Genomic DNA, 144,179 nt, shown 5'->3' with positions numbered 1-144,179 from the left:
TGGCCTTCTTTGTCTCTTTTGATCTTTATTGGTTTAAAGTCTGTTTTATCATAGACTAGGATTGCAAACCCTGCCTTTTTTTGTTTTCTGTTTGCTTGGTAGATCTTCCTCCATCCTTTTATTTTGAGCCTATGTGTGTCTCTGCACGTGACATGAGTTTCCTGAATACAGCACACTGATGGATCTTGACTTTATCCAATTTGTCAGTCTGTGTCTTTTAATTGGAGCATTTAGTCCATTTACGTTTAAAGTTAATATTGTTATGTGTGAATTTGATCCTGTCATTATGATATTAGCTGGTTATTTTGCTCATTAGTTGATGCAGTTTCTTCCTAGTCTCGATGGTCTTTACATTTTGGCATGATTTTGCAGTGGCTGGTACTGGTTGTACCTTTCCATGTTTAGTGCTTCCTTCAGGAGCTCTTTTAGGGCAGGCCTGGTGGTGACAAAATCTCTCAGCATTTGCTTGTCTGTAAAGTATTTTATTTCTCCTTCACTTATGAAGCTTAGTTTGGCTGGATATGAAATTCTGGGTTGAAAATTCTTTTCTTTAAGTGATCACTCCAGCCTTTAATTTCATATATGCACCATATTAAGTCATTTAAATGAATCAGTAAATGTGGCTTGTGATATGAGTGACAGTAATGTCTACATGCATATATTCTTTGATTGTCAGTGATGGGTCAATTTATGTAAAACAGATAATAAATTAAAATATACTTCACTACTTTCTAAATTCCAGTTTAATTAAGTTGAAAAATTCAAGTTTTATATGAACAACAACAAAAAAAGCCTACTGGAAAAGCCAATATTATGAAATTCCATTACTATCTTACCTTTTTGATTCTGCAACAAATGATCCATTGTATTTTGGCAATGAGTAAATTCTCATTTGTCATAAATTAGCTATTCATCTTCTTTGTTCTCCAATATTAAAATTGAGTGGCATTGTTATTATACTCATTTCTTTCTTGGTTGAACTCATATGTACATTTTTCAGTCACAGTTTTTGTGAGATCCTCTGATTAATATTTATTTACTAAGGCTTTTGAAGTATGAAAATTTAAAGGTCAATTCCATTAGAGAAATAATAAGGTTCTTTGCCAACATTAGAACACAGTAAGTGATTGTAAATTACTCTTTTGAACAAATATAAAATTAGGATAAAGTGTCTATTACTGAAAAGGGGGTTGCATTGTTTTCAGACTCCCCTCCCAATGAGAAAAAAGGAAATATAAAATGTTGCTTTAAGTTTCTGTAGCATCTTAGAATAGACCTTAGACATTTACCTGATTTTACAACAATTTAGATTGGATTGGCAACATTTGGACTAATAATTCTTTTTGGAGTAAATTGAACAATGAAATGGAAAAGTTCATTTAGGATAAATAATACTGTGTATTCCTTACATTGTTTTAATTACTTGTGTTGTTTCATTTAATTAACTGAAAGAGACATTATTGCTCTAATTTTTGAAGATGAAAAAAACTAAGGCTCAGAGAGGTTAAGTAATTTGTTTAAGGTCAGAACAATATTGTGCTGCCCAGTATTATGCCTGAGTTATACCACTGCAGACTTTGTAATTGCTTATTGTATGCTAGTTTCTGTCAGTAGTTTGATTCACTGCACAGTTGTTCAAATTGTGCAAGGTTGGAGAATCCTGAAGAAACTTTGAAATCACTTAGACTTTGCCTAACTTAAAAATAATTTTACATTTTAATTCTACCATTATGTTGATCAACTTTTTGGTTATTGTCACCTAAAATAAATAGGTATGTTTGTGGGAATTTGTGGGATTTGGGGTAGAAAATCTCCGTGAGGCCATGGCTGCCCATCAGATAGTCTCACAAAGAATGGTACATTTGCTATAGTTAAGCTAGTCAAAGTCCTTTGGACAATTTATGAATCTAGAAATGCCATGTAGTATCTATATATGCCACACAAATTAGACTGGGAATTTTGAAAACTAGAAGCATTTTGTGAGTCTTTTAATAGCTAAATTCCTAACCTTTCATCTTAAGGGATTATCCTGTACTATCCAGCGATAATTGTTTCCCTAATTTGTGTGTTTCCTTGTTCTCAACTCTATTTGGACACTTCCCCACTTGACCCAAAACTTTTTTCCATAGCAACTCCTACTCACTCTAGGCCTCCTACTCCTAGGAGAAAATAGAAACATTGGAAGGTATGGCAAGCAGGGCATGATGAGATGGACCCCAGTGACCACCACTCCCTGCTATGCATATTGTGGCTGATTCCCTGACATTCACTCCACCCAGGTGTGGACTGACCTGAGGCCATCATTGCAGATCCATACCCTAGTGGAGGCCCCATACCTTGAGCAAGGTCTTGTGATTTGCTTCTCCCAGTAGAATATGGCAAAGGTAATGGATGCCACTTCCATGAGCAGGTTACACACAACTGTGACCCTGCTGACCACTTGTGCATCTTGCCGGGAGTCTGCATTTCTTTCTCAGCCACCACACTCTGATAAATCAAACTGCCTGTGGTAGGCAGAATTTCTAACCTGCCCTACCCCAAGATGTTGTACTCGAATCCCCAGAACCTATGGACCTGATAAGATATCACTCTCATGGTTATGTTATGTTACATGGCACAGTTGACCTTAAGATAGGAGACTATTTGGGTGTGCTTATTCTAATCACACAAGTCCTTCAAAACAAATAGTTTTCTTTGGCTGGTGGCAATAAGGGAAGTAAGAGATTTAAAGCATGAGGATTCAACACCCCATTGCTGGCTTTGTAGGTGGAGGTGACCACATGATGAAGAATGCAGGCAGCTTCTAGGAGCAAAGAGTAGGCCCTAACTGACAGCCAGCAAGGAAATAGAGATCTTGGGTCTACAGCCACAAGGGATCAGATGCTTCCAACAGCCTGAGTGAGCTTGGAAGTGGATTTTCTCCCAGATCTTCCAGAAAAGAACCCAGCATGACTGATACCTTGACTTCAGCTTCATGAGATTCACAGAACTTAGTCAAACCCCTCTGGATTCCGTCAAGTTTCTAAAACTGGTAATTTGTTATCCAGCGATATAAAACTAATATGTCACCATATCAGAGGGGCCCATGTGGCAAGGAACTAATGGTAGACTCTTGCCAACAGCTGGCTAGGAACTGAGACCCTCGGTCCAACAGTCCTGTGGAAACTAAATTCTGCTAAGGATCCCATGTCCCTGAAAGCAGCTCCTTCCTAGTCAAGTGTTTGGATGAGACTCCACTTTTGATTGACACCTTGATTGTTGCCTTCAGAGAAGCCCTAAAGCAGGGGACCCAGATAAGTTGTGTTAAATTCTTGACCCATATGTACTGTGAAATAATGAATGTGTGCTGTGTTAAGCTGTTAGGTTTTGAGGGTGAGGGGGATCTTGTTATGAAGCAACAAATAATGAATACAGATGGAAATTCCCTCAATTCCTTTTCACTAAACTTACAACTGATCACTGTGAAAATGCAGTCTGCTGCAGCCTGGCTTGCTCCTTCACCACCAAAGTTACCAATGAACTTCACACCAAATCCAATGGGCATTTGATATCTAATAAATGTTTGTAATCGCTGCCCATTCTTTCTTTGGCTTCCACCACACTCTAATTTCCTTGTTTTCGTCCTACTCAGATCACTGTTAAGAAGACTCATGACCACCATCCTCCTGTGGGTTTTGGTCATCATGGGAAACATACTTTGTCCTTGCTTTTGGTAGGAAAGCAGCTTCCTCTAACTGTAGTAAGCTGTCCTTGCTCTGCCTTCAGAGTGGTTGGCAAGCCCTTTCCCATTAGATATTTTCAGGTAGGCATCAAGTACTGGTCGCTAACCTCCTCCAAATACTTATGGGCATATGCCAAGCTCTGTGAGTGGTGCTCTTGCAGCTTCCCTCTCTTGCAATACACCCATCTCCACTCACCAATAGCAAAGGAAGGGAACACATACTCAGTGACAACCTTCAGCAAAGTAATCTACTGGTGCCTTTAACTTTCTTCTTTTTGGTGATATGGAGGTGGATGATCTATTAATGCTGGCAAAAACAGAATCACAGTCTCTTAGCGTATCCTGCATAGCCAGACTGATTTCTCTGATTTTCCTTTTTCAGCCCCTGCGGCCTCTGCTAAAATTAAGCAACAGTGAAAAGCATTACTTAATATTCCTATTACAACCAATATTGAAAAGATGCATTCTTATTCTATAAGGATATAGTAGATAATACAATTCATTCAAATTTTAGCTTTAGATAAGTTTATTAGCATTGTATCAGAGAACTCTAGCAAGTTGTAGGTCTTGTAAATGTAACAGGAACATTGTATCAAATATAGTTTTTAGTTCTGCACCCAAGAATCTGGAACATACTATACCATGTAAAATATTTCTTTGTTTTCAACAGACTAATGTCATGGCACTATGCACACAACCAGATAGTATGCCACCATCATCACTATTTATAACAAATTTGGAAGAAATTCACTACATGTGAATATTGTGGCTGATTCCCTGACATTCACTCCACTCAGATGACTAACCTGAGGCCATCATTGCAGATCCACCCCTCTTGCCAGTGAGTGGTTCAAGCTTGGGCATATGACCAATGAGACATGAGAGGAAGTCTGCAGGGACCTTCAGGAAACATTTCCTTGGCTCAAAGAAAGACCTCAAAGAAAGGATGATACCTTCCCTTCTAGATATTGTGTCAGAATGAGAAAACTAGAACTGCTGCAGCTGTATTTCTACCACCCTGAAAATGGAGCCTAAACTGAGAATGGCTGAGAAGAGGTGAAATCATCCTAGATCCTTGATGACATCACCAAGTCAACCAAACTTGAAGCCTGCTTTGTCTCTGGACCTCCTGCTATGTAGAATAATGGATAGTTTAAGCCTATTGGAATCCAGGCTTTTATGACGTTCAGCAAAACCTATTCTCCTGATAACATACTAGGAGCACCAATAAAATTTAGATCTAAGAAGGGACTGATTATAGTTAAACTTATGCAGACATACCTAGGAAGAAAATCAGAAGATTTAAGAAAAACTTAGAATAAACATCAGGGCCTACTTTTAGACTGGTTCTTATGAAGGACTAATTTGGCACCAAAATCAAGATGTCACGGGAAGGGGAACATCACACAACGGGGCCTATCGTGGGGTGGGGGGAGGGGGGAGGGGGGAGGGATGGCATTAGGAGATATACCTAACGTAAATGACAAGTTAATGGGTGCAGCACACCAACATGGCACATGTATACATATGTAACAAACCTGCACATTGTGCACATGTACCCTAAAACTTAAAGTACAATAAAAAAATAGCAGAATTAAAGTAAATAAATTGCACAGTCAAAAAAAAATCAAGACATCAAACAAGAAGCAGGGCAGAAACAAATAGTTGAGAAATATAAATGGAGTCAAAAGTTGGAGGTGAAGTTTATGTTCGAGATGAAGCTTATGTTCTTGCACCCCTAAAGCTATGACTTCGAGCCACTGCAAATTCCAAGTGAGGCAGAGATGTCAAAGCCTCTAGGCCAATACTGAGAAGTTTTTGTACCAAGAGAGGCCCGGAATGTTCTGCTGTCTTATATGAGGAACGTAGGCCATTGTTCAACTTCTTGATTGGCAAGTAACTTACAAGATAAGAGAGAGTAACATGCAACATCCACCTGCTGGGTCCTGAAGGGACCACGCTCAGGCTGTAATCCCCTGGTCTACGGTAAGAGTGGGACACCAGGAAGTCCTAAACATACACTGAGAACTACAGGACATTCCATAAGATCATCATTAAGTAATTTTACATGACTGGTTTTATTTCAATAAATTCAATGAATGTTAAAGCAGATATGGTGTTTGTGTCAGAATTTATAATCTAAATATTAATTCATTTTTTATTGTTGCTATTGAAGTGTGGGTCTCACCTATGACAAAACATATCTACAGATATGATTAAACCACATTTTCAATTGTGTAATTGTTGATGTGATGTTGGGTGTACATGGTCTTACATGTTGTAGAAAGTTATGTCATTATTCTAATCCTTTTCTCTGCCAGTGCTAGAGGAAACTGCCTGTGTCAAGGACAGATTAAATTTTACAAATCTAGAAGTAGAGCTTTAAAGTCAGACTGACCATAGCTCAAATTCCAGCAATGACAATTTTCTATGATGTCTTTGAAATGTTATTTAATCCCCCAAGTCTGTTTTCTTCTTAGAAAAATGGAGATAATATGTCTCCCTAAGAGAGACATATGTTCCTTATAAGACCTGAAGAGGAGAATGTGTGTAAATTGCTTATCAGTCAGCCATGCACATAACAGAGACCAAATAATGCCAGCTGTCATCCCATTTTTCCTAAAAAAGGACTTACATTGGAGACAGGAAAGTCATTGAGGAGATGAGAGAATTTTATCAGCCAATGAAAACATGTTTTTCTTTAGGGAGATTCACATTTAAAATTAAGTACTTATATATCTATGAATTAATCTCCTTAATCAAGGTTTACCACAATGGGGGTATAAGAAGTGAAAATATTTTTAATTGGATAAGAATTCTAGGTTACAGATATTAAAATGTGGCACTATTTTTAGCTAGATTATACTTAACTATGTGAAAAAAATGCCCGGACTTTATTTTTTGAATTCTTAGAATAAAGAAAGATTCTGTTGAATGGCAATATTTGTTTAAATGCCTAGGAGACCCTCTTATTTTTAGCTCCTAGTAGCTCACAGTTCTAGCTGCGGAGGGATGACTAAAAGGCTGTGCTCCAATGTTTACCAACAGAACTAAATCAACAAAATAAGTGTCTGACAGAAAATTGTGTTCACAGAAGTCAAGCTACCAAACTCTGGTGTGTGAGAGAGGAGACATGGCTTAGAGAAGAAGTAAAAACAATAGTAACCCTCCCTCCATCCAATCCTGTGTAAACTCTTTCAAAGGGACATTAAAGTCACAGATGTGGATGTGCAGGATCACAGGATAGTGATCTCTGTTAAGGGCTCTTCAGCAGAAGGCTAGACTCAGGAGAAGAATGGAGAAGGATTAGAAGCAGAGGGACGCTGGGGAGACGAGTTTCAGCTAGGGCTCTTCTTCATGACTCTGTGGGATGAGGGGCACTCTTCTCATGCAGCTGTTTTTTTTTTTAAATTATACTTTAAGTTCTAGGGTACATGTGCACAACTTGCAGGTTTGTTACATATATATACATGTGCCATGTTGGTGTGCTGTACCCATTGACTCGTCTTTTACATTAGGTATATCTCCTAATGCTATCCCTCCCCCCTCCGCCCACTCCACAACAGGCCCCGGTGTGTGCTGTTCCCCTTCCTGTGTCCATGTGTTCTCATTGTTCAATTCCCACCTATGAGTGAGAACATAACACTGTTTGTTTTTTTGTCCTTGTGATAGTTTGCTGAGAATGATGGTTTCCAACTTCATCCATGTCCCTACAAAGGACATGAACTCATCATTTTTTATGGCTGCATAGTATTCCATGGTGTATATGTGCCACATTTTCTTAATCCAGTCTATCATTGATAGACATTTGGGTTGGTTCCAAGTCTTTGCTATTGTGAATAGTGCTGCAATAAACATACATGTGCATGTGTCTTTATAGCAGCATGATTTATAATCCTTTGGGTATATACCCAGTAATAGGATGGCTTGGTCAAATGGTATTGCTAGTTCTAGATCCCTGAGGAATCACCACACTGTCTTTCACAATGGTTGAACTAGTCCCACCAACAGTGTAAAAGTGTCTGTGTTTCTCCACATCCTCTCCAGCACCTGTTGTTTCCTGACTTTTTAATGATCACCATTCTAACTGGTGTGAGTTGGTATCTCATTGTGGTTTTGATTTGCATTTCTCTGATGGCCAGTGATGACGAGAATTTTTTCATGTGTCTGTTGGCTGCATAAATGTCTTCTTTTGAGAAGTGTCTGTTCATATCCTTCACCCACTTTTTGATGGGGTTGTTTGTTTTTTTCTTGTAAATTTGTTTGAGTTCTTTGTAGATTCTGGATATTAGCCCTTTGTCAGATGAGTAGATTGCAAAAATTTTCTCCCATTCTGTAGGTTGCCTGTTCACTCTGATGGCAGTTTCCTTTGCTGTGCAGAAGCTCTTTAGTTTAATTAGATCCAATTTGCCAATGTTGGCTTTTGTTGCCACTGCTTTTGGTGTTTTAGATGTGAAGTCCTTGCCTATGCCTATGTCCTGAATGGTATTGTCTAGGTTTTCTTCTAGGGTTTTTATGGTTTTATGTCTAACATTTAGGTCTTTAATCCATCTTGAATTAATTTTTGTATAAGGTGTAAGGAAGGGATCCAGTTTCAGCTTTCTACATATGGCTAGCCAGTTTTCCCAGCACCTTTTATTAAATAGGGAATCCTTTCCCCATTGTTTGTTTTTGTCAGGTTTGTCAAAGATCAGATGATTGTAGATGTGTGGTACTCTTTCTGAGGGCTCTGTTCTGTTCCATTGGTCTAGATCTCTGTTTTGGTACCAGTACCATGCTGTTTTGGTTACTGTAGCATTGTAGTATAGTTTGAAGTCAGGTAGCATGATGCCTCCAGCTTTGTTCATTTGGCTTAGGATTGTCTTGGCAATGTGGGCTCTTTTTTGGTTCCATATGAACTTTAAAGTAGTTTTTTCCAATTCTGTGAAGAAAGTCATTGGTAGCTTGATGGGGATGGCATTGAATCTATAAATTACCTTGGGCAGTAACTTGAATCTATAAATTACCAATCACAATATTGATTCTTCCTATCCATGAGCATGGAATGTTCTTCCATTTGTTTGTATCCTCTTTTATTTCATTGAGCCGTGGTTTGTAGTTCTCCTTGAAGAGGTCCTTCACATCCCTTGTAAGTTGGATTCCTAGGTATTTTATTCTCTTTAAAGCATTTGTGAATGGGAGTTCATTCATGATTTGGCTGTTTGTCTGTTATTGGTGTATAAGAATGCTTGTGATTTTTGCACATTGATTTTGTATCCTGAGACTTTGCTGAAGTTGCTTATCAGCTTAAGGAGATTTTGGGCTGAGATGATGGGATTTTCTAGATATGCAATCATGTCATCTGCAAACAGGGACAATTTGACTTCCTCTTTTCCTAATTGAATACCCTTTATTTCCTTCTCCTGCCTAATTGCCCTGGTCAGAACTTCCAACACTATGTTGAATAGGAGTGGTGAGAGAGGGCATCCCTGTTTTGGGCCAGTTTTTGAAGGGAATGCTTCCAGTTATTGCCCATTCAGTATGATATTGGCTGTGGGTTTGTCATAAATAGTTCTTATGATTTTGAGATATGTCCCTTCAATACCAAATTTATTGAGAGTTTTTCGCATGAAGGGCTGTTGAATTTTGTCAAAGGCCTTTTCTGCATCTACTGAGATAATCATGTGGTTTTTGTCTTTGGTTCTGTTTATATGCTGGATTATGTTTATTGATTTGCATATGTTGAACCAGCCTTGCATCCCGGGGATGAAGCCCACTTGATCATGGTGGATAAGATTTTTGATGTGCTGCTGGATTCGGTTTGCCAGTATTTTGTTGAGTATTTTTGCATCGATGTTCATCAGGAATATTGGTCTAAAATTCTCTTTTTTTTCTTGTGTCTCTGCCAGGCTTTGGTACAGGATGATGCTGGCCTCATAAAATGAGTTAGGGAGGATTCTCTCTTTTTCCATTGATTGGAATAGTTTCAGAAGGAATGGTCCAGCTCCTCCTTGTACCTCTGGTAGAATTTGGCTGTGAATCCATGTGGTCCTGGACTTTTTTTGATTGGTAAGCTATTAATTATTACCTCAATTTCAGATCCTGTTATTGGTCTATTCAGAGATTCAACTTCTTCCTGGTTTAGTCTTGGGAAGGTGTATGTGTCCAAGAATGTATCCATTTCTTCTAGATTTTCTAGTTTATTTGCATAGAGGTGTTTATAGTATTCTCTGATGGTAGTTTGTATTTCTGTGGGATTGGTGGTGATATCCCCTTTATCATTTTTTATGGCATCTATTTTGATTCTTCTCTCTTTTCTTCTTTACTAGTCTTGTTAGTGGTCTATCAAGTTGGTTGATATTTTCAAAAACAACAGCTCCTGGATTCATTGATTTTTTGAAGGGCTTTTGGTGTCTCCATCTCCTTCAGTTCTGCTCTGATCTTAGTTATTTCTTGCCTTCTGCTAGCTTTTGAATGTGTTTGCTCTTCCTTCTCTAGTTCTTTTAATTGTGATGTTAGGGTGTCAATTTTAGATCTTTCCTGCTTTCTCTTGTGGGCGTTTAGTGCTATAAATTTCCCTCTACATACTGCTTTAAATGTGTCCCAGAGATTCAGGTATGTTGTGTTTTTGTTCTCATTGGTTTCAAAGAACATCTTTATTTCTGCCTTCATTTCATTGTGTACCCAGTAGTCATTCAGGAGCAGGTTGTTCAGTTTCCATGTAGTTGAGCAGTTTTCAGTGAGTTTCTTAATCATCAGTTCTAATTTGATTGCACTGTGGTCTGAGAGACAGTTTGTTATAATTTCTGTTCTTTTACATTTGCTGAGGAGTGCTTTACTTCCAACTATGTGGTCAATTTTGGAATAAGTGTGATGTGGTACTGAGAAGAATGCATATTCTGTTGATTTGGGGTGGAGAGTTCTGTAGATGTCTATTAGGTCCACTTGGTGCAGAGCTGAGTTCAATTCCTGGATATCCTTGTTAACTTTCTGTCTCATTGATCTGTCTAATGTTGACAGTGGGTTGTTAAAGTCTCCCATTATTATTGTGTGGGCATCTAAGTCTCTTTGTAGGTCTCTAAGGGCTTGCTTTATGAATCTGGGTGCTCCCATATTGGGTGCATATATATTTAGGATAGTTAGCTCTTCTTGTTGAATTGATCCCTTTACCATTATGTAATGGCCTCCTTTGTGTCTTTCGATCTTTACTGCCTTTTTTTTTGTTTTCCATTTGCTTGGTAGATCTTCCTCCATCCCTTTATTTTGAGCCTATGTGTGTCTCTGCAAGTAAGATGTGTCTCCTGAATACAGCACACTGATGGGTCTTGACTCTTTATCCAATTTGTCAGTCTGTGTCTTTTAATTGGAGCATTTAGCCCATTTATATTTAAGGTTAATATTGTTAGGTGTGAATTTGATCCTGTCATTATGATGTTAGCTGGTTATTTTGCTCGTTAGTCGATGCAGTTTCTTCCTAGCATCGATGGTCTTTACACTTTGGCATGTTTTTGCAGTGGCTGGTACCAGTTATTCCTTTCCATGTTTAGTGCTTCCTTCAGGAGCTCTTGTAGGGCAGGCCTGGTGGTGAGAATATCTCTCAGCATTTGCTTATCTGTAAAGGATTTTATTTCTCCTTCACTTATGAAGCTTAGTTTGGCTGAATATGAAATTCTGGGTTGAAAATTCTTTTCTTTAAGAATGTTGAATATTGGCCCCCACTCTCTTCTGGCTTGTAGAGTTTCTGCCAAGAGATCCACTGTTAGTCTGATGGGCTTCCCTTTGTGGGTAACCCGACCTTTCTCTCTGGCTGCCCTTAACATTTTTTCCTTCATTTCAACTTTGGTGAATCTGACAATTATGTGTCTTGGAGTTGCTCTTCTCAAGGAGTATCTTTGTGGCATTCTCTGTATTTCCTGAATTTGAATATTGGCCTACCTTGCTAGGTTGGGGAAGTTCTCCTGGATAAAATCCAGCAGAGTGTTTTCCGACTTGGTTCCATTCTCCCCATCACTTTCAGGTACACCAATCAGAGGTAGATTTGGTCTTTTCACATAGTCCCACACTTCTTGGAGACTTTTTTCCTTTCTTTTTACTCTTTTTTCTCTAAACTTCTCCTTGCTTCATTTCATTCATTTGATCTTCAATCACTGATACTCTTTCTTCCACTTGATCGAATCGGCTACTGAAGCTTGTGCATTTGTCACATAGTTCTCATGCCATGTTTTTCAGCTCCATCAGGTCATTTAAGGACTTCTCTACACTGTTTATTCTAGTTAGCCATTCATCTAATCTTTTTTCGAGGTTTTTAACTTCTTTGTAATGGGTTCAAACTTCCTCCTTTAGCTCAGAGAAGTTTGATCGTCTGAAGCCTTCTTCTCTCATCAAAGTCATTCTCCATCCAGCTTTGTTCCATTGCTGGTGAGGAGCTGCGTTCTTTTGGAGGGGGAGAAGTGCTCTGATTTTTAGAATTTTCAGCTTTTCTGCTCTGTTTTTTCCCCATCTTTGTGGTTCTATCTACCTTTGTTCTTTGATGATTGTGACGTACAGATGGGATTTTGGTGTAGATGTCTTTTCTGTTTGTTAGTTTTCCTTCTAACAGTCAGGTCCCTCAGCTGCAGGTCTGTTGGAGCTTGCTGGAGGTCCCCTCCAGACCCTGTTTGCCTGGATATCAGCAAAGACGCTGCAGAACAGCAAATATTGCTGAATAGCAAATACTGCTGCCTGATTGTTCCTCTGGAAGTTTTGTCTCAGAGGGGTACCCGGCCATGTGAGGTGTCAGTCTGCCCCTACTGGGGGGTGCCTCCCAGTTAGGTTACTGGGGGGCCCACTTGAGGAGGCAGTTTGTCTGTTCTCAGATCTCAAACTCTGTGCTGGGAGAACCACTACTCTCTTCGAAGCTGTCAGATAGGGACATTTAAGTCTGCAGAGGTTTCTGCTGCCTTTTGTTCAGCTATGCCCTGCCCCCAGAGGTGGAGTCTAAAGAGGCAGGCAGGCCTCCTTGAGCTGTGGTGGGTTCCACCCAGATGGAGCTTCCTGGCTGCTTTGTTTACCTACTCGAGCCTGGGCAATGGTGGGTGCCCCTCCCCCAGCCTCGCTGCTGCCTTGCCGATTGATCTCAGACAGCTGTGCTAGGAATGAGCGAGGCTCCGTAGGCATGGGACCCTCCAAGCCAGGCATGGGATATAATCTCCTGGTGTGCCGTTTGCTAAGACCATTGGAAAAGTGCAGTATTAGGGTGGGAGTGACCCGATTTTCCAGGTGCCGTCTGTCACAGCTTTGTTTGGCTAGGAAAGGGAATTCCCTGACCCCTTGTGCTTCCTAGGTGAGGTGATGCCTCACCCTCCTTCAGCTCATGCTCACTGCACTGCATCCACTGTCCTGCACCCACTGTCTGACAAGCCCCAGTGAGATGAACCCAGTACCTTAGTTGGAAATGCAGAAATCACCCATCTTCTGCATCACTCACGCTGGGAGCTGTAGACTGGAGCTGTTCCTATTCGGCCATCTTGGAACCCCTCTCCCTCATGCAGCCCTTGACCAAGATTTAGAGGGGTGTGGGGAGGAAGAAACACCCAGCCCAAACCTGTTCCATTTTCTAAATGTGCAAATAGTTCATGTCTTCCACACACTTAGAATCTCTTCACTGAATCTCAGTTTTGTTAGCCTGAATTTTAACAGGAGCTCCATGACTTCTAATTCAACTATTTTTCTTGTGAGTGCAATGGTACTGATATTTTATGTTGCTGACTGATGAGGGACTCATCTATTTTGACTAGTAGGTGAACAGTTTGCAAAGCACCTCAATGATACTTCTTTTTGAAGCCTAAGACTTGTCCCTTATTGGAATTTCTTGCCCCTTTTATTCTTCTCTGACAGTGGTATGCATAGCTATCTATCTGTAAATATTTCTGAATCTCTGAAAATTATTTGTTTACAAGTTCTACCCCATCAAAGTGCCAATTCCCTGAGGGCAGGAACCTGGCATTATTTGAATTTAAAGTCTCTGCACCTAGCAAGTGACTGATAGATGGTAAGCCCTCAATTCTCCTGTTGAGTGGGTAAATAAATGCTGACATTCCTTTGCAACAATTTCAAAGATGGAAAGCCAGATATGACTGGAAGGGAATTTTACAAAATCTTATGATTCTCATAAGATTGAGTATATCTTTGGGTTGTTTCTGTTCAATAAATATCCATAGGTACAAGCCAATGTTTTGGATATGTAGGATAATAAGATAGTTAAGACATTAGTCCCACTTTAAAGTAGTTCAAGACAAACTGTTACTTTTAAAATGTGATCTAGAGAAAAATGATGCCTTGACATGTCCATGTAGCTCATTTCTATGTCTGATGGCACTTAATCCACTTGGGATTATGATACCATTTATAATGGTTTTCTTATTCTAATTTAAAAATTATAATCAATATTGCCAATAGATCATAAAACAAAACCCAGTAACTTTTTACAGAAAATGCTCACTTCTACATACTATACAGTTTCATGAACTTGCACACCTTCTCTCATGGGGTACACAACTAGATTACTGGAGTTTTGTAGTTATCTGTTCATGTATTCATTGTTTCACTTGTCCTTTAATTGAGATCGTCAACATAGTAAGGCAGTGTGCAAAACGCCTTTGATTTTTGAACCATTGTTGCCACCCAGTGGGAGAAGATGGTATTTTATTAAATAGAAGGAAGTCCATTCCCCTAAATAACTAACATTATAAGGGTAATTACATTTTTATAATCACAAACCACCCAAAATTAAATTTCTTATACTACTGAATTAAAACCAAAACTAATAAAACCTGAGTTCTCTAAAACAGTTATGACTCAAAAAAATTTTAATCAGTATTACAGATACTGTAACTGACGTTTCATGCTTGGATTGCTGAGTACATAGTTGGATAATGTACTTCTTTTATGTTATCCTACATTTATTACAGTTAGTTATTCAAATACGGATACTCTTTATGATTACTCTTCCTGTTTCCAGTGTTTCTTCCATTTCTTAGGGTTCTCTGTGAAAGAAACATGTAGGATCATTCTTGTCCTGCTGCTCCTTGGATGTCTCTTTAATATTTCATTAGCCTTTTTTCTGGTTTTTTTTTTCAGAATTCTAATTCAAAGTTCAACCATAGTTCTACTTCCTAAAATTTTAAATGAATAAATGCTTGAAAACAAAGACAATTCTCATATTTTTTTCACTGTTTAAGTTTGAACTAGCTGATGTGCTACAGAAATCTGAGCTTGATTTTTTTAAATATTAAACAAATAAATGCTCATAAATTCATATAACTTCTACACACAGTCACCAACTACCCAGCACCCGGCAGAATCAAGATTTATAAACAAGGAAAAGTAACCTTTACTTAATCAGTGTATTTCTAAAAGCGTGTTCTCCAACATAATTAGAAACATACATCTGAGTTTTACAGAGTCTGCCCCAATTCCTTTTCAGAGAGAAAGTCTCCGAATCCCTTGTATAAATTCCTGAAAGTACTACCCAATTTAGATGGTTCTTTCCAGCAAGTTACATTATCACAGTCTCCTCCCAAGTACTGCCTCTTCTGTGGATAGGATGTGAGGGAGAACTTTTATGAGCAGACAAGGAGAAATAAAATTTACTAAACAGCATGCAATTGTGATTTATTTTAGGGTGAGTTTATTTTTGCTACATTACCTAGCACAAAGTTCGTTTGATATTAATCATGATAGACTTATTTTGAAAGGGTAACTCTTAAAAAGAACTGACTTTTTGGGAAACTTTTAAAAAGTCCATTAAAACCTTTTTCTTATAATTTTCTTTATAATTTTAGAATTTTTTTATTATGTAACATCTGACCATTTCTTTGTGTATATTAAAATTGTTAGTGATGAAATTTCTGGGGCTTTCCTTGGGAGACTGTAGCCTGAAATTTAAAATGCTGAAGTGGGCATTTTTTGTCTGGATTATTTAATATCTGCTCCTCTAAGTTGACCAGATAATTTAAAAATATTCTGTCATCATTTCCAGTGTGACTTCACTAAAATTAGTCATAATCGTATTAGTATGTTTCGGATGGCTCTCTCTTTATGTGATTTTTTTTCCTGTGATTTTCATAGATATTTAAAAGGTCCCTGCCCTCATGTTTCTGCTCGTTGATCTTTAATTTGTTACAGTACCTAGCAAAAAATTATTTTGATATTAATCAGAAATTTCACAATGATAAAAGTTATATTTCCCATTCAGTTTTCAACCTGATAAATCTTTTAAAAATTCATATTGTGTTTTCTCCCTAAATTGTAAGATCAGAGAATATGCACCCATTCAAGCTGATGGCTCCACTGAATTGACTTTAGGAAGGATCACAGGCTTTCATTGGTTCACACACTCACTTAATGAAGAGTGGATGGAGGCAATGGCATGGGACAAACCTACCTTTGAGATCATGGAAATGGTATGTTATATAGAATGCTAGTTCAAGATTAATGAAAGTAGCCAATCCAATTGAAAAAGATGGGGGAATGCCTAAACTTGTCTCAAAAAATGGTCAGAAAACAGAACAATCTGCTTTTTATTTTTCTACAGTGGATTCATGTGAATGAGCTGTACACTGGCAAGTAAGCTAAATTCCTCCAAGTGAGGTAGAAACATCAGTGTACAATACAAGCATCCAGGTCTCTAGGGCAAACTAGGAGGGGGAGGGCCATGTGCCTTCTCAGCAAAACACAAACAAAACCTACGAAACCCACAAGTACAAAACAAGAACTATTATTCAAAATAGAATGATTTGGGACTGACAAGTCAAATCCATCCCAATATTTGCATGATTTCATTTTTATAGGGCGTTGACAAATGTAAATTGTTTTATTAACTTAAAAAGTAATTACTAGTATCAAAAACATGTTGAGTGCCTCCTCTGTGCAAGTAGACACTGACGATGTGAAGAGGGCTTAAACTGGTCTCTCTTACCTCAACAGGATAGATATAAGCAAGATAGTGATACGTGCTGAGGGAAAAGGATGAAGGCGAACAAAAATAATTTTTAATTGATGTATGACTAAGGGATTCTTTGTCGGGCTTCTCTCTCCCTTTTGGAAATTCTGACTTAAAATCAACAAAACTATGCAAACAAAATATAAGGCAATGGAAGTAGACTTGAGTTGTAAATTTATTCTCTTATATTCCAGTTAACATCTAACTAGCACAGAGAAGAAAATACATATTTTAGACTCATATAAGAAAACAGTGCAAAACACAACATTGATTCTTGTATTTCAGGTGCCAATTTCTCAATATTGTACAAGCAGAACTCCTCTAGCATAAACATCATTTAAAATGCTTTGAAATTTAAAATGTATAGAATATCTAGAAATCTCTGATTGGGGGAAAAAGAACTTGATTTAAGGAACTCAAAAGTGAGAGGCACATATATTCTTTATTAAAATGAACTTAATAAAGCAAAATTAACTCATTTTAGAAAACAGTTTAAATGTGGGGTGCTACACATGGTGATACACACTGTGTATCATTTAGGGCACTCTAGGTGGTGGCAGTATTCATTCACCTTATTGAGCCATAATATCTTTATCAAATGTGACTGCATGATAGAAGGTACTTTTATTGCAAAGTAGTATTGAAATCCTGTTAAGTTTAACTTGAGTATGTTGACCGCTGTACACACATTTGAATGAAAGTAATGAGCCAAGATTCATAGCATCCTTGAGGTATGTGTCTCAAAGTAGTGGCAGCTAGAACCACACCATTCATGAACATTGTCATGAAAAATTTGACCAACAGCACTCACCTGTGAGATAGTCAGTTGACATAAAAAGTGCTTAATGTATGTGAAATTTATAGAAAAATTAGATAACATATGTGTATTAGTCAGGATTTCCAGAAAAACAGAATCCAATAGACTGTGTCTGTCTGTCTACCTATCCAATATCTATCCATCTATTATCTATCTATCTATCTATCTATCTATCTATCTATCAATCAATCAATCAAGGTATTTCTTATAAGGAATTGTATCATGCAATTATGGAGGCTGACAAGTCCTAAGACCTGCAGTTGGCAACCTGGAGACCCAGGAATACTAATGGTATATCCTAGTTCAAGTCCAAAGGCCCGAGACTCAAGACAGCTGACGGTATAAGTTCAGGCCAAAAGTCAGCAGGCTCAAGATCCAGGAAGAGCCAATGTTTTTATTGGAAGAAACCAATGTCCCCAGCTAGGAGGCAGTCAGGCAGGAGGAATTCCCTCTTATTAGAGGGAAGATCAGTCTTTTTGTTCCATTAAGGCTGTTAACTGATTGGATGAAGCCCACCCACATCAGGGAGGATCATCTGCTTTACTCAGTCTATTGATTTAAATATTAAACTCATCCAAATACATCCTCACAAAAGCACTCAGAAAACATTTGGTCAAATACCTGGGCACCCCATGGCCCAGGCAAGTTGACACATACAATTAATCATCACACTCTGTATTGCTTAAAACATATAACGCTGAAAGTTCATGTTAAATCTCCAAAATAGGCAGTGGTAAAAAATATGAAACATGCATGATAGTGAAAACATATGAACCAAAACATTGATTTAATCAATGTTTACTGTGACTATGTAAATGCCAAGCCCTACTGTTCTAGGCACAAGATATAAGGTGGTGAACAAAGACAGTTCTCTAGGCCTGACAGAATTTACACTCAGCGAAAGACAGAGAGTAAAAGAATAAGCATATATTTACAGGACACGATTTCAGGGAGACCCAAGTGCTGACAGGAAAAGCAAAGTAGGCCCAGTGGAGAGGGACTAAGTGGGTTGGCAATCTGGACAGCCAGGATGTGAGGAGAGGAAAAGGCTGTCTTTATAGTTAATACTTTAGCAAAGACAGTAAAGATGTGAGTGAGTGAGGCAGACAGAGATATGGGGAGGAGTATTCCAAGCAGAGGGAACAGTTCCTGAGGTGGGAACAGATTAGTGCACTTGAGGACTAGCAAGAAGGCCAGTGTGGCTGCAGAACCACAGATAGTAGTATGGATGTATTTGGAGATTGCCAAAAGCCAGATCAGATAGGGAGCCATTAGCATTTATCAATTATCAATTAATAAGCATCTCTGCATCAATGTTTTCATTCTCAAATTCCTCCTTTATTTAATACATTAGAAGCACACTAAAAACCATAGAATAGAAAAAAAAGGAAAAAAACCCACAAAATTTGAAAATGTCTACAAACACTATGTTAATACACAACATGCTGCAAGGACACGAGTTTCCGGTTAAATAAGCAAATAATTATATTGAAGATAAATGTATCTCAACATGAGAACATTTTACTTTGTAGTTGAATATTTAAATACTGAGTTTAATGTTTCATATTACTAGTTTCTGGATCATGGATTGCTTTGCATTGGTTCTTACTAGAAGTGTTAGCACTGTACTAGTTTCCAGATGTTAAAAAACTTTGATCATATGCATGGCCTTCTAGAGAAAAATGAGGTAAATACTATAGTTTTATGTATTTCTGAAATATTTGGAGATAAAGAGGAACTTTTGAGGAATATTTAAGCTTGTTGTTTCCCAAAATGCGTCTCCATGAAGCCTGAGTATCTGTCAGTCTTATTACTGTTAGGAAAATATAAACCATTTTAAGGATTTAAACTAGAAGAGATATAATATAGTGAATGACTTATAAAGTGATTAGGAAGGCTGAAGAACAAAAAGGAGAAGTAGGGGATGATAGAGGGATTTTTTTAAAAAGAGAGAGATAAGAGAGTAAAAGGTCAGAAAGCAGCAAATATCCCTAACTAGAACCCATGTGTTGCACTTGATTTTTGTGCTGTGGGTAGCTCTGCAGCTGCCAGCAGTGGAAATGCTGAGAGGCTATTCTTTCTGACAATGTTGGAATCAAAGAGTTGTCACCAAGGTAGCAGAAACACCAGAGAGGTGGTGTACTTCCTGGGCTGCTGGACTCACAGCAGCCTACCCCTTCTTGCACTGCCTTCATTGCCAGCAACTGTCACTACTGTCAGAGCAAGGACCATGCAGGTTTTATTTTCTGCTCTCCTCCAATGCCTCCCATTGGCAGAACAAATAGGAAGCCAGCTGGCAAAGGCATCTGGGAAATGTAGTTTTCAATTCCCAAGCCCAGCAGCATTGATCAAAGAATAGAAATGTGTGGGAGCTAAGACCAAACAGAAAAATAACCAGCCCAGCCCAACCATTTGGCTAGTCAATATTCAAACACTGCCTTTACCCACATTTAAGCTTCCAGGCAGCAATAACACCCCCCTTATGCTTCCACCTAGTATGATGCAATTAAGCCTTGTACAAGTGAAGATAGTCTTATCCTTTCTTGAAAACAAGCTGAGATACAAAGATCCACCCATCACGTTATTCATCTCTTGCTCAGGCACAATCTCATCTGATTATTCTGTACTCAAGAGTCCAAATTATTAAGTAAACCACCACAGGACTCATAATATAAAATTATAATGAAAAGAAAGGAGATTAGCTAATATTTATATATGTGAATGTAACAAGTGCATTATTTACCTACTCCTGTATAACAAATTACCCCAAGATGTAGGAGCTTAAAATGAAAAAACAGTATCTTTCACCAGTTTCTGAGAATCAAGAATCAAGAAGTGGCTTAATGATAGTTCTGGCTCAGGGCTTCTCATAAAATTGCAGTCAAGATGTTGGCCAAGGCTGCAGTCATCTTGACACAGTTTGGCTGTATGTCCCCACCTAAATTTCATGTTGAATTGTAATTCCCAGTGTTGGATGATGCACCTGGTGGCAAGTGCTTGGATCATGGGGGCAGAATTCCCCCTTGCTGTTCTCATGATAGTGAATGAGTTCTCACAAGATCTGATTGTTTAAAAGGGTGTAGCACTTCCCTCTTCCCTGTCTCCTGCTTCTCCATGGTAAAATGTGCTTGCACCCCCTTCCCCTTCCACAATGATTGCAAATGTCCTGAAGGCTCCCAGGCATGCCTGAGGAAGCATGGAATGTACAGCCTGCAGAATTGTGAGTCAACTCGAGCTCTTTTCTTCATAAATTATGCAGTCTCAGGTAATTCTTTATAGCAGTGCGAGAATGGACTAATCCACATCTGAAGGCTGGACTGGAGCTGAAGGATTCATTTCTAAGATCATGCACATGGCTGTTGTCTGGAGTGTTTAGTTCCTTGCCGTGTAGGCTCTTCCTTGGGACTGTTCATGACCTGGTAGCTGGCTTCTGCCAGAGCAAGGGGTGAGAGAGAGAGAGAGAGGGAGAAAATGAGAAAGGAGAAGGGGAGAGAGAGAGACAGACAGACAGAATGGAAATACCAGGAGGCAGGAATCACTGGGACTATCTTGGAAGCTGGCTACCAAGACAAACAAGAAATAAAACATACATGGCTGCTATAATTGTTTCTGTAACGTGTCATAAGGCTGAAGTTGTATCTATAACTTCCTGTCCCGCTACCCTTTCTGTTTCTCTTTTCACTCAGTCAGCATTTTAGCTAGCTAGGACATTTTACCACAATACTCCAAACTTTTATTCTTGGAGGATCAAAGTCCCCAGTCAGTTGGCCTCAATTAAATTGTTATTGTTTTCTATTAATTTTACTAATTGACATAGAAATATCAGGAGGCATCTCACAAAATCCTCTGGGCTCCAGACATAGTCCTCCCTTTCCACCTCTGTGTGTTGCAGCAACCAAATTTCCTCTTGCTAATCAGAACCAATAATAATAGCCTGCACTGTAACCTCCTTCTTTGTCTATTTTCTCTATAGCATGATAAGACCAAAATGACCAAATGGCAGTCCCAGTTTCCAACTGGAAACAATTGTTGTGTTCTCTGAGAACATACAGGAGTCCAAAGATATGAAGATGAGAAATGAAAATTTTGTGAATGATTTTTAGGTATAATAGTTAGACAAGCCCTTTCAATGATCATGCTTTGATTCCTGGACTCATATATTCTGGCTATAGGAGAAAGATAATCAAATAGTGGCAGTGATTTTTTGCATACCGCATGTCCTTTTAGATGGCACATAAACTTTGCAGAGAATTAGCTCCATAACTGGGTTTTCACTAAGTCAATTCTATCAAGTATATTGAAAGACCAATGAATTCTTTGACCATGGTATTATTGTCACTCTTATCTTTTTGTAAAATGAGCTTCTTTGTTAGAAGCAGTGCTATAATGGAAACAGGATGGTAAATATGGCACTACATATAATGAATCTAGGGAAATATAGTGGGCAGAAAGACAAACCCATAACCAGAAAAGGTGTCTATTTCAGTAAGGACATGTCATTGTTCCTTGTAGGGTAGAAGGGTCTATTGCAACCATCCTGCCTCCAGGTGGCAGGTGTCATATCAGAGGTTTAGCATTAGTTCCATCTACTGGTCAGTTGGGCAGTCAACAATGGTGGTGTTCAGGTTCCAGAGCTAGAGCAAGGAAGGTATAAGATGGGATTTCTTATTATACCTGAAATTAACAAAGTTCTTGAAGAATAATGGGGGAATGTCAGAAGGATGTAGGAGCCAAGTTGAACGGGCTCTCACTGGCCATATCTGGGGAAAAGTGAGTTTCAAAATGAATAATGATAGTAAAGAGTAATAATCCATTTATAGATAAGCTCTAAGATGGCCCACAATGACCCTCACCTCCTAAGGCTCACGCCCTTGTGCAGTTCCCTCCCACATTGAATGGGGGCTGTGTTAGCAATGGAATGCAGTGGAGGCAGCAGAGCATGAATTCCAGGGCTAGGTCATAAGGCAATGCAGTTCTCACCTTAGTTTATTGGATGGCTTACTCTGGGGGAACTCAGAGTCCATGCTGTAGTACACTCAGACAGCCCTGGGAAGAGGTCTCCCACCAGCACCAAACACCAAATTGCCAACTTTGTGAGTGGCCACCCTGGAGCAGACCCTTCCCTCCCATTCAGACTTTCAGAAGACAAGCTAGCTCTGGACTGCAACCTCATCAGAGCCCTGTGCCAGGTCCAGCCAGACAAATCACTGAATTTGTGGCCCACAGAATGGGTGCAAGACAATAAATGATTACTGTTGTTCTAAATCACTAAGTTTTAGAATGATTGGCTATGCAGTATTGGACAACAAATCTATCCTAGAATAAATAAGACTCCATGAGTTTCCCCCACATGATGTAAATAAATAAATGGGAGGAGCAGGGAAGAAAAGGGCTTACAATAGATTGCCAAGTAATACATGTAAAAGGATAATGGAGTTAGAAGATCACCATTTTTCAACCATCAGAGTGATAATTGGATTGGTAAAATAGTTGTCAGCAGCTGCTAAAATTAGAGGGTGGGAATCTGATGAGGAGCAGTATATTACAGTCTCAAAGTATCTCCCAAAAGAGGTTTATTAATGAGGAAGGGGAAAATAGTGACTTCATGTAGGAACAACATGGCAGACACCACCTTAACTGAATAAAGTTAACCTCCTTTGTAATGGGACTGTCACAGTTCATAACACTCCTTTCAAAAATGCATAACCTAAATTGAATGAGGAGGAAACACCAGACTAAGCCTAAACTGAGAGGCATTCTATAAAATTATGAAGTCATAAGATTGGAACTCTTTCAGATTAAACTAGCCTAAAGAAACGTGGTGACTGTATGCAACACATGAGTTTCTGTGCTTATGTGCAGCTTTGTTTGCGGGTATAGCAGCTTCAAAGAATTAACCAAACTGTCTTGTTTGCAAATGAGCAGAAAATATAACATGGGGTTGGTAACTCTGGGAACTCTCTGGGTGAAGAACTTGTTAACACTCTAACTTGTTTGCATTATATAGACCTTCCTTATGGGCAATATTTATGTAAACCAGATTATATTTATTGTAAGCAGATTAATCTCCAGGCTATTTGTTTATCCTGTCCCTTTTATTCATCCTGATATATGAAAGGATATAGCTTTGGTTTAGTTTTATCCCACCTTCCTCTACCTTGTAACTTTCCTACCATAATGTATAAACACGTGTTAGTTTTTGAAGATTTTGTCATTGGATGTACATATGTGAAATCTTTAGCTTCTGCCCAGGAGGATTAAAAACATGAACTGGCCTTTTCTGAAACAGATTTTTATCAATATGGCTAAGTTTCTTGCTGAACATTGTGAAGGAATTCATTGCATATGTGAGTATATTTAGGCGAAGCATTAAAAAAACCTTATAATTCATGAATCTTTCTAAAAGGCATGAGTGTCCTAACTAGAATGCTAAATGCGTTGGTGGGTGACGGTACCTAGCTTTGAGATAACATGGGACAGATGAATTGCTTTGCAATACAACTGGCTAAGAATTGTGAGGAAGGAAACAAAGCAGGTAAGTTAGGTTGGGCAAATGGGGGTGGGCTAAGATGTGGAATATGTGCATAGGAAGTGAAGACTTGGGGAAGGAACAAGTCTAAAAGTCATTTTAAGGGGAGCATGGTCTGCAGCATGACCTTATGAATCTCATTAAATATTTGGTGTGCTTGGAGTTATGATGTAAACTGATAGAAAGGCAAGTTCTGTGTGTCTATTGACATGGCTGATTTTCTCAGCTCTGATGGAGGAGGACACTGCAGAAGACTGAGCTACATGAGCAAATAAACAGCTGCTAACTTAGGAAATGAGTCCCTTAGAAATGTCTTCTTTCCTGGGCCTTAGTTTGGTGGATGTTTAAAGATGATCAATAGTGATTTCCTGCCTCTTTTGGCACTAAGCCATTTTTTCAATGAGACAATTAATAAATTTGGTGGATTTCTTAGGTCAGTTCACAGGCAAACAAACTCATAAGAGGATGGGTAACAGTCTGTTCACTGGCTTTTTCTAAATAGATATGGTGAGTCATCTCTTCCCCTTGGGTTACCATCTGCTATGGTTTAGAAATCAGTCCCAATTTAAATTATCTACTTTCCACCTCTTTTTCTTCCTTCCTTTGATACTCTTGCACATGAGAAGTATTTACCTAGGACTCTTACATTCATTTCTTTTTCTGCATAATAAACCATATTTTCTGAAAGTCTCATTCTCTTATAAACTAGGTAACCTAGTAGGATGTATTACCATTTTGAGATTTGAAAGGGTAAACAATAAAAATGCTAAATGTTCTGCAAGACTGAAGATTTTGAGTTAAAGAAAATGTATCATAGAGCTTCAGATAATGAATAGCTATGTTATAGCATGCAGAGGTTGTCATACAAAATCAGCAGCAATCTAAACAACTTCAGCAAAGTCTCAGGATACAAAATCAATGTGCAAATATCACAAGCATTCCTATACACCAACAATAGACAAACAGAGAGCCAAATCATGAATGAACTACCATTCACAATTGCTAAAAAGAGAATAAAATACCTAGAAATACAGCTAACAAGAGATGTGAAGGACTTCTTCAAGGAAAACTACAAACCACTTCTCAAGGAAATGAAAGAAGACACAGACAAATGGAAAAACATTCCATACTTGTGGATAAGAAGAATCAATATTGTGAAAATGGCCATACTGCCCAAAGTAACTTATAAATTCAGTGCTATTCCTATTAAACTACCATTGACATTCTTCACAGAATTAGGAAAAACTACTTTTAAATTCATAAGGAACCAAAAAGGAGCCTGAATAGTCAAGACAATCCTAAGCAAAAGAACAAAACTGGAGGGATCAAGCTGCCTGACTTCAAACTATACTATAAGGCCACAGTAACGAAAACAGCATGGTACTGGTACCAAAACAGACACATAGACCAGTGGAACAGAATAGAGATATCAGAAATAAGACCACACATTTACAACTGTCTGATCTTTGACAAACCTGACAAAAACAAGCAATGGGGAAAGGATTCCATATTTAATCAATGGTGCTGGGATAACTGGCTAGTCATATGCAGAAAATTAAAACTGGATGCCTTCCTTACACCTTATACAAAAATTAACTCACGATTGATTAAAGACTTAAATGTAAAACCCAAAACTATAAAAACCCTAGAAGAAAATCTAGACAATACCATTCAGGAGATAGACAGAAGCAAAGATTGCAACAACAGCAAAAGTTGACAAATGGAAACTAATTAAACTAAAATGGATCTACACTGCAAAAGAAATTATCATCAGAGTGAACAGGCAACCTACAGAATGGGAGAAAATTTTTGCAATCTATCTGACAAAGGTCTAATATCCAGAATTTATAAGGAACTTAAACAAATTTACAATTAAAAAAAATCAAAAAGTGGGCAAAGGACGTGAACAGACACTTCTCAAAAGAAGACATTCATGCAGCTAACAAACATGAAAGAAAGCACAACATCACTGATCAGTAGAGAAATGCAAATCAAAACCACAATGAGATACCATCTCATGCCAGTCAGAATGGCAATTATTAAAAAGTCAAGAAACAACAGATGCTGATGAGGCTATGGAGAAATAGGAACACTTTTACACTGTTTGTGGAAATGCAAATTAGTTCAACAATTGTGGAAGACAGTGTGGCTATTCCTCAAGAGTCTAAAACTAGAAATACCATTTGACCCAGCAATTCCATTACTGGGTATATACTCAGAGGAATATAAATCATTCTATTATAAAGATACATGCACACATATGTTCATTGTAGCACTATTTAAAATAGCAAAGATGTGTAATCAACCCAGATGTCCATCAATGGTAGGCTGGGTAAAGAAAATGTGGCACATACACACCATGGAATACTATGCAGCCATAAAAAGGAAAAAGAACATGTCTTTGCAGGGACATAGATGGACCTGGAAGCAATTATCCTCAGCAAACTAACAAAGGAAAAGAAAACCAAACTGCCTGTTCTCACTTATAAGTGGGAGCTGAACAATGAGAACACATGGACACAGGAAGGAGAACAACATGCACTGGGGCCTGTCAGGGGAATGGGGGTGGGGGAGCATCAGGATAAACAGAAAATTCATGTGGGGCTTCATACTTAGGTGATGGGCTGATAGGTGCAGGAATCCACCATGGCACATGTTTACTTTTGTAACAAACCTGCACATCCTGCACATGTATCCTGGAACTTAATATAAAATAAAATTAAATTAAATTAAGAATAAACAACAAAAAATCAATAGTAATCTATATCAGGCCTAGAAATGACAGATGTCTCCCTCATAGAGACCCACCAGGTTCATAGCTAAAGTTATAGGCAATGCTAAGTATCAAAATCATTTTTATAGCATTCTGTTTATTTAACTATGTAGCAGACAATTGAATATTTTTACCATAAATAAATATGGTCATTCTGAGAAGATAAACTTGTTGACAACTAATATACGGAGAGTCCAATGATGGCAACACACTTATGGAGAATTCCTCAATGGTTTAAAGAGTTTCTACTGATCTTATTGGAAGTTAATGGTTTGCCATATTGTCATCTTGGAGAAGATCTTTAGAGACAAAAAAGATAATTCATGTATTTAGCAAAGCAACTGCTTTGGATCAAAGAAACACAGAGAGGTATAAATCCTGTTTTTTTATGCTGGTTAGATGGATCCAGTTCTATCTGACAGCACCCTTGTCTGCTGGCCTCTCATGGGGCCCCAATCTGGCTGCACGTGCTTGCAGCACAGTCTTGGATGCTCAATCAAGGTGCTTCCTGGAGGCTCACATCATAGCTCCTTCACCAGCAGACTGCACCTGAGCATCAGAGAGCTCTATGAGTGCAGCCTCCACTGACATGCAACAGCCCACCCACACCCTCTCCCACTGCAGCCTCCTCCATGCCTGCATTGCCAGGATGTACTAACCCATGGCCACACCCCCACTGATTTTCCAGCATGACGCAGGCAGAGCTCACTTTTTCTCCCCCAATGGGTGTGTGTGTGTGCATGTGTACTGTGCCATCAAACTGCTGCCTGTGTGAGCACATCCTGCTGCACCTGCTTCCCTGATGAGCAGGCACCTGGCTGCACTGCCACTGCTGACATCAACACTCAAACAGATGCAAGCAACCCCGCCCTACTCCCCAGATCCCCACTGCTGCTGCTGTGAATGTATGAATGGACACTGGTGGCTGTTGGCCCCATCCCCATCTTATGCTGCCACTGCCACCCAGCACTGTGAACATGCACATGGAGACCACTAGCCTCATGTCCCCCGAAGGAAGCCCCCACAGCCACTTCTGCCAGCAGAAATACAAACATGGACACTGGCCACTCTGCCCCAGCTCTTTCCCCCCAACCCTAGCCACTGACAAAAGTGTGCACAGTAATGATACAGCCCCCCTCCTGGTGGTCCCTGTCCCAGTCAACACTCATGCATCCTTCTGTGCTTCCATGGCAGCAAGCATGTGTGCAAATGAGCATGAGTCCTGCTGCCACTGCCCAGATGAAGCACTTTAGCTGGCACCACCCATCAGTGTGTTCTGGCCAGCCGACCAGGAACAGCTTGGCACCTCAGCTCAGCAGGTTCCTAATCTCAAGGAGCAAGAGAACAAAGCCAGGGCCTGCTACTAGCTCCCTACAATTAGAGTATACAGCCCAGGAGTGCTGAGCTGAGCTGTGGCCCCTCTAAATTCTTCCAGAAATGAGGCCAGTTGACTGAATCCACTTTATACCACAATCAAACTCCCAAGGGCATTAAATAAGATACAACCAAAGAAAACCATCCAAAGGACAGTAACTTCAAAGATTAAAGGAATATCAGCTGACACAGATTAGAAAGAACCAGCACAAAACCTCAGACAACTCAAAAAGCCAGAGTGCCTTATTTCCCTCAATGACCACACCAGTGTCCTTCCTAGCAATGATTCTTAACCAGGCTCAAATGGATGAAATGGCAGAAACAGAATTCAGAATATGGATAGGAATGAAGATTATTGACATTCAGGAGGAAGTTGAAACCCAATGCAAGGAATCTAAAGAATACAATAAAATGATACAGGAAATGAAAGAAGAAATGGCCATTTTTAAAGAAAGAATGAAACTGATTTGAAAGAGCTGAAAACCTCACTTTAAGAATTTCATAACACAATCACAAGTATTAGCAGCAGAATTAACCAGCTGAGGAAACAGTCTCAGAGCTCAAAGACTGGTTCTCCAAAATAATTCAGGCAGACAAAAATAAAGAAAAGAGAATAAAGAAGAATGAACAAAGTCTCTGAGACATATGGGATTATGTAAAGAGACCAAATCTATGACACACAGGCATCCGTGAAGGAGAGGAAAAGAAACCAAGCAACTTGGAAAACATATTTGAGGATATCATCCATGAAAATTTCACTATTTCAAATTCAGGAAATACAGAGAACCCTGCAATATACTATACAAGACAATCATCCCCTAATTATCCCCTCGTATATGTCTATACAAGACACATAGTAATCAAAGACCTCCAAGGTCAAACAGAAAGAAAAATGTCAAAGGCAACTAGAGAGAAAGGTCAGGTCACTTACAAAGGGAACCCAATCAGGCTAACAGTGGACTTTTAGCAGAAATTATACAAGACAGAAGAGATTGGGATCATATATGCAGCATTTTTAAAGAGAACAAATTCCAAACAAGAATTTCATTTCCAGCCAAATTAAGCTTCAAAAATGAAGAAACAAGATCCTTTTCAGACAAGCAAATGCAAAGGGAAATCATTACCACTAGATCTGCCTTATAAGAAATCCTTAAGGGAGTGCTAAATATGGAAAAGATCATTACAAGCCTCCACAAAATCGCAGTGAAGTACATAGACTATTGACACTATAAATAAACCACAAATCAAGTCTGCACAAAAACCAGTTAACAACATGATGACAGGATCAAATCTGCACGTATCAAGAGACCCATCTCACATGCAATGACATCCACCCAGCTCAAAGTAAAGGAAAGGAGAAAGATCTACCAAGAAAATAGAAAACAGAAAAAAGCAAGAGTTGCTCTTCTAATTTCAGACAAAACAGACTTTAAACCAACTATAATAAAAACAGAAAAAGAAGAGCATTACATAATGGTAAAGGGTTCAATTCAACAAGAAGACCTAACTATGCAAAATATATATGGACCCAACAGGAACACTCAGATTCCTAAAACAAGTTTTTACAGATCTATAAAGAGACATAGATAACCACACAATAATAGTGGAATACTTTAACACTCCACTGACAGTGTTTATTTGATAGATCTCTGAGGCAAAACACTAACAAGGTATTTGGGCCCTTGACTCGACACTTGACTAAATAGACCTAACAGACATTTACAGAACTTTCCACCCAATAACAAGAGAATATGTATCCATTTCATCTTCACATTGGACATACTCTAAAATCAACAACACAATCAGCCATAAAACAATCCCCAGCAAATTAAACATATACACACACACAACCAACCACACTCTCAGACTACAGCAAAATAAAAACAAAAATCAATACTAAGAAAATCACTCAAAATCAAACAATTGCATGGAAATTAAACAACCTTCTCCTGACTGACTTTGGGTAAACAATAAAATTAAGGCAAAAACCAATAAATTTTTGAAACTAATAAAAAAAAACTAGACTCTCTGGGACACAGCTAAAGCAGTGTTAAGAGGGAAGTGTATTTGCTAAAAACCCACATCAAAAAGTCAAAACAATCTCAAATTAACAACATAATATCATACCTAGAGAAATTAGAGAAAGAGGAGTAAACCAATTCTAAAGCTAGCAGAAGAAAAGAAATAAAAAAATCAGAGCTGAATGAATGGAAATTGAGATGGAGAAAACCATACAAAAAAATCAATGGATCCAGTAGTTAGTTTTCTGAAAGAATACATACGATCAATAGATTGTTAGTTAAACTAATGAAGAAGAAAAGAGAGAAGCTCCAAATAAACACAATAAGTAAGCACAAGGAGGACATTACCAACCACCCCACAAAAATACAAAAAACTCTCAGAGACTACTATGAACACTTCTACACTCACAAACTGGAAAACCTAGAAGAAATGGATAAATTTCTAGAAACAAATAACCTCCCAAGATTGAACAAGGAAGAAATTGAATCCCTGAACAGACCAATAATGAGTTCTGAAATAGGATCAGCAATGAAAAGCCTACCAATCAGAATAAGCCCAGTACAGATGGATTCACAGCTGAATTCTGCCAGATGTTTAAAAAGCTGGTATCATTCCTACTAAAACTAATTTAAGAAATTGAGGAGGTGGGACTCTTCCCTAACTCATTCTATGTGGCTAGCATTATCTGGATACCAAAACATGGCAGAGACACACACAAAAAAGAAAACTTCAGGCCAGTATTCTCAATGAACACAGATGCAAAAATCTTCAACAAAATACTAGCAAACCAAATCCAGCAGCACATCAAAAAGCTAATTCACCATGATCAACTAGGCTTTATCTTTGGTATGTAAGATTGGTTCAACATACATAAGTCAATAAATATTATTCACTACACAAACACAACTGAAAATAAAACCCACATCATCATCTCAATAGACACAGAAAAGAATTTCAATAAAATTCAACATTATTTCATCTTTAAAACCCTCAACAAACAAAGCATTAAAGAGTATACCTCAAAATAATAACAGCCATCTATGACAAACTCACAGTTACCATCATCCTGAATAGGCAAAAGCTGGAAGCATTTCCCTTGAGAACATCAAGAAAAGAAGCCCACTCTCACCACTCTTATTCACCATAGTAATGGAAGTCCTAGCTAGAATGATCAGGAAAGAAATAGAAATAAAAGTAATTCAAGTAGGAAGAGAGAAAGTCAAACTATTTCTCTTCACAGATGGTATGTTTCTCTACCTAGAAAATCCTATAGACTCTGCCCAAAAGCTGCTAGATGTAATAAACAACTTCAGCCAAGTTTCAGGGTACAAAACCAATGTACAAAAACCAGTAGCATTTCTATAAACCAACAACATCCAAACCAAGAATGCAATCTTATTCACAATAGCCACAAAAAGAGTAAGATACCTAGGAACACAGCAAACCAGGGAGATGAAAGATCTCTACAATGAGAATTAGAAAACACAGCTCAAAGAAGTCAGAGGTGACACAAACAAATGAGAAAAACATTCCATGCTCATGGATAGGAAGAATCAATATTTTGAAAATGGCCATGCTGCCCAAAGAGATTTATAAACTCATGCTATTTCTATCAAGTTACCAATGACACTCTTCATACAATTAGAACAAAATGTTTTAACATTCACATGAAAGCAAAAGAAAAAAAAAGAGAGAGAGAGAGGAGAGAGAGCCTGAATAGCCAGGTCTATCCTAAGCAAAAGAACAAACTGAAGGCATCACATTACCTGACTTCAAACTATACTACAAGCTACAGTAACCAAAACAATGGTACTGGTACAAAAGCAGGCACATAGACCAATGGAACAGAATAGAGAGCCCATAAATAAGGCCACATCTACAACCATCTGATCTTCAACAAGGTCTACAAAAAAGAGTAATGGGGAACTGACTCCCTATTCAATAAGTGGTGTTGCGGTAACTGGCTAGCCATATGCAGAAGATTGAAACTCTTTTTACATCATATACAAAAATCAGCTCAAGATGGATTTAATACTTAAATGTCAAATCTAAAACTATAAAGTCACTGGAAGATAACCTAGGAAATACCATCTTGATATAGACTCTGTCAAAGATTTCATGAGGAAGACATCAAAATCAGTTGCCACAAAAACAAAAACATGAATGGGACCTAATTAAACTAAAGAGCTCCTATGAAGCAAAATAAACTATCAATAGAATAAGCAAACAACCTACAGAGTGGGAGAAAATATATGCATACTGTGCATCTGACAAAGGTCTAATATCCAAAATCTATAAGGAACTTAAATTCACAAGCGAAAAAACACAAACAACCCCATTGAACAGTGGGCAAAGAACCTGAACAGACACTTTTCAAAAGAAAACATATACGTGGCAATTGCATATGAAAAAATGCTCAACATCACCAATAAGCAGAGAAATGCAAATCAAAACCACAATGAGATACCATCTCACACAAGTCAGAATGGCTATGATTAAAAAGTCAAAAAGTAATAGATGCTGTTGAGGCTGCAGACAGAAGGGAACTTTTAAACACTGCTGATGGGAATGTAAATCAGTTCAGCCATTGTGGGAAGGAGTTTGACAGTTTTTCAAAGAACTTAAAGCAGAATTATGGTTAGACCCAGCAATCCCATTATTGGGTATATACCCAAAGGAATATAAATTGTTCTACCACAAAAACACCTGAATATGCATATGAATATGTTCACTGCAGCATTATTCACAAAAGCAAAGATATGGAATCGACCTAAATGCCCATCAAAAGTAGACTGGATAAAGAAAATTGGTACATATACACCATGGAATGCTACACAGCCCTATAAAAGACTGAGATTGTGTCCTCCAGGAACATGGATGTAGCTGGAGGCCATTATCTTAAGTGCATTAAGGCAGGAACAGAAAACCAAATACTGCATGTTCTCAATGATCAGTGGGAGCTAAACATTAAGTACTGTACTAGTCCATTCTTGTATGGCTATAAAAAACTACCTGAGACTGGGTAATTTGTGAATAAAACAGGTTTAATTGGCTCACAGTTCTGCAGGCTGTACAGGCTTCTGCTTCTGGGGAGGCCTCAGGAAATTTACAATCATGGTGAAGGGCAAAGGGGAAGCAAGCACATCTTTATATGGCCAGCAGGAGGGTGGGGGGAGGTTCTGCACATTTTCAAACAACTAGATCTCATGAGAACTCTATCATGAGACAGCACTAGGGGGATGGTGCCAAACCATTAGAAACCACCTCTATGATCCAATCACCTCCCTCCAAGCCCTTCCTCCAACATTAGGGATCACAATTTACATGAGATTTGAGTGGGGACACAGAGCTAAACCATATCAAGTACACATGGACACAAACAGGGCAACAACAGACACCAGGGCCTACTGGAAGGTGGAGGGTGGGAAGAGGGCAAGGATCCAAAAACTACCCATCAGGTACTATGCTGATTACCTGGGTGACAAAATTATCTGTACACCAAACCCCTGTGACGTGCCATGTGCCTGTATAACAAACCTCCACATGTAGCCCTGAACCTAAAATAAAAGTTATAAAAAAGTGGTGAGTGAGCAAATGTGAACAAAAATATATTCTCACCTGGGGCAACATGTAAGATGCCAACCATCTGTTCATTTCATTTTCCAGGAAATGGAAAGAATGGGAATAAATTTCTTATTTTAATTGAAGAAAAAAGAAATGGTGAGGTCATTTAGTGGGTCCAGAAACTGTCATTTATTATGTTTTCGGATTTTCAATGGGCTTATCATACTATTGCTTAGCCCTAATAAACCCACTGCCTGGAAAATATTTTTCCCTTCAAACCTAGATTCTTTTCTGCTGGAAAAATCACCCCTGCCTGGCATTTAAACTGAAGCTGCTGTTGTTGCTGTTGATGCTTCTGATGCCTGCATACCCAGGGCCATGGTTGTCAAATTGTGGTCCCTGGACAAGAACAATCAGCCTCACTGAGGACTTTTAGGAATGCTGATTCTCAGACCCCACCCAGACCTACAGAATTGGAAACTTTGGAGCTGAGGCTCAGCAACCAGTTTTTTTTTTTTGTTTTTTGTTTTTTTTTAATGTTTTTGAGACGGAGTCTCGCTCTGTCGCCCAGGCTGGAGTGCTGTGATGTGATCTTGGCTCACTGCAAGCTCCGCCTCCCAGGTTCACACGATTCTCCTGCCTCAGCCTCCCACCTAGCTGGGCCTACAGGCACCCGCCATCACACCTGGCTAATTTTTTGTATTTTTAGTAGAGACGGGGTTTCACCGTGTTAGGCAACCTGGGTTTTAACGAACTCTCTAGGCAATTCAAATGCACCCTAAATGTTTGAGAAACACTTCCTACAGGGATGAGAGAGGAAAATATCTCAAACATGAGGATCTCAATATTGTTTTTTCTCTCAAATTCTATATGTTTACCACATGCTGTCCCTCCAGGCATACCTACAGACACCTGCAGTAACTGTGTTCCCACCTAGAAATGATTTGACATTTTGAAACTGGATTCTACAAACACACCAAGTTAATTCTAAAATAATCTCTTCAGTTTCCTCCTTGGTCCTGCTTGCAAATGAAATTTTGGGCAGCAAATCTATTCTTTCCTGTCTAGCTGTTAATCACTTAAAGGAAGCATTATGTAGCACGTGTAGAATTGAACTGCCTTACCACCCCTAGCTAAGAAGACAGTAAAACCAATAAAAATTGTTCTCTCCCCAACATGTTATGTCCTAAGTGAAGAATGCCTGTTTTTGCTCTATGGTTGCATCTTCCCCACTGCAATGACTGCATGGCAAACTGAGGAGTGAGTCTGTACCTGGTTCTCCCTGTGCCTGCTGGAGGCTTGTGCTCAAGCTGGGACCCTTGAAGTTGGGGCCATTGGAGACCCAAGTTCTTTTTCAGTCCTTGCTGAGGCCCAAGCTTCTGTAGGTTCAGTGAGTTCTGAGCATCATTTTCTTGAATCCTCAAATTACACTCCCCTGTCTACACAAACAGCCATGGCTTGCACATAAAGTTGTCATAAGTTGAGGGTACTCAGTATGATAAAAACTTTTACCATAGCTTCCAGCTCCATCCAAGTCCCTGTAAAGGACTCAATTTCATTCCTTTTTATGGCTATATAGTATTCCATGCTCTATATGTATCACATTTTCTTTATCCAGTCTATCATTGATAGGCATTTGGGTTGATTCCATGTATTTGCTATTGTGAATTATCCTCAGCAAATTAAGGCAGGAACAGAGAACCAAACACTGCATGTTGCCACATGTAAGTGAGAGCTGAACAATGAGAACACATGGACACAGGGAGGGGAACAACACACTGGGATCTGTCGGGGGTAGGAACAGGGGGAGGCAGAGCATCACGATAAATAGCTAATGCACATGGGGCTTAATGCCTAGGCAATGGGTTGACAGGTGCAGCAAACCACCATGGCACATGTTTACCTAGGTAACAAACCTGCACATCCTGCACATGTATCCCAAAACTTTAAATTAAATTAAATTTAAAAAAATCACCATAGTTGACCACACAATTTTAAAAGCTCATCTGACCTCTTATGATCCTGTAGAAAGTGTGAAGGTCAGTTGCTGTTTATACAGTGAAGTCCAATGTCTAAAGCCAGAAGACCTTGCTCCCACTAACAGCCTATCTTTCACAAATTCCCCTCTTCTGTTTATATTTGACAGTGTTCCTTGTTCATGCACAAGTATTGAGGTATGTGACAGATCCTAAAACAAAAACACACACTTTTATCTCAGCTGGATATCTGAATAGGCTGAGAAATGAAACATGGAGTAAGACATAAAATGTATTATGACAAAGGCTTAGTTGGAGACTAAAGCTTAGTTCAGAGGGCAAATGCACAGCTTGTGAAAGCCGGGCTCAAAGGCTAATGTTTGTGTCCCATTCAAAATTCATGTTGAAACTTGGTTCCCAAGGCAACAGAATAAAGAGGTGGAGAGTTCAGGAGAGGGTTAGACCATGTGGGCTAATGGATTAGTGCCTTATAAAAGGGTTTTTGCCATGTGAAGATATAGTATTCATCCCTTCTGAAGGATGCAGCAACAAAGTTGAATCTTGGAAGCAGAAAGGGCAACCCTTATCAACCATCAACCTGCCAGTGCCCTGATCTTGGATTTCCCAGCCCCCAGAACTGTGAGAAATAAATTTCTGTTGTTTATAAGTTACTCAGTGTCAGGTATTTTGTTATAGCCCCACAATCGGACTCACACAATAATACTATAAAAATTGATCAGATTATAAAAAGTTTGACAAATTATTTACTGATTCAAAATACTTTATAACTATTTCTTGTATGTATGTGTATGTCTCTAATTTTGGGATGATTTTCTAAAATATCAGTGATTTTTACCCAAGATTCCTTAATAGTGATGGTATAATGCTAGTCATACAGTGACATCATTCAGTAAAGTACTAGCTCACAGTTGAAGTGTGACTCTAAAATCTGAAACGTCTAAGAGTTTGTAAATTTGAAGGCACCACACCTGAGGGAAAATTCAATGAAATTAATAGAAAATCACAAAATCACATTCGCTTTTTTTTTTTTTTGAGGTGGAGTCTTGCTCTGTCGCCCAGACTGGAGTGCAGTGGCGTGATCTTGGCTCACTGCAAGCTCCGCCTTCCGGGTTCATGCCATTCTCCTGCCTCAGCCTCCCCAGTAGCTGGGACTACAGGTGCCTGCCACGTCGCCTGGCTAATTTTTTGTATTTTTAGTAGAGACGATATTTCACTGTGTTAGCCAGGATGGTCTTGATTTCCTGACCTTGTGATCTGTCTGCCTCGGCCTCCCAAAGTGTTGGGATTACAGGTGTGAGCCACTGCACCCAGCCCACATTTCCATGCTTCTAACTGGAGGAGGAGATCATCTAAATGTAATGCCTTAGGGTGAGCAAAATTTTAACTGTTTTGACTTTTAATCTAGAAGAGAAATTGGCTCTTCCATATATCCTCACCAGATCGACTCATTCTTATAAGCAACTGATTTTTGCATAGCGAAAGTGGTCCAGAGAGATGGATATCTATGTGTGGAGTGTGGATTTCAGGCTTGGATGGGATGTTTAGCACCCAGGGCACAGTGTAAAGAGTGCAGGAAGGCCAAGAGGCTGTAGACACTGAGGTAGCTCAATGATCCATGCGCCCGGTTTAGTCCTGATCACAAGGATACATCTACTAAAGAATTGACAAGCCCAACAAAGCACAGGGGAGGCCAAGATTAAGTCCTGAAAATCAGGCTTTGAACAACATTGATAAAAGGAAACTGAAAATTCATCTTTCTTAGTGTGTTTTTGATGCTTTCTCATTGGTATTATTTGGTAGCATTGACTTTGAATGTTCATTTTCTTTTCTTTTTTTTTAAATTATACTTTAAGTTCTAGGGTACATGTGCACAATGAGCAGGTTTGTACACACGTATACATGTGACATGTTGGGGTGCTGCACCCATTAACTCGTCATTTACATTAGGTATATCTCCTAATGCTATCCCTCCCCCCTCCTCCTGACCCCATGACAGGCCCCAGTGTGTGATGTTCCCCTTCCTGTGTCCAAGCATTCTCATTGTTCAATTCCCACCTATGAGTGAGAACATGCAGTATGTGGTTTTTTGTCCTTGCAATAGTTTGCTGAGAATGATGGTTTCCAGCTTCATCCATGTCCCTACAAAGGACATGAACTCATCATTTTTTATGGCTGCATAGTATTTCATGGTGTATATGTGCCACATTTTCTTAATCCAGTCTATCACTGATGGACATTTGGGTTGGTTCCAAGTCTTTGCTATTGTGAATAGTGCCACAATAAAAATACGTGTGCATGTGTCTTTATAGCAGCATGATTTATAGTCCTTTGGGTATATACCCGGTAATGGGATGGCTGGGTCAAATGGTATTTCCAGTTCTAGATCCTTGAGGAATCACCACACTGTCTTCCACAATGGTTGAACTAGTTTACAGTCCCACCAACAGTGTAAAAGTGTTCCTATTTCTCCACATCCTCTCCAGCACCTGTTGTTTCCTGACTTTTTAATGATCGCCATTCTAACTGGTGTGAGATGGTATCTCATTGTGGTTTTGATTTGCATTTTTCTTATGGCCAGTGATGATGAGCATTTTTTCATGTGTCTGTTCGCTGCATAAATGTCTTCTTTTGAGAAGTGTCTGTTCATATCCTTTGCCCACTTTTTGATGGGGTTGTTTGTTTTTTTCTTGTAAATTTGTTTGAGTTCTTTGTAGATTTTGGATATTAGCCCTTTGTCAGATGAGTAGATTGCAAAAATTTTCTCCCATTCTGTAGGTTGCCTTTTCATTCTGATGGTAGTTTCTTTTGCTGTGGAGAAGCTCTTTAGTTTAATGAGATCCCATTTGTCAATTTTGGCTTTTGTTGACATTGTTTTTGGTGTTTTAGACATGGAGTTCTTGCCCGTGCCTATGTCCTGAATGGTATTGTCTAGGTTTTCTTCTAGGGTTTTTATGGTTTTAGGTCTAACACTTGAGTCTTTAATCCATCTTGAATTAATTTTTGTATAAGGTGTAAGGAAGGGATCCAGTTTCAGCTTTCTACATATGGCTAGCCAGTTTTCCCAGCACCATTTATTAAATAGGGAATGGTTTTCCCATTTCCTTTTTTTGTCCAGTTTGTCAAAGATCAGATGGTTGTAGATGTGTAGTATTATTTCTGAGGGCTCTGTTCTGTTCCATTGGTTTATATCTCTGTTTTGGTACCAGTACCATGCTGTTTTGGTTACTGTAGCCTTGTAGTATAGTTTGAAGTCAGGTAGCGTGATGCCTCCAGCTTTGTTCTTTTGGCCTAGGATTGTCTTGGCAATGCGGGCCCATTTTTGGTTCCATAAGAACTTTAAAGTTTTTTCCAATTCTGTGAAGAAAGTCATTGGTAGCTTGATGAGGATGGCATTGAATTTATAAATTACCTTGGGCAGTATGGCCATTCTCACAATATTGATTCTTCCTATCCATGAGCATGGAATGTTCTTCCATTTGTTTGTGTCCTCTTTTATTTCATTGAGCAGTGGTTTGTAGCTCTCCTTGAAGAGGTCCTTCACATCCCTTGTAAGTTGGATTCCTAGGTATTTTATCCTCTTTGAAGCAATTGTGAATAGGAGTTCATTCATGATTTGGCTCTCTGTTTGTCTGTTATTGGTGTATAAGAATGCTTGTGATTTTTGCACATTGATTTTGTATCCTGAGACTTAACTGAAGTTGCTTATCAGCTTAAGGAGATTTTGGGCTCAGATGATGGTGTTTTCTAAATATACAATCATGTCAACTGCAAACAGGGACAATTTGACTTCCTCTTTTTCTGATTGAATACCCTTTATTTCTTTCTCCTGCCTCATTGCCGTGGCCAGAACTTCCAACACTATGTTGAATAGGAGTGGTGAGAGAGGCCATCCCTGTCTTGGGCCAGTTTTCAAAGGGAATGCTTCCAGTTATTGCCCATTCAGTATGATCTTGGCTGTGGGTTTGTCATAAATAGCTCTCATTATTTTGAGACACTTCCCATCAATATCTAATTTATTGAGAGCTTTTAACATGAAGGGCTGTTGAATTTTGTCAAAGGCCTTTTCTGCATCTATTGAGATAATCGTGTGGTTTTTGTCTTTGGTTCTGTTTATATGCTGGATTATGTTTATTGATTTGCATATGTTGAACCTGCCTTGCATCCCAGGGATGAAGCCCACTTGATCATGGTGGATAAGCTTTTGGATGTGCTGCTGGATTTGGTTTGCCAATATTTTATTGAGGATTTTTGCATCAATGTTCATCAGGGATATTGGTCTAAAATTTTTTTTTTCTCTGTGTCTCTATCAGGCTTTGGTATCAGGATGATGCTGGCCTCATAAAATGAGTTAGGGAGCATTCCCTCTTTTTCCATTGATTGGAATAGTTTCAGAAGGAATGGAACTAGCTCCTCCTTGTACCTCTGGTAGAATTCGGCTGTGAATCCGTCTGGTCCTGGACTTTTTTGGTTGGTATGCTATTAATTATTGCCTCCATTTGAGAGCCTGTTATTGGTCTATTCAGGGATTCAACTTTTTCCTGTTTCAGTCTTGGGAGAGTGCATGTATCCAGGAGTTTATCCATTTCTTCTAGATTTTCTAGTTTATTTGTGTAGTGGTGTTTATAGTATTCTCTGATGGTAGTTTGTATTTCTGTGGCATCGGTGGTGATATTCCCTTTATCATTTTTTATTGCATCTATTTGATTCTTCTCTCTTTTCTTCTTTATTAATCTTGCTGGCAGTCTATCAATTTTGTTGATCTTTTCAAAAAACCAGCTCCTGGATTCATTGATTTTTTGAAAGTTTTTTTGTGTCTCTGTCTCCTTCAGTTCTGTTCTGATCTTAGTTATTTCTTGCCTTCTGCTAGCTTTTGAATGTGTTTGCTCTTGTGTCTCTAGTTCTTTTAATTGTGATGTTAGGGTGTCAATTTTAGATCTTTCCTGCTTTCTCTTGTGGGTGTTTAGTGCTATAAATTTCCCTCTACACACTGCTTTAAATGTGTCCCAGAGATTCTGTTATGTTTTGTCTTTGTTCTCATTGGTTTCAAAGAACATCTTTATTTCTGCCTTCATTTCATTTTGTACCCAGTAGTCATTCAGGAGCAGGTTGTTCAGTTTCCATGTAGTTGAGTGGTTTTGAGTGAGTTTCTTAATCATCAGTTCTAGTTTGATTGCACCGTGGTCTGAGAGACAGTTTGTTATAATTTCTGTTCTTCTATGTTTGCTGAGGAGTGCTTTACTTCCAACTATGTGGTCAATTTTGGAATAAGTGTGATGTGGTACTGAGAAGAATGCATATTCTGTTGGTTTGGGGTGGAGAGTTCTGTAGATGTCTATTAGGTCCACTTGGTGCAGAGCTGAGTTCAATTCCTGGATATCCTTGTTAACTTTCTGTCTCGTTGATCTGTCTAATGTTGACAGTGGAGTGTTTAAAGTCTCCCATTATTATTGTGTGTGAGTCTAAATCTCTTTGTAGGTCTCTAAGGACTTGCTTTATGAATCTGGGTGCTCTTGTATTGGGTGCATATATATTTAGGATAGTTAGCTCTTCTTGTTGAATTGATCCCTTTACCATTATGTAATGGCCTTCTTTGTCTCTTTTGATCTTTGTTGTTTAAAGTGTGTTTTATCAGAGACTAGGATTGCAACCCCTGCCTTTTTTTGTTTTCCATTTGCTTGGTAGATCTCCTCCATCCCTTTATTTTGAGCTTATGTGTGTCTCTGCATGTGAGATGGGTTTCCTGAATATAGCACACTGGTGGGTCTTGACTCTTTATCCAATTTGCCAGTCTGTGTCTTTTAATTGGAGCATTTAGCCCATTTACATTTAAGCTTAATATTGTTATGTGTGAATTTGATCCTGTCATTATGATGTTAGCTGGTTATTTTGCTCGTTAGTTGATGCAGTTTCTTCCTAGCATCGATGGTCTTTACACTTTGGCATGTTTTTGCAGTGGCTGGTACTGGTTGTTCCTTTCCATGTTTAGTGCTTCCTTCAGGAGCTCTTGTAGGGCAGGCCTGGTGGTGACAAAATATCTCAGCATTTGCTTGTCTGTAAAGGATTTTATTTCTCCTTCACTTATGAAGCTTAGTTTGGCTGGATATGAAATTCTGGGTTGAAAATTCTTTTCTTTAAGAATGTTGAATATTGGCCCCCACTCCCTTCTGGCTTGTAGAGTTTCTGCCGAGAGATCTGCTGTTAGTCTGATGGGCTTCCCTTTGTGGATAACCCAACCTTTCTCTCTGGCTACCCTTAACATTTTTTCCTTCATTTCAACTTTGGTGAATCTGACAATTATGTGTCTTGGAGCTGCTCTTCTTGAGGAGTATCTTTGTGGTGTTCTGTGTATTTCCTGAATTTGAATGTTGGCCTACCTTGCTGGTTGGGGAAGTTCTCCTGGATAAAATCCAGCAGAGTGTTTTCCAACTTGGTTCCATTCTCCCCATCACTTTCAGGTACACCAATCAGACAGATTTGGTCTTTTCACATAGTCCCATATTTCTTGGAGGCTTTGTTCATTTCTTTTTACTCTTTTTTCTCTAAACTTCTCTTCTCACTTCATTTCATTCATTTGATCTTCCATCACTGATACCCTTTCTTCAAGTTGATTGAATTGGCTACTGAAGCTTGTGCATTTGTCACATAGTTCTCATGCCATGTTTTTCAGCTCCATCAGGTCATTTAAGGACTTGTCTACATTTGCTATTCTAGTTAGCCATTTGTCTAGTCTTTTTTCAAGGTTTTTAGCTTCTTCGTGATGGGTTCGAACTTCCTCCTTTAGCTTGGAGAAGTTGGATCTTCTGAAGCCTTCTTCTCTCAACTTGTCAAAGTATTCTCCATCCCACTTTGTTCTGTTGCTGGTGAGGAGCTGCATTCCTTTGGAGGGGGGAGAGGCGCTCTGATTTTTAGAATTTTCAGCTTTTCTGCTCTGTTTTTTCCCCATCTTTGTGGTTTTATCTACCTTTGGTCTTTGATGATGGCGATGTACAGATGGGGTTTTGGTGTGGATGTCCTTTCTTTTTGTTAATTTTCCTTCTACCAGTCAGGACTTTCAGCTGTAGGTCTGTTGGAGTTTGCTGGAGGTCCACTCCAGACCCTGTTTGCCTGAGTATCAGCAGCGGAGGCTGCAGAACAGCGAATATTGCTGAATAGCAAATGTTGTTGCCTGATCGTTCCTCTGGAAGCTTCATCTCAGAGGGTTACTTGGCCATGTGAGGTTTCAGTCTGCCCCTATTGGAGGGTGCCTCCCAGTTAGGCTACTCGGGGGTCAGGGACCCACTTGAGAAGGCAGTCTGTCTGTTCTTAGATCTCAAACTCCATTTTGGGAGAACCACTACTCACTTCAAAGCTGTCAGACAGGGACATTTAAGTCTGCAGAGGTTTCTGCTGCCTTTTTTTCGGCTATGCCCTGCCTCCAAAGGTGGAGTCTACAGAGGCAGGCAGGCCTCCTTGAGCTGCGGTGGGCTCTATCCAGATCGAGCTTCTCGGCTGCTTTGTTTACTTACTCAAGCCTCAGCAATGGTGGGCACCCCTCCCCTCCCTCGCTGCTGCCTTGCAGATTGATCTCAGACTGCTGTGCTAGCAATGAGAAAGGCTCCGTGGGCATGGGACCTTCCGAGCCAGGCGTGGGATATGATCTCCTGGTGTGTCATTTGCTAAGACCATTGGAAAAGTGCAGTATTAGGGTGGGAGTGACCTGATTTTCCAGGTGCTGTCCCTCACCACTTCCCTTGGCTAGGAAGGGAATTCCCTGACCCCTTGCACTTCCTGAGTGAGGGGATGCCTTGCCCTGCTTTGGCTTACGCTGGGTGGGCTGCACCTACTGTCCTGCCCCCACAGCCCGACAAGCCCCAGTGAGATGAACCCAGTACCTCAGTTGGAAATGCAGAAATCACTGGTCTTCTGTGTTGCTCATGCTGGGAGCTGTAGACTGGAGCCGTTCCTATTTGGCCATCTTGGAACTGCCCCCTGAATGTTCATTTTCAAAGCAGGTATTTGAGATGAGCTACAGGCCACTTGGGATGATTTTGTGAAAAAAAAAATCCATTATGATTGGCAAGTTACTGTAGAGAGTTTGGGACAATTTGGACATAGAAAGTCCTATTCAGAGCTAGTCACGATTTTCTTCTATGTACACTCACTGTACTTTTTAAATACACCTACTACAATGGAAACAGCTCTTGCAATTCAATGTGAATTTCATGTCAAAGTTTGGTAAAAATTTTGAGCATCAACTGCCTGCAATCATTGAATAAGAGAAAATCCTTGCATTCAAGCAGCTGAGAGAGAAAATCAACAATTATAATTACAATGACAAAGATATGCAAAAAGGCTGTGTAAGGTAATTTTGTCTAGTCTGGGAACTGAGTGGAAGTTTCCTAGAGGAAATGCTGCTTGAATTGTGCCTGAATAAATAGTTCTTAGCCAGGAAAGAAGGGAGGGTGAGCAGAGACTATTTCTAGTGGATGGAGCAGAATGGATAAAACCTCAGAGGTATGAAAAGAGAGATGGAAACACAGCAGTGTGTCCAGGGAGTCACAAGCCATTAAAAGTGTGACAGGGCAGGGTGAGAGACTGGAGTGGTGGGGGTTGAGGCTGGGTCATTACATTGAGCAGGTCATGGCAAACAGTGTAAGAGCTCTGGTCTTAATCCTTAGGCAGTGCAGGAGCCATGGAAGAGTGTTCAGTGGCAAAGATGTCTTTAGAAAGATGTGGCTGTGGGGAGAAAGGATTTGAGGCAGACAAAACAAAATAAGGAAGCCATCAAGTGAACCATTGCAGCAGGAGAGAGATGACGAAGACTGAACAAGGCAGTAGCCATAAGGATGGAGAGATGGGAGATGGATTTGGAAATTATCAGGAGCTAAAATTAATAGAATGCGGGGAAAGTGAAGGAGAAAAACTTGAGGTGGTTGACTCAGTATCTGACTTTGGTAACTGATGGATTGTAATGGAAATATAGCCCACAGGAAAAGTAGACTTAGAGGAATGTAAGCTTATTTATGGATATTTTATGTGGGAGCTTCCCAGGTGAAGATGTCCATGAAGACTTTGGATCTGGCCTTAAGAAGTATTGCCAAGGTCAAGGCTGTTGCTACAGATTTGGAAGTCAGAAGCTCTGGGATAGAAATTAAAACCACAAAGTAAGTGGGATAATCCAGAAGAATGTGTGGAATATAGAGGCCCATGGTCAAAGGTGGAACATGAATGGGAGGTCTTACAGGACAAAAAAAAAAGTATCCATCAGCTCACTGAAGAGTCAGGAAGACATGGGTTGAGGGGTGGCACTGGAGAGGTGAGCCTTAGAAAGAACTAGTAGGACTGGAGAGAATTTGATCAAGAGTTGGGTCAAGAATGAGACTGGGAATTCCCACTAAAAGTTTAATTTTAATAGCTTCTGATTAGATATGCTTATATTAAGCAAGCTTTTACAAAGTAGCAATGAATCAGTCTGAGAAACAGGCTGACTTGTTGGGTAAGTCATTTGTATCAGCTAGCACTGTGTTATCCAGTAACAATAGCTACTATCATACATGACTCTATATATTTGAATTAATTCAAATTAAATTAAAACTTAATTCCTTAGTAGCACTAGTGGCACTATATACTAGTAGTACTAGTAGCACCAACACATTTCAAGTGCTCAATAGCCACATTTGGTTATGATCCTGGTAGCTATCATATTGAACAGCACAGATATATGATAGAAAGTTCTATTGGACATTGCTAATCCAGAAAATAATTGATGGATCTGTTATTGCCCAAGAAAGGAGCCATGCAATCAAAATGCAGCTCACCTGCAGGCAAATTAAAGATATGGTCTCAGTATTTACTCAGTTCTATGTTTATAATATAAAACATTACAGTATTGGTACTAAAATACTTTGAAAACTGAAATTATTTGGGGATAATTACAGGAAATTAGTATTTAGCAGTACTAAGTAGAGGCGAGTCCCTGATCCTTGTGTTCACAGTTGATAAAATGTGGATATGCTGCCATCATCTGGTTAACTAGGAAAGTTGAATTAAGTGTTTTAATTTCGCATTTACTTTCTCAAAATCTGCCCAATGACATAAACCTTATATGTACCAAGACATACTTTACTTTTAGAAAAAAATTTTTTTACCATCTCTAATCCAAACCAGTGATCTAAAGTGGTTACATAGTTCAATGGCATAAAATGAGAGGTCAGTGGGACCCAAAATACTCTTTTACTGAGAAAAAAATGTCGGCTAAAAAGTAAAAGTATCTCCTTAAATTTGTGTTTTTTAAATAAATCATTCTTCATATTGGAAAGTAGTAATGCTAGCTTCTACTGATAAACAAACAATAATAATCACAAAACATTAAAATGAAATTAATATCTATCACGGAAATGATTTAAAAGATAAAGGTAGGAATTCACCGAATATGGTATTTAATCCTGGTATGGTATTTGCTATGGTATTTAATACTTCTTTTGATCATGAAACCATGGCTACCATGGTGATATGGTTTGGATCTGTGTCCCCACCCAAATCTGGACCAGGCATGGTGGGTCACACCTGTAATTTCAGCCCTTTGGGAGGCAGAGGCAGTCAGATCATTAGAGCTCAGTACTTCTAGGCAAGCCTGGGCAAGCAATATAGGGAAATGAAACCCCGTCTCTCAAAAGAAAAGTTACCCAGGCATGGTGGTGCGCACTTGTTCTCCCGATTACCAGGGAGGTTGAGTTGGGAGGATTACTTGAAGCCTAAGAGGTCAGGAGATCTTTCTCAAAGAAAGAAAGGAAGAGAGAAAGAAAAGAAGAAAGGAAGAAAGGAAAGAAGGAAAGAAAGAAGGAAAGAAAGGAAAGAAAGAAAGAAAGAAAGAAAGAAAGAAAGAAAGAAAGAAAAAGAAAGAAAGGAAAGAAAGAAAGAAAGAAAAGGAAAGAAAGAGAAAGAAAGACCCAATGCTGGAGATGGGTCTTTGTGGGAGGTGACTGGATCATGGAGGCAGCTTCTAATGCTTTAGCACCATTCCTATAGTGCTGTTCTCGTGATAGGGTTCTCACGAGATCTGGTGTAGCACCTCTCCCCTCTCTCTCTTCCTTCCTACTCCCACTATGTATAATGTGTTTGCTTCCCCTTTGCCTTCCACCATGATTGTAAGTTTCCTGAGGCCTCCCTAGAAGCAGAAGCCACTATGCTTCCTGTACAACCCGCAGAACTGTGAGCCAATTAAACCTCTTTACTTTAGAAACTACCTAGTCTCAGGTATTTCTTTATACCAATGCAAGAACAGACAGATAATACACATGGGGATGCTGGCCAGGTGGAGGATGCTGCTGGCCTGGCTGATTTAAGCATGGTGGGACCAGCTGGTGCATTGCCTGTGGATACCAAGTGCCTGCTTAACTGGCAGCAAAGTGCATTGGCTAATTGTCTTTTTGTGAGAGCGTGTGTGTATGTGTGTGTGAGCGCTCATGTGTGTGTGATCCCAAATAACTGGTATAGTTGGTTTTTCTGCCTTGGCCAGCTCTATAATGAAAATACATTCTCAGCTTTGCCATGTGAATCTATAAGAGCAATTAAATAGTATAATCAAAGTCTAGAAGAGTAGTGGTGAGAATATGAGGGGAAGGAAAATGAGAAAGAAATGCAAAGTATAAAAAGTATTCATGTCCAAGAAAAACAGAAGCTACTTAGCAAGAGCGGAAAAGCTGTTATTCTAAAGGTGGCCAGGAGGTGGTAGCAGAGCTGCAGGTAAGACGGCATGGTCTTCCTAATACGTGGAAATGAAACAGATATGTGCACCACCTTAACTGTTTCTCTTTATGAGACAAAGCCAGTAGCACAATCTAAATAGTCATATCCTCAAGAGAAATCTGCTTTCACCCTGAGAATGACTGATTTTAAGCATAATTTAAAGAACGTACACATAGTCTCTGCTTCAAAAGAGTGAGGGTGATATGGGGCGAGGACAGGGAAGAACAAGCCCACCGTGAGAGAAGAAGATGGACGATTGTCCCCCCTAGGAGAGGCCGTCCTGGAGAAGAACAACTCCCTACTGTATGTGGTTACATGAAACCCTTCTAGGTGGCTCAATGCATGGGAAGCAGCGATTCAAAAGCAGTCTCTCAGACATCTGGGATGGAGGGACTGAACCTCTCTCACTGCTGGCACGTGTCACCAACGTGCACACAAGCAGCTTGTATTAGGCCTGCTTCTGGCCAGAATGAGCAGCTCCTGACAAGGTGGTGAGGATTATAGAGGTGAAAAGCAAGTGGGAAGCAGGTGGGATGCAGGTGCCGAGGCAGACACCAGAACCGAGGTCCTCAGTCGGTGAGAGGAAGACATCGTTTCCAACTTGGGCTGCATCGTACAAACCGTGGGGTGTTTTAAAAGAATTACACCCGTTACCAACCAAATCGAAATCTCCAGGAGCAGGACCAAGATATCTATATTTTTAAATCACCAGAGGATACCAAAGTGCAGGCAAAGTTAAGAATTGGTGGCTTGGGAGTTGATGTCTAAGACAAGGAAAGGGAGAGGCAGCTGAGGCCAGGCAGGACGCAGGAATGCAGGAAAGAGATTAGATTGGTCAGCAGTGATCCAAGGGGATACACATTTTTAAACAAATCTGACCATTAATTTATTTATTTGTTTACTGCTTGATACAATTAAATGATTCCCAGCATTGGATTAAGCATTCTTAGAATAAGGCCTGTAAGCTTTAAATACAAAGCTTAGATAATTGACAAAACCCCACAACTCTAGAATATTGCAAATTTTCAGCACCATTGTATGTTTAATATATATCTTGTGATTTATTTTACATAGGCTGTTTTAAAGGATTTGTGTTATTTTTACATGGAGTGCTCCAGAACTTCATTGCCTGGGTATTCCTCCCCTAGAATCTGGTCCTGCCCTTGGTTGCCCAGCAGTGCAGGCAGAAGGCAGGACCATAGCCTGGTGGCCCTGTAAGAAGATTACAGAGGCAGCTCAACAGGATGGTCTGAGGCAACAGGACATGCAGTCAGCTTATGCTGCTGCCCCTACTGGGACACTCTACTGAAATTTTATCCTTTGGCCAGGCAGATAAAAATGACTGTACCCTGAGAACCTCTAATTTGGTGGGAATTCTGCTTCCCTATATCAATCACTACCTCTTTCTTCTCTATTGGGATGAAACTGGTCTATAATCCTAAAATGTATCTCTGTACAAAGGACTAGAGAAAATGAATGTGCTTTATTTTAAAATTAGTTTTTCATCAAATCAGTATGAGTAAACCAACTCATTACTTTGGGTGTTAGAATTCTTTCATGAGGGCTTTATACTTGGTATTTTCTTCGGCTTCTTCTATTCTAAAGCCTCCACATTGGCATATTTAAATTCAGGATGGCATACAACTTAACACTGTTCACAGCTCAAGGTTTAACTGTTGTTTCTTTTTTTCTCTCTTTACCCATTCTATGTCTAGAAACATTTGCCATGGAATTAAACAATATTAAGAGTGTGGATTGGATTTTCTTAATCTGTTAGGACACAAATTTGTCAGGACACAATCTGTGATGTATGTTCTTGAGTGGTTAAATTTTCCAGGAAATTTCAGTTGACACCATGTTATCATTGTTATCCACAGGTTATTATATTATTTCTGTTTAAAATTACCCATGTTTACTATTCCTTGTCTACTTATGTAAAGAAAATTGGCTGCAAGGAGAAACAGAGGATTTAGAAGTCAATTGGGTGGCAAACATCCACTAGATCTAAGGGAGGAGACCACCCCTCATATTGTCTAATGCCCAATTTCTGCCTCCAAAGAAAAAAGAAGTAAAAACTAAAACGCAGAAATGAAATCCACAGGCAGACAGCCCAGTGCCGTACCCTGGGCCTGGTAGTTAAAGACTGACCCCTGACCTAATCAGTTAAGTTATCTATAGATTACAGACATTGTGTGGAAAAGCACTGTGAAAATCCCTGGCCTGTTCTGCTCCGTTCTAATTACTGGTGCACGCAGCCCCCAGTCACGTACCCCCTGCTTGCTCAATCAATCACTACCCTCTCACATGGACCCCTTTAGAGTTGTAAGTCCTTAAGAGGGACAGGAATTACTCACTTGGAGAGCTCGGTTTTTGAGACATGAGTCTTGCCGATGCTCCCGGCCAAATAAAGCCCTTCCTTCTTTAACTCATTGTCTGAGGGGTTTTGTCTGTAGCTTATCCTGCTAACAGATCCAGAAATTGGTGGAAACATTTTTTTTCCAATATGGAAAATAAGAATCACTTTAATTTCTTTAGGAAGGCTATAATTTTGGCATAGGTGAATAGTGCTATAAATGTGGTAATATTTTAGATAATTATATTCTTTTTATCAAAGTTATACATGTACATGTTTTAAACAACCAGATAATTTTACAAGACTTATAAAATAGTCTTGTTGATTAAAAAAAATGCTGTATAATATTTAAAGAGGTTTATTCTGAGGCAACATGAGTGACTATAACTCTCAAGAGGTCCTGAGACAGTGTGCCTGAGGTAATTGGGTTACAATTTGATTTTATACATCTTAGGGAGACATGAATTGTGGATAAAAGCATAAATAAATACATGGAAGGAATGTATTGGTTCAAGTTTAGAGGTGAGATATCTTCAAGGGGGACAGGTACAAGTCATAGGTGGATTCAAAGATTTTCTGATTGGCAATTGTTTGAAAGAGTTAAGCTTAGTCTAAAGAGACTTGAAGTCAGTAGAAAGGAATGCTTGAGTTAAGTTAAGGGGGTTTGTGGAGGCCAAGTTTCTTGTTATGTAGAAGAAGCTTCATTGGTAGCAGCCTTCAGAGAGTATAGGTGGCAATTGTCTCTTTTCAGATGTTAAAAGCATCAGCCTCTCATTTAATCTCTCCTAGATCTGGGAAAGTCCTAGAATGGGACGGCCTGGCTGTATTAATGGCAATGTTCTAAAGATGCAAAAAGACGTCTTTGCAGGGTCATTTCAAAATATATCAAATAAACATATGTCAGGGTAAAATACTTTCATGTTTGGGGTCTGCTATTGAAGCAGCCTCATTGTCTAGAGTAACACCTGAAATTTGTTGTCTTACAGCCATGGAGAATAAAAACACTGACACAGAAAGCATGAGATTGGGAGCAGAATTTTAATAGCAAGAGAAAGAGAATAGTCCTCTGCTGCAGAGAGTTGTGCTGGAAAAATGGGTTGCTGGGTCCATGGTGAAATGCCTGGCATTTTATCGATGAGCTAGTGAAGAGGTGGTGTGTGATTTATATATGCCATGAAGAAAGTTGTTAGATCATGTGTTTTATTTTCACAAGGCACAATCTCTGGTACCTCCCACCCTAAACATCTATTATGCAGGTTGGTCTCTGCCTGAGCTGCACCATGTTGCCTATTTTTTTCTTACTGAACACATGGTAATAAAAAAAGGGAAGATGGAGCCTCCATATTAGACATGGTTGGCCCCTAGGTTGCCTTTTTCTATTGGTGCAGCTGTTGTCATTCCCCAGTGTAAGCTTCCAGCTTGCTTATCTAAGTTTGTAGCTTGATATTTCAGGCTGCTTTTTGTTAGAAAAAAAGAATAATGCTGTGGGCCACTTTTTGCTAGAAAAGAAATTATGTGGAGGACTGTTTTCCACTCACTATCTGCCTAAACAATTTCTTTCTACCTCCTGTATCATATTTCCCCCTGAGGAGTGGAAATCCTAATTGCTGTTAGAGGAGGATGGATGATGACTCTTTCTGACTACTTCCTGCTGGAGAGGAGCGTTGTGTAGGGAACAGCAGCTAAGGCTCATCCTGGGGTTGATCAAAGTGTTCTTGAAAGAAAGTCATGTCCATGTGTGGTTCCATCTGCAGCACTATTTGGAGTTTAATAGCTTTTAGGTGAAAAGAGGAAGGTTTAGAATATAGGGTTCAGATATGAATATTAGGATCACCACAATTAGTGGGGGTACTATAGGACACAACCATGACAGAAGAGTTTGATACCTGTTAGCCATTCTGTAGGGTTGTAATACCGGTTTGCCTCCACCAGATGTCGCTGTACTTTACCAGAAGCATTAATAAAAAAGCAACTTTTTTTTTTTTTTTTTAATAAGTGGCATTGGACTGGGTGACTAGAGTAACTTTAGTGTTAACTTTGGCTAAATCATTTCTATAATTATTAGTTTTACCATAAAGGTGAAATTAGGCAGAATATTACAGCAATTAGAATTTTCCTCCTGGAATTCAGCATTGCATGTGGCAAAGTGTATAGTCCTACTGCAAATAGTAGAGTGTGTATAGTAACTTCTGCAAGTATGGTTTAGTAAATAATTTTCATCTAAAATTTTACTCGTGAAGATATAGCATTTCCCTTTGGGTGTCTATAAAGTCACAAATGTAATCCCATGGATAATCAAAATGTCCCTGAAAGTATGCATGAAAAGAAGTTCTAATATCTAATGGTGAATCTTGATAGGAAAGGTAGAAATGACTGAAAGTATCTGGTAAGGTAAGGGTTAGACTGAGTAGGACAAGTATCTCTCACTCATTTACTTATCTTTTATGGTTTTCAGCTTATGATCCCCTATCTCTTTGCATTGATATCCAGGATATTCCTCTGGGCCATCCAGGGCTTCTCCCTCAGCTTTCCAAGATTTGACTCAATTGTAACATATACAGAAGTTAATTTCTGTAAATGTTACCGCTGATGAGGTTGAAAAAAAAGTGTAAGGCCCTTCCCAGCTTGGGTTTAGGGAAGAAGATAGGGAGAGGAGAGCCTTTATCAATACAAAATCTCCTGGTTTAAATAAAGGTTTTTCTATTTCTTGTGGCTGGACTTCTGCTACTTGCATTAATTCTTGTTAGAAGTGAGCTAGGGAGATTACATGTTTAACCAATTCAGAGGTCTCTTAGTCTATTGGAAAATCATTTGTAAGGAAAGGCCATCCATACAGCATTTCAACAAAGCCCAGACCTAACTTTGAAGGGGTATTTCTTACCTGCAGTAAAACCATGGGAAGAAGATTGACCCAAGGATGGTGAGTTTCTTGGGACAGTTTTCTGTGGTGTCTTTGATAATATCATTTGTCTTCTTTACCTTTCCTGAAGACTGTGATCTCCCGGCACAATAGAGATGGTACTGTTCGGCTAGTGCCTTTGAGACCCCATGTACGATGGCTGCCTTAAACAAGGGGTTGTTGTCACTTTGGAGGTACTTAGGTAGACTAAAGTGGGGAGGTATTTCATTAACTAACATTTTAATTACCTTAGAAGCCTTTTCTGTACAGCATGGAAATGCTTCTACCCAGTTGGTGAAAGTATCTACCCATACAAGGAGGTATGGGATGCCCTTCATCCTTGGCATGTGGGCAAAGTTTATCTGCCAGTCCTCTGCTGGATAGAATCCTATCCTTCAAATTTGACGAGGAAGGAGCTGCCTGTTGAGGGGATTATTTTTAAGACAGACTTGACAAGCATTAACAACCTATTGGACTCTTTTTAATAAGTTCTCTCCTGAAAATAGTTTCTGGACACAGTAAGTTTTATCCTTACCCGAGTGAAAAGCTTGGTGAAGGATCTTAAGGCCTTTCTACTTCCTGGAGGCTGGCAAGTGGAGTTTGCCATCCTCTGACTGTAGCCATCCTAAGGGGTAAAAAATATACCCCTGAGAAGTGGCCCATTCTATCGCTGTAGGGGTGTACTGAGTCTTAATTTCTCTTGGAGATTCTATCCAGATTAGAGGGGCTTTAAGAATGTCGAGGCCCTTAGGCTTTCTTGCCAAAGACTTGGTTGTCTCATCAGCTAACTTGTTTTCCTTTGTGATTTCATCTGTTTCCTTCTGATGTTTCTGAGAATGCATCACTGCTAATTCTCCTGGAAGGAAAATTGAGGATAATAACCTGTTAATTTCCTGATGATATTTTATAGGGGATCCCTTAGTGATAAGAAAGTGTCTTTTCTTTCAAATGGCAGTATGAGCATGAAGAACTAAGAAAGCATACAAGGCGTCCATGTAAATGTTACCTACCTTTCCCTTATTTCTTTGAAGTGCTCTTGTAAGAGCTATCAGTTCTGCAAATTGAGCACTTGTTCCTGGAGAGAGGAGAGCACTTTCAATAACATCATTCAGAGTGGCTATTGCATATCCTGCCTTATGGAGACCTTGCTCCACAAAGGAACTTCCATCTGTGAAGAGGGTCCAGTCTGGATTTTCTAAGGGAGTTTTCCTGAGATTCTACCTGGCTGCAGAGATCTGTACCACAATTTGTTCAAAGTCATGTTCAGGCGCCCCAAATTTCCTCAGGGAGGAAAGTGGCTGAGTTGAGGGGGGAACAAAATCTTAAATGAATTGTAGACCTCACTAAAAGTACAGTCTGGTATTTAAGGAGTCAGCTGTCTGTTAGCCAAAGGTTACCTATAGGGGACAGCATTCTGCTACATTATGTGGGGTATAAACAGTTAAGCCACTTCCCAAAGTTAATTTGCTGTCTTCTGGTACCAACAGGACCACCGCAGCAATTGCTTGGAGTCATGCTGGCCATCCTTAGCCACCAAATCAAATTCCTTGCTCAGGTAGCCCACTGGCTGTTGAGCTTGTCCTTGAGCTTGAGTTAAATCTCCCAGGGCCATTCCCGTTTTTGCTGATTAAAAAAAAAAAAAAAAGATTGATGGCCTTCCCTACTGGAAGTGTGAGAGCTGGTACCTTACGTAAGACTTGTTTTAACCAGTTAAAGGACTTTTGTGCTTCAGTTTCCCAGGTGAGGAAATGAGTTTTAGCCACTTGAGTTTATTTCATAAGATGTTATAAGTGACGAGCTATCTTACGGTACTCAGGTATACATAGTCTGCAAAATCCTGTAATGCCCCCAAATTCTCTTAGTTACATGAAGGTTTTAGGGAGGAGGAAGGAGGAAATGGTCTTAAACCAAGGTACATGACATGCTTCTGGGGTGTTGCATCCCCTCTTCCCTGATTCTTCCCTTTGAGTGGGCTGCCTTTCATGTACAGTGGCCTGCAAGAACCTAGGAGGAGACACATGCACAATGTGTTTACTGGACTTGTACACATTCTCACTTGAGGTGTTCTTCCCTTACCAAGTGAATGTTCACAGAGAAGGGTCATATTTCATTGAAACTCCAACATTTTGCCTCTTAGTGTTCATGCATGATCCCATTTGCCCAACTCCTGAGATCTTATTGGGAAGCTTCTGATCACCAACTTTAGGTGTTTTCCATCTATTGAGAGACTGCCTTTCCCTGGTGCTGGCTGCAACCAGCCGTTTTACAGAGATAGCTTAATGACCACATGACCATTACCTGATGATTGCCTTACAGTCCTGAGTGGGTGTGGGAGCCCTCCTCTGACCTGATTATGCCTGATTAGCTACCTGCTGTAACACCAATAGGTAGTTTTTTAACGCTTTCCCCTCTCTCTCACCCATCAAGTTGTTCCAAAGCAGAATCTTAAATAATAGTCAGACGTCTCAAAGCATGTTGACAATCAAGATAAATGACCTATTTTCTTAGTACTATGATCCACTTTTCTAGTTTAAAAAAAATTGATAAAATACATGTACAATTTTATCATTTGAACTATTTTTAAATATACAGTAGCATTAAGTAAATTCACATTTTTATGCTACCAATCTGCAGAACTCTTTTCATCTTGAAAAACTGAAATTTCATTTCCATTAAGCAGAAATTATCCAACCTTCTCTTCCTTCAGCCCCTGAAAACTGCCATTTTACTTTCTGTCTTTATCAATTTGACTACTCTTCATACATCATATAAGTGCAATCATACAGCTTTTTTTTTTGTAATTGACTCATTTCACTTAGCATAGTGTCTTCAAATTTCATCCATGTTGTAGCATGTGTCAGAATCTTTTTGTTTTCTGAAGTTGAATAATATTCCATTGCATACACACACACACACACACACACACACACACACACACACACACACACTTTTTTTATTCATCTTGAAATAAAACTTGAGTTGCTTCCATCTCTTGGCTATTTTAAATAGTGTTGCTATGAACATGGGTGTAAAATTTAATTCTTTTAAATTAGTTCTACCTTAACTCAAACCCTTTCTCCAAGGTCTCAAATTTCTTCCAGTAGGTTTGCTGTTGAAATTTTTTTCTTCTTTCTTCTCTCCACCCAATTTCTCCAGAGCTCTTTGCTGCACTCACAGTCTCAAGGAGGAAAGCAATATCCATGAAGATGCAGTGGTCAGCAGGGTTAGCTAAGCTTTCAAGGCACACGACTCACAGTAAACTTGAGCTCTCAAGATTAATGTATTTGGTGCATAAGGTAAACTAATAGTGTTCGTGATAGCAAATCCATATGGGTCTGCAGCAACCTCAATTCTTGCCTCCTCAGAAGAAAAAAACTTGCCTGAGGGGCATGAGGCAGAGTGAGAGACTGAGGCAAGTTTTAGAGCAAAAGTGGAAGTTTATTAAAAAGCTTTTGAGCAGGAATGAAAAGAAGTAAAGTACACTTGGAAGAGGACCAAGTGGGTGACTTGAGAGATTCAAGTGCTCTTTATAAACTTTAACTTGGAGTTTTATATATTGGCATGCTTCCAGGATCTTCTGTTTCTTCTCCTCTGATTTTTCCATGGGGTGGGTTGTCCATGTGCACAGTGGCCTGTCAGCACTTGAAAGAGCCACACTCACAGTGTGTTTATTGGAGTTGTATGCATGTTCAATTGAGACCTTTTTTCCTTACTAGTCTAGTGCTTAAACTCCACAATTTTGCCTCTTTGTGTGCATGCTTGAGCCCCTTGGCCCAGCTCCTGAGATCTTATTGAGAAGCTTCTGCTCACCAGCTTCAGGTTTTCTCTCTTTACTGGGAGACTGCTTTTCCCTGGTGCCAGCTACAACCAATTATTATTTTAGAGAGACAGCTTAACAGCTGTCTGATTATCATCTGATGGTTACCTGACATTCTTGGTGGGGCAGAGGGTGGCCCTCTCCTGCCTTGCTCATATCTGAATAGTGACCTTCTGTAACAATATGATGTCAGCTATTTTACGGATGTTATAGTTTTCTGTGATGCAGCCTAGAAACTTAACCACAGTTTGTATCAAATTTATGTGGGAATACATACTGAATAAATTTTTAGGATGTAAACTGTATTAATCTATATATTAAGAATGCCACCTCTAGGTAATCTGTAAATTACAGATACTTTAAATAAAACTTTAGAAATAAATTTAGCTATATTGTAACAAAATAATATGGACATGAAGTTGTGTGCTGCTTACAATATTCAAGTCCATAAACATATTTCAGCAACTACAATATTTTAGGCACTGACTATAAGATTGGGTACATATTAATACATGCTTAAAATATTCTGCCATGTATCTGTATAATAAAATTGTGAGGTGAAAATTGTCACCCCAATTCCCCTTATGGGGAGATTGAGACTGACAGAGATTACATAACCTACCAAATGATCTGTATGAAAATAACCTATACAGATGGTTCATGTAAGAATCACAATTGTGTAATTCTCATGTGGGTGCTTGTATTAGTCTGACTTCACACTGCTAATAAAGACATACCTAGGTAATTTATAAGGAAAAAGAGGTTTAATAGACTCAATTCCACATATCTGGGGATGCCTCACCATCATGGTGGAAGGTGAAAGACACATCTCACAAGGCGGCAGACAAGAGACGAGAACTTGTTCAGGAAAACAACCCTTTGTAAAATCATTAGATCTCATGAGACTTATTCACTATTGTGAGAACAGCATGGGAAAGATCTGCCCCCATGAGTCAATTACTTCCCACTGGGTCCCTCCCAAAGCATGTGGAAATGTAAGATGAGATTTGGGTGGGGACACAGCCAAATCATATCATTCTGTTTCTGGCTCCTCCCAAATCTCATGTCCTCACGTTTCAAAAGCAATCATGCCTTCCCAACAGTCTCCCAAAGTCTTAATTCATTTCAGCATTAACTCGAAAGTCTGCAGTCTAAAGTCTCACCTGAGACAAGGCAAGCCCTTTTTGCCTATGAACCTTTAACATCAAAAGCCAATTAGTTACTTCCTAAATACAATGGGTTATAGGCATTGTGTAAATCCATCTATTCCAAAAGGGAGAAATTAGCCAAAACAGGTGCCATGCAAGTCCAAAATCCAGCAGGGCAGTTAAATCTTAAAGCTCCAAAATGATCTCCTTTGACTCCATGTCTCACATCCAGGTCACACTGATGCAAAAGTTGGGTTTTGGTAGTTTTGGGCAGCTCCACTCCTATGGCTTTGCAGAGTACAGCCTCCCTCCTGACTTCTTTCATGGGCTGGCATTGATTTTCTGCAGCTTTTCCAGGTGTATGGTGTAAGCTGTCAGTGGATCTGCCATCCTGGGTTCTGGAGGACACTGGTCCTCTTCTCACAGCTCCACTAGGTGGTGCCCCAGTAGGGAATCTGTGTGGGGGCTCTGACTCCACATTTCACTCTTCACTGCCCTAACACAGGTGCTCCCTGAGGGCCCTACCCATGCAGCAAACTTCTGCCTGGATATCCAGGCATTGGCATACAGTCTCTGAAATCTAGATGGAGGTTCCCAAACCCCAATTCTTGACTTCTGTGCACTTGCAGGCTCAATACCAAGTGGAAGCTGCCAGGGCTGGGGCCTACACCCTCTGAAGCCATGGTATGAGCTCTATATTGGCCTCTTTGAGCCATAGCTGGAGGGGCTGGGACACAGGGCATGACGTCCCTAGGCTGCACACAGCACAGGGACCCTGGGCACAGCCCACAAAACTATTTTTTCCTCCTGCCTTTGGGTCATTGATGGAAGGGGCTGCCATGAAGACTTGTCACATGCCCTGAAGACATTTTAACATTCAACTGCCTGTTCTTATGCAAATTTCTGCAGCCAGCTTGAATTTCTCCTCAGAAAATGAGATTTTCTTTTATATCACATTGTCAGGTTGCAAATTTTCTGAACTTTTATACTCTGCTTCCCTTATAAAACTCAATGCTTTTAACAGCATCCAAGTCACCTCTTGAATGCTTTGCTGCTTAGAAATTTCTTCTGCCAGATAACTTAAATTATCCTTCTCAAGTTCAAAGTTCCAGAAATCTCTAGGGCAGGGGAAAAATGCTGCCAGTCTTTTTGCTAAAACAAGAGTCACCTTTGCTCCAGATCCCAACAAGTTTCTCATTTCAATCTGAGGCCACCTCAGCCTGGACATTATTGTCCATATCGCTATCAGCATTTTGGGCAAAGCCCTTCAACAAGTCTCCAAGAAATTCTTAGCTTTCCCACGTTTTCTGTCTTCTTCTGAGCCCTCCAAACTGTTCCAACCCCTACCTGTTACCCAGTTTCAAAGCTGCTTCCATGTTTTTTAGTATCGTCAGCAGCACCCCACACCTGGTACCAACTTACTGTATTAGTCCATTTTCATGCTGCTAACAAAGATACCTGAGACAGGGTAATTTATAAGGCAAAAGAGATTTAATGGATTCACAGTTCCACATGGCTGGGGAGGCCTCACAATCATGGGGGAAAGTGAAAGGCACATCTCACATGGAGGCAGACAAGAGAAGAGAACTTGTGCACTGAAACTCCCTTTTATAAAACCATAAGATCTTGTGAGACATATTCACTATCATGAGAACAGCAGGAAAGACCTGCCCCCATTATTCAATTACCTTACACTGGGTCCCTCCCATGACACATGAGAATTCTAGATGAAATTTGGGTGGGGACACAACCAAACAAAATCAATGCTTTTACTACTATAGTATACAAGCAGAATATACCAGAAAGACTAGAAAATTCTAGGTAACAGAGCAGAGAAGTCTCAGTATTACAGAATGCAGAGGAAGCCACTTCATAAAATTTTGCATTTAACTTTTGACTTCATGTAACTAATACTCCAAAAATATGTGTTTCAAAAGCAATCTTAAACTGTACACATGATAAGGTCACCATAGCACATGTAGTGTATGTTAATTTTCCAAGAGGAATAAAACACTTCCCTGGTCTGTTAAATATTAGAACATACTGTCCCTCAGTTATTTATCATGACAATATGGCACTCCAACGTAATTAATAGCCTAATATATGAATGTGAAAGACACTGAAAGCCAGAAGAAAATATTCCATTTATATTTAGCAAAGATCTTTAGTCATACTTTAAAAAAAAATCTATTTTATTTAACATTCTTAAACTTAGTGTTCTCAAAATATAGTTGGAACATTTTCACAAAAAAGAGAAAAGCACTTTTACTCTCAATTCTTTTGGATATAACCTAAGTTATGTGACTGAAAGTCTAGATGAAGGGTTATCCAGATTTTGATAAAAATTGTATCTGAGAAAAGTTGAAGTTATAATTTCTGTAAAGAGATATGAGATCAAGGTTTATTGAGAGAAGACTCTTTCTAATGAACTTAATTTCAGAAACTCAGTTAAGAGCTGATTCCCTTGTTACTGGTGCCACTCCCAGAAGATAATGGTGTGGAAATGATTTGAATACAAGAAAGAAAAGGGAATGCTGTTGGAAAGCTAATGGATTTTAAAAGCCTCATCATATTCATCTAGTGAGAACCCTAATGGGAAACATTAAGCATAAGAAAGATGAATAGTGCTGAGAGCACAATTTTATTACTATTAAGCTTCTCACAGTGAACTGAAATTTCTTGTTCCGAAAAGTGTTGAAGAAAACCTCAGGCCTGTTGAGTAGTAATAATGTAGAAACTCTGGGAAAACAACAAAAAAATAGCCACAGTAATTGGCAGGGGATACATCAGTGAAATAGAAATGCAGTGTTCCAACAAGTGTTCAACAGCAATAATAATGGTGGGAGGAGAGATTTTCCTAGTTTGTTGTGACTAGGATGAGATCCCCCTAAGTTATTGAAGGAATGCCAATTAACAGTAGCAGTTGTGCAATTGTGATGTGCTACTGGTATAACATTTCATCATTTGAAGCAAACCAGGTGTTCCAAGAAGCAACAACAAAATAGTTCTTTCTCAAAATGTTAAATAATATTCAAATGCTTCAAAAGAAATAATATAATATTTACTTTCATAAAAACCACTCTCAGTAAGTATTACATGCTGGTTTAAGGTAAGAACATTCCTTATTCAGGTGAATTTCAGTAACTCTTAGTTTAAACCAGACAGAGCTCAAGGGAATCACTGGATGGAATGGGGCAGTCTTAGGTACAGACCCAGCTTCCTGCCCTGTGCTCATTTATACCCACCCCAGGATTTTCTCATGATGACTCCAAGGGTGGCTTCTAGTCCTGGCTCTCCTAATTCACTGTTCCTACTGGAAATAACTAATCCAAGGATATCAACATCAACTCAAGGGCATTATTTTTCTTGTTTCCTCAAAGCCTATTGGAGGCAATTTAAGTTTTCCACAAACAATAATACTAAAAAGAGGCTGGAAAGGGCATGTTTAACAGCATATATCATGTGTGATATTTCTATACAAGTACAAAGCAGGCAATGACCAGTACAGAATCTTCACTTAGATTCCTGATTTCCTGAGTATCCTCTGTTTGGGTATCATAATTTTGCCACATTTTTTTTTTTTGAAGTTTGCATGTCTTTCCATGTTGTCTTTTTTGAGAAAATGGGACTTCCACCTTAATTTAGAACTTAAATCTGATAAAATAATAAAAAAGAACCAAACTCCTCTAGATGAAACTTCTAAGATTTCCACAGATCCCTCCCACTCAGTTCCAGGTTCCAACAAATTTCCACTGCAGGAGGTCAAGGTTGATACCTCAGATCCTCAGGGAATGACCCAGCCCCATTATCAACTCAACACTTACCCTGAGAACTCTACTGAAGTTCAGTTAGTTTAATTCCATTTTTCCACACTATGATATCCCCAAAATACAACTGTTGAAGGGTTATAATTCAAAAATATGTTAAAACATCTGCACTAATTTGTATAAAATGTTTATTAAAATCAAAGACTCTTAATAGCTAAAACTCCTAATTAGAAATATTAGGTCTTTGTCTAAGGACAATTTTGATAAAGTCTGAAAAAAGTTTAGCATTCAAACTCTAGACATTTTTCATGGGAAGTATATAAAATCCCAAACAGTTGCTGTTGAATTTTCTCTTGGTAATCACCAACGATGATGAAAATAATGCATTAATATTCACTTTAGGGAGGTGTAACCTACTGGGTGCCAATTCAATTTAAGCATCATACAAATGATATGAGCCTGGCTTTATTAATGGTTACATGAAATTTCAACTTAGTGTGTTTTTAAATTACTTTTGATTATAAAAAGCTATAGATAATTTGAGGCTCTGGGTGGTATTATTTTCCTTCCATAAGGAATTTGTATCTGCTTTTAGCCAGCACCCATGCCGTGGCCCTTGCAATTCCAGATCTACTAAGTCTCATCAGGGACTGAGCTGAGTAGATGCTAAGCCCTTATTCTTAGGTTGTGACCCCTCAAAGTTACTACCCAAAGCCCTCGTTCTTTGTAATAGACCTTTGTCAGGCCCTAAGTTTCCTTTGTATCCTCTTAGTCTCAGGATTCTGCTGGATGTTCCTTTAAGCTTCTCAGTTACATCTACCACCACTGGAAGATTCCTCAAGAAAATATGGGGCACTGCAGCCTTCAGAGTACACCACTCAAAGCTTCTTTCCAGAGAACCCCTGCCATGAGGAGTGCAGTTAGCTGCCTGTTTCCATCTGCCACAGCTTTGGGGTCCTTGGCAGTATTAACACCAAGGCTGTGCTCTCCCTGGCTACTTGTTGCTGCGCTCAGCAAAGCAGGGTACTAGAGCTGAGCTCTTTCTGCCCAAAGAGGGACTCCTGTAATGGTCAATCATCACTGACTCCACATTGGCCTATAGAAGACTTTCTCAGAGCTGCTCTGTGGTTTGAAGCTCTTCCTACCTGAGCCCCCTTCTATAGGACATAGACTTCCATAATGGAAGTTGAATGCTTTTCTGGTGAGGGTGCAGAAAGAGTTAAGGAGCATGGTAGAGAAAGCTTCTTATACTTAGAAGATACGTGTCATCATAAACAGAATGTTCCATAATTGTACTTTGGAAGAAGATAACTTTTTTAGCTTTGATACAGGACAGGTGAGCCCTAAAATTGGGGCTTAAACTAGGAAGTTTACTTACTGTGCTCAGGAAAAGATTCAAGATTGAGCTGGTGATAGGAAAAAAACAGCTTTATTGAGATGGCAGTGTTACCATTCCATGACTGCTCCTGCAGAGCAGGGCTACCGCATCAGCAGTGTGGAGAGTAGCAGCTCAAGGACAGTTCTGAAGTCATATTTATACTCACTTTTAATTATATGCAAATTAGGGGGAGGGTATTCTGAAATTTCTAGAAAAGGACTGATAACTTTTATGTTGTTTCCATGGCAAGTAGTGGTAACTTCCAGGTGTTGCCTTCACAATAGTGAACTGACGGGCACTGCTGAGTATGTCTTTCAGAGAGGTGCCTCTTCCCTGTTTCAGCCATTCTTCAATCTGGTCCAGAGTTGAATCTTACCTCCTACCTCATTGCCTTCTCAGAGATTAGATATTCCTCCTAATCTTAAGGGGGTTGCAGAAGGGTGGATATCTATCTTCTGTAACTGTTTTCTGTGGATTTTTTTGGGCGTAGGCCCTGCCTAGCACCAGAGGTATAAAATTCTCTGGGTGCTTGATCTAAGGGGCCCAAAGGCAGGATGCTTTCAATCTCTGGGTCAGTAGATGGGATAGGTTGAAAGCCTTGTGCCAGCATAGTCTTTACCTGGAATTGCTGTCATCTGGAAGACACATATTCTACTAAACAAGCAAGGGCCAAAGTTCAATAATAACAAGATGGCTATTAAAAATCCCAGGAGAGGTAAAAACCAGGTGAGACTTGGGAAAGGCACTATTCACAGCTGACCAGATATTGTTGAGGTCAGTGCCCTGGTTAGGTCTATGTAACCAGGTAGCTTGCTCATAGATTTGAATGTGAACCTCAATCTGTCCAGAGTTGTTAATATATGTGCAGCAGGTTTTATTAATAGTTAACACAGACTCCACCTTGTTCAGCCAATAAATAATCCAACATGAGTCTGTTATTTAGAACTACATTTGCCCAAGAGTTTGGGAGCTCCTGAATTAACTTTAGTGTCTGACATGTGTTGGTGATTAAAATTTCTAGGGTTTGATTCAAGTTTTTTTAGTGCTGACTAGTGGTAGGCAAAGCCTCATTGTGCTGCTAGTCCTATTGCCATCCCGATTCCTGCCAGAATTAATCCTATTACTCACTGATTTCTGGTGTTCCTGGGGTCTTATGGGATTATAGACTGTGACCCCTGGAGGGGCAAGGGTTGCCAATGTACATTAACCTCCATTCCAAGCTGTTGATATGCAAGGGAAAACTATTCCTAAAGAAACAGGTGGCTCCTTGGAAAGCTGGAAGTGATTATGGGTGTAATGTCTTCCCATTCATAGCCAAAAACAGAAACGAGTCCAGCTGGGCCACAGGGCATGATGTCTATCTTTTGCTTCCAGGTTGGATGTATAGAGATATTTTTCCTCTGCTCCAATGGGAGTGGCAAACAACGCTTATTTTCTAGAAAGAGGCAGTACTGTTACCTTCTCAGATTAGGCACTTGTTTTTCTCCAGTATCTTCTGATCCAGTAGAAGGCACCATATATGGTCTCTTGCTTACAAGTGAAATCACATCTACCAAGTTGCAGCCTTGGGAACTTGGCAACTAGAGTTGGATTAGAGCATCACAGGGAAACTTCTGCTTTTGTGTCATTAATGCAACAGTGATTTCAAAATATAGAATCATTAGTGTGCTGGAGACATAGATACCAAACTTCCCAGGTCCAGGTAATAGTGGGAGGGGGGTGAGCAGGGGGTTTTGGGTGATTCATGTGGAATCTGTGAGTGGGAGAGAGTCCCACCTAATAAGTAGGAGTCTGAGTACCCTGTGGTCATTACGGTTAGTTAGGTAGTCTAGAGAGATGGCCATGAGATTCTCTAGATAGAAGATGGAAGTTTCTATCCTGGAGATGTTAATGACAAATCCATCATCATGAAGATGATTCCCTGATTTTATAATTTTTGAAATATTTACTATAGGGTTTTGTTCCCACGCTCATTGGATCAGGGTAATTGGGAGAGCAAGTTGGATTAGCAGTGACAGCTTAGTGCCTGGTTGGGCCTTAGAGTGGTCTCCACACACAACAAAGACAAAAGAGGTGTTTCCTAGAAGGAGGTATTTGGCTAAAGCAATAGAAAAGAAGTATTATAATCAGGAAGAAGAGAAAAGTTAATGTTCCTATTCCTGACCCACAGCATCATGCTTATCACTTCTGGCTGAGTGTTGATTCTTTTAAATAGGTAGTGGAGGAATTCCAAAGGTTCACAGATGTAGGTCATGATGTCCTGCTTTCATGCCTGCAACTCATAAGAAACAGGTTTAATCCTGGATAGGTGTACTCAACTAGTTACACCCTGGAGTTTAACAGCAGTGGGGTTACACAACAGCACCTGATAGGGGCCCTTGCATGTCAGTTGTTATTGATCATCAGGGGATTCTTCTTTCCAAATTTTTATTATTATTCTCCTGGTGGAATAGGGGGGTTAATTCTTTCCTTTGTGGCGGGAGCAATATTTTATTTCCATGTGGTTGAAGGGCTTTTTGAACCTGGCCTAGGTTGATAATATGGGTGAGCATTATATGTGTGACTTCATAAAACAGGAGGTTTAAAGTTAAAAACGGTCTCCTGTAAATCATTTCAAATGGACTAAATTTTAGAGTCCCCTTCGGAGCCATTTTCACATATAAAAGGTTTATGGGTGGGAGAGAAATCCAGGCCTTTGAAGTCTCTTGACAGAGTTTCTCTGATGTCCTTTCAGAAACATGGTTAGCTTTTTCTAGCTTAACCAAGGATTGAGGTGTTCAGGAGTGAAGATAATGTGTAATGTCCAAGGCTGAGGAAATCTGCTAGATCACTTTAGCTGTGAAGGAGGGTATATTATTTCTGGGTGGACTTTTTGGTAATCCAAACCTTGAGATTATCCCTTTACATAAGTATGTGGACACTTCTAATTCCTTTTCTGTCCTTGTTGGGAAAGCCTCTATCCACCTGGTGAAAGTGTCTATAAATACTAGCAGATATTTTTGTCCCCTGTATGGTGGCATCTGAGTGAAATCTATTTACCAATCTTCCCCAGGTTGTGTTCATCAGTGTTGTATAGGTTTGAGTAGGGGTGAGGAATGCAGTGGCTTCTTGGGTTATTACAAGTACAAAGTTCACACGCCCTGGTGACCCTGTTAACAGTGCTGAAACACTCTATCTTCCTAATTCTCCTCCCTTTTTGCACCCCACTACTAGAGACCAGGATTTATGCTCCTTCTTTGAATGGAAAAATACAATAATGAGGAGGAAAATGTCCTCCGAAGCCAAATTTTAGTCTCAGTGCTGTCCCATCAGCAGGAAAACCTGCATTTAGTCCCTACATTCTTTTAAGGAACCTATTCTGCCTCTAATTAAAACACTACTTAAATAGTAAGGAGATTTTACTTTTGAAAGCTAACCAGAGCCACTGCCTAAGAGTAAATACTTTAGTCCAGGCCATAATAGTAGAATATAGAGCTCAACCCAATACACTCCCTCTATTAAGGGGCCTTGCCCAAATACAACTGCTACATAGTCTCTTTCAAGATCCATTTATCAGAGAGCTACACAGATTACACAAGCCTAGGGAGTCAAATTACTAGCAGAGGATTAGAGTCACCTGGGTGAAGGTGATTAATCCCAATTGCTTCACTCTTCAGGTTCTATGGCTGAGGGTCATGTCTGCATCCATGGGGAGCACCTTTAATGGATGCTTAGCTCAGGAAACCAAGGAGGGGAAACAGTTGGGGGTATGTCCCTACTGTCTTCTCCTCCATCCTGGGCCATTTCTAAGGGAAGAAGGGATACTAAAGGAACTCCTTTTTCTCACTTCCCTTTCTAGATGGGTAACAAACCATCTTTGCCTGCACCCCTCTGCAGTGCATTCTGAAGCACTGGAACACCTTAAACACCAAGACTTTGAAAAAAACAGTGGCTCATTTTCTTTTGCACAAGGGTATGGCCTTCTTACTTAACCTTTGCAAGAGTTGCACAGTCAACCCAGCTTCACTCTTATCCCTGTAGGAAATGCCCAATGAAGGTGATGCCACTAGTGTTCAATTTCCATTCTAATTTCAGGACTTTAGGCAAATAAAGGGTGACTTAGGCTGATTTTCTGACCCTCAATAGGTATATAGAAGCGTTCCAAACTTTAACTCAGGTGTTTGACCTCTCATGGAGGGATGTTATGCTGCTCATAAGCCAAACCTTAATCACAGCTGAGAGATAGGCAGCTCTACAGACAGGAGAGAAGTCTGGAGAAAGCAATATGTCTCACACAGCAGGCCAAAAAGGAAAACAGAATATAGGGAAGGAGAAGAAATAGGAGAATCTCCATTCTCAATAGGAAAAGAGGCAGTACCTCTTGACAACCCTGAAATAGCCAAAGGAAACAAGTTAGCTAATCAAGCAGCCAAGTCAGCAGCAAGAAAGCCTCAGGGCCTCAACACACTTGAAGCCCCTCTAATTTGTGAAGGCTTCATAAAAGAAATTAAGCCCCAGTACTCCCCTGCAGAGATAGAATTCACTATCTGTTGAGGGTACAAATTTCTAGCCCTCTGGATATCTACAGTCACAGGATGGCAAGCTCCACTTGCCTGCCTCCAACCAGCGGAAATTCCTTAAGATCCTAAACCAAGCTTTTCACCTGGGAAAGGATAAAACCTATCAGTGTGCCCAGAGACTGTTTTCAGGAGAGAATTTATTACAAACAGTAAAACAGGTTGTTAATGCTAGTGAAGTCTGACTTCAAAATAATCCCCTCAACAGGTGACTCCTTCCTCCTCAAACACAAAGGATGAGAAGCTATCCAGGGGAGGACTGGCAGATAGACTTCACCCATATGCCAAAGATGAAAGGCATCCAGTATCTGCTGGTATGGGTAGATACTAGCAGTAACTGGGTAGAAGCATTTCCATGCTGTACAGAAAAGGCTTGTAAGGTAATAAAAGTATTAGTTAATGAAATAATTCCCTGCTTTAGTCTACATAAGTACCTACAAATGGACAATGGCCCCTCATTAAAGGCAGCTGTCACACAACGGATCTCAAAGTCACTAGGCATACAGTGTCATCTCCATTGTTCTTGGAGACCCCAGTCCTCAGAAAAGGTAGAGAAAACAAATGACAGTATCAAAAGACACCTCAGAAAACTGTCCTGAGAAACTCACCTTCCCTGGCTCACTGTTCTTTCCATTGCTTTACTGTGGGTAAGAAATACCCCTTCAAATTTAGGTCCGAGCCCTTTAGAAATGCTGTATGGATGGCCTTTTCTTACCAATGACTTTCTATTATACAAAACAACTCTGAATTGGTTAAGCCTGTAATTGCTTTGGCTCATTTTCAATAGGAGTTAATGCAACTGGTAGAAGCCCAACCCCAATAAATAGGACCATCTTTATTTAACTGAAGGGATTTGGTATTGGTAAAATTTCTGCCCTCTCTCTCTCCTTCCCCATGCCCAAGCATGGAAGGACCCTACACTCTTCTCCTTTCAACCCACTCAGTGATTAAAGTACAGGAATGAACTCCTGGGTACATCACAGTCAAATCAAAGCCTGGAAAGCTAAGGGAGCAACCCCAGACAGCCTAGAGGAACATCCTGGATATCAATGCAAAGAAATAACAGATCTTAATCTAAAAACCATAAAAGTTCCACCCCTACCTTATCAGCTACTTTCAGTATTTCTACCATTCCTCTTGAGATTCACTATCAGATATTAGAGCTTCTTGATACATACTTGGAGGAAGATTTTGATTATCCATGGGATTACATTTGTAACTTCATAGACCCCTAAAGGGAAATTCTGTATCTTGGTGAGCAAAATTTTAGATGAAAATTATATACCACACCACCCTTGCATGAATTGTTATACTCACTCTACTGTTTGAAGTAGGACTATATAATGTAGCACCTCCAAAGTGGAATATTGGACAAAATTATCTCAATTGCTGTAGTATTTTCCTTAATTATTATCCTTATAGTGGGACAATAGTTACTGACAAGAAGTAAACATGAAAGTTTTACTATCACTGAGTCTGCTAGGACTTTTTATTGGCTTTGGTAATATGTCACCCTTTAGCTCCTATGATATCAACCCTACTTATGGAAGGAAGGTAGAAAAAGAAAAGGGATTTTATATAGGAAAGAATCTTGTATGGTAAATTCTTGTCTTCAAGGAAATAACTGGTTGTTTAAAGAGATGGAGGGATGTTTAGGACAAATCAGAAAGTTTAAGCATGTCATAGATGGTCTGTGTAAGTCGTGAAAGGATTAATAATTACAGGAGGGACTTACCCAAGGTTAACACTAAAGTTAATCTAGCCACCCAATCCAATGCCACTTATCCTAAGAAAAATGTTACTTTTATATTAACATTTCTGGTAAAGTACAGCAACATCTGGTGGGGAGACAAATCAGTATTACAAACCATCAGAATGGATAACAGGTTTTAAATTCTACTGTCATGGTTGTGGCCTATGACACTAATGACACTCCCACCAATAGTAGTAATCTTAATACTCATATTTGGAATTTATAAACTTCTTGTAAAATTTCTCTCTTCTCACCTAGAAGCTATCAAATTCCAAATGGTGCTGCAGATGGAACAACGCATGGACACACCTTTCTTCTGAGGTCCCTTAAATCAACCCCATGAGGACCCTTAGCTGGTGTCTCCCACACAACACCCCTCTCCAGTAGGAAGTAGAAAGAAAAGGTCATCATCCAACACTCCAGAACAGCAGTTAGGGTTACCACTCCTAAGGGGGGAAATATAATACAGTAGATAGAAAGAAATTATTTTGGCAGATAGTGAGGGTAAGAGAGTTCTAAGCAGACCTTCTCTTTTAACAAAAAGCAACCCTCAAAATCATTTTTTTCTATGAAATAGCAGCCTGAAAAATCAAACAGCAAACATAGATAAGCGAGCTAAAAGCTTGCACAGGTGAGTGTTGACAGCTGTGCCAATAGGAAAAGGCTACCTGGGGGCTAGGTATGTTCAACATGGAGGCTCCAACTTCCCCTTTCTTTTTCACCATGTGTACAGTAAAGAAGCAGGCAACATGATACCAGCCAGGCAAAGAACCCATCTTCATATAAAAGATTCAGATGGGGCCGGGCGCGGTGGCTCATGCCTGTAATCCCAGCACTTTGGGAGGCCGAGGCGGGCAGATCACGAAGTCAGGAGATTGAGACCATCCTGGCTAACATGGTGACACCCCGTCTCTGCTAAAAATACAAAAAATTAGCTGGGCGCGGTGGCGGGTGCCTGTAGTCCTAGCTACTCGGGAGGCTGAGGCAGGAGAATGGCGTGAACCTGGGAGGCGGAGCTTGCAGTGAGCCGAGGTTGCGCCACCGCACTCCAGCCTGGGTGACAGAGCGAGATTCTGTCTCAAAAAAAAAAAAAGAAAAAAAAAGATTCAGATGGAAACAGACAGCTTTTCATGCTCTGTGCAAATGGCACACCTGGGCCAACCAATCATTCATGTCCTATGTAAATCAGACACAACATCCTTAAGATCATCTGTAAAACTTCCTGCACTTCACCATAGAAGTGGCAACCATTTTCTCCAGGACCCCTCTCTGCCACAGAGAGCTCTTCTTTTTCTTTCACTTATTAAAGTTCCACTCTTAACTTCACTCTGGTGTGTCTGTGTCCTAGTTTTCCATGGCTGCGAGACAATGAATCTCAGATGTTTAGCCCAGATGAATGATTCCACTTCAATATGACAATAATAACATAAAATGGGGGAGGAAGCAGTGATACATTAGAGCAAAGTTGCTGTAGTCTACTACATTAAATAAGTATTAACCTAAAGTAGAATTTAACAAGTTAAAGATGAACATTGTATAAAAATCACTACACTATGAAAATAACTTTAAAACTTTAAAACTTCTACCAATGAATTAAAATGTATGTTAAAAGAATTGTTGAATATAAAAGATGGCAGTAGAGAAAAAAAAGAGAGAAAAAGGTGTGATACAAAAAACAAATATTAAAATGGCAGTAGCATATCAAGAATTACACTAAATGTCAATGAGATAATGAGTAAATATTGTAATCAAAAGGGAGAGACTGTCAACTTGTATAAAAGAGAAAACTTCAACTGTATTCTATTTATAAGAAACACTTTAAAAGCCAGGTGTGGTGGCTCACACCTGTAATCTCAGCACTTTGGGAGGCCAAGGTGGGTGAATCACCTGTCGTCAGGAGTTTGAGACCAGCCTGGCCAGCATAGTGAAACCCCTTCTCTACTAAAAATACAAAAATAAACCAGGCATGTTTGCATGCACCTGTAGTCCCAGCTACTCAGGAGGCTGAGGCAGGAGAATTGCTTGAATCCAGGAGGCAGAGGTTGCAGTGAGCTGAGACTGTGCTACTACACTACAGCCTGGGAGACAGAGCAAAACACCATCTCAAAAATAAAAAACCAACAAAACCAGAAAACAAACAAACAAAAACACATTAAAGACAACTAGATTAATGGTCAAAGGATGGAAAAAGATCTGCCTTGTGAACAATAAGCATAAGTAATCTGGAATAATAATATAAGATAAAATAGACTTTAAAACAAGAAATATTATTAAATACCATAAAAGAAATTTCATAATGCTAAAAAGGAAAATATAGTGGGAAGACAACAATTATAAGTATGCATGCATCTAAGAACAGAGACACCCTCTCAATGGAGTATAAACCCTGACAGAATTGCAGGAAGAAATAGACAATTTAACAAACAGAATTTAAGATTTTAATACTCTCAGTAACTGATAACGTAACAGATAGAAAATCACTAAGGATGTAGAAAAGTTGAGCAACACTGTCATCCAAGTATACCCAATAACATACTCCGAAGCTTGACTGAATGATAGCAGAATACACATTATTTTTAAGTGCATGTAGAATAATCTACAAGATAGACCATGTTAACCACAAAACATGTTTCAACAATTCTACAATTAAATTTACATAAATTGAAATCATAAAAAGTATGTTCCTGACCATAACTAGATTGAACTGAGTATTAACAACAGGAAGAGATTTGGGAAATTCTCACATACTTGAAAATTAAGAAATGCAGTTCCAAAAGTAATTTGTGAGTTGAAGAAAAAAACACAAATGAAAACACACCAAATCAAAATCTATGAGATGCACCTAATGTAAAGCTTAGCAAGTATTTTGTATCCTTAAATAATTATATTAGAAGAAAGATTCAAAATCAACAACTGAGTGTTCTACCTCAAGGAGGTAGAGGAAACACAGCAAACCAAACCCAAATAATTACAAAGAAAAATCAGAAAAAGAGAAAACATGAAACCGAAAGTAGAAAAACCAATAGAAGAAATCAGTAAAAACAAAAGTTGGTTCTTTGAAAAACAATGGACAAAACTTATAAACTATTAACTAGGAAAGATGACATAAATTACAAAAAACAAGAATGAAAGAAAGGGTGTTATTACAGACCCTACAAGAAATTGACTGATTAAATTGATTGTAAAGGAATTCTATGAATAACTTTATGACAAAAAATACGTAGAAAACTAATATGAAATAGACAAATTTCTCAATAAATTATCAAAATTTACTCAAGCAGAAATATTAAATCAAAATAGTTCTATAAATGATAAAAAATTGAATTAGTAATTAAATATCTTCCCAAAGGTCTGCACTGGTGAATTTTATTAACCCTTTAAAAAAATAATACCAATATTATACAAACTACTTTACAAAATAGAAGACAACATTTTTCAACTTATTCAGAGAGTCCACTTTTATACTAATACCAAAGCTATACAAAAATGCCACAAAAAAGGCAACTACAGACCAATATTATTCACGAGCCTAAACACAAAAATCTTTGACAAAATATTAGCAACCTGAATCTAGTAACATATGAAAAGGTTGATTTAATATTAGAAAATTTATTAACATAGAATAATAGAATAAGGGAGAAAAAACATATGATCATCTCAATAGTTGTAGAGAAAGCATCAGATAAAATTCAACACCCACTCTTGATAAAAATAAAGTAAGAATAAAAATATATTCTCAACCTCATAATAGGCTTCTGTGAAAATCACACTTCAATGTCATATTTAATGGTGAAAGATATTGCTTTCCCTCTAAGACTTGGAAAAAGGTAAGGATATCCATTCTCTCCACTTCTATTCAACAATGTCCAGAAGCTTCCAATCAGTGATTGAGGTGGAAAAAAATTAAAGGCATAAATTTGGGAAAGGAAGAAAGAAACTGTATTTATTAGCATTGTCTTATACATTTGTTTCTTTCTAAAAAAAATTTATTTTAAGTTCTGGGATACAGGTGGAGAATGTGCAGGTCTGTTACATAGGTAATTGTGTGCCAAGGTGGTTTGCTGCACCTATCAACCCATCACAAGTTTCAGCTTTCTGCATATGGCTAGCCAGTTTTCCCATCACCATTTATTAAATATGGAATTCTTTCCCCATTGCTTGTTTTTGTCAGCTTTGTCAAAGATCTGATGGTTGTAGACTTGTGGTCTTATTTCTGAGATCTCTGTTCTGTTCCATTGCTCTATGTGTCTGTTTTTGTACCAGTACCATGCTGTTTTGGTTATTGTAGCCTTCTAGTATAGTTTGAAGTCAGGTAATGTGATGTATTTAGCTTTGTTCTTTTGCTTAGGATTGTCTTGGTTATATGAGCTCTTTTTTGGTTTCATATGAATTTTAAAGTAGTTTTTTCTAATTCTGTGAAGAATGTCAATGGTAATTTGATGGGAATAGCATTGAATCTATAAATTACCTTGAGCAGTATGGCCATTTTCATGATATTGATTCTTCCTATCCATGAGGATGTAATGTTTTTCCATTTGTTTGTGTCCTCTCTTATTTCCTTGAGCAGTGGTTTGTAGTTCTCCCTGAAGAGGTCATTCACATCTTTGTTAACTGTATTCCTAGGTATTTTATTCTCTTTGTAGCAATTGTATATGTGAGTTCATTCATGATTTGGCTCTCTGCTTGTCTATTGTTGGTGTATAGGAATGCTTGATTTTTCGCACATTGATTTTGTATCCTCCAACTTTTCTGAAATTTCTTATCAACTTAAGGAGCTTTTGGGCTGAGACAATGGGGTTTTCTAGACATAGAATCATGTGGTCTGTGAGACAATTTGACTCCCTCTCTTCTATTTGAATACCCTTTATTTCTTTCTCTTGTCTGATTGCCCTGGCCAGAACTTCCAATACTATGTTGAATAGGGGTAGTGAGAGACAGCATCCATGTCTTGTGTCAGTTTTCAAAGAGAATGCTTCCAGATTTTGCCCATTCAGTGTGATATTGGCTGTAGGGTTATCATAAATGGCTTTTATTGTTTTGAGATATGTTCCTTCAATACTAGTTTATTGAAAGTTTTTAACATGTAGGGGTGTTGAATTTTATCAAAGGCCTTTTCTGCATCTATTGACATAATCATGTGGTTTTTGTCATTAGTTCTGCTTATGTGATGAGTTACATTTATTGATTTGTGTATGTTGAGCCAGCCTTACATCCCAGAGATGAAGCCAACTTGATTGTAATGGATAAGCTTTTTGATGTGCTGCTGGATTCAGTTTGCCAGGATTTTATTGAGGATTTTTCACATCAATGTTCATCAGGGATATTGGCCTGAAGTTTCCTTTTATTGTTGTGTCTCTGCCATGTTTTGGTTTTAGGATAATGCTGGCCTCATAAATTAGTTAGGGAGAAGTCCCTCCTTTTCAATTGTCTGGAATACTTTCAGAAGGAATGAAACCAGCTCCTCTTTGTACCACTGTTAGAATTCGGCTTGTCCTGGGCTTTTTTTTTTTTTTTTTGGTTGGTACGCTATTTATTACTGCTTAATTTCAGAACCTGTTATCAGTGTATTCAGTTATTCGACTTCTTCCTTGTTTAGCCTTGGGAGGGTGTGTATGCCCAGGAATTTAGCCATTTCTTTTAGATTTTCTAGTTTATTTGTGTATAGGTGTTTATAGTATTCTCTGATGGTCGCATTTCTGCAGGATCAGTGGTGATATCCCCTTTAACATTTTTGACTGTGACTATTTCAATCTTCTTATTTTCTTCTTTATTAGTATAGCTAGCAGTCTATCTATTTTATTAATTTTTTTTAAAAAAAACCACAGCTCCTGGATTCATTGATTTTTTGAAGGGTTTTTCATGTCTCTATCTCCTTCAGTTCCACTCTGATCTTAGTTGTTTCTTGTCTTCTGCTAGCTTTTGGATTTGTTTGCTCTTGCTTCTCTAGTTCTTCTAGTTGTGATGTTAGGGTATCGATTTGAGATCTTTCTAGCTTTCTGATGTGGGCATTTAGTGCTATAAAATTCCCTCTTAACATTGCTTTAGCTGTGTCCCGGAGATTCTGCTATGTTGTCTCTTTGTTCTCAACGTTTTCAAATAACTTCTTGATTTCTGCCTTAATTTCATCATTTATCCCGGAGTCATTCAGGGGCAGGTCGTTCAATTTCCATGTAGTTGTGTGGTTTTGAGTGAGTTTCTTAATCCTGACTTCTAATTGGCACTGTGGTCTGACAGAATGTTTGTTATGATTTCAGTTCTTTTGCATTTGCTGAGGAGTAAAAATAATTACTTCCAATTATGTGATCAATTTTAGAGTAAGTGCCATGTGGCAATTAGAAGAATGTCTATTCTGTTGATTTGGAGTGGAGGGTTCTATAGATGTCTATCAGATCCACTTGATTCACAGCTGAGTTCAAGTCCTGATTATCCTTGTTAATTTTCTGTCTCATTGATCTGTCTAATATAGACAGTGGGGTGTTAAAGTCTCCCACTATTATACTGTGGGAGTCTAAGTCTCTTTTTAGGTCTCTAAGAACTTGTTTTATGAATCTGGGTGCTCCTGTATTGGTGCATATATATTTAGGCTAGTTAGCTCTTCTTGTTGCATTGATCCTTTTACCATTATGTCATGTCCTTCTTTGTCTTTTTGATCTAAGTTGGTTTAAACTCTGTTTTGTCAGAAACTAAGATTGCAACCTCTGCTTTTTTCTGCTTTCCATTTGCTTGGTAAATATTCCTCCATTCGTTTATTTTGAGCCTATGTTTGTCTTTGCATATGAGATGGGTCTCTTGCATACAGCACACTGATGGATCTTGACTCTTTATCCAATTTGCCAGTCTATGTCTTTTAGTTGGGGCATTTAGCCCATTTACATTTAAGGTTAATATTGTTATGTGTGAATTTGATCCTGTCATTATGATGCTGGCTGGTTATTTTGCAGACTAGTTGTTGCAGTTTCTTCATAGTGTTGTTGGTCTTTGTGCTTCAATGTGTTTTTGCAGTGGCTGATAATGTTTTTTCTTTTTTTTCTTCCATATTTAGTGGTTCATTCAGGAGTTCTTGCATGGCAGACCTGATGGTGATGGATTTCCTCAGCATTTGCTTGTCTGAAAAGGATTTTATTTCTATTTCTTCTTCACTTATGAAGCTTAGTTTGGTCAGATATGAAATTCTGGGATGAAAATTCTTTTCTTTAAGCATGTTGGATATTTTCCTCCACTCTCTTCTGGCTTGTAGGGTTTCTGCTGAGAGGTGCACTGTTAGTCTGATGTGCTTCCTGTTGTATGTGACCTGGGTATTCTCTTGCTATTCTTAATACTTTTTTTTTCATTTCATCCTTGGAGAATCTGATAATTATGTTTCTTAAAGTTGATCATCTCATGGAGTATCTTACTGGGGTTATCTGTATTTCCTGAATTTGAATGTTGTCCTGTCTTGCTAGGTAGGGATAGTTTGCCTGGATGATATCCTCAAAGGTGTTTTCCAACTTGGTTCCATTCTCCCTGTCTCTTTCAGGTACCCCAATCATTTGTAGGTTTGTTCTTTTTATACAGTCCCATAGTTAGAAATTTTGCTTGTTCTTTTTCACTCTTTGTTTTTCTAATCTTGTCTGTCTGCCTGATTTCAGCAAGATAGTTTTCAAGCTCTGATATCCTTTCTTCCACTTGATCAATTCAGCTACTGATACTTGTGTTTGCATCACTAAGTTCTCCTGCTGTGTTTTTCAGTTCCATCAGGTAATTTATGTTCTTCTCTAAACTAGTTATTCTAGTTAGCAGCTCCTGTAGGCTTTTATCATGGTTCTTAGCTTCTTTGCATTAGGTTAGAACACACTTTTTTTAACTCGGTGAAGTTTTTTTTATTACTTACCTTCTGAAGCCTACTTCTGTCAGTTTGACCATCTCATCCTCTGTCCAGTTCTGTGCCCTTGCTGGAGAGGTGTTGCGATCATTTGGAGGAGAAGAGGCATTCCAGCCTTTTGAGTTTTCAGCATTTTTTTCATTGTTTCTCTCTCATCTTCATGAGTTTGTCCAGTTTTGATCTTTGAGGCTGATGACCTTTTGATGAGGTTTGGGTGGTGACTTTTTTGTTGATGCTGTTGTTGTTGCTTTCTGTTTGTTTTTCTTTCAGTAGTCAGGTCCCTCTTCAGTAGGGCTGCTGTGGTTTGCTGGGCACTCTCTTCAGGCCCTATTTATCTGGGTACCCCCTGCACCTGGAGATGTCACCTGAGGAGGCTGCATAACAGCAAAGACGGGTGCCTGCTCCTTCTTCTGGGATCTCTGACCTCAAGGGTCACAAAACAGATGCCAGTAGAAACACTCTTGTATAAGGTGTCTGGTGACCCCTGTTGAAGGTCTCACCCAGTTAGGGGGGCCAGGATCCAGGACCTATTTAGCAAAGCATTTGGACTGTCCCTTGGTGAAGAGGGTGTGCTGTGTAAAGGGGAAACCCACTCATCTGGGCTGCTTGGATTCCTCAGAGCTCTCAAGGAGAAAAACTAAGTCTTCTGGTCTGTGGAGACCACAGCCACTCCTCTCTCTAGGAGCTCTGGCCCAGGGAGATCAGAGTTCAGTCCCTAAGCCCCTGGCTGGAGTTGCTGGAGTTCCCACAAGGAGGCCCTGCCCAGTGAGGAGGGATGGGTCAGAGTCTGGCCTAAAGAGGCAGTCTGGTTATGGTCTGTCACAGCCTGCGTGCTGCACGGTGGGGAATACCTCTTTGGACCAAGCCACCCAATCTCCCTGGCACCACCAGGGAAAAAATGGCAGCCTAAAGCCACAGTGATGGCTGCCACCCCTCCCCATGGGAGCTCAGATGGCTTAGACAGCAGGCAGCCATAGTGATGATGGCCACCCCTCTCCCCAGGAACTCAGTAGTCTCAGGCAGATTCCAGCCAAGTGGCTGTTGAGAATCTGTGTGGCCCTGTGATTGAGACTCAAGGCCCTGGTGGTGTGGGCTCACAAGTGAGATCTTCTTATCTGTAGGTTGCACAGATCTGTGGAAAAATATGGTTTCCCAGGCAGGGCAGTACGCTCACTCATCACCTGCCTTGGGTGGGGCTAGGGGCTCCTTTTACCCTGTGTGGCTCGCAGGTGGGTCTATGCACCACCCTGCTTTTCCTTGCTCTCCATAAGTCATGCCAACCACTTAGTCCTGGTGAGAGTCCTGGATACTGGACTCTCCTGCTGGTGCAGGATTTGCACACAGTTTTTGTTCTCAGTGGGAGCCTCCAGTCACCACTGCTCTAATTGGCCATCTTGGCCCTGCCCCTATGTTTAAGTTTCTAAAAAATCTCCTAAAAAACTAGTAGAATTAATGAGCAAGATTAGTCACATTGTAGGAAACAAGATCAATATGAAAATTCAATTGTATTTCTATAAACAACAAATCATCTGATAGTAAAATTAAGAAAACCATTCCAGCTGGGTGCGGTCACGCATGCCTATATCCCAGCACTTTGGGAGGCCAAGGTGGGTGGATCATAAGGTCAGGAGTTCAAGACCAGCCTGACCAATATGGTGAAACCCCGTCTCTACTAAAATTACAAAAATTAGCCAAGCATGGTGGTGCGTGTCTGTAGTCCCAGCTACTTGGGAGGCTGAGGCAGAAGAATCACTTGAACCCGGGAGGCGGAGGTTGCAGCGAGCCAAGATCTGCCACTGCACTCCAGCCTGGGTGACAGAACAAGACTCCATCTCAAAGCAAAACAAAACAAAACAAAAACAAACAAAAAACAATTCCATTTAAAATAGCTTAAAACTAATAAAACACTTAGGAATACATTTAACAAAAATACGCATGAACTGTACATGGAAAACTACAAAACTGACAAGAGAATCAAGATAGATCTATATAAATCGAAAATATGCCATATATGGATCAGAAGACTCAATATTTTAAAAATGACCCTTCTCACCAAATGGACCTATAGACTCAATGCAACAGACACACCCAGAAATAATGCTTCATCAGCCATCAAGGCATCCTTCAATCTAGTCAAGTAGACACCCAATATTAACCATCATACTATTCATCTGACAAGGGATTAATAATCTGAATATATAAGTCAAGACCATATGGTATTGGCTTAAATATAGGGATATTGATCAATAGCAGAGGATAGGGGTCTAGAAACAAATAAACATATATTATATATATATATATGTGTATATATATATATATATATATCCATCTCCAATTGATTTTTGACAATGTTTCCAAGGCAATTCTATGTGGGATGTGTAGTTTTTTAAAACAACTATTAATAGTTGTATATCTGTATGTAATAAAAATGAACTTAGACCTCTACCCCACACCCTACACAAAAATTAACTCAAAATTGATCTAGTTAGGAGCTAACACTTCCAGAAGAAAACATTGAAGAGAAGCTTTTTAATCCTGCATAGGCAAAAGTTTCTATATATGGCACCTAAAACACAATATAGAAAATTAACAAATTAGAGTTTTATCAAAATTAAAAGTTCTGCTTTTCAAAAAGTACTATTAAGAAAATAAAGTAACAGATTCTGAAATAATATTTGCAAATTATTCATCTGATTAAAGAGTTGTATTTAGAATAAAGAACTCTTACAACTCAATAGTAAGAAGACAATCCAATTTAAAAACAGGCAAAATAATTTAACAAACATTTCATCAAGAAAATATGCGAATGGTTAATAAGAACATGATAACATGGACAATATCATCAGCCACTATGGAAATGCTAATTAAAGTCTCAATGGTATATACCACTAAAATGACTATAATAAAAAAGATTAATAATGGTAAGTTTTGTGAGGCTGTGGAGAAGTAGAATCCTCACACACTGCTGGAGGCCATATAAAAAGGTACATCCACTTTGGAAGGCAATTTGGAAGTTTTATACAAAGCTAAAAACATACTTATCCATGACTCAGCAAGTCCACTACTGGGTATCTATTTAAACAAGAGAAATAAAAATGTATGTCCACAGATTTGTATGAAAATGTTCATAGCAGCATTATTTATAATAGACCCAAACTGGAAATATTTTAAATGTCCAATAACTGGTAAATGGATAAAGAAAATATAGTATATCCATACAATAAAATACTACTGAGCAATGAAAAGGAAGAAACTACTGACACACAATACAATATGGGTTAATTTCAAGTGCATTATGCTAAGCAAAAGAAGCCAGATACTAAAGATTAAATAGTGTATGATTCCATGTATCTGAAATTTCTAGGAAAAGGCTAAACTATACAGACAGAAACTATGCTAAAAAGACAGATTGAAGGTTGCCTAGGGGTCTGGGTCAGGGAGGGAATGACTGCATTTGGGTTTAAGCCAACTTTTTGGATTGTTGGAAATACTATAAAGCTGGATTGTGGAGATAATTGTATACATTTATTAAAAACCATCAAACTTTGCACTTTCCATGGGTGCATTTTATGTTTCTTTTCAAGATGTTATTTTCTCTTCCTTGGTATGTTTATTGGGCCCCTTTTCATTATTTTATTGGTTAAGGCACTTAAGAGAACCAAGAGGTTTTACTTTCAGTTCCAGGTATTAAAAACATATCTGGATTAGTGACATTAAAAATAAATATTTATGTAATTAATTTATAAACAAAAACATTTTTTAATTTAAGGAACAAAATAATTAAGGAGAATTTTTGGTAATTTAGATTTTTTCCATAAAATGTTACTAAACAATATATGCATATAACTATATTTTCCCTGAGAATTTAAATAAAATCATTTATTATTATTACTTTTTATTTTCTTGAATAAGGTCTTGTGTAATATCAAATTGTAGTTTGATAATAAAAATTATTTTCAGGAAATTTCTATGAAGGGTCCTTTCCTCTTATCATTATCATTATTTTAAAAGTATAATTGACATAAAAAGATTGTACTTTATTGCTATTCATTAATAATTAAATTTCAAAAATCAGATCCTGCTTGTAAACAGCTAGATACCATGTTGTTCCTGTCTACATTATACATTCTAAGACCAAGATTGGCAGTTAATTTAAAAAGGAAGCTTCCCTGCCTGCCCATGAAATACGTATTTTTGATGGGTAGGAAATAATTTAATAATTAAGAAGAAACAGTCATGAGAATTCCTGAGAGGTCTTAGAAAGACACTGCCTGAAAAGTGCCTAAAATGAACAAGAGCCCCAAAATATTTTTTAAAAATTAAACTAACATTTAATCTCTGCTTTTATAAGCAGAAATCAGGAAAACATTCAGTTCTATAATACTAACCATCTATATTTTTCAGTGTTAAAGCTGGAGAAGACAAATTTAAAAGAATACATGCTTTGGGGATGTCAATGGGGTACAGAAGCAAGAATGCAGAAAGCATCATTCTGTGCTGGCAGCTGACCCCAGGGGATGTCACAAACAAGGGGTGCTGTTGACCTGGAGCCACTTTTCTCCCAGCATTCCCCTCCACCCTCCATTGCTGTAGTTCCCTGCACCGCCTCCCTCCCCTGTCTGTAAGGGCCAACAGAGCCATCTGATGACATGCCTTCTGCCCCAGCTTCCAAAATGACCACTTTGAACATCCTCTTTATTCCCTTTTTGCCTTAGTGACCCTTTTCAGCTAAGTGTTGTGAGAAAAGCAATTGATCAAAGTAATCAATGATAAAGAATAAAAAGTCGTCATATTCCTATGAGGTATTTCCATTTTAAAACACGAACCTGGTGTATGGAAAATATCAGGTAGACAGCAGTGACTCAAGGAGAGTTATTCTCTTTACCCATCCCTCTGATTCTTTTCTTTATTGGTTTCTCCAAATGCATTACCTCCTTCAACTAAATCAGAGCAAGCTGTGCAACTGATTCCTATTCTGTACACCCTGAACAAAGACGCTGGTGGAAGAAGTGTGCGAGGGTGAAGTTGAACACCTGTATCTTCCAGCAAACCATACTCATGGACTCATGATGTGGTTAAGTTCAATATTATCCTTCCAAGGAATTCCACTGCAGGGGTGGAATTGATGGTAACCTGCCATATCCATTGGAAGATTTGGGGGGACCTTTCATGGTTCCTCAACATCATCATGTCCACTCTGCCTAGCCCTAAGCTCAGCCCATCATAGCCCCTAGGTCAGACAGTCCACAAACCATTACTGAGTGCACCTATGCCAGGTCCTGGATCCACAGGGATCTTCTGTTAGGTGCTGGAGATGAGCAGGTGAATATGACAATCCAGGGCCTTCAGGAAGCACAGTCTGTCAAAGCAGAAGACTGTCAAAGCTACCTTCTGTCCTGTGCAAAGTATAATCAGCCTTGGAAAGAAGGTTTCTTGCTTTCTAGCCTTGTAAACTTGAACTTACTGTCAACAGTTTCAGAGGCTCCCTTGTCTGTACATAAACGTAGAACCAGCCTCTTCGATTGAGAGGGAACACCTTTTATTCTACACAATTGACACCTATGCAGAGCAGACCTATGAAGATAAGTCTCTCAAAGAAAGCTGGGGGCAAACAAACACACCAGTCAGCAGTGGTTTACCTTTAACCTAACCTTTTTATTAACCACCCTTAAACACCAAAGCATGACGGGGATCAATATTATTATCCACAGGAAATGGGACCTGAGATTCATGAGGACTTAATTTGGTCCCTCAAACCAGTGCTAGGGTTTAGCTATTCTCCCAAATGTTTGGAATGAGAAGTTTTGCTAAAAACCTTATTTCCATACCAAAGAGGCCCCCAGAAGTAGTTGCACATGGAGGGAAACACAGGTCCATAGAATTTTAGTTGGAAAAAAATCCTGAAAACTAAAAAAACTTTCCAATGTACCTTGTCATTCTCTCGTCCTCTCTCTTTACACACACACACACACGGTTGGGGGGGCAGGGCGAGGCAAGGGGCTCTTAGGGTGTAGATTACAACAAATTCGCTGCATCCACACCGACCTGACACGCTTGACTCTGGGAGTGCGCTGCTGCAGCTGCAGGACAGTGGGACGGGGGAGTCACTTTGTCCCTGAAGGGACGAGTCCCCGGCAGAAGCTGCGCCGCCGCCCTCTTTGCTAGGGAGGTCTGTTTCTACCTCCTCTTCATGCCCCGCCTGCTTCCTGCACTATAAGTAGCGCGGGCCTGAGAACTCCTTTCAGAAGTTCTCCAGCGCTCCCGCGGAACGAGATTTTCGCTGCCTGTGAGCTGCAGCGCGGAGCGAGATTTTCGCTGCCTGTGAGCTGCAGTGCGGAAGAGCTCGGGCTCGCGCGGACCCCAGCGCCTGGCAGGCTGACAGCGCTCTCTCGCCCCAGGTGCCTGCGCGCGTGGGGAGCAGACGCACCAGATGGCATCCGGGGTGGGTCAATGAAGCGCAGCCCGAGGAAGATGTGGCGCCCTGGAGAAAAGAAGGACCCCCAGGGCGTTGTCTATGAGGATGTGCGGGACGACACGGAGGCCTGCAAGGAACAGCTTAAGGTACCCTGGGGGTTCACGGGTCGGGACGGGTTCTGAAGTCCAGCCGCGGGACGGCTCGAGGTTTCCTTGCGGGCAGCCCTTGGTTTGGAGAAAGTTTGGAGTGGCCAGGGGGTTGCAAGCTTTGGGGTGTGTTCACAGTCCAAGAGGAGACCCCGCTAATGACGCGCCCACGCAGCGCCTGCTTTATCTATTTGGTTTGCTTGTTTGCCCAATCTATTCTTGCTCCTGGACAACTGTAGTCCAGGGAAACCTACTCCAAAAGTATCTGTATCATTTGGCACAAGCTCGGGCAGCTGCCTAAAATCAGGGCAATTTGGAATGGGTGTCGTTTCACTTGAACTTTTTTGTAGATTTTGTTTAGAATCAAATAGCCGAAAGGCTGTGTCTGATTGTCATCGGATAGCTATTTAAGAGTTTTGGGAGTTGAGAAGGCTTCTGGTCTAACAGAGTGAAACAGAGAAACCAGAGAAAACGTCCCCTGTAAAACGGAGGCAGAACTGGCGAATTCCTTCTTCAGGGGGTGGGGACGTCAGGAAATGCTGTGGAGGAGGTGACTTTTGAAGATGGTTGAGTGGCCTGAGGCTCTAGGATAGGTACTTGTTTCTTTTTTTTTTTTTTTTTAATTTTAAAATATTTGTTTAATGAAACAAATTGACTAGTTTCACAGATCCCTCTGCGTAATACAAAGTTCTGAAAGTTTATGGTCCTGGTTTTCAATTAACCCTCCACACTGATCTAAGGAAACTGAATTGACACATATGTGTCCCACATTCCACCATTCCAGTATCAGCCCTTTCCCACCAACCGCCCGTACTTGTTTCTTATGCAGCACTCGGGACCTAAAGGCAGCACTAGCTACTACCTGATGGCGTAGTCTAAGGGATAGAGGCTGTTGGGTGCTCAGAGTCCACCAATGGATTTCATGAGATTGTCAACAGGAGAAAGGGGCTCATTTAAAATGTTGAGACAACATTAAAAAGACTCTCCAAACCCTCATCACAAATCTCTTTCAACAGTGGAATCATGTTAACAGTTTCTTACGTATTTTCCAGGTTAAAAAAAAATGCTTACACAAAAACGCACATGTTAATGGATCTTTTTTTATTTGCAAAAGTATGAACTCACAGATTTCCACTTTGATTTACTTACAAAATATATTTTGGAATACATTTTAAATCAGTACTTGGAAATTTACCTGTTTTTACCAGCTTCATAACATCCCACTGTATGAATAGATCATGATTTATTTAACCAGTCTTGCACTGATGGACACTCAGGCTGTTTTATGTTTGCTTTGTTTTGCTGTTATACACCTGACTGAGTGTGTCTGTGAGTGTAGACGTGGCTTCTCTGTCTGTCTGTCCATTGGTACTTTTGGGGGACTGTCTGTATGTTAAAGTCCAGCAGGGTCAAGAGGTACATACAGCCTTAAGTTTGGTAGCAATTGCCAAATTGCTCTCTAAATAGGTTGCACAAATTGGCACTGTTGCCAGCTGTGTGTGTGAATCAGGCATGTATAGTAAATCACACACACCAAGTAGCCAGGCCTCCCAAGGTGAGTCTGTTGGCATATCCACCTTGACCACAGACATTTTTTGTCCTTCTTAATATTAGCAAGGTAACTGTGGCCTTTTGGCTTACTCCAGAGAACTGAGTCATGAATGGATTTCACCCTCCAGGATAGTATCTTTACAATTAATATGGGACTGGAAGACATTTTAAATTTCTAATATCACCCATGTGGTTTTATTTATTTATTTATTTATTTTCTTTATTATTATTATTATTTTTGAGACAGATTCTAGCTCTGTTGCCAGGCTGGACTGCAGTGGCATGATCTCGGCTCACTGCAACCTCCGTGTCCCAGGTTCAAGCAATTCTCTTGCCTCAGCCTCCTGTGTAGCTGGGACTACAGGTGCACACCACTATGCCCAGCTAATTTTTGTATTTTTAGTAGAGAAGGGATTTCATCATGTTGGCCAGGATGGTCTCAATCTCTTGACCTCATGATCCGCCCGCCTCAGCCTCCCAAAGTGCTGGGATTACAGGCATGAGCCACCATGCCTGGCCTGTGGTTTCATTTTCTAGAGATATTTGCTGAGGGATTTCTCAGCACCAAGTCTCAAAATTATTTTTTTTCATGTTTCTAATTGTCCTTATTTAGATTTAATGCCTAAGTAGAACTACTTACATTATTTAAGGCTTTTTAATTTTTTTATTTGAGTTTGTAGATTGAGGGATTTATATATTTTAGTTCATTAACTGTGGTACTTTCAGATCATCTTGTAAAAATCTCAGTGGTTGTACTCTTTACAAAGAAACATATAATACTGTGAAGAGTTTTTTGAACTCTAGAGGGTTTTTGGTGGTTTCCTAATTTAAAAGAAAAGCTGTATAACATATTTTCTCCAGCACATACACAGTATCTCAGGAACACTAACAAAACTGAAGGATCACAGAAAACTTACAAGTTGAGAAATGTGGAAAAAGAACCATTGGACTGATGCTTTTAGCCTTTTCCAATTATTTTCTTTCAGGATAGTGAATACTTTAGCATTTGTTCTTCCAATTGTTATCTCTCACCTTAGTTTCCAACCTTTTGGCCACGTTGCTACTTATACATATTTCATTAAAGCAACCTAAAACAGATGTATTTGATGTCGCTGTTTTAAAGGGTTTAGTTAGAATTAACTTATCTAAAAGTGATCTAGTCTATTATGTTCTGAATCTAATCACATAGTTCTGAATCATAAGGAATCTGAAGTGACTCTGTGACAATATGAAACTACATTAAGTGAATATATAACTTGTCTAAATGACATCCTTGGCTTACTTTCAGAACTTTAAAAAATCTTTTCAAAGTCTGACAATACGTCAGGTACTGATTGAGAAGATCTAGTACATCTGATATACTCATGTAAAGTATTTAGATGCTGTTTTGTCACTGTGAATTCAATAGTGCCTTGTGAGCATCTGAACCTAGTACTCCCTCTAAAGAGTGTGGAATTGGGTTTGCATTGACAGCACATCGCTGAACAGACATCCCAAACTGCACATTCTGGCACTAGGGAGTAGGCAGCACAAACTCTTTATTACCCAAATAGCATATCAAATTCAAGTGCCAGAATGCTTCCAAATAGATTTAGATCAACATTTTCTTTGATAGCATGAGATATGAGAATACCCTATTTCTACAATAATCCCATTTTAAATTTATTACTGAATATGTGTAAATTTGAAAGTGGTTGGATGCTCATTGTCATATCCTATAGTCACTAAAGCCATATGTAGCTTATATAGAATTCTTTTTTTTTTTTTTTTTTGGTTAAAAAGTAACATATCTCAGTTTAAGAGACTACTATAGAAGAGTGATTTGTTAAGTACTATTTTGTGATTCTAGAAGCAAAATCCAAAGTTCAAAAATTTAAGAATTTAAATTTTATTTATTCCAATTTGACATTTACTGAATAAGTCCTCATATCCTAAATCATTTCTTAGCTATATTAAGATACATTAAATACTTTAATACATCATTTTTTGATAGCTTTTTTTTTCAGTAGTGAGAAATGCTCTAGTTATCCTTAAAATAACAAACTAGAGTTTGAACACATATATTATCATGCGGCATATGTGACTAGTTATGGTCAATGGTTGAATTAAAGTAAGTATCTGATTCATTTGTTTGGGGAAGATTTCTGCATTTCCTTGGCAACAAAGAAGAAGGCCTTTATTTCTAAGCATATATGAGTTTATGGTCAAAAAATAAAAACATTTATTTCATATACTGAACAATTTGGGGGCATTTTTTCATACCTTCTTTGTATCTGTAAACATTTTGTGTATTTCAAGAAAAACTTTTACTTTATTATAAGCATGATAAAGAGTTTTGGATAATAAATTATTTAAGAATATAAAATGATTAACTTTATAGTCATAAGTTTTGCATATGCTTGTTTGTTGTAATGGTGTTTAAATACCTCTAGGAGGAGTTTGAAGGAAGTGCATATGGATTACAAAACTTTAAGAAACAAAAGATATTAAACAATTGTGATGACATGAACGCCTTCCCTTCGCAATATGCTGTAGGAAAAGGTCAATTCAAGTAGATGGAGATGTTCCCTGAAGATTTCCTTCCTGGAGGTAACAAAACATTACAATGCGTCTTCTAGAAATCTTTTATCCCATTCAGTTCACTGGGAAGGTGGAATAAAGTGATGCTTAAGGGTAATTAGTTTCAATTATAAAGAACCTGTATATTTCACTTAGAAATCTGGGTTTTCCTACACACCAGCACTCCTCAACTTCTTCTACTGAAATATTGCAAAGCATAGTGCAGAGATCTAGGACACCCCACAATAAGCACAGACTTTATTTGAATTTTTAGATAAATTGTAAAAATGCATATATATTTATGTACTCTTCTGTACTATTTCCATTGAGGTTATTCTACACCTAAATTATTATCATTGAAGAAAATGGACACTTCAAGAAGGTGTAACATCCCCCCACAGTGATGTTTTCCAGATGCCAGCCTTGTACACTCTGCCTTGTTTAAGCAGTTCAACTGCAGGCAATGAGGGAGGTGGATGCCACAGAGATGGAGGCAGTGAGGTGGTGTGATAAGACCTTCACTATATAAGATAATTCCGTCAATATTGTGGAAGATGGATTAGAAGTGGAAACCAAGCTAAAAAGCTATTTTGGTAGTAAACAGAGGATAGGAGTTCACCAGGGTTGTGAGGCTACAATAAGGAGACAGGGAGAGGTTGAAGAGATATTAGCATGTAAAGTCAACAGTGCTTAACAGCAGAGTAAATGGGAAGAGAAAGGGGCAGGGAGTTGGAACTGACTTTGAAATTCTTAAATTTAGGAGATTAGGCTAATAATATAAACATCCCCCAAAAGGAGGAATATGAGAAAACAGAAAGTAAGTGAGTGTGAAGGTGTGAGATTTGGTCACGGTGAGTTTTAAAGGCCCAGGGGACATCCACTTGGAAATATCCAGCAGGCAATATCTATAATCTTCTACAATATCTGGAAATATCCAGAAATGTAGAATGAAAGGGGCTGCCCTACAGGAGCATGATTGCGTAGGAAGTCGATGAGACAGTGGAAATGCATGAAAATACTTTAGGGGGTCACAAAATTGCTAGTTAAGGTAGCTAAGAGTAGAGTACAAACATCAAGAGACAGATGGCAGAGGAAAAGCCAGAAAAAGATGAAGATAGTGGTGGATAAAAATTGATGATATTAAAGCCACGGGAGAAGTTACTGGGACAGAAGAGTTGGAAGGAGCTCTTGCTACAAAGAGATCAAGCAGGAAGGAGGTCACAATAAAGCTCCTACATTAGAAGGCCCCAGTGACCTCTGTAGAAATGATTTCTGAAAAGTGATGAGGATAAAAGCGAAATTCAAGTTATTTAATTAGTGAATGGGATTTTGTAAATATAGATCCCTGTTTAAGTGTTGTGCCAAATGGAATGATGAATGGAGTGATTCTTCTTGATCAGACGGAACAGTCAAGAGATGTGTGTGTGTGTCCGTGAATGTGTGTGTTGTTTAGAATGAAGCACTTAGATGAATGAAAGGAAATAGTGGAGAGATATATTTTAAAAAGGAGAGAAACAGAAAACGTGGCTATATGGTTCCAAGTACCATAGATGGTCCTCAAATCATATTTATGAGACAATGCTTTTTCTCCTTTTCTGGATATAAAGATACATTGCCACTAATTTACAAGGTTGATAAAGCAGATGGCCATGTCCATTTAGAATGGCTATAGGACTTTGCAGGATGAAAGGACCTATTACTTGTATGCTGAGCTCACAGGATAAATAGTGCCATATATCGTATTGTAGAAATATGTGGAAACCAGGTGTGGCATCAGGGACTCAAGCTCGAATTCTAGTCTTGTGGTTTATTAGTGATGTGTCTTTTTTCTTATTAACATTTTCGGAGCCATTCCTACAGGCCAGGCACTCTGCTGTGATCTTTAAAGACACGGTTTAATATTATTGTCCCAATAACACTGCAACATTGCAAGGTGTCTCTCTCTCTCTCTGTCTGTGTAGGCATATGAATATATGTTTTGTTGTTTTTTTTTTTTTACAAATTTTGAATATGAGAAAGCTGAGGTTCAGAGAGGCATGGTAACCATACCTCCTTACTGGCTCTGTGATGTTGGCAAGACTTTTAACCTCTCTGGACCTCAACATCCTCCTGAACATTTGTCATGGTGATGCCTAGCAGGCTGTTGGGGCTTGAAAGAAATAATGGTCACGTGAACTTAGTAGAGTGCCCAGTATATAGTTCTTTCTTTTATATAATCTCAATATTTTATCACAATACCCAAACTCATATAGATAAAAATATGTAGCAATTGGAGGATCTTTTTCTTATGACTGCTACGGATAGAAATTTAACTCAATTGATAAAGTCAGTGCCATGCTTCTATATATTCCCATTAGGTGCCCATTAAATGTTTCATGAGAATTGAAGCTGTGTTTTTAGTTTCCATAGAAAAGATGCAGCTGATTTCAGTTGCACTTGGCACTGAGTTTTGCAGTGGATAGGCACTCAAGAGGTGTTGAGCAAAATCTAATCCATATTTTGGTTTCTTTTTCTAGTGCTGAATGCAATGATTATGGATGATTATGGAATAGCCCTCTGCACTGTGCTGTAGAAGAAAACCAAATTGAAAGCGTTAAGTTTCTTCTCAGCAGAGGAGCAAACCCAAACCTCCAAAACTTCAACATGATGATGCCCCTCCACGTAGCTGTGCCGGGCATGAACAATGAGGTGATGAAGGTAAGGCTATTGGCCGGCTCCAAAGGACCTGACCGGCGGCGCAGGTGCTCGTACCCAGATCCAGCTCTCTCTGCCTGCACCAGGATGAGCACCTTCTGAGCTTCCAGGTCAAATGATATGTAATAATTACATTTGCTCTACTTCTCACCAACTAATGATGATAATGATGATTAGTTCTAACTTTATTGAACAGTTCTTATTTACCAAGCACTTTTAAAGAGCTTTGTGCGTGTTCGTTTATTACATTCTCATCTAAATAAGCCCTCTATGAAGTAAGATCTAATAAAATACTAGTATTCCCATTTCATAGCTGAGTATGCTGAGGTGCCAAAAGAATTTGAATAGCTTGTCTAATGGCACATCACAAGTAAAACAGCAAGACTAAGGAATTTTGTTTTCATCTTTATGTTTTCAAGTTTAGGCTTTATCTCTTTTACCTGACTGATTTAATGACAAAGGAAGAAGGTAATGAGAGCCTCAATGAAAGCAGAAAACATAATTATGATTTGCTGTTTTAGTTAGAGTGTATGGCCTGTTAGATTAGTTCGCCGAGGACATGACAATACCATTGGGAGACATCTTATTGTTTCAAGGTGTAAGAATAAGCTTGATCAAGTAGAGGAAATTCCAGAAAATTGCTAAAGGGTAAGAATTAGGCCATGGCTTTAAAACTACCTCTCAAAGTCTGTCAGACACACTAAAATACAAACATGCTTAACTGATGAAGAATGGAGTTTACAAATGGATCATGTTCCAGAAGTTCATTTCTAAGGTAGGCTATTTGGAACTTACAATAAATTTTCCTGTAGAAATATTATTGCGAATGATGATTTGGCTATTTGTGGTAAGCCACAAGAAAACCAACTTCTCTATAAATTGCCAAAGAGATGCATGAGTTTCTGGCTCCCTTTAGCCCAAAAACCTTTTCTCTCAGCCTTCTGAGACCTTGGCTCCTTTACGTTTGGCATGAAGGGTATTAGAGGAGCCACTTTCTGCTTTCCTACTGTTCCTTGTATATGGCTCTATCAAAATTCTTAACACATGATATTGGAATCAAATATTCAGGTGCTTTTTTTGCCCACTGGGTAATTATCCTTGAAGGAGGGCTGTGTCTTGCTAATCCAAATATCTCTTATTCATCAGCACTGTGGTGGCAAATGATGAATGAATGTGTAAATGGGAGTTCTGGCTGACTGAGAAGGGGCGAGCTGAAGTCTCAGTACCTATGAGATAGGTCAGGGTGGCTCCCTGAAGAGGTTGTAGAAAGTCCTCTGGAAACAAGCTGGTTTTTGTTGTTGTTCTTGTTGTTTTATTAAATATCTGCATTATTCATGAGCCAACTGTTGTTTCCATATCATCCGGGTTGGGCCACTAATGACTGCAGGGACTCCCACAAAGATGTCACATATTTCCTCATGGAGCTCTGTGCTCCCTCTGAAGGCTCTTTTTAAGAGCAAACACCTATTAACTCATTTAATATTGGCTCTGAAAGTGGAGTTTGGGAATATGAAGACAGATAACTGTTGAAAGACTATTGTTATTAGAAAGCAGAAATCTCCAGGCCAACAAATTCAGAAAGATAGGTATCACATAGAAATAGAAAACAAAGCTCCTAACTGATTCATAAATTCAGTGATGGACATAAAACAAATTTTCCTGATGACACCAGAACAAGCAGAAAAATAGAGTTCTAAGTAAAATTGACTCTCCCCTACTTGGTCTTACCAACCACAACTATGTCTAAAAATATTTTCAGACTCCTCTGGCTCACCAGAGATGACAGGAATAGAAGGAGGAGAAGGTGTTTTGGAATGCCTCCCCTCATGCTTGCAAACAGCAATCCTCTCTACCTGCCTCTCCCAGTTATGCCCATGGTCCAGCCTGTACCCACCCAGCCCCTGCCAGTTTAGAAGCTGCTCCACTAACCTTCCCTCAAACCTTCCTCTGCTGCCTATAATGGTTGTAAAGTAAAAAACTGTCATCCACGCATCACTTCAAGTTCTTGCACAAATGATTTATGGTATGCATAATATTCCCTGGGACACATTGGCCTGGGGATTAGGAGGTGGTTTTTTGTCTCAGTGGCCTGCAGGCCTTAGTCCTTGGGGCTTTACTTCAAAGTATCCAGTTGTTTGACCCTTCCATGAGGCTTTCCAGATTCTCATCAAAGGGACCTGTGGAAGGCTCACCTCCGAACATTCCAGACTTGCTTGGTCATGACTGAATTTGAAGTAGGTGCACAGTTTAGTTGCTGTCTCTGGGATCTCTGCCACATATAACTGAACACAGCTTTTTGAAAGATTGTGCTTTTGGTGGTACAGTAATAACAGCCTAATGCTACACATTTATGGTCTATGATTCTAAGACAGCAAAGAGAGAAAAGCCTCTTCTTTGATAGGTTATTTTCCGTATGAATCTACAGCTTCTTAAGAACAGAATGCAAAGGTGCCTAAAGTCCATGGAAGGAATCTTGTGTTCTCATTTCCCTTAATTCATCAATCATTTTCCCATATATTTTTATGTACTAAAATCTCAGTTTAATTTTCATTTATGAGCAGAGCTAATTAGTAAACCTAATTCATTTACTGACACTCACATGGGGCATGTTCTGTTAACAAGAGGCTCTGGTAAAAGGTTGTATGCTTTTTTAAAGAAGTCAATGTTTTTGAGAAACAGCTTATTTAATAAATTCTTTTAACATTATTTAATTATAAGGACATGCCATTGTTTATCATAGTCTTTCTGCAAGAGAAAAAGCCTCTAGTAGGCCAATTTAAAGATTTGATAAGGTATTTAGATGAGATAATTTTGTTACATTGAATATAAAAGAAAGACTAGTCAAAGATCTGTAGACACTTGGGCAATAATCAGCTGGCCGTCAACCAGGTGAGGCAGTAACAGGTCTTCAGTGAAATTCCATCAGAAAAATTACTTGACCATTTATCAGGATGCTAATTTCTTCTCTCTCTTTCTCTCTCCCTTCCTTCTTTCCTTCCTTCCTTCCTTCCTTCCTTCCTTCCTTCCTTCTTCCCTTCCTCCCTCCCTCCCTCCCTCTCTCCCTCCCTCCCTTCCTCTTTCTCTCCCTCTTTCTCTCTCTTTCTCTTTTTCTCTCTTTCTCTCTTTCTTTCTTTCTTCTTTTTTTTTTCTTGCACTGTCTCGCAGGGTGGAGTGTGGTGGCGTGATCTCAGCTCACTGCAACCTCTGCCTCCCGGGTTCAAGCAATTCTGCTGCCTCAGCCTCCCAAGTACCTGGGACTACAGGCTTGCGCCATCCAGCCCAGCTAATTTTTGTATTTTTAGTAGAGATGGGGTTTCATCATGTTGGCCAGGCCGGTCTGAAACTCCTGACCCCAAGTGATCCACCTGCCTCCACCTCCGAAAATGCTGAGATTACAGGCATGAGACACCGTGCTTGGCCAGGATGCTAATTTCTTACATTGTAGAGAAAGTTTCCATTGCAGACCAAGTTTGAATTAATTGAGTTAAGCCTTACCAAAGTGTTATGCAAAACTCTGTTTTGTTTACTGAAGAGAAAAGAGTTTCCATTGACATTTCCTAGGATGCTTGCAATCTAAGTAAAAGAAAAATGACTGATGGGGGAAAAAAACCATTCCTTTCCTGCCTTCCTTCCTCCCTCCTTCTCTCTCTTGCTCTTACTTTCTTCCTTCTTCCCTTCCTGACTTCCTCCTTCACTGTGAACACATTCTAAATGGCTCCACAAATTTATTTTTCTGAAAATATTAGTTAACATAGCTTCACCTAATGCTAGTCGGAAGTATTAAGTGAAGCTATGATAACTAATATCTACAATTAGTATTTACAATGCCACAGCTCATTATCACCTTAATTATTGTGACATTGAAATCACGATTATTTCATCTATTTGAGAAATTTACTTAGTACCCACAGTTTGCAGAATTTTGTGCCAGATTGTGTGGGAGAAGGATGAAAAAAGATAAATAGACATGGTCCTTGGCATCTGAGAACTTAAAATCTAGTGGAAGACAAGTACTTTATTTGGAAATCTGTAAAATTTTGACAACTATTCTCCACTTTTGTGTAGGTCTTGCTTGAGCATAGAAGTACTGATGTTAATTTGGAAGGAGAAAATGGAAACACAGCTGTGATGATCGCACCAAAAATAATAGTGAAGCACTGCAGATTTTGGTTTGCATATTTGTCATATCTTTCTGCTTTCTTTATCTTTTCATGAATACAACATGGATTATTATTATTTACAAAAGCTGTTGAGTTTTTCTCCTTAGAAAAACAAAATACAGAAACTATGTCAGAAAAAAAAGTTGTTCTATGTGTTTTTGTATACACACTCCCTGCCTTAAGTGGATCTGAGATTGCTTTTAGAAGACGAATAGTAAAGCAGTAATGAAAACTATGAGAAATTCAAAGTGAAAAGAAAATATAGGCAGGAAAGATTGAGATGAAGCTGGTGGTCAGGCTAGAATGCGAAATACAAAGTATAATGGCCTGTATATTATAAAGATGGTTTGCACATTCGATTCTGAGCTTCTGAATTGTCAAAGGAAAGATGAATATAATCAGTTACAGACTTATTGGGCCATAAAATAAAAGCCAAAGGAAACAGCCACTCCTGAAGACCTGAAGAAATTATTGCCAGGTGTTCCCAAAAACAGTGCCCTGAGTGATGAAATGACAAAGGTTGTTAGCCACATGCCTGAGAGTAGAGCCAGCTTTGTCTCTGGCGAGGCTTCCTGACGAGGTCCAGTGAGGCGATGGAGATGCTTGTCTACATGACTTCCTCCTGCTTCTGGCAGTGATCCATCTGAGTGTGCTGTTAGAATCCCAGCAAATAGCCTTGTTTCAAATATTCCTTAATCATTTGCATGTTATCCCGACCAGGATCTTTATTTTTACCACAAGATTTTGCCTCTTTACCATCCCAGAGAGTAAGAAAATGAAATAAAATAATTTAAAAATATTTGCCTAATGTTTAAATGTACCATACATATATGTTTTAGCACCTTTACTAGATGTACTTAGAGACAGGTAAATACTCTACACTCTCATGATTGGACCAAAAAGAGAATAAATGATAAAGAGAATAAAAATAAATTAACTAACACTCAAACAAAGAATTTAGGAAAAGAACCTTAAATTAACCAAAGGAAAATTGGTATAAAGAGATAGTAAAGTTGAAAGTCCTACAGAAAACAACATATTTTTAAAGTCTGATTTCCTTGCCAATTTAATTTTTATGTGTATACTGTGTGACAATATTGTTTAAAAAGCTTTTACTTAACAATATTCTTTTTATTATTATTATTTTTTTGAGATGGAGTCTCACTCTGTCACCCAGGCTAGAATGCAGTGGCGCATCTCGGCTCACTGCAACCTCCACCTCCCAGATTCAAGCGATTCTCCTGCCTTAGCCTCCCAAGTAGCTGGGACTACAGAAGCATACCACCACAAATTTTTGTATTTTTACTAGAGATGGGGTTTCGCTATGTTGGCCAGGCTGGTCTCGAACTCCTGACCTCAGGTGATCTACTCACCTCGGCCCCCCAAAGTGCTGGGATTACAGGTAGGAGCCAACGCGCCCGGCCAACAATATTCTTCAATAATATGATTTTATAAAGTACATCTTCCATTTCTGGACTATATTATATATATGTATTTCTGGGCTATTATATATATTATAGAAACTAAACTAATACTATCTCTAAAAGCTGAGATTACAGGTGGTATTTGATTCTACACACATTTCTGTTTACTCAAAATATTTTCTTTTATTAAAGGTACTTAAAACAAAACTGAAGGTTAATGATCTATAGAAAATGGTAGTTTAAAATGATTGGCTCAGATTATCAATGTAATATAACACTTAGTTCTTCTAATGCCTTTTTAATGAAGAACTATTATTAGTGAAAATACTTGATTTTCATGGCTTAACAAGAGTGCTGGCATATTCATTTATTAATTTTACATAAATAGAAGGAAAAGCATCTGGGAAATATTGTCATTTTATTCACGTAAGAAATTGAAAATGGGTATAGAAGTCATGATAATGTCTTTAAAATTTTTATTAATTCCATTAAAAAATATGTTGACTTTAGTTTGCTGGGGTATCAAAATTTATATTTTTGTGTCTACATTGTTACTTCTTCGGAAGATATAAAATGTCCCTATTTCAGAATCTTTGCTTAGTTCAAAATTACTTTCATGCTTAGATTTTATAATATATGAAGCCCGCTATGTACTTTTACATAGACATACAATGTAATTTGTGATTTGACATTTAACTGGTGTCATTTATAGTTTTGTCTTTTCTTCCAGCTTAACAAAGGAGCTAAGCCATGTAAATCAAATACATTTGGATATTTTCCTATTCATCAGGCTGTACTTTCAGGTTCCAAAGAATGCATGGAAATAATATTAAAGTTTGGTGAGTAGGGGCTTTTCCATATGTACACTATAAATAAGTCTACTCTGTTAGGTACTATTAATTTGAAAAATATTTAACCAAATTTACCACAGGCTTGTATGTGTCTCAGTGCCCTTCCTTTTTTTAAAAAATAAAAAAACCCTCCCTATTATTTATTTTATATATTTGTTAAGTTGAATGCTATTTTCTTCTAAAGGTGAAAAGCATGGGAACAGCAGACAGTCTCATATCAACTTTGTGGGTAATGGGAAAGCCAGCCCTCCCCATCTGGCTGTGCAAAATGGTGACTTGGAAATGATCAAAATGTGCCTGGACAATGGTGCACAAATAGACCTAGTGGAGGTAACTCTTCATATTCTATATGACACTTTCATCTTAGAGTTGTCAAAAGCATATAAAATACTTTATAGTTCTTTTATGGTTAATTTACATTGAAATACACACAAGAAATAGATATTATTTCCTTCTGATTCTGCAGAAGCAGAATAAGGGGATACCCCAAGTTTCGATCTATGTAAAGAATTTTGAGACCTCCCTAAAACAATTGCAGACACAAATACAGATAGAAAAAAGATGATATCTAGTTCAATTGCCATTACATAAGTTAAGGCCTACCCTCAGAAGATGATAATGTTCAGCTAGGAACATTAAAGCCCAATCATGAATGTCTTTGGTTTTAGTTCTATTTGGAAGAGTTATCATTTTTAAAACTAAGGACCACTTAACTAATTTCTAAAAATATGTCTGTGAAAATGCTGACTGTGTTTGAGATCTGACCTTATGCCAGGCATCTCTGACCAAAGTGTAGAGTTTGGGCCCTTTTCCCTTCAATATCTGGGTTTTGGGTGGCAACAAGCTCCCCTCCAAGACACTGCAAAGGCCTGTGCTTTCTAGAGGAAGAGAAGATTGGTTATTAATTTCATGTATCTTCTGGACACTAATCCTAAGTCCCTTCAATATAGAAATAAGAGCTGCTACTCTTGGTATGGATTCTGAAGTCATTTCATACGCTGAGTGCTTACAGCAATGGATGAGACATTGTTCTCATGTTCCTGGGGGAAAGAATGTTACCCAGATGATGATGGTGGAAATATATGCCAAGAGTTGTTTTATTAGAAAGAAGCACATTTGTCAGCTACAAATTTTGTATGGATGCTCTTCTTCGTAAGTCTGTAAAATTAAGGAATATCAATTACATTTCAGATGATTAATGGTGATCAGATGAAACTGATCAGATAAAACTGATCACTATTAATCATCTGAAATGCAATAGATATTCCTTGATTTTATTGACCTGGGATGAAAAAACTCACAGATGAATATAAGTTATATTCTTAAATTGGGATTTAAATATTGGTTCTAGTATTAAAACCCTTTACAGAAGGCAAAGTGCACAGCCCTTCATTTTGCTGTGAATCATGGAGAGACTGAAATTATTAAAATGTTGATATCATCCTATTCTGGTGGCATGGATATTGTTACTGCAGCTAATAAAGTCATCAGACTGCTTCACAGGCAAGTTTTCTACCTATCATTCTGTATACAGACTTTTAGTCTTCACATGTTAAATTAGAAATTGCAAAGAGCAGTTAGTACTAATGGAAGCAAAGATTATGTAGTTTAAAAGAAAAGAACAAAATAGCAAAGACCCTGTGTATCAACTGGAATTGCTTGTGTTCCTGGGGAATGGGAGTATAATGTTAAAGAAATTTCACAGAATAAAATCTCCTATGGCATATTCTGAATCGAGTTCAGTGGATATAGGATCAAAATTAATTTTCTGTATGCTAAAGAAGTCTACAAACAAGGTCTTCCAAGCCTTTTCTAATCTGTTCCAATTTCTCATATTTATTTTATCTCCATTTTTAATGACAATAATGGAGCAGATACATATGGATATTTTACCTTTCCCAACCTAATCCCTTCTGCTAATCCCCCAATTATACATAAATGGTTTCAAAAGATAAAGTTTTAGGAAATTATAACCAAGTTGCCAAAAACGCTAAAAAATTTGTGACATTTGACAGAAATACACATCAGGGAAAATTTATTGAACTGTAGGCTTACTAGGTGCTAGGATAGGAAACAAGCAGTGTAGACTGGAAATTCAATTCTTGTGGAAAGACAAGTACCAAATGCTCCCCATGTGAGTGAAAGAGTTTTCTGAGTTGAGCCTTCAGTCTCTCCGTCTCTTACACACACACACAGACACACACACACACACACACACACAGTCAGAGTAGTTGATATATTTTCAATAGGTAACCAGACCTGGAAATCTATCCATCTAAATATCTCTTAGAAAAAAAGCAGATCACGAGGTCAGGATATCAAGACCATCCTGGCCAACACAGTGAAACCCCGTTTCTACTGAAAATACAAAAAATTAGCAGGGCGTGGTGGCGGGCACCTGTAGTCTCAGCTACTCCGGAGGCTGAGGCAGGAGAATGGCGTGAACCCGGGAGGCAGAGCTTGCAGTGAGCCGAGATCGCGCCACTGCACTCCAGCCTGGGCGACAGAGCAAGACTCTGCCTCAGAAAGAAAAAAAAAAAAAAAAAAAGAATCTCTAGCTACCAATATAAGATCTCTTTCTAATGAATGTACGCATTTGCAAAACCACCAGCCACGATAGGGTATGTGTGAAGAGAAAGGAACTCCCACTTAGGATGAATTTGCAAACTAAAATTGTATAGCATAAAAGAAAACTTATAAAAAAAAAAGTCAACAAAAAGCCAATTTACTGCACTCCAGCCTGGGCGACAGAGCAAGACTCCGTCTCAAAAAAAAAAAGAAAGAAATAATAGGGGAATCTGAAGAGAATTTTGAGATAAAGATATATGAGACCTTAAAAAATTTAAAGGGAGGTTAATAAGTTATGTAAAAGTAAGTATATGAAGACAACATAGAATTGTAAAAACAGGTTGTCATATATGAATCTAGGATTGGTGATATGAAAATGATACAGTAAAATAAAAAAGTTAAAAAGGAGCCATTGAAATAAAATTAAAACTCAATAGACTAACCTCTAGACCAGAGATTCTCAAACTGTTGCAGATTGGAATCATGTGGGTAGCTCATAAAATCCCAGTGCCAATTAATAACCTTGAATATATAAAATATCTGGGATGAGTGGCAGGAATTAAAAAAAAAAACTCTTTGATTTCAATGTGTAGCCAATTTAGAAACCCAATGATTTGGTTACTGTTGAAGTGTATCTTCAGAAAACAGCCTTAATATATTAATATGCATGAGATGAAATTATCTTAGGTAACTGGGTACTTAATGTTATAATTTATTCCCTAAAATTACTAAATATAACTAATATATTTTAAATATAATGCAACCTCTTGTCATATTTTGGGTGAAAATTAGCAAACTGATTCTGAAATTCATATATAAAAGGCCAAGAATACTTGAGACAATCTTGAAGGAAAGAAATGAGATTTGCTAATCTCAGCACTTTGGGAGGCCGAGGTGGGTGAATCACGAGGTCAGGAGATCGAGACCATCATGGCTAACACTGTGAAACCCCGTCTCTACTAAAAATGCAAAAAAAAAAAAAAAAAAAAAATTAGCCAGGGGTGGTGGCAGGTGCCTGTAGTCCCAGCTACTCTGGAGGCTGAGGCAGGAGAATGGCGTGAACACGCGAGGCGGAGCTTGCAGTGAGCCGAGGTCACGCCACTGTACTCCAGCCTGGGCAGCAGAGCGAGACTCCATCTCAAGTGGGCGACAGAATGAGACCCGTCTCAAAAAAAAAAAAAAAAAAAATTATTAACATGTTTTAAGGTGGCGCTTTAATGTAGATTGAAAACTTTTATTTGCTTTTTTAATTAACATTACCCTTATGACTGGCTGTGAGATGATACCAAAATGTTTTCTATCCTCTCCATAATTATTTTTGGCTTCATAAAAACTCAGAAAAGTTAACGCTGCTATTTAACTTTTGCCAAAGAGGAGTGTCCCAAAGAGGGACTTTTTGAATCCCGCAGGTGAAATTGAGACATATCTTGCATGTAGCTATTGTTATTCCTCATGATCATAGCAGTACCAGCGATTTCTTTGCCTCTTCTGTCTTGGGACAGATGTTACTCCTCACTTCAGAACATCTTCATGGTGATTTTACAGGAGAAAACAGGTTTCCTAAAGGATAAGGAAGAAAATATTGTGATGTATTTGGTGTTTTCCTGTTATTATTACTTTGAAAATGCTACCCTAATCAGAATCAAATTATATATTTTGAAAGCTTACTAATTCTTTAACATTCTATCATGTAGTTCTATGATTAGTTAAATTCACTTTCTGAATAAGTAGCTTTATTAAATACATTTGTATTTACATCAATAGTACTTTAATTATAATGTTTATAATTCTGTTTTTTCAGAGCTTCATTATTTGATCACCGTGAACTGGCAGACTATTTAATTTCAGTGGTAACTATTCCATTTACTGGTTTATTTTTATTACTATTTATAGTTGAAAAAAATCATATGATTACATAATAGGGATTTTCAAAAATAAATCAAATTTTAATTTATTGCTTATCAGCAAATAATGTGATGTGTACAAAAGGATGATCGACACACTTGGAAACAGAGTATATTGTATATGAATATGTAACAGCCAAACATTACTGTGAACTTAGAAGTGTCAAAGCATGCTTTTGGATATCCATATCAGTGTTTTTAGTGCAGGAAGCTGGCAGGTACATTGCAAGGAAAGCTGTTCCCATGGCCTGTTAGAGGGTCCTAAGGGAGTGTGAGCTTGGGTGGTGATCCTTCTTCAGCCCTGATTGCTTTGAGGTGGAGGCAGGACAGGCAGCACTGGGGGAAGCTCCTACCTCAGCTGCCTCAGTGCCACCTTTACAAACAATGAAAAACTGAGGAGCTAAAAAATATTGTCAAAGGTTTATTACAAGAGAAAGCTTCATTCTCTTGTAATGAAGAGAAAGCATGAGATCTTTTTCACTCTAAGAAGTGGAATCAGTCAGCTTTTGAGTTGAACTTTAATAAGCCCCTTAGAGAGCTAAAAGTGTGGTGAATTTATTTAAGTGGCACCATATCAGCAATGACGGATTTCCGTTGGTCGTATTGAACATTTTGTGTTGTCAATAACAACTATTGAAATTGTCACACTTACATAGAAGAGTCCTGGGGAGACTCATTATATACTTTAAACTATGCATTATATACCATAAACTTTAAACCATGGTCATTCATGGTTTCCTGCAAAGGCTGCCATCTCTTCACCAGGAAAGAGAAATGTGGCCTCACTGACCACCATGGAGCTTGCCAAGGGGGTGCTGCCCCCATTGTCATTTATACTCAGTGGGTCCCAAAAGAACATGGAAATATCCACATTTGGAGTTTAAGCTATTAGTATTTTTTATTACTCTGTGTAAAGTACAGAATTCTTTCCATGGAATTTTAAAAGGGCTTTGATTTCTTGTCATATCAAATATTATAATACATAATGGTTAACATTGACTTATTCATTTTAACAATATAGGTTTAATGTGATTTTTAAATATAAATTTTCTCAAATAAATGTTTGACTAAAATTTTATTTTAGGATTTGAGTGATGTCAATTTAATTATTTCAGTTCATCTATTTCAGATAAAATAGGATTTTTTAAAAAGGGAATTTTTTGTGAATTTTTCTTAAGTCATAGATGTAATAAATTTGGAAGACTTTTATAATTATAGTCATTTAAAATTATAATTATAGTCATTTAAAAATTATTTTTTACAGTGGATACTAAACTATTGGTCTAGGTAAAAGGATATTATTTTTATGGTTTATGTAGCAACTAGAGCTATTGCTGGGTGTCAGTATAAAGCCTAACATGTGAGAATAATTTCTTGCTGAAATTATTAAAGAATGCCTTGATTTCTGATGATACAATATATGAATTATGGAGAAATTTCAAATAGTTCTATAATTAGTCATATACTTTAGTGCTAGCCATAATATAGACACTCTGTATCAATAAATTAACCTTATTTAGAGATTGCAATATATGGTGATTTATCTGTTTGTAAGCTCCTTGTTGAATGGCTTGATTTTTAGAGAGCAGATATTAATAGCATTGATTCTGTAGGACGCTCTCCACTTATACTAGCAACTGCTTCTGCATCTTGGAATATTGTAAATTTGCTACTCTCTTAAGGTACCAAGAGGGACCAAGCCAAGTCTTTGGAAGTATTACTCAATTTGATTAGATGAACATTTATTAACCATCTATTGTGTGCCGGGCCCTGGGCCAGGTGCTGTAAATACAAAGATAAACAGAACACTTTTCATGTCTAGAATAATTTTCAGTACAGTAAGGGAGCAATGCTTAAAAAGATAATTTCAGAACAATAGCAGATAACATTTATAAAGCAATTGTTATACCCCAGGCATTTATTGAACATTTAATCAACTGTCTTTCAATGTCCTATGTGGTGTAGGTACTATAACTATCCCTGTTTTAGATTCTAACCTGGGCCTCTGAAAACAAAGAAGTGAGGTGTCCTTCTCTGCTATCCTCTTCTTTCTTGATCTCTAATGTATGTATATTTATATTTTTATATTTTCTGCTCTGAAAGGTAAGGCCTCATGTATTTATGTAATGTATCACATATTTTCTACCCCACTTACACACACAGAGACACACACACACACACACACACGTAGTAAGCCCATTTTTAATTATGCTTAGTTTTCTCATCTAAACAACATTTCCTGTAAACTAAAAGTCAGCAAAATTTTAAGTCAAAATTTTTTTGCAAGTTGAAAATCCACATAAAGGATGCATTAAATAAGTGAATAGAATTTATATTTACATTGTGCTTTTTTTAGGTGCCCAAGTAGACATTAAAGGTAATTTTGGATGTAATTTTCTGCATTTAACTGTACAGCAACTTTATGGATTAAAAAATCTGCCACCTGAATTTTTGCAAGTAATATATATCTATGGATTTCCATTAACTAAGTTGGGTTCAACAGAGGATAAACTAATTTTGTTTATTGTAATTTTTATTATTATCAAAGCTGATTCTGGAATTTTAACAATGTTTTAAAATAAAGATGACATATTTGAATAGTTATAACAGGGTGATGGTGGTAGTGATGATGGTGATGATGATAATTAATTGTATTGAGTTTTTTAAGTTACAGAAGGATTTCATGTGCTATCATGTATGATAAGTATACATCCTTAATTAGTTTGATTTTCTTCATTCTTTGATCATTAGGATTTGCATATCAGTGGAAAAACCAACTATGGGTATGAATTATCAATACTCCACCATCAATTAAGAAAACCTACTCAGCACACTTGACTTGCTGAGGACAGGTTAAAAGCATTATTTTCATATTTATATTCACCAGTTAATACTGGGTGACTATCAAGTGCATGTGAAATACAACATATTTTTATAGTAAATAGAATTCAATATTGTCACTGTCTTTAATAAAGAATCAAGAATATATATGTATTTGAAAATTTTCAGCAAAAATAGCAAAATGATAATTGATTGGACTAAGCTACTCATTTGTCATTCATTTTTAATTTACTATACATATAAAAGATAAAGTAAACCTAATTTTAACATCACTTCCATTTTACCTAACAGAACATATTAACATGAAGCTGTTAGGTGTTACTTAGGGGTGGGAGGAAATGAGAGGAGGAGCAGAAGGAAGGGCTGTGATCAAATATGTTTGAAAAATACTGAGTTAAAAATGTTAAGTATGTTTTCCTACTTGCAGGATCTCTCAGAGCCTTTAATATGGTAATGCACATTACATGGAGACAGAGCATTAAACTTCATTCACATGTATTTTACTCTAATATCCTTTAGGTTATTTACATTTTTGCCCCCAAGGAATACATATTGACCCTTGTTAGAATATATTTTCCTACAGAATAGTTTGAAAACCATCATATTAGCATAATAGCAGAGTTATTTGTATAATATTAATTTTTTCCTATAGATGCAACAGATCAAAGAGCTGGTAATGGATGAAGACAATGATGGGTGTACTCCTCTACATTATTCATGTAGACAGGGAGGCCCTGGTTCTGTAAATAACCTGCTTGGCTTTAATGTGTCCATTCATTCCAAAAGCAAAGATAAGAAATCACCTCTGCATTTTGCAGCCAGGTAAGGGTCAGTCTAGCAATGTATGAACATGTCTTCTTTCTGTTTAATATTTGCTTTGAAAATATGAAACCTAATTTTTTCCAAGTTATGGGCATATCAATACCTGTCAGAGGCGCCTACAAGACCTGAGTGATACGAGGCTTCTGAATGAAGGTGACCTTCATGGAATGACTCCTCTCCATCTGGCAGCAAAAAATGGACATGATAAGGTAGTTCAGCTTCTTCTGAAAAAAGGTGCAGTGTTTCTCAGGTGAGGATATATGATTGGGGTGTTTATATAGTTTCTTTAATTAGCCATTTTCAGGCTATCTTTTCATTATATTTTTAATTATGTTGTCTAACTTTATATTTCACTAAGTAGTTTTATACATTTTATTTTATCATCAACACATAACTTCTTAAATACTGGAAGGGGGCCGGGCGCGGTGGCTCAAGCCTGTAATCTCAGCACTTTGGGAGGCCGAGACGGACGGATCACCTGAGGTTGAGGATTCGAGACTAGCCTGACCAACATGGAGAAACCCTATCTCTACTAAAAATACAAAAAAAAATTAGCTGAGCTTGGTGGTGCATGCCTGTAATCCCAGCTACTCAGGAGGTTGAGGAAGGAGAATCGCTTGAATCGTCTCAAAAAAAAAATAATAATAATACTGGAAGGGAAGTCAGTATTATTTCCAACTGACAAAGACTTTGAAGTTTATAGAGTTGAAGAACCTTGTTCAAGGTCACAGAATAAGTGGCTTTGTACAGAGCCTTTTTCAGAATCTTTGAAATACAGTTTCCTATATTTTAGCTCATCATGCTGCCATCTTCCTATGTAGATACAAAACCATGGTTGTGTATGTGCATGTGTGCACCTACACACACACACAAACATACAAGTTCAAATACCCTACTTTTTCTTCAGTCTGATGAATGGTAGACATAAAAAAACTCCCCTTGAGTGACAACAGGAGACAGTAAAAATTTCTGAACTTCATTATACTTAAAGGAACTCAAGCACAAGAAACAAAACCAAGTTAAAATATGTAAGCATAATAAAATATGTGGCATAGTTAAATGATATTGTTGTAAAAAAAAAAGAAAAAAACCTGGAAATATTTTACAGAGGTATTTCATTTGGTATTTCATCAAAGCAGTAGCAAAGAGCTTATTAGGCTGTTTAGAAACACATTTTCTTAACAGAATATTGATGCCAGCAAATTAAGTGATATAGCTGCAAAAATGAATGCTTTGCTCAGTTTCTTCTGGTTTACAAGAAGGAAATGCCAAGCAACTGACCTGCAAAGGGTACCCAAGTAGAACCAGACCAGACAGTTTTTGCTTAATTACATCATAACTGAAATGGCTCTTATACCCTAAAACATCTGTTCACTAGCACTGAAATTAAATTGTGTCAGGAAATATTTTCTATGTTTAGTTTCAAAAAGTATTAGCAATATGACAAGGCTTCATTATATTTACATCTCAAATTTCTGTGAAAAAGAATAAGCAGTTTTCAAAGTGATTGGGTAAGCATCTTTGAGAGCACAAGAGGAAAGTGTTTCAGACTTGAACTCTTAGAAGAATACGTGACACTAAGCTAAATATCTTATAGCCACGTACTATATTATTAGTAGTATTACCAATAACTATTGACCACAAAGACTAACACCACTTCAAAAAAATTTTTTGGATACAATGTTCAATGAAAAAATAAGACAAGATTTAAGTGGATGTGTATAAGTTCATTATAGCTTTGAAAAAATTATGCATGATACAGACACACTAAGTGTACTTCTCCTACCCCGAAGTGTTTGGTAATGTGTTTATATACTTTCATATCTTAAACCACTAAATAAAAAATATGAGTGGATCACATTACAAATAGATTATTTAAGATCATTGAGCTTGAAATTCACTCATTTATTATAAATATTTCATAAATATTTAGTTGCCATATCTTATTATGCTTTTTGTTGTCATCAGATTTACCTAGAAAGAGCCAAGTGGCATCCCATCCCAAATTTCGTCTTTTAAGTGTATGCACACATCTTTTCTTAACTCTTTATCAGTGACCACAATGGCTAGATGGCTTTGCATCATGCATCCGTAAGGGTACACTCGGACCATGAAGGTCATTCTTGATAGTAATTTGAAGTGCACAGATCACATAGATGAAGACGGGGTACGTACCATGGTCCTCACACTTACCCAAAATCTTGACATACCAGAAACTTCCAGCATTGCCAGAAAACCCTCCTAGACTCCTTCTTCCCTTCCTTGCTCTTTTCCCAGCCTTTTTGGGTGTTTAGCAAGCAGACTCTTGAGGTGAAGTATGAGTCAAAAGGCAACAGAAATGGGAGAATACCAACGGGTGGATGAATGTTTAGGAAACCACTAGATTCACAGAGGCTGGTCCACAGGCCATTGTGAGTTGACAATAAAGCTTTTACTCCGTGGTAGACTCAGAAAAATAAAGGAAGGTGTAAGTTTTCATTAAAATAGGTGCTTTATTTTGAAGTATATTGACTTAAAGGACTGCCCTTTATTGTACTATTATGTCATTCCTTCTTTTAGGGAGAGTAACTATTGAAATGTACATTTGTTCTTAAAATGATGGAGATGGACAATTGTTGTTGCCTTTTTCAAAAAAATAGTCTTTATGTGGGGAAACTAAAAATTGGCAACCTTATAACAGTCTCTGAATTTTCAAAAAGTGTACAAGCTTGGGAAACCCCAAATTTGTAAGCCACTGCTCTACAAGATGATAAATCTCAGGAGTATTTTCTTCTGTGTTCAACCCAACATCTGTACCCTGAAAGCTTGTCCTCTGTCCGTATGGAATCATCCCATTGCAAAAACAGCACAAAACAACCCCCTTGGAATTCATTCTCTCTGTTTTTTTTTTTCTCTCTCTCTGTTTCTTTCTCTCTCTGTCTCTGTTTCTCTCTCTCTCTTTGTGTCCCTCTCTCTGTCTCTCTCTCTCTCACACACACACACACACACACAGACCCACTTCCCACACATACAAAAACAGACCCACTTCCCACGCATGCACACTCACACCATTTTTGAACTATAAACTCATTACTTTGAAGCTTGAACACCAGTTTTAAATGCTATGTGTTTTGGTATTAAATCGTTAGTGTTGCAAATGTCTTTTAGGCAGTTCAGCCATGAAACAAGGCAGATTAGGCATTGTCACCACATTTTCTGTGTCCGTTTCTTCAAAAGAACACTGCACTTCACTTTGCTGCAAGGGAAGGCCATGCCAAAGCCTTTGCACTTCTTCTGAGCCACAATGCTGACATAGTCCTGAACAAGGAGCAGGCCTTCTTTTTGCACCTTGCACTTCACCATAAGAGGAAGGAGGTGGTTCTTTCGACCATCAGGAGCAAAAGGTACACTGTCGTCCTGTCCACTGTCATTTAGTGTTCTCTGGTGTCAGGGATGATTCGAAGTCTGAGAGAAAATAAATGAGTTTTAGCCATTAATCACAATTTTAAAATATCAGATGTTTACCTAAATTTTTAAGAAGTCTTTTATTTTTAATTTTTGTGTGTACATAGTAGGTGTATATATTTATCAGATACATGAGATGTTTTGATACAGGTGTGCAATGCATAATAATCACATCAAGGAGAATGGGGTATCCGTCCTCTCAAGCATTTATTCTTTGTGTTACAAGCAATCCCGTTGTACTCCTTTAGTTATTTTTAAATGTTTACATAATTTTTAAATGAATATTTTTAGTGACAACAGGCACATTACTTTATGTCTCTGATCTTCAGTTTATATTTCTTAACAAAATAAAATATGGGCACATTAAGACCAAGCTTTGCAGCACTCTTATGGGACTCCAGGGGTTTAGGCATGTGTATTGTCTGGCACCATGTCACTGTCAGCAAACTTCACACTACCCTCCCTGAACTTGCCTGACATGTGCCAATAGAAACCCTAAAAGTGGATGCTGGCAAAAATATTACCCCAAAATATTACCCAAGGTAAATCCAGATTGTTATCCATGCCCTTTAATGGGATATCTCTTGGCAAATAATTTTTATGGTTGTGGGTTTCTAATCCATGTTCTAAGAGTTTTAATTATGAAGTTAGAGGGTAGTTTGTCTAATTTCTCATAATATCTCATAATATCACTTTCTGTATAATCACAGATAGACATGCACAAGGGCTCAGTGTCACCCAATAGTAGACACAGAATGAACAATTCCACATTCAAGGCAGATCAAGCCCTTGTTTTTGAGCATGGACAGCCTCAAAAATCTCCTGCTGATAGTTCCTTTAAAGCACTTTTTAATGAAAGTGTTCAACCAGAACTTTTCCGTTGATAATACAGATATACTGGATGGGTTTTACTGGTAGAGTTAACAGAAAATTAGATAGGATCTTGGAGATAAACGGGCTCTTCTTTGCATCCTGCTGTAGATTTAGTTCCTCCTTGGTATGGTAAGCACCTTCTTACCCTGTTCAATTGGATGATAATGAAGAAAAAGGGCAAACTTTTCTTTGCAGAGTCTGTGCTTATCAATGCACTTTACATGTGTTAATTTGTAGTTTAATTCATGAATTAGCTATTAAATATTGATCTAGTACTACATTGATGGTGTAGGTATGTGAATGTGGAATCTGTACCGAACATGATTAGGACTGTAAGTACTTACTAGTTTATGATTTCGGGAGAGAAAGAAGATATAGTCCCAGCTTCTTTGAAAGACATTTAGAAGAAGAGACAGAACAATGATTGTAACAGCAATCCCAAAATTTGCCCATATTCCTAATGTCTATTAACAGACAAGGATCCTATTACTGGGTTGATCTCGGTTTACATATTGTTTCCATCAGAACTAAGGGCAAGCACTGCATTTCATGAATAAGCTTAAGTTTAGATTTCTCCTAAAGAAATAATCTTGAGTTTCAACTGTTGTGCAGAACAGAAGTTTGAAGACCTGTGCTTGTCTTATGTATTCACTTTTTACAGATGGGATGAATGTCTTAAGGTTTTTAGTCATTATTCTCCAAACAATAAATGTCCAATTTTGGAAATGATAGAATACCTCCCTGAATGCATGAAGGTAAACTCTCTAAAACAAAACTCTTCCTGGGTTTATGCTTGGCATATATGATGTGAGGATTTATTGTTATAATCACAACCTAATAATAAAAAGTTCCATCATGAAATAAAGCTTCTAGTTTCCCATAGGCTATAAGGGAATTTAGACAAGAAGTATTTAATGAGGACCTTCTTGAATTAAAGAATCCTATTCATTATTACGTGTAATACAGGATAATATGGTAAACAGATTTTTTTATTCAAACAATCCACGCCTGTAACAGACTATAAACCAGTGTTTGCTGGCTGAATAAAACCTTTATATGTGTTTTGTTTGGCATGCATGTTATTGCTCTTTCAAATTTGCATGAATTGCTAACATTTGAAACCAGGATGCTTTCCTTAAGGTTCCAGTTATCTGGCTTCTCGTAAGAATGAAATTTGGTACCTAAGCCTGCCTTCTCACAAGGCAGGAATTGCTGGGTTCAGCACCAGATGCTTCCCGTGGATGGGGCAATCACTCTCCTATTTGAAACGCCCCAGTTCTCCCTTTTGTACATTGGGCCTAGTGCCCGGTGTTAGTTGTCACATATAGCCATTCTTGTGCAATTGCTTTCCTTAGAGTAGAGAAGTATTGAATTATGGCTCTATCCCAACTGTAAAGATTAAAGCTTGCCCTAGGATAGCCAATATCTCAAGAACAATGGGAAAGAGTTCTTACATTTGGCATGGTTCCTTTATTTGCATGACGTGCCTGGCCTCTGTGGGTTTTTAAACATGTGACTCTCTATGCTACATTAAATACACACCCCACATATGACCTGACACTCCATACAAGACAAATATGCACAAACTGTTGAGCAGATGAGTATTAAAGGATGCAAATAAAAGATCTAGGAAAGTTGGGATTTGAGGGTTGGGACAGACAGAAAATCAGAATCACTTCAGATTTCACGCAAAGGGAAAAATATATTGAAATGCTGGGGGAGGCAGTAAGATATAGTGACAGAGGGAATAAAAGCCCAGATTTGGAGCCTTCTGGAGGTCATGGGATTTAATTCTGGTGCTATCTCTTGCTATACTGCTTTAGATAAGTCATTTCACCTCAGAATTTATTTTCTGTTTTATTTATGTCTAAAACAATGATGCTGATGCTGAGTTTACAAAGTGATTACAAAAGTAGGGGTAAAATATATAAAGTGCTAAGGGCAATGGTCAGTACATAATTTACCTCCTACTGTTTTATACTGCTTATGTGGTTATTAGTATTACTAGCATTTTGTTTTTATTTATTGAATAAGGACTTACTATGTGCTAAACATTATGTGCATTTTTTTCTTTATAATGCCTAATATAATAAAAACTGGAGCCAGTCTAGTACGTATGTACTGGTACAAATAGTGTACAGATTATCTTGTTAGGTGGCTAAATCTCATCGAAGGACACATAAATACTCAAGGTTGAAAACAATCTCAAACTTTCTTATTCAGTGATTATAGTTGTTGAAATCTGTCTTAATGAATAATCAGAGATACAGACAGATTTATATAGAATGTTTCCTGCAGCATCATTAATAATTATAAAAAAGGTGAAATATTCACATGTGAAAACATAGTAGAGAATTGAAATTATACCACAATGTTAATAAAAATGGTCTGTTATGGGATTATGAATAGTTTTTAATTTCTTCCTTATGCTACTATGTTTTCTATATAATTTTCTATGATGACTTCTATTTGGTATTTTGGTATTTTGAATACTTTTTAACAAAATTAATGAACTTAAATGTCTTAATTTAGCTCAATATAACACATTTGAATTACTTACACAACATTTCTGAAAAGTTGCTCCTGCAATCTGCCCAGCCCCCAGCCAAGGCAGTCCATCCTTTATTTTGCCGATGTTGATTATTAACAAGTTTACAAGCTATAATAAATAACCAGACCTGCCTGTTTCTGCCTTGAACAGCACTACTGACTAGTCTTGTCTTTATTTTTCATAATGTTTGTTGTGATCCCCAGTAATGCCATCCAGTCACCAGTAGAGTCTTCCTTTAAGTTTTCTTAGTCCCGTTGGTACCTGACAGCACCCAGGGTCCTGTTTCTTCCCTTTTGGATATAGTCGGATCATCTACCCTCAAATTCTGCAGATGGCATTCACCAGATGCCCCAGGAGCTCCTGGATGCATTGGTGGCGCCATATGGGGTATTGTGTCCAGTCTGGTTCCAAGAGGGCAGCCTGGCCAAGTGGTATTTCTTTCTCAGGATCATAAATTTGGACCACCAGATTTGAGATGTCTCAAATTGTTTATGCAGCCCCACAAAAATAGTTCTTTTCCACACACCATAGGGGTGGCTCTAGTGTGACCCTATAAGTGTTCTCTCCCTGAGTTAACTATCTAGAGGGTCTTCATCTATTTCTTGTTACAGCATCTATCCCCCACTATCCTGTCCACTGCCCTCTAACCCATACTCTCTCTGTGTTGCTTGGCATATGAGGTATAGGAACAAACACATTACTCCAGACTGGGGCAATTCAGAAGACTGAACCTAAATCATGGAAAGACTCCAGACCTGGGATGAAAAATCTTGATTAGGGACAATAAGTTGTCACTGTAAGAAACTGAGTAAAGGAATCAGACAGATTGACTATCCCTTATCCAAACTGCTTGGGACCAATAGTGTTTTGGATTTCAAGATATTGGCCTATATATAACGGGGTATCATGGGGATGAGATCCAAGTGTAGATACAAAATTCATTTGTGTTTCATATAATTCTTAAAAGCATAGCCTACAGTTAATTTTATACAATATTTTTAATAATTTTGTGCATGAAACAAAGTTTAGGTACTTATGTGTGGAATTTTCCACTTGTGACATCATGTGGGTGCTCAAAAAGTATTGGATTTTGGAGCACTTAGAATTTTAGATTTTCAGATTATGATTGCTCAACCTGTAATCTATATATGCTTTAGGAGCCCAGAAAGACATCAAATCTTGGGCAAAACTAGTGGAATATCTCTTACCCAAATTTTAGTACATGCAATTTTACTCTCAAGCACATGGTATTTTTCTGAATCACCTGGTTATTTCTGAAACATGCAGATGTATTTGTAACACTTTGTATTGTAAACTTTGTTCCTGGATGACATAGATTATAATTTATCCTTGAGATGCAAGAAGCCAAGAAAAGGGAGAGAAATATCTTGTGTGTTATTTTAGAAATGGGATAAAATTCTTTCTAATATATAGTGGCCTGCCCAATATCTTAGGTGGTTTTTCTGTTTGAAAGGTACTTTTAGATTTCTGCATGTTGCCTTCCCCAGAGGATAAGTCCTGCGAAGACTACTACAAAAGTTTATTTTATCATAATAATTTGAAATTTGCTTTTTTTATGTTCTTTGAAAAATATTAAAAATGTTATTACTATCAATGTGTAATCTACTGGAGATGGCAAATACTGGTCTCATTTTTTTCATATTATTGTATTATCTACTTGTGAAATAATTTTTCCCTTACCTCCTCAGTTTTCCTCTAATATTTTAATAGTTTCTAATAGCATCATTTAGTGTTATGTCTAGTCTTTATATTTCCTTGGGTAGTTTTGCCTTAATAATGAAGATCTAAAATATCTAAATGATCTTTTGAGAATTACTCTTTTTCCATGACTGTGAGGTATAAAGCAATTGAATAACAGCCTTCCAGGATGTTTATTTTTATAATTAATATGCAATAATATAATATCTTTTTTCCACTCGAAATGTTTCAACTTTGTTCAAATCACTTAATTTTTAGCAAAATTGTATACTTGTATGTTTGATTTTTCAAGAATTATTTTGTGGATTCTGTACTTGACTAACTACTTTTTAAAAATTTTCTACAGATCAAGTATAATTTCAGATATCTTCAATGCCCATTAGAATTAACAGAAAATATAACACCTACAAAGAATATCACATATAAACCTCTTGCAGCCCTCAATGTAAGTTCGGTGTTTTCATTATCTAGGTAGTTTCTAGCCGGGTTCTAAAATGTTTTAATACAATAGTCCCACATTAGGTGGATGGGGAGAATTCCAGTTGTATAATTCTATGCCCGTGTCTGCCATGTGACTCAACCCTTTATTTTTTAATAAAGAAAGCAATCATTTTTTTCAGTTGCTATAAAGTTCTACCCTTCTTTTCTAATGGTCACGTAAGACCTGCTCCAAACCAGAATCAAATAAACCATGGACAACACAGGTAACACTTGCCACCTCTATCCACCTGCATATTCAAGAGTTTCCTCTAGTATAAACTCCAGGAAAATGCAAAGGGTGATATTTTACAGTCACAGCTTTCAAGTTCGGTCAGCCGCTGGGCTCCAAGACAAACTGACCATGGAGAGGTGCCTTCCAGAGGGATGAACCCAGTCTGAAGTAGGCTTTGAACACACACCATGGACTTGAACTTCCCAAGTAACTTGTTCCAAAGCAGCTCTTATTTCAAAGATACTTTTACATTTCTAGCCAATGAAGCAATCAAAACCATGCATATGATCCCCTTCAGTCTAAATCAAAGGTCTCAAACTGAAATAAGTACAGAGAAAACAGTAATAGACAAGTAACTTAAACTCCTGGTTAAAAGGACAGTGGCTACTGGGTTCAACAAATCATTGCCATGTGGCAATAGCAGCCCATACTTGTGTAAATATTGACAACAAATTAAAATTGTGTGCATGCAAAACAAAACAGAGCAAAACAGATTTGAGGACTGGATTTGAAAATTTTCGTCTAGACTCGTGCTATTTAATATGGGAGCCATTAGTCACATGTGGCTACTTGAATTAAAACTAGTTAAAATTAAATGAAGTTTATAATTTTTTCAGTCACACTAGACACATTTCAAGTGCTCAGCAACCCATTTGACTTGCAGCTCTTATATTGAACACCACAGGTAGAAGACATTTTTGTCACTGCAGAAAGTTCTATTGGGCAACACTGCTGTAGGCCAATAAGGAATTTTCATTCACCTTCAATGAGTTCATTTCCCAACCCTGGAGCCTTTGGTACAGACCGTGGCTGCAGTCATCACCCAAAGTTAAACCTATAAGGCTTACCGAGCACTTGGAGTGTGGAGAATGCAGACTCATGGGGATTTTATGCCCTCAACACTGGTGATGGCAACTGACTCACCTTTGCTGTAAGAACTTCAGCTCTCCTGGAGTATGTTATGTTTTGCTATTAGTATAGTTTATGATCGATAGTCCAGTGATCTAATAGTAACTACACTACAGTTATACTTAGAACAATTGTTGCATATGTATGTGTTTCTTAATTTTAATTTTTAAAATAGGCAATACTTCTATCATAAAGAAAATGTATCTTTTTTTTTTTTTGGTCTCCACCATCAGAATAAGAATAGGAGGAAATAAGATCTATGTGGCATCTAAAAAGAAATAGACAATATGTAACAATGGGCAATGTATAATTTAAATGAAATAGGCTCACTTGGATACAGTGCACTCAGTGTCAAACCAGCACAAGAGTTTATGATGTCTTAATAGCTTAGCAAACCTTGCCTTAGATATAAGTGAGCTGAGTGGGGCTTTTCAGGAAGGCAGCTGGCCTGATTGGAAATTGTTTTGCACAGAAAGTTTGAAAGTCAGATGGACCAAATAGGAGAAGATAAGAAATCAGATACTGAGATTAAGACAAACTGGATCCAGTGAGAGGCTATTTCATTAATGGTTCATGCAAGAGTAGAGCTTCCTTAGAAACTCTATTAGCACAGCTACAAACACGTTGGATACTTTAAGTCTTATTTACTCTTCATTTGGGTGATATTTAAACTTACATTGTACTTATATACCTTAAGGGGTAGGTTTGCCATATTTGTTAATAGTTTAAAAGCAGAGTTACAAGATTTCAAAACATAATAAGAGGATTATTTTAATGAAACCCATGGAAAACAACTATCTGTATGTGTCTCTAGTATGGTTTTTGAATATTAGTAACATTTTAATTAAGTGAGTTCCTCTTACAAATATGTTTCCATATTTTTCATTTTAGCTTGAGAAAAACATTAATTTTAAACGGAAAAAAAAGTCACATCTACATGGAAATTTAGTTGAGATCTCAAAAAACAATAGATCCTGCCAGGTTTTTTTTTCCCCCAAGAATAGCTAGATATGTAGTTTTATGGGTTCCACTGGGCATCCAACTGACAACGAATATTTGCAACAAGGGTTTCTTTAATTCCCCAAGAATACTATATACAAATATATCTCAATTACTTTTCAAATGGTTGGGGTAAAAATAAGTTGAAAATAAAAAAGTGAACCTAGAAATATACAGTTGTTGATGACACAGTAGTAGTTTTTAAACTGGAATCTCTAGCTTCTTGAATCATAATTATTGTGGTTCGTTTATTAAAATGAAGGTTCCTAAGGCCCATCTTAGACCTACTAACCCAGAACATTTGGGAGTAGACCTAGGAATCTAATTTTTAAATAAGCCTCTCAGAGGAATTTTATGAACACCAAGATAGAAAAAGTCTAATACAGTGCTGATGAGAATTATAACAGGTTTTCCAAAATGTAGGTGGATGTTCAGTCCAAAAATGTAGAAGTTGTTTGGTGGAATAATCTTGGAAACTACAAACAAATCAAAGTTAATACAAGGAGGCTAAAACAAGAAACCCTAACTTCTATCTAAAAGTTGTTCCAGAAAGATGGATTTTTTTTTATTTTTAGAGAGAAAGATGGAGAGAAAAATTAAGCAGAATAATGTCTGAGAATTTTCCAGAAATAAAAGATAGAATTTATCAAATTAAAAATAATCTTCTCCAGGGGCTAAGCAGACCATCCTGGCTGCATCATTTTTACTTGCAAAATGTTAAACAGTAGTGGTATTAATCAACAAGGGACAGTCTAAATAAACTGCTATATCCATACAATAGAATATTAAGCAGTATTTAAAAACAGTATTACTGATAATCTTTAAATAACTTTGATAGATTTCTAGGCTATGTTGTTGAATAAATAAGCAAGTGGAAGACATAAGTTGAGTAAAAACGTAAATACAAAATAATCATATTTTCTATAACTACATGTAAGTTTTTGTACATGCATGTTTGTGTTTAGAAATATAGAAAAGGATTTGGGAGGATGAACAAGAAGTTAGTAATGATGATACTACTGGGGAAATGACGTCATGCCCAGAATTGGGGCATAGGTGTGGTGAGAAGTACAGCCTTATCCAATGTTTCAGTAGTTTAAAAAAGAATTTGTTTATGTATTTCTTTTCTTTTTTGATTGTGGCAAAAAATATAAAGTTAAATTTACTGTCTTAACTGTTTTCAAATGTACAGTTCAGCAGTGTTAATTATTTTCACATTGTTACTCAAGGAATGTCTAGAATTCTTTCATGTTGCAAAACTGAAACCCTGTACTTATTAAACACTAATTTCCCCTCATCCTTCCCCCAGCCCTTGGAAACCACTTTCTATTTTCTGTTTCTACGATTTTCACTAATTTAAGTACTTCATATAAGTGGAATCTTAAAAGTATTTGTACTTCTGTGACTTGCTCATTTCATTTACCATAATCTCCTCAAGGTTCATCCATATTAGAGCATGTGACATGACATTCTTCTTTTTTAAGGCTGAATAATATTCCATTGTGTGTACATACCACATATTCCTTGTCTTTTTAAAGAAATACTACATATTACTTATTTGCATGGAATATGTGAAAGGATGGAATATTTTTCCATCCTTTCACTTTCAGTGTGTTGTTCTTATAGCTAAACTGAGTCTCTTGCAGACAGCATATAGTTGAATCCTGTGTTTTATCCATTCAGTCAATCTTTGTATTTTAATAGAAGAGTTTAACCAATTTAACTTTAAAGTAATTACTGACAGGAAATAACTTACTATTGCCACTTCATTAATTGTTTTCAGTATGTGGTAGCTGTTTTGTCTCTTTTCTCCTATCTTGCTGTCTTCTTTTGTGTGTCATTGATATTTTTCTTGTAGTGATATGTTTTGATTCCCTTACTGTTTCCTTTTGTGTATATTATATACATATTTTCTTATCAGTTAACATTGCAATTAAATCAAATATCTTAAATGTGTAAGAATCTATTTTAAACTGATAACAATTTAATTTCAACTGCATAGAAAAACTCTACTCCTTTGTATTACTTCATCCACGTCCACTTTTATGTTCTTGATGATGCATAATACTGCTTCTTAATTGCATATCCATTAACATAGATTTAGAGTTACTTTCTATGGTATTGTTTAAGTACTTTTATGCCAGATTTAAAAGTAATTTTTTTGCTTATAATATAACCAAATTCTATAATTGTCTATATGTTGACCTTTACCAGAGAGTTTTATACTTTTGTATGATTTTGTGTTGCTGTTTAGCATTATTTCATTTCAACTTGAAGAACTCTCCTCAGCATTTCTTATAGGGCTAGTCTAGTGGTGATGCACTTTCTCACCCTATGTTTACCTGGGAAAATCTTATTTCTCCTTTATTTTTAAAGGACCATTTTTACCAGTTATAATATTCTTGGTTATCAGTTTATTTTCTGTCAGTAGTTTCAATATATCATTCCACTGTCTTCTAGCCTGCAATGTTTCTGCCTAGAAATTTGCTGATAATCATATTGGAGCTACCGTGTATGTGATAGCTTGCTTTTCTCTTGCTGATTTCAAAATTGTCTTTGTCTGAATTTTGACAGTTTGATTACAATGTGTCTCAGGATAGCTCACGTTAAATTTATGCTAGTTGGAGTTCTTTGAGCTTCTTGAATGTGTGTGTTCATTTCTTTTCTCAGATTTGGGAGATTTTCAGTCATTATTTATTCAAATAGGCTTTCTAATCCTCCATCTTCTTTTTCTTCTTTGGAACTTCTCATAATGTGCATGCTGTTCTGCTTGTTTTCTTTAAATCCCTTAGGCTCTCTTCACTTTTCTTCTTTTCTTTTTTCTTTTTGCCCTTCAGACTTGATAATTTTGAATATCTTGTCTTTGAATTCACTCATTGTTTCTTCTGCCTCGCTACAAATGCTGGAGACTTCTCAAGCCTTTTCTAGCGATTCATCTTCTCTGGGCTTGTGCTTGTTATCTACCAGTTGAAGAGGCTTACCTCTCTTTACTCAGTACCTCCCCTCAGTATATGTCTGTGGTACTACAGCCTCTCTGGTGCTGTAGCAAGTCATGATACTGGGACACTGCCTAGTGTCTGTCTGTGACACTATCTTCTCTGGCACTAGACTAAGTCCCAATGACCTACTTTGTTATCAGTGATCCCCTCCTGACACTTACTCCTTTCAGAGCTTAGATTCAGGCAAGATAAAACTCATTTTCTTGGGTACCCTCTCAGAAGTCAGAACATTGGATGTATCTTCCACTCTTTTTTTTCTCTTATTCCAGGGAGAAACCAGGAGTTGGAAGTTTTTTTTCCCAATGATACTGTGCTGTGCCAGAGGGAAGAGCTGTGGCAAGTAAAGGCCATGAATTTTTCTACTGTCTTTGATATGGTTCTTTTTGGCTACATGCTCACCTAGGGTTTAGGAATCTCTTAACTAGGTTCTGCATTGCTCACAAAGATAATGGTCTTTGTATTGTTTTTAATTACATATCTCTATGGAGGAAGGAGGGCCTGGGACTTACTGTTTTTCTACCTTATTGACATTTGTCCCTCTATGTATTTCTTGAATAATTAAAAACTAATTTTTAAATAAATACTAGTAATTACAAATAATTCTAATGAAAATTTATAATCTAGATTTAACTTAACAAATATTTATGTGTATTCTACTATATAAAAACTTTCTGGAAAGATAAGCCTGAATTCCTTCAAGGACAGAATGAGGATATAACTCTTGATAATTTATCTTTAATGTCATTTCCTGTTGTAACCCTATATGAGATTAAAAAACTTACGTTACCTCAAGCAGCCAGACATCTAAAGGGACAAACTGTGTCATATGATTGTCCTTGTGTGAAATGGTTTTCTGTTTTTTTAATCTTGATATAATTTTTAATTTTTCCAATTTTCTAAAATAAGTGTCACTTTTATAATATCAAAATAAAGTTATAAAACTAGACAATAAAAATATTAGTTTATACTCAGTAGTTTATTATTATTGTATTTTATTACTCTTTATTTCTGAGGCAGTGTTACAATATAACTGCACAGAGATTCTCCATCATCCTGTGTGTAAAGAGTATTTACTCATGAAATGGTAGATATTAAGTAGTATTTATTGTTTAATGCTGTGCCTATTGAATCTATTTAAAAGTCTTCAAAACAATTATGTTTTAGTGGTACTTTAATGTTTTTGATTTTGTTATTTTAATGTTTTACACTTTTAAAAGAATAAGCATCAAAGGCAAATATTGGTATTTAAATACTGGCATTGTTTATCTTTATCATTAAATGAAATATTTAGGAGGTGGGAGAAAAATATTATATAAGACATGAAGAAACTTCCTAGAGCCTACAATTTGTTTATCTTTAACATTAAATTGAATATTTGGGGAATGGGAAGGAATTATTATGTCAAACATGGAGAGGCACTCTGAAGCCTAAGTGTAGTGGACATAGAAGTGAGAGGTGTGTTCTGGGAAGAGCGTTCATCTTGGTGTCAGAGTATATGGGCTAAATACCCTACTCTTTCATTAATTTGTTAAGTCATAATTTCCTCAGAACTTGAGATTCCTTCTCTGAAAATGAAAAAGGTGAATTAGAAGATTTACTTGATTTTAAACTTCAGTGAATTTCCAAACTAGGTTTCTGAAAGAGACTACTACCACTTTTCCCACAGGTATCTGAAGTAAATATTTTTGTTTAAAACGACTCAATTCTGGTTTGCTTATTTTTTTTGTAGGTTAGCTTACGGATTTATAGCCCATATGATAAATCTAGGATTTTACTGTCTTGGTCTCATACCTATGACCTTTCTTGTTGTCAGAATAAAACCAGGAATGGCTTTCAACTCCGCTGGAATCATCAGTAAAACTAGTGATCATTCAGAAATACTGGATAACTAGGTAATTTCAAATTTTGACTTTTTAAAATACAGGATTATAAAAAGTGTATTTTTTCTTAAGACTACTAAACCATAATAAATCTGAAATATCAAAACTTTGATTACTATAGATAGCCTGTAAACATTTGTATGTGGTATGAATTTCTTCTAAAATCCTTTGTAGAATGAGAGGGAATATAAACAAACAGGTCAATTAATGATTCTGTGAACTAATTTAAAAGGAATTGACATCTATTAGATGCTAGCTTAAATGCTGAAGTGTATAACTTTAAAATAGGTCTACAAGAAAGCACATTCGTAGTTGCCCGGGAAAGTGGGGCATGGGAATGGGGAGAGATGCTTTGTAGGTATGTGATTTCCATTTGAAAAGATGAAAAAGTTATGGAACCAGATAATGGTAATGGTGGTATAACATTGTGAATACACTTATTGCCACTGAATTTTATATTTTAAAATGTAAATGTACATGTAAAATGTAACACTTTTAAAATGGTAAATTTTATATATGTATTTTACCACAATAAAAATTTTATGTAGGTCTACAGATTCGTATTCTTTTATAATTCCATTGGCAATTTTTGAACTTCTCTTAATAAGGACATTATGAAATGTGGGTGTGTTAATCTCTAGTAAATTATATGAGTATTTGCATCATTTAAATTTTCTGTTTAATGCAAATGTAGACAGTATAAATTAAGCAAAATAAGTAAAAAAAAATTTAATAGTGAAAATTATGGAAATGTTAAAGTGTTTTATATCCTCGTAACTATGTATCTTACCCTTTATTGTTTTAGAATTCAAGTCTAATAACAATTTGTATGATTTTAGTTTTTTGCTCAAGTATATTAGGGTATGTCAAAGAAGTGGTTCAAATTTTCCAGCAGGTATGGAATACGTTTTGTATGTCTAAAGTTGCAAATATTTTAATATTCAGAACATAAATTAATTGATAAGCTGTTACTTGAGATAATATTGTGTCGTAATAAATTCACATAGCTTGACTAACATATAGATTAGAAATACCAAGCATAAATGTTTCAAAATGTAGAAATCACATGATTTTAGGTAAGGCCACTGCCTGTTTGATGTATCTATATATATCCATAAAAGAGATGTTCCACTTTTACTGGTCCATAAAGATCTGTGTGGCTACAAATGGTTATTATGAGTGACCTTTTTGTTATTATGAGTGACTTTTCTGTCTTTCCTCTTACATAATTTTTAAACATTTTGCTAACATAATGGTTAGATTTTGAACTTGATAATTTTTAATGTAAAAGTTTATAAAGAAGTTATCTGGCCCAAGACTCCATTTCAAATGGGTCTTTCTTTGAATTCTAACAGAAATTTTTCCTTTTAAATAAAATTCCAAGTTTTAATACAATTTTGGAACTTTTTATAGCATAATTTTTACTTTATCTTCTATTTTTTTAATGAGTGAGCCAAGTTCAGATCAGAACCAAGTATATAAATTATGTGCAGGTCCTTCCTTTGGTTGATAAATGGTATGGATCCTTCATTTCTCAGTATGGAGGTTGAAAGTCTTTTATAATTTTTTTGTATATTTTCATGAATATTATTTTTATAAATCATATGTCTTTTATACAACACCTCACTTTGTGTGAAAATTTTCTTTGTTGCATCGTGTAAACACATAGATATTTGCATTTATAAGTTTGATGATAATAATGCTTTGCATTTTTGTCATTGCAGAGTGGTCTCCACAAGGAAAGCCCAGCAATTTGTAGGATTTCCTTAGGCAACAGACTCCCATAACACTAGGTTAACAGAGGACTCTGGGCCATTTCCAACACTGATCTATAACCCAAGGGCTCTGAAGTCAATACAGGATGGCATGAGGTTACTCCTTGGTCCTAAACTTCTCCCCAGATAGCTGTAAAGCTAGAAAAATTTTATTACTGGGTACATGTATATAATCATCCATAGATGCAAGGTCTGTATATGTGGTAATTTTTTATTCTTTTCTATCCCAGAAAAGGAATTACTTTATGGATATTAGCAATAGTATTGAATGGATTATCAACATGACAGGCCCCATTTTAGTGCTGCCCTTGTTCACTGAAATAGCAGCCCATCTGCAGTGGCAATGTGGAGCAATTGTGGTTTATTTCTATTGGATTAATTTCTTATTGTGTCTTCGAAGGTAAAACAAGATTTAATGATTTCCCCATCTTTAAGCATTTTTAGTATCAAAAGAAAAACTATTGTAAGTGGTGTACATTTGAAACTGGCTTATTCCTTTTCCAGTTGTTTCAAAATGTGGAGAATTTTTTATACTCTATTAAGGAAAGGCTGGAGCATGATTCCAGAGTTCAGAATGTAGACCAGGGTTTCTCAAACTCGGCACTATTGTTCTTTGTGGCCAGATAATTTTTTTCCTCCCTTCTCTTCGCTTCCCTTCCCTTCCCTCCCCTCCCCTTTCCTTCTTTCTTTTTCTTTCTTTCTTTCTTTCTTTCTTTCTTTCTTTCTTTCTTTCTTTCTCTCTTCTTCTTCTTCTTCTTCTTCTTCTTCTTCTTCTTCTTCTTCTTCTTCTTCTTCTTCCTCTTCCTCTTCCTCTTCCTCTTCTTCTTCTTCTTCTTCTTCTTCTTCTTTCTTCTTCTTCTTCTTTCTTCCTTCTTCTTCTTCCTTCTTCTTCTTCCTTCTTCTTCTTCCTTCTTCTTCTTCTTCCTTCTTTCTTCTTCTTTCTTCTTTCTTCTTCTTTCTTCTTTCTTCTTTCTTCTTTCTTCTCCTTCTCCTTCTCCTTCTCCTCCTCCTCCTCCTCCTCCTCCTCCTCCTCCTCCTCCTCCTCCTCCTCCTCCTCCTCCTCCTCCTCCTCCTTCTCCTTCTCCTTCCTCTTCCTCTTCCTCTTCCTCTTCTTCTTCTTCTTCCTTCTCCTTCTCTTTCTTCTTCTTCTTTTTTTTTTTTTCTAGAGGGGGACTGTCTTGTATAATTTAAAATGCTAAGCAGCATTCCTGGCTCCTGGCTTCTACCCACTAGATACCAGTAGCATCCACCCCACTCCAGTTGTGACAACCAAAAATGTATGCAGACAATGCCAGATGTCCCCTGGGTACCAAATGAGCCCAGGTCAAGAACCTTGATTTAGACAAATCTAGATTAAATGGGGAGAGTAAATGGGAAAAGTGTTGGCTATTCTTGTTTTACCTGATATTATATGTAAGCATTTACTTTGCATTAAAACACTCAAAGTGAACTGATAGATACTATGTGGAATCAAAGTGGTATAAAAGAAAAAATAAGCCTAAATAATTTAATTCTAGAGAGGGAAAAAAGGTTGAGTTCCCCAGCCTCTGAAAGTTTCATGTTATTTCACATAATCTTTCCAATAATGAGGCCAATGTTGTTACTCTAGGCTAATGTTGTTACTCGCATTGTCTAAAAGAAGCTGAAGCACTGAGTTCAGTAACTTGCTGAAGATCTCAGCTAGTCATTCACTACATAGGTATTTAATCAAAGTCTTTCTGACTCCAGGGGGCATACTTTTTCTACCATATCGTCTGCATTACTGTGTCAGGAGCACAGTGACACAAAGTTGAGTGTGCCCTCTTGGAGAGGACATGGTATGGTAAGAAAGGCAGTGGCTAAGGAATAAGAGGATTTAAGGCAGGATTTAAGACAGACACTGTCACACCCTTGGCTCTGTCATTATTAGTGGCTTTAGTGAGTTACTAGGCATCTCTGTGAACTTAGCTGAAGTCCCTTTCAGCTTTATAATATTGTAATTTCCTCTTTTAACAAGTTGTCTTTGTCAAATGCAAAGTACAAGTTAGTGGCCAGATGACAAACCCATTATTTATCCAGACATTTCCCAATATAGGATGCAGTGGGTAGAAAAGAAAACTGAAGGAGATAAAAGGATCAAATACAAATCATATGTTGTGTACCCTGCATTAGGTGTCTTCCAGTTCATGAACTCAGTTAATCTCTGCTTGATGTAGCACACAATTTACCTCTCTAATTTCTTTATTACCAATTTGGTAGCATCTTCTTTGATATTGGGAAGCTGTTATTTTTCTCGCCTACTTCAGTTGAAGTAATGTCCAGTTGCCAAGTAGTAAAATGATTTAAGATAACCTTAGGGCCAGGTGCAGTGGCTCACCCCTGTAATCCCAGCACTTTGAAAGGCCGAGGTCGGCTGATTGCTTGAGACCAGGAGTTTGAGACCAGCATGGACAACATGGCAAAATGCTTTCTCTACAAAAAAAATGCAGTAATTAGCTAGGTTTGGTGGCACACACTTGTGGTCCCAGCTACTTGGGAAGCTAAGGCAGGAGGATCACCTGAACCTCAGAGGTCAGAGTTGTAGTGAGCCATGGTCACACCACTGTGCTCCAACCTGGGTGACAAAGCAAGACCCTGGATCCAAAACTAGATAACATTAAGAGTAAGAAAAAATAAATTTGATTAACACATTGAAAATGAGATATGATTATTCAATTAATGTTTTCTTTTTCAAAATAATTGGCCTCAGTGATCTCATTTATGAAATCTAATACCTGATTTAATACACGATAGTTTCACTGTATGAATACACTTTGACTACAAAAGTGAGTATATATTTTATTTTTTCATTTTCCTAGATTTGAGAATTGTGGAATTTTCATTGTTATATTGGAGGTAATTTTTAAAACTTTGTTGAGGTCTGCAGTTGTATTTTTCTTCCTTCTTTTGGCTTTTGGACTCAGCTTTTATGTCCTCCTGAATTTACAGGTAAGGCAGTTGTATCAGTAGTTGATTTTGTCACTGTGAATTATGGAAATATATATTTATATGTAAATCTAAATAGTCTAGAAAATTTATAATTACATCACAACAGTATTTTAATACTTTAGTTTTTTCTTCTGCTATATCTTTCAAATGATTTTAGAAAAATTATTTTCCTTTTTTGAATTCTACAAAAAAGTAGGGTCTTGTTAAGTAACTTTTTCTATTGTCAAAAAGTTTAGGCCAGGCGTAGTGGCTCATGCCTGTAATCCCAGTTACTTGGGAGGCTGAGGCAGAAGAATCGCTTGAACCCGGGAGGCAGAAGTTGCAGTGAGCCGAGATCGCACCATTGCACTCCAGCCTGGGCAAAAAGAACAAAACTCCATCTCAAAAAAAAAAAAGTTTATGTAAAGTGCATGATGATTTATTCTTTATGCAGAAAATATACTTTTGATGACTTTGCCACTGCTTATTAATATTTTATCACTGCATACCTTTGAATTTTAAAAAGTATTCTGAAACATTTTTTCAGAATTCTACTCTCCAGGAAACATTTTTTCATTGTATACACTTCGCATTTCAGGATGCCTTTAGTTCTCCATTGCTGTCTATAATACAGACCTTCAGCATGATACAAGGAAATATCAATTATTGAGAGTCCTTCCTAGAACCATTTCTGAAGAATAAATTGGCACATCCAGTTCTGTCCTTTGCACAGCTTATTTCCTTCACAGTATTTGCCCCAATTGTCCTCATGAATTTACTTGTAAGTAGTTTTTTCATGTATTTTCTGTTTGTTGACCATTTGAAACATTTCATAATGATAATTATTTTTAACTTCTTTAATCTCCCTCCACTGGGGAGATGAGAAAGGATCTACTACAAAATCTATTCATTCAACACTCATTTGGTGCCTGAGGAGCACCAGGCACATCAAGAGGCTCAGGCGTGCAAAGATGCATGCACTTGGCAAATACCGAGAATCTACTAAATACCATGAACTGTTGCAAGTTCTGGGAAACAGTGTTGAAGAAAGCAGACCAATATTCAGTCCTAGTGTGATTACAAAATAGTCAGGAAGTTAAATAAACAAATAACTGTGTAGCATAATGTCATGGGGGTGATAAATGCTATGAAGAAATAAGAAGCAGGGAAAAGCAATAAAGGTGAAGGTGTGTGATGCTTTGGAGTTGGAGAGGGGGTCAGAGGTTAGGCAGAGACCTTTATGGAACATATTGTCTCTATGCTTGAATTTACCATTGACCAGAGATCCAAGTGGAGAAGTCTCTCATGCAGAGGGCATCTGCAATGTTCAGATGCCACCTTGAACCCAGCCAAAGCCTAGACACTATCAGTAGACATGAGAGTGCCCTTCCACATGGAATTCTTTACAGAATCTGCCCAAGCCATGAGCATGCTGGCTGATGCAGGCAAAGGTGCATCCCACTCGAGGTCCATGGAGGTTGCTTATTGGCATTTTCATGCCTGTTTTTCCTTTATCCATTTATGCACACATGCACATATTCCACACACTTTCTCTGAGTCTGACTATGTACCAGAGAATGTACTAGTTAGAGCTTCTGGAAAGAAAAAAATTATGCAGGCTCGTAAGTATTTTGGTCCACTTATTTGATACAACTCCAGAGTTTTATTTCGATGACCTAGAAAAAGAAAGGATGGCAATAGGAATAATGGAGAATGACACAAAGTCTACATTCTTCTCCGATAATTGTTTATGTTTTAGAAGATAATTATCCAGAAGAGAATTGGGTTTAGCAGTAGTGCAGGTTGGCCCTATTCTGAGGATCCAAACATCCAACACCCACTGTGCATCTCTACCTGGATATCCTGGTGGAAAATCAAAACCAACAGAGCCAAGACTAATGTTATCTTTCCTTCAGAATCTCCACTGCCTCTCAGTACAATCTCCTAGTCATCCTACTAAGATCATTGGCAGATAATCTCTATTTCACTCTCCCACGTTTCTCCTCAGTTCTTTCAATAATTCTTTGGCTTTCACATCTGCTTCCAGTTGGCTTGGACTGTCATGGTTCCTCATCCAAATTTCTGCAGCAGCCTCAAGAGCATCTCTACCTTATCACACTGCTTTGTCTAATTCTTCCTACAAATGGTCACCAGAGTGACATTCTGATAATTAAAAACTGAACCCATCAGTGACTCTTTTAAATATTTTTTCCATGCCACTTGAAAAGCTTTAATTCAGTCCAAACCCATCAGCACAGCAGGCAAAGGTCCCTATGAGCTGGATTTACCTCTATCTTACCCAATTCCTACTGTTCCCAGGATTTACCCAGAAATGCACATTCCCTGAGTGTGTCACTCTTTCCTTCATGCTGCCTACACTCTGTAGAGGCTCTTCCTTTTGCCTGGAAATCCTCCCACCATGGGTTAACGCTATGCTTTCAAAACAGCACAAGTATCACTTATTTGGGGTAGACTTCCAATTACCTTACTCTATTGGGTGCTCTTTCCTTGTGTTACCATAGCTTTGAGGATACAAATAGATAATAATAATGAAGCCTACTTTCTAGATTATTGCAAAGATTAAATCAGCTAATACAAGGGACTTAAAACAGTATTTGGCACATGATAAGCATTTGATAAATGTTAGTGACCATTAAAAGTTAATAATTGATCTCTTCTATGGCTTACAAGTTCAAATGTCTTCAGACCCCAGGCAAGGATCTAAAATATGTGAAGCAGCAGGTATGAGATGGTTAGCTTTGGGTTGGTTTTTTTTTTTTTTTTGAGATAGCGTTTCAGTCTGTGACCCAGGCTGAAGTGCAGTGGAGTGATCATGGCTCACTGAAGCTTCTACCTCCTAGTCTCAGATGATCCTCCCACCTCAGCCAACCTAGTAGCTGCAACTACAGGTGCTCACCACCATGCCCAGCTAATTTTTGTATTTTTGTAGAGAGGGGGTTTCACTGTGTTGCTCAGGCTGATCTGGAAGTCCAGGGCTCAGGTGATCCTCCCACCTCAGCCTCCCAAAGTGCTGAGATTACGAATGTGAGCTGCCACGCCTGGCAAAAATCAGAGATATTTGGTTTTGATGGGGACTGTTGTAAATCGGTGAGAATACCCAGTTGAAGACTTGCAAATGAAAAACCAAACAAAAGTTATTCTGCCCAGTAAAACCTATTTCCTGACTATATCCAGTTCTCAATGCTTGTTTGCAAGCCCTAGAATATAGTCTCCCTCTCTTCATTCATTCTGTGACTGTTTTGTTTACCTGTTATGTGCCCTGCTCTATACTGAGCACTGGGCATCCAGTGGTGACCTTCACAGATCACTTTTCACATAGGGTTTACTGGACTTTGAGCTCCTCAAGAGCAGTCACTGACTTTTCTTTCTGGTGCAGTATGCAAGATGCTGGCTCAGCAAAGACAGGAACTAAGTGCCTGAAAAATAAATGAGTGAGTGAAATGAGCTAATTCATCAGATTGAGTAGAACTGAGCTAACACCTTCCCCCCACCTAATCCTATCTAGCCATAAATTTCTGGTTTCTCACTAGAGCCTCTCCTGCCCCTATAGTATATGTTTTCCTTCTGAACATATGTAAGATATGAAATGTATCATTCTCTCAGTTTGGTATTTGTTTCCATGTTGTTAAATCACTCTTGTCTACCTTAGTTACTAAACTCCTGGAGTTTCCTACCATGTTGTGTGGCCACACCCAATGGCATGTGATATCACATCATCCTTGTCCTTGCAAAAAAAAAAAAAAACAAAAAAACAAAACAGATTTTTATCTTAAATGAAATGAATTTCAGATTAATTTGTGTGTCTTAACACTTAAGAGTACTGAACCTCTGAAAGTGGCCATAATCGTTGCAGAGGTATATAAGCCTTGTAGTTTTCTGTAAGGTGTATTACCAAAGTATTCTGCAGCTACTACTAGTAGATCACATGCCCAGTCTCCCAATTTAGCCACAGAGACCTTGCTATGCTTTCAATTTTTATCCCATCCAAAATGTACATATAGAAACCTAATCACCAAGAAGATGGCATTAGAAGGTGGGGCCTTTGGGAGGTGATTAGGCCATGAGAGGAGAGCCCTTATGAATGGAATTAGTTCCCTTATAAAAGAGCTATGAGGGAGCTTATTAGCTCCTTTGCCCTTCTGCCATATGGGAACATATAGAAGGTGCCACCTGTGAGGAATGGGCTCTCACTGGAAACCAGTTCTGCCTGAGTCTTGATTTTGGACTTCCCAGCCTGCAGAACTGTAAGCAATTAACTTTTGCTATTTATACATTACCCAGACTAAAATATTTTGTCACAGCAGTCTGAATGGACTAAGACAGACCTTACATGCATTTTTAGGTGGACCATTCAACTGTAGTGATTTAATTTTGTGTCATACTTCAGATTGGCTTGGCAGTTGGTGACATTGCTGAGGTCCAGAAACATACGTCATTGAAGAGGATAGCTATGCAGGTAAGTGCAGTGCCTCCCCACTTATGATAGTGTTATGTTCTGGTAAACCCACAATAAGTTAAAAATATTACAAGTCAAAAATGGGCATTTTGTAGGAATATGCCAGTTAGAAATTTACACCACTTACACTGTTAAGTTGGGCTATTTTCCCTCCTGATCATGTGGCTGACTGGGTTCTGTGGCTTGCTGCCACTGTCCAGCATCCCAGGAGAGTACCACATACTGCTAGCCCAGAACAGATCAAAGTTTAAAATTTGAAGTATAGATTCTACTGAATATGTATCACTTTCACACCATCATAAAGTCAAAAAAGCATGAGTTGAACCATCCTAAATTAGGCATTGTCTGCATTACATCTATTTAAACCTACTGAAATTAATACAATTATAATTACTTCCTTTTCTGAGAGCACAGTTATTTAGCAATGGATGTTTTCTTAATCCTGAGGAGTCACATCCTGTGTCTTTTTGCATGTTATCTGGTATACCTGCTGTAATCAAAGATGATGAAAAAAATGTCCTAGAACAATTTTAGTAGAGAAATTAAGAAATTGCCTGAGCATCTTTTGTTATGTTAACCTGTGGCTACCCAGGTAGCTAGCTGCTTGATCAAGAGCATCACTGGCATCCTAGCCCCGCTGTTTAAAGGAGCTTCTTCTATTTTGTGCAGGGAATCACAGGGTCCCCACAGCATGATTTATATTGAAGTTTTAACTGAATCTATGTGGCTTTGTTCTCTTGTGACATCTCTCTTATTTTTATGGACAATTTGATGTAAAATGTGGTGTCAAAGTTTCTTGGCTAGGTCCTTGGCTATTGAATATTGTGAGTTACTTTTCTGTAATACAACACCAAATTATTTACCTGTTCTTGACTGGATTGTCTTTAAATTTCAAATTCGAGTGGGCATTTTTGATGCTTCAAGGATATTTGTTGACCAGTTTACTATACGCATTCAGAAACTTTGGCCAGTTTGAGAGATAGAAAAATCATATTATGTTATAACTTTCTATTCACTCTTGTCTCCTCTTCACTCTTATTTGTCACAATTTTCTTCTCTGTTATTCATTCAGCCATACATTAACATTTATTTTTTGAAAAACAATGTTTCAATACATAGAGTGAACAAAGTGCATGAGAGCCCAGAGGAAACAGAGAGATGTGATCCCTGACTGTTAAGTGAACTATGTCTACTTAGCACACCAGCTAGGCATTCATAGAATGAAATATCAAAAATCAACTGAGAACTATCCTTAAATTCTATGCTGTATGACATGGGTGTATATTATACAGAGATACAGAGCGATTGGAACATTTAGAGAACAGAAACAGTTAAATGATTATCAGGTACAGAAAAACATGCAAAAATGAGGGATGCTACATGGAGGGGGTGAGATGAGTCAGTGTTGAAAGATGGTTGGGATTTAGCAGGACATCGATACCGTCCTGAAAGGAGGGGCCAGTAAGAGCAAAGGACCACATCAGAACAGGGAAAATGGCCAAGGCACTGGCCCAAGGCCCCCTTGTCTGGAAGGATCATTCATGTTAGTGGGTGACTAGATTGCTCCAGATGACAGGGGGGTTTATTCAAAACTAGCAGAGAAAAACCTTAGCAAAAGGGCAGTAAATTATGAAGTGCTTCAAATTACTTTGTAAGTTAGCGGAGAGTTATTATTAGCTCTTCCACAATGAAAATGGTGTATATGGTGATCTGCTGTTATCTTGGTTTAGTGGGGAAAGATCAGAGGTAGGAAGAGCTAATGATAGGTTGTTAGTGTCACAAAGATGGGGTTTAGGACTCCAGGTATGTTTATATGGAGAGGGGATGTATAAACTTCTTGGCAGGTATGTCAGCAATACCTCATAAATGCCCTAATACCTCTTTAAAATACACTGGGGAATAAAAATAATAATACAAGCAGTAGCACCAAATAAAATATCTTGGGGAAGCTCACTCAACTACAGTGCCAGTGGCGTTGAGCTGAAAAGTACGATGCTATATTTTGTTTACTTTGCTCCCTGAAAGTAAACAACACAAATCCTAGTACCCCCATGTTATCTGTGCCTTGTTTCGGATCAAAAACAGCATCGACTGGAAAACCAGGAAGCCATTCTCCTACTTCCCCTGAGTTATTTCTTAAGCAACTCTCTGCATCCATTCTGAAACCTATGTCTGAGCCCATAGCAGCAGTGGACATGTAGCATGCATTTCCTACAGGGTCATTTAATGCTCTCATAGAATTCTCTGAAATGAAAGTGAGAGGTCAGCCCAGCTGCTGTCCAGAAGTCAGGAAGTAGGAATCAGTATTCATTTTGCTGTACTAATGATTGCCTCTGTGCCATATAAGAATTTCAGATACTAATTAATGGTTCTGTCAATAAATCCAAAATGCATCTTAGGTGGAACTCCATACCAGCTTAGAAAAGAAGCTGCCATGCTGTTGCATACGCAAAGTGGATCAGAAATCCACCACCGTATGTCCCAACAAACCCAGATGTGGTGGGACATTCTTTGTAAGTACACGTAACAAATAACATCAATAACCTGACATTGCTTGACATCCATTCCTTGTGTTATTCCTAAGGGGGTCATTTTATAGACTTTGAGCCATCTCTGCCTATGAGAAGGAAATAGCTGTGCTTTAAAAAAAATGAATATGATTAACTCAAGATGTGAAAGGACTAAGTGACAGAGGGTGAAATTTGCCCTCATGTTTCGGGTGGCTCATCCATAGCATCTGTGTTAAATACATACTGTCCCTGTGAGAGCAGATGGGTGGGAGACCAACCTTACCCTTTCAGTATCTTTTATTACAGCAAAGATATACTTCATTTGTTTTTCCTAGTCACATGTCACTTACATTTGTGTGTAGATATATATGTGTGTATGTACAGCTAAGTGTTTATAATATGCAATAAAGAACACACATCTACACACACACACACACACGCACATAGTATTAATCCATTTTCACACTGATATAAAGAACTGCCTGAGATTGAGTAGTTTATAAAGGAAAGAGGTTTAATAGACTCACAGTTCCACATGGCTTGGGAGACCTCAGGAAACTTACGATTATGGTGGAAGGCGAAGGGGAAGCAAGGCACCTTCTCACAGGCAGCAGGAAGGAGAATGAATGCAGGAGGAACTACCAAACACTTACAAAACCGTTAGATCTTGTGAGAATTCACTCACTATCGTGAGAACAGCATGAGGCAAACTGTCCCTATCATCCAATTATCTTCACGTCATCTCTGCCTTGACATGTGGGCATTATGGGGATTATGGGGATTATAATTCAAGATGAGATTTAGGTGGAAACACAAACCCTAACCATGTCATTCCAGCCCCAGCCCCTGTCAAATCTCATGTCCCTTTCACATTTTAAAACAAATCATGCCTTCCCAACAGTCCTCCAAAGTCATAATTTATTCCAGCATTAACCCAAAAGTCCAAGTCCAAAGTCTCATCTGAGACAAGGCAAGTCCTTCTGCCTAGGGGCCTGCAAAATCAAAAGCAAATTAGTTACTTCCAGGATACAATGGGGGTACAGGCATTGGGTAAATATTCCTGTTTCAAATGGTAGAAATTAGCCAAAACAGAGGGGCTACAGGTCCCATGCAAATCTGGAATCTGGTTGGGCAGTCATTAAACCTTAAAGTTCCATGCGACTCAGTGACTCACATCTAGGTCACACTGATGCAAGAGGTGGGCTCCCATAGCCTTGGGCAGCTCCATCCCTATGGCTTTACAGGTTACAGCACCCCTCCCAGTTGCTTTCACAGGCTGGCATTGAGTGTCTGCAGCTTTTCCAGGTGCATGGTGCAAGCTGTCAGTGGATCTACCATTCTGGGGTCTGGAGGATGGTGGCCCTCTTCTCGCAGCTCCACTATGCAGTACCCTAGTGGGGACTCGGTGTTGGGGCTCCTAGCCCACATTTCCCTTCCACAGTGCCCTAGCAGAGGTTCTTCATGAGAGCTTCGCCTCTGCAGCAATCTTCTGGCTGGACATCCAGGCATTTCCATACATCATCTGAAATCTAGATGGAGGTTCCCAAACCTCAATCTTGACTTCTGTGTACTCTCAGGCCCAACACAACATGTAAACTGCCAAGGCTTGGGGCTTGCACCCTCGGAACCAAAGGTTTGAGCTGTACCTTGGCCCCTTTTAGCCATGGGTGGGTCATGAGGTACAAAGTTCCAAGACTGCACAAAGCAGCAAGGCCCTGGGCCCGGCCTACAAAACTGTATTTTCCTCCTAGGCCTCTGGGCCTGATTGGAGGTGCTGCCATAAAGACCTCTGACATGCCCTGGAAACATTTTCCCCATCGTCTTTGGGATTAACACTTGGCTCCTCATTACTTATGCAAATTTCTGCAGCTGGCTTGAATCTGTCCACAGAAAATAGGTTTTTCTTTTCTATCACATTATCAGGCTGCAAATTTTCCACATTTTTATGCTCTGCTTCCCTTTTAAATATGGTTTCCAATTCCAAGCCATCTCTCTGTGGATGCATAAAACTGAATGCTTTTAAGAGCATGCAGGGCACCTATTGAATGCTTTGCTGCTTCGAAATTTCTTCTGCCAGATACTCTAAATCAACTCTCTCTAGTTCAAAGTTTCACAGATCTTTACAGCAGGGGCAACATGCTGATAGTCCCTATGCTAAAGCATAGTAAGAAGCACCTTTATTCCAATTCCCAAGTTCCTCATCTCCATCTGAGACTATCTCAGCCTGGACTTCATTGTCCATATCACTATCAGCATTTTGGTCAAAGTCATTTAACAAGTCCACACTTTTCCACATCTTCTTGTTTTCTGAGCCCTCCAAACTGTTCCAACCAATACCTGTTACCCAGTTCCAAAGTCACTTCCACATTTTCAGGTATCTTTATGGCAGTATCCCACTCTCCCCAGTATCAATTTACTGTATTAGTCCATTTTCACACTGCTATAATGAACTGCCTGAGACTGGGTAGTTTATAAAGAAAACAGGTTTAATTGACACAGTTCCACATGGCTGGGGAGGCCTCAAGAAGCTTACAATCATGACAGAGGTAAAGGGGAAGCAAGGCGCCTTCTTCACAAGGTACAGGATGGAGAATGAATGCAGGAGGAACTACCAGACACTTATAAAACCATCAGATCTCATGAGATCTCACTCACTATCATGAGACCAGTGTGCAGGAAACTGCCCCCATGATCCAATTACCTCCACCTAGTCTCTCCCGTGACAAATTATGGGGATTATAATTCAAGATGAGATTTGGTTGGGAACAAAAAGCCTAACTCTGTCTCTCTCTTTCACACACACACACACACACACACTCACAGTTGGAATGTCCACTATAGAAAGTATATGAAGTGATCAAAGACTAAGCAAGACCATTGCATTATAATGGAAGAGGGACCATATAAAGAGCCAGAATTACTGGGTGCTAATTATAACCATGCCTGGGCTCCCCTCATCTCTATGACTGTTCTTCCTGAGTTCTTTGCAGGTTAATTTCCTTTGTGTAGTCATAAAATGATAAATTCGCCCTGAATAACAGTCTAGGCTCTACTCTAACCCCACACTATCTTCTGAGTAGGCTTACAAAGCCTAACTCTTACAAAGCAGAGTAGAATCAAGCTGTCAAAAGTGATTAGAAATTTTCAATGATCACTCCAGCCTTTAATTTGGTATACACACCATATTAAGTCATTTAAGTGAGTCAGTAAATGTGGCTTGTAATATAAGAATGACGGTAATATCTATATGTGTATATTCTTTGATTGTCGGTGATGCATCAATTTACCAAAAACAGTAGATAACAAATTAAAATGTACTTTACTATTTTCAAATTGCAGTTTGATTAAGTACAATTGCAATTGTACTTAATTGAAAAAAATCAAGTTTTATATGAACAAAAAAAGGGCCACTGGAAAAGCTGATATTATTAAGTTCCATTAAGATCTTACTTTTTTAAGTATACAACAAATGATCCATTGTATTTTGGCAATGAGTAAATCCTCATTTGTCATAAATTAGCTATTTACCTTCTTTGTTCTCCAATATTAAAATTGAGTAGCAGTCTGATTACACTCATTTTTTTCTTGGCTGAACTCATATGTATATTTTTCAGTCACAGTTTTTGTGAGATCCTCTGATTAATGTTTATTTATTAAGACTTTTGAAGTATGAAAATTTACAGATCAATTCCATTAGAGAAATAATAAGGTTCTTTGCCAACATTAGAATTAGTGATTGTAAATTAGTCTTTTGAATAAATATAAAATTAAGATAAAGTTTCTATTACTGAAAAGGGGATTGCATTGTTTTTAGACTCCCCTCCCAAAGGGAAAAATATATATATAATGTTGTTTTAAGTTTTTGTAGCATCTTAGAATAGATTTCAGACATTTACTTGATTTTATAACAATTAAGGTTTGAATGGCAACATTTGGACTAGTAATTCTTCTTGGTGTAAATTGAACAACAAAATAGAAAAAATACATTTAGGATAAATAAATACATGTATCCCTTACTCTGTTTTAATTACTTTTGTTGTCTCATTTAATACACTGCAAGAGACATACTATTTTCCTAATTTTTGAAGATGAAGAAACTAAGGCCCAGAGAAGTTAAGTAACTTGTTTAAGGTCAGAATAATATTGTACTGTCCAGCAATATGCCTAAGAGTTATACAACTGCATACTTTTCATTTGCTTATTGTATGCTAGTTTCTTTCAGTAGTTTCATTCACTGCACAGTTCAAATTGCTCAAGGCTGGAGAATCCTGCAGAAATTTTGAAATCAGATGAAACACTACCAACTCAATATTAGCTCAATTTTTTTTAACACTAAACATGTATCCACTTACGCTTTGCATAACAACAATAATTTCACATTTTAATTATGCCATTACATTGACCAAATTTTGATTATTGTTGCCTAAAATAAATACATATGGGAGTGGAAATTTGTGAGATTTTGGGTAGAAAATCTCCTTGGGTCCATGGCTGCCCATCAGATAGTCTCACAAAGAATGGTATATTTGCTATAGTTAAGTTAATCAAAGTCCCTTGGACCACTCATGAATCTAAAAATGCTATCTTGTATCTATGTATGCTACACAAATAAGACAGGGAATTTTGAAAATTATAAGCATTTTGTGTCTTTTAATAGCTGAATTCCTAACCTCTTACCTCAAGGCATCATCCTGTGCTTCCCAGCAATAATTCTGTTTCCCCAATTTGTCTGTTTCTTTGTTCTTAACTCTATTTGAACACTTCCCCACTTGACTCTAAACTTTTGCCCATAGCAAGTCCTACTCGCTCTAGGCCCCCTACTCCTAGAAGAAAATAGAAACATAAAAAGGTAACCTACCCTACCCCAAGATGTTATACTCTAATCCCCAGAACCTATGAAGCTTATATCACTTTCACTGTTATGTTATGTTATGTTATGTTATGTTATGTTATGTTATGTTATGTTGTGTTGTGTTATATGGCACAGTTAACCTGAAGATAGGAGACTATTTGGGTGTACCTAATCTAATCATGCAAGTCCTTCAAAACAAAGGGTTTTCCCTGACAGGTGGCAATAAGGGAAGTAAAACTTTTAAAGCATGAAAAGGATTCAACACGCCATTGCTGGCTTTGTAGATGGAAGTGACCACATGATGAAGAATGCAGGCAGCTTCTAGGAGCAAAGATCAGGCCCTAACTGACAGCCAGCAAGGAAACAGGGACCTCGGGTCTACAATCACAAGGGATTGGATGCTTCCAACAGCCTTTATTAGCTTGGAAGTGGATTTCCTCCCAGATCTTCCAGAAAAGAACCCAGCATGACTGATACCTTGACTTCAACCTTATGAGATTCACAGAACTTAGTCAAGCGTTTCTGGATTCCGTCAAGTTCCTCAATTTGTGGTAATTTGTTATTCAGTGATATAAAACTAGTATGTCATCATATTTGAGAGGCCCATGTGGCAAGGAACTCTTGCCAACAGCTGGCTAGGAACTGAGGCCCTCGGCCCAACAGTCCTGTGGGGACTAAATTCTGCTGAGGCTCACTTGTCCCTGGAAACAGCTCCTTCCCAGACAAGTGTTTGGATGAGACTCCACTTTTGATTGGCACCTTGACTGTTGCCTTCTGAGAAGCCCTAAAGCAGAGGACCCAGATAAGTTGTGCCTAAATTACTGACCCACACATACTGTGAAATAATGAATCTGTGCTGTGTTAAGCTGTTATGTTTCGGGGGTTGGGGGGAGATCTTGTTATGAAGCAACAAATAATGAATACAGATGGAAACTTCCTCAATTTCTTTCCATCAAACCTACAACTGATGACCGTGAAAATGCAATGTGCTGCAACTGGGCTTACTCCTTCACCACCAAAGGTGCCAACGAACTTCATGCCAAATCCAATGGGCACTTGATATCTAAGAATGTTTGTAATTGCTGCCCATTCTTTCTTTGGCTTCCACCACACCCTGCTTTCCTAGTTTTCTTCCTACTGAGATCACTGTTAAGAGGACTCACGAACACCTTCCTTCTGCGGGTTTTGGTCATCATGGGAAACATACCTTGTCCTTGCTTTTGGTAGAAGAGTGGCTTTCTCTGAATGTAGAACACTCCTCTTGCTCTGCCTTCAGAGTGGTTGGCCAGATCTTTCCCATTAGACATTTTCAGGTAGGCATCAGGTACCAGTTGCTACCTCCTCCAAATACTAATGGGCATATGCCAAGCTCTGTGAGTGGTCCTCTTGCAGCTTCCTTCCACTCACCCACAGCAAGGAAAGGGAGCATGGTGACAACCCTCAACAAATAAATATACTGCTGCCTTTAACTTTCTTCTTTTAGGTGGTATGGAGGTGAATGATCTATCAATGCTGGGAAAACCAGAATCACAGTCTCTTAGCGTATCCTGCATAGCCAGCAACAGTGAAATGCATCACTTAATATGGTATTACACCCATTATTGAAAGGATGCAATTTTATTCATAAAGATGAAGCAGCTAATACAATTCATTCAAATTTTAGCTTTGGATAAATTTATTAGCATTGTATCAGAGAACTCCAGCATGTAGTAGGTCCTGTAAATATAACAGGAACATTGCATCAAAAATACTTTGTAGTTTTGCCCCCAAGAGCCTGCAATATATTACACCACGTAAAATATTTCTTTGTTTTCAACAGACCAATGTCATGGCACTATGCACACAACCAGATAGTATGCCAACATCATCACTATTTATAACATATTTGGAAGAAATTCACTACATGTGAATATTGTGGCTGATTCCCCAACATTCACTCCACCTAGGTGACTGACCTGAATCAATGCAGATTCATTCCTCTTGCCAGTGAGTGGTTCAAGCCTGGGCATATGACCAATGAGACGTGTGAGGAAGTCTGCAGGGACCTTCAAGAAACATTTCCTTGGCTCAAAGAGAGACCTCCAGAAAAGGATGCTCTCTTCCCTTCTAGATATTGTGTCAGAATGAGAAAACTTGAACTGCTGCAGCTATATTTCCACCAGCCTGAAAACGGAGCCTAAACTGAGAATGGCTGAGAAGAGATGAAATGATTGTGGATCGTTGATGACATCACCAGGTCAACCAAACTTGAAGCCTGCATTTTCTCTGGATCTGCTGCTATGTGGAATAATGGATAGTTCAAGCCTATTGGAATCCAGGTTTTTATGATGTGCAGCAAAAACTATTCTTCTGATAACATATTATGAGCACCAATATAATGTGCTGAAAAAGGACTGCTTATAGTTAAATATATGGAGACATACCTAGGAAGAAAATCAGAGGATTTAAGAAAAACTTAGAATAAACAGCAGGGCCTACTTTTAGATTCATTCTTATGAAGAACTAATTTGGTACCAGAATCAAGATGTCAGACAAGAACCAAGGCAGAAATAAATAGATGAGAAATATAAATGGAGTCAGAAGTTGGAGGTGAACGTTACGTGTTTGCATCCCAAAACTATGACCTCAAGCCACCGCAAAAGTCCAAGTAAGAGAAGCCTCTAGGCCAATACAGAGAAATTTTTGAAACAGGAAAGGCCCCAAATGTTCTGCTTTCTTATATGAAGAACATAGGTCATTGTTTAACTTCCTGATTGGCAAATGACCTAAAAGATAAAAGAAGATAATATCGAACATCCACCTGTTGGGTCCTGATGGTACCAGGCACAGGCTGTAAGCCCCTGATCTACGGTAAGATTGGAACACCAGAAAGTTCTAAACATACACTGAGAACGATAGGATATTCCATAAGTTCATCATCAAGTCATTTTACGTGACTGGTTTTATTTCAATATATTCAATCAATTTTAAAGAAGATGTGGTGTATGTGCCAGAATTTATATTCTAAATATTAATTCATTTTTATTGTTGCTATTGAAGTGTGGGTCTCACCTATGACAAAACATATCTACAGATACGATTAAACCACATTTTCAATTGTATGATTGTTGATGTGTTGTTAGGTGTACATGGTTTTACATATTGTAGAAAGTTATCTCATTATTCTAATCCTTTCCTCTGCCAGTGCTAGAGGAAGAGTCTTCTATTCCATGCATGTGTCAAGGACAGATTAAATTTTACAAATCTAGAAGTAGACTTTTAAAATCAGATCGACCATAGCTCAAATTCCAGCATTGACATTTTTCTATGTGATCTTTGAAATGTTACTTAATCCCCCAAATCTGTTTTCTTCTTAGGAAAATGGAGATAATATGTCTCTCTAAGAGAGACATAAGTTTCTTATAAGACCTGAAGAGGAAAATGTGTGTAAGTTGCTTATCAGTCAGCCATGCACATAACGGAGACCAAATAATGCCAGCTGTCATCCCATTTTTCCTAAAAAGCACTTACATTGGAGAGAGCAAAGTAATTGAGGGGATGAGGGAATTTTATTAGCCAATGAAAATATGTTTTTATTTATGGGGATTCACATTTAAAATTAAGTACTCATATATCTATTAATTAATTTCCTTCAGCAAAGTTTACACAAAGGGCTATAAGAAGTGAAAATATTTTTGCGTGGATAAAAATTCTAGGTTACAGATATTAAAACACGGCACTATTTTTAGCTGGATTATACTTAACTCTGTGAAAAAGAAAAAATCTGGCTGTACCATATTTTTTGAACTCTTAGAATAAAGAAAGAGATTCTGTTGAATGGCAGTATGCCTAGGAGTCCCTCTTTTTTTTAGCTCCTAGTAGCTGACAGTTCTGAGAGATGACTATGAGACTGTGCTCCAGTGTTTACCAACGGAACTAAATCAACAAAATAAGTGTCTGACAAATTTATATTCACAGAAGTCAAGCCACCGAAATCTGGTGTGTGCGAGAGCAAACATGGCTTAGAGAAGAAGTAAAAACAATAGTAACTCTCCCTCCGTTCTATCCTATGTAAACCCTTTCCAAGGGAGGTTACAGGCGCATATGTCTCGTGGATGCGCAGGATCACAGGATGCTGATCTCCAGTAAGGGCTCCTCAGCAGAAGCCTCGACTCAGGAGGGGAATGGAGGAGGATTAGAAGCAGAGGGACGGCCTGGTGCGGTGGCTTACACCTGTAATCCCAGCACTTTGAGAGGCCGAGGTGGGGGGGATCACGAGGTCAAGAGTCAAGACCATCCTGGGCAACATGGTGAAACCCCACCTCTACTGAAAACACAAAAATTAGCTGGTGGCGCACGCCTGTAGTCCCAGCTACTCGGAAGGCTGAGGCAGGAAAATCACTTGAGCCCGGGGGACACAGGTTGCGCCACTGTACTCCAGCCTGGCAACAGAGGGAGACTCAGTCTCAAACAAAACAAAACAAAACAAAAAACACACAAACAAAAAACAAAAAAGCAAACAAGCAGAGAGATGCTGGGGAGAAGAGTTTCCGCGAGGGCTCTTCTTCATGACCCTGTGGGATGAGGGGCACTCTTCTCATGCAGCTTTTGACCAAGATTTAAAGGAGTGTGGAGAAGCAGAAACACCCAGCCCAAACCTGTTCCATTTTCTAAATGTGTAAATAGATCATGTCTTCCACACACTTAGAATCTATTCACTGAATCTCAGTTTTATTTGCCTGAATTTTAACAGGAGCTCCATGACTTCTAATTGAAGTATTTTTCTTGTGAGTGCAATGGTATTGATATTTTATGTTGCTGACTGATGAGAGACTCATCTATTTTGACTAGCAGGCAAACAGTTTGCAAAACACCTCAATGGTACTTCTTTTTGAAGACTAAGATCTGTCCCTTATTGGAATTTCTTGCCCCTTTTTTTCTTCTCTAACAGCAGTACGTATAGATATATATCTGTAAATATTTCTGAATCTCCTAAAATTATTTGTTTACAAGTCTCTACTCCATCAAAGTGTCAATTCTCTGACGTCAAGAACCTGGTATTATTTGAATTTAAACTCTCAGCACCTAGCAAGTGACTGATAAAGGATAAGCCCCCAATACTCTTGTTGCATGGGTAGATAAATGCTGACATTCCTTTGCCACAATTGCAAAGATGGAAAGCAGATATGACTGGAAGGGAATTTTACAAAATCTTATATCCTTATATGATCAAGTATATCTTTGGTTTGTTTCTGTTCAATAAATATATATTAAATATCTGTAGGTACCAGCCAATGTTTTAGGTATACAAGTATATATCTAGGATAATTGAGACATTAGTCCTACTTACAAGTAGTCCAACACAAACTATTACTTTTAAAATTTGGTCTAGAGAAAAATGATGCCTTGATGTGTCCATGTAGCTCATTTGTATGTCTGATGGCACTTAATCCATTTAGGATTATGATACCATTTACAATGGTTTTCTTATTCCAATTAAACAACTATAATCAGTATTATCAATAGATCATAAGACAAAAAACAGTAAGTTTTTAAAAAATTGCTCATTTCTACGTACTGTACAGTTTCATGAACTTGTGCACTTCCTGTCTTGGGGTACCTAACTATATTATTGTGGTTTTGTAGTTATCTGTTCGTATATTTGGTTCTTCACTTGTCCTTTACTTGAGACTTGCAACACATTAAGGCAATTTGCAAAACTCCTTTGATTTTTGAGTCATTGTTGCCATCCAGTGGGAGAAGATGGTATTTTATTAAATAGAAGGAAGTCCATTACCCTAAATAACTAACATTATAATGTTAATTCAATTTTTATAATCAGAAACTACCAAAAATTAAATTGCTCATACTATTGAATTAAAACCAAATCTAATAAAAACAGTTATTTAAAACATTTATGACTGTAAAAAATTTTTATCAGTATTACAGATACTGTAACTGACATGATTCATGCTTGGATTGCTGGACACATAGTTGAATAATGTATGTCCTTTATGTTACTCTACATTTATTACAGTTAGAGGTGTATTCAAATCTGGTAACTCTTTATGATTACTCTTCGTGCTTCCAATGTTTCTTCCATTTCTTCAGGGTTCTCTGTGAAAGATACATACAGCTTCATGTAGGTTCATTCTAGTCCTGCTGCTCAATGAAGTTCCCTTTAATATTTTCTTAGCCTTTTTTCTATGTTTTTTTCAGAATTCTATTTCAAAGTTCAATGATAGTTCTACTTCCTGTAACTCTTTTTAGATAAATAAATGTTTGAAAACAAAAAAAACTCATAAATTTTTTGCAGTGTTTAAGTATAAACTAGCTGATGTGCTATAGAAATTTGAGCTTGATTTTTTAAAAGGTTAAACAAATAAATGCTCATAAATTCATGTAATTTCTACATACAGTAACCAACTGCCTGTAACCTGGCAGAGTCAAGATTTATAAACAAGCAAAAATAAGCTTTATTTAATCAATGTATTTCCAAGAGCGTGTTGTCCAGCAAAATTAGAAACATACATCTGAGTTTTACAGAGAGTCTTTGCCCTAATCCCTTGTCAGAGAGAAAGTCACAGAATCGCTTGTATGAA

General features: G+C 38.1%; 1 pseudogene; it reads left to right on the top strand.

The window, feature by feature from the left end:
* Positions 1 to 83,285: 83,285 nt before the first annotated feature.
* On the top strand, positions 83,286 to 140,697 carry LOC100432526 (transient receptor potential cation channel subfamily A member 1-like; annotated as a pseudogene).
* Positions 140,698 to 144,179: the final 3,482 nt, after the last annotated feature.

Source organism: Pongo abelii, chromosome 7 (genome assembly GCF_028885655.2).
Source record: "Pongo abelii isolate AG06213 chromosome 7, NHGRI_mPonAbe1-v2.0_pri, whole genome shotgun sequence".
In the NCBI taxonomy this organism is placed as follows: Eukaryota; Metazoa; Chordata; class Mammalia; order Primates; family Hominidae; genus Pongo; species Pongo abelii.
The sequence above is the reverse complement of the archived record's forward strand: the minus strand, read 5'-3'. Positions and strand labels throughout refer to the sequence as shown.